The 124,177-nt window shown below is 35.7% G+C and overlaps 3 protein-coding genes across 4 annotated transcripts; 1 reads left to right on the top strand and 2 right to left on the bottom strand.

Annotated features, from left to right (window-relative positions):
• Window positions 1-5,377: 5,377 nt before the first annotated feature.
• On the bottom strand, window positions 5,378-72,010 carry LOC136033132 (transitional endoplasmic reticulum ATPase-like). Its single transcript, XM_065713771.1, has 14 exons — window positions 71,854-72,010; window positions 58,174-58,279; window positions 54,086-54,339; window positions 47,675-47,847; window positions 37,672-37,857; window positions 32,915-33,117; window positions 31,388-31,636; window positions 29,053-29,217; window positions 27,082-27,204; window positions 23,944-24,156; window positions 17,326-17,491; window positions 13,637-13,941; window positions 10,737-10,891; window positions 5,378-5,590 (listed from the first exon to the last, which is right to left on the bottom strand). Exons 1-14 carry the CDS (start codon window positions 71,868-71,870, stop codon window positions 5,494-5,496), a joined length of 2,412 nt encoding a protein of 803 aa, XP_065569843.1. The 5' UTR covers window positions 71,871-72,010; the 3' UTR covers window positions 5,378-5,493.
• Window positions 72,011-78,921: 6,911 nt separating this feature from the next.
• On the top strand, window positions 78,922-113,520 carry LOC136033131 (PSME3-interacting protein-like). 2 transcript variants are annotated; one of them, XM_065713769.1, is made up of 6 exons: window positions 78,922-79,057; window positions 90,600-90,723; window positions 92,721-92,819; window positions 102,339-102,487; window positions 107,795-107,942; window positions 113,166-113,520. In XM_065713769.1, the coding sequence occupies exons 2-6, from the start codon at window positions 90,627-90,629 to the stop codon at window positions 113,366-113,368; spliced, it is 696 nt and encodes a 231-aa protein (XP_065569841.1). In that variant the 5' UTR covers window positions 78,922-79,057; window positions 90,600-90,626; the 3' UTR covers window positions 113,369-113,520. The 2 variants fall into 2 exon arrangements, with proteins under 2 accessions (XP_065569841.1, XP_065569842.1); XM_065713770.1 differs by lacking the exon at window positions 92,721-92,819.
• Window positions 113,521-117,909: 4,389 nt separating this feature from the next.
• LOC136032604 (uncharacterized) lies at window positions 117,910-118,611 on the bottom strand. The gene has a single exon (XM_065712873.1). It carries the CDS (start codon window positions 118,609-118,611, stop codon window positions 117,910-117,912), a length of 702 nt encoding a protein of 233 aa, XP_065568945.1.
• Window positions 118,612-124,177: the final 5,566 nt, after the last annotated feature.

Raw genomic sequence — 124,177 nt, 5'->3', positions numbered from 1 at the left:
GAAACCCTTCTTGGTACAAAATACTGATGAAAGAAAAAAAGCATGACTTTAACTGATGTTAGCAAGGTTTTATGTCATTTTGATGCAGTTGACATCTATCCAAATATCAACATTGCCTTAAGAATGGTTCTTAGTGTATCTGCCACAACCTGCATAGGAGAAAGATCCTTCTCCACCCTTCGTCGGGTGAATAACTACTTAAGATCTTCAATCAGCAATGACAGATTGAAATCATTATCCCTGCTCACTATTGGGGGAAAGCTGACTCAAAAGGCGCCGTACGATTACATCATTGACACCTCCGCACGAAAAAGGCAAGGAAGACGGCTTTATCAATTGGTTACTCATAAAAACTCGTACATAAAAAAAATGTATAATGTGTGCATGTATTTATGTGTTGCTAAGTATGTATGTGGTTTATTTACTTAATACTCCCAACGTATAAATATTTGATTCTAAAATCATTATCATAAGCGAGTTTATTTTGCGATAAACTGAAAGTTGTCATGATAAAGATTATTTACTAAATGAAAATGGACCCTCCCTCCTATGGTATGAAGACAGAGCAGCGAAAACGCTTGAGCCTAGAAGCCTCAAAGCTATAAATCTGGCCCTGAGAGCAATATTAAATAAAGTATTAGGACTAGACCAGATTTTACGATCTGAAGCGAAACAAAAGCAAGTCATTTCTGAATGGGCTGGGAAGTAAGTAAATAAGTAGGACGGCACCAGACCCTTAAGGTCCAAACCGGCGGTGCTGATCTCCGTTTCATGGCCCTTCTGCCAAGAAGTACAATGGGCGGTTGGGGGCCATCCATCCTGCGCTTTTACACACCCTTCCTGCTTACCTTCCTCGGATTTCTCCAGGTACCCATTTAGAGCTGGGTCGACTCTGGCTGAGCTTACAGAGACACGCCACTGACCCCCGTCCCAAACTAAATAACTGGTCACAACCGGGATTGAACCCCGTGCCCCTTGGACACAGAATTTCCACGCCAGCGCGCCAACCACTCAGCCATGACGGCCTTAAAGGGCTGGGAAGGGGACATAAAAAAATTAAAGGAATTTCTGGGTCCATGAGATGTGGGAAAGAATAAAAATTTGAGAATAATGCCTAATAGAGAGATCAGTCAAATTAACTCACAAGTTAAAAATTTACAAAACATTTGGTCAAGTGCTAAGCTTCAAGAAACATACAATAAATAAGAAATACAGTCTCATTGATTTTACTATTGAAAGCATACCGAATTCAAGGCACGTAATATCTATTGAGTTACAAAGATAAATAGGTTTGTAATATATAGCATGTAAAAGCAACCAACAATTGTTTTGAAAAAATGTTAAACTGCATGAGGGATTTACCTTTGCTTTGTTGAACGTAATACAGTAACAGTGTCTATAAGAATTTTTTGGGCATGTAGGGGAGTGGATTGATCAGCTCTTGTTGGGGGGCAGCTGATTTTGCTAATCCCTGACCTGGGGATGTTGGGACATGGCATCCCCGTTTTCTAGTTATAAGAACTATTGCCTATTTCGAAAAAAGTGGCTTTTTCAAAATTTTTAATAAGTGCTTAGGTGAGGGAGAGCCTAAAATGGGGAAAGGTAGAGGGGCTGATTGCCCTCCGATTAGTCTTCTCAACATTTCGCCTTCATGCTATAAGCCATTTTGGATACCCAAGTCCAAACATCCCCCTTTTCCCCAATACCTTGCATGTTTACGGTGAGCAACTTATATGACTTATAGTCCTTACATCATAGAATTTGGGCACTATATCAGCCCCGGAGGCTTAGTTATTAGGTCTTTGGATTATGTTGAACAAACTCAAAATTCTGATCCGATGTCTTTGAAGAGAAGGGCATGAGAGGGTGGCTAGTTGCTTTTCAATCACTTTCGACTCTCAAAAAGGGCACTAGATTTTTCAATTTTCAATTGATTGAGCTCCCTCCAAACTTTATGCGAACAGTCCATCTATCTGAAGTGGCTCTAAAGGAACAAAAAATATTGCATCGAAGCCTTACGGCTTTTTACTATAGGCAATGCTAAAGCGCTACCTCCGACTCGATTATTATGATGATTTATTTCACATTGTTGGATACTTCGATAAATAAAGACTGAACTGCTTAAAGTACATCTCGTTTTTAGTAATAATTCCATCCGTTTAGATCGTTTGGAATGAAGAAGACTAAACCACTTTTATTTGTGAGAACTGTTTGTCTTTGTGCTACGATTTTGTTCATGTGTTATAAATGTTGCGATTACAAAAACACACTCCTCAAAACCCATAGAGTCCCTGGTAAAGTGTACACGACGCTCTGAACTTTAGTAGTTTCAAGGGGTGCTAGCTCCACTTTCGTTTATTGTTACCCCTGGTGGATTTGAGCATGACTTTTTTTTATTTCTGTTTGTTTTAGGATTTATTTATTGCCCTCTAGCATTATCTGTTATCTTCATGTTTGATGTAATTATGCATATTACTTTGTATTTGCTTTGGGTTTCATTTGTTGATAAATAATAACTACTGTTTAATTCAAGTTTGAATTATTGCACGACTTTATTCCTGCAGATTTTAGGTCTTATTATAGGTTTTTACTCTCCTTTCCGAAACATGGTTTTAGTGTTATTTTTTAATGAATCTACCACTACACAAGTAGTATCCTATAGAAGAATGCGATTCGTAAGCCCTATTGAGCTGATTAGCTATTGTATCATGCGTTTACACAGAGATGTTGTTCATAGTGCTTTATATTGCATGGGTATAACGGAGCGTCATTTTTCCAGGTGCCATAAGCTGACATTCGCTTAAAAGGGAAAAAAGACCGCTAGTTTTAGCTTGACGAATCATTTTAGATACTAGACACTAGATATTCACAACCAAATTTTCAGTAATACTAGTTGTAAACTGTCTGCGTAAGAAGAGGGAAGAAAACAGGAACATTCTTCCGAATTTCTAGGTTTGATGTAATCATCTTTGGAAAAACGAACAGACTTTCTGTGATTATCCTTCTTAGGGAAAACAAAAAATGTTACGTTTTTGTAGATAGGAGCTTGATTCCTCAACAATAGGGTTCTCTGATGAGCTCTGATAATGTAATTTCTGCTCCGATCACTTGGCTTTTTGAGGATGTTGTTCCTTTTTTTCAAAAATTAGATTTGTCAGAAGCAATCTTAAACTTACTGAATCTTATATATAAAAAACAAAAAAACCAGTTAGATGACATTCTATTGCATATTGAAAAATAGTTCTTGTGATTTATACCACAAGAACTGTGATTTATAGTGGGGTAGCCCCACTTTTGGGAAGGCTGTAGGTTTATTTATGCTTATATTACAATTCTATCCTGATTTGCTAATTATTCCACCAAAAACCTTCTAAGATCTGTGAGTTTCCTCAATGCTGAAAATTCTCCGCACTTTTAAGTGAAGCTACAGTCACGAAAGAGGGATTCATCATTGTGGTGCGGGGGGAGGGTCGTAAGATAATTGTTTCTTTGATTCGAAATCTGCGTTCATTTGCGAATGACTCCAAATATATCTCAACAATGATGTTTAAGTAGTTTTTTTTTTTGGGGGGGGGGGGTATCCGCAGAGGAATTTTCTGATGGAGGAAAAATACGTTACTAAAATATCATTTACAAGAACAGCCTTTTAAATTTAAAAACATCGTTGTTCTACCACATGTGGGAAAAATTTCCACGATGTTCTTCACAATGGGAAAATTGTCCACGGAGGGGGGGGGGAATTTTCAAATCTTAGCTTTAAAAAATACAACTGTTATTAATACGCAGGCAAAAATGTCCCATGTCGAGGGTGATATTACTTGAATTTTGATTCGTTTGAGATTGCTACAAGGTGCGACGAATAAGCTAGTAAAACATAAAATCAATCAAAATAATTATAAATCATGAGAAATGAAAAATATTTAGTGTTGATTTCCAGGGAGTGATTGAAAAGTAATTCCAACTATGCATCGGGAAGCAAGTTAACTGCTTATTGTTTCCGTGTATACAAAGATTAGCAATACCTTGAGTGAGCTATGAGGAGCGAAACCATTCACTCCCTGCGAGCTTATCCTTGGAAATCCCTAGATTTTTGTAAGAGTTTTGTTAATTTCAACCAAGTGAAGATGTTCTTTAATTTTCACCTATACGATATTTTTTCAAACTATTTTACAATTTTAAATTAAAAAGTTTTAAAAACTTCAACATGAAAAACTTAAAAAAATCCTTAGCGACATTTCTCTATCTTCAACGGCAACTGTGTAATTTTTCTTTGCTAGGCATAAGAGATAGATGAAGCCTCTTTGGTGTTTAACTAGGTATTTTTGTATAGATGTGTATTTTCACAGAGATAGCCGTCTAGACAGCATAGGCTCCTAAAAACTGAGTGTTATCAAGATTTTTACGTATATATATATATATATATATATATATATATATATATATATATATATATATATATATATATATATATCGTATTATTAAAATGTATACTGCTTTATTGTTTTGTATTTAAAAGTTAAGGACAAAATTTAACCAAAATGGATATCTGTTAATGCAAGCTTTTTTTTCAAAACAGATGGTTTTCATAAAACAGCCCTCCCCCTTCCCAAGAGGGTGATTTCTTGCATATGTGTACCACCGGAAATGCCTGTCTAGTCTAGGTGTTTACTAATCCACGTAATCAGACAGGTGTTCCTAAGTACTTGCACGTAAAATTATTATGCTCTCTTACCTCTATCATACTCATTTTTTATCTAGGCTTTCAGGTGGTTTGTAGGACCCATTTCCATTTTAATCTGTCTACAAACGCAAGCATACAAGGTTCAATAACTTAAACTTCTTGCTTTAAAGCAAGAAGATTGAAGAAGAGTTCAATATAATAAGTGAGGATGCAATTTCTTTTAAAACAATTAGTTTCCTAAGCCGCCATATCGTCGTAAACATTGAAAAAGAGAAAAAAGAAACCCCACTCAAGAAAGACAGTGCGAAAAGTGCACACGAAAATGGTAAGCACCATATTACCAAATAATCAGTAAAACAAGTCCACCTTATTTGTTATTTGCGTCACAGGAGGGCAAAGTAATTAGTTATTTCTCGAGCTTTCGGTAATAAAGATTTCTTCACAATAGCTTCATCATCTCAAATATTAAAGCTTTCTTAAGCAAAATTACTTTGCGAGTTTTCTTTTCATTAAAACTGAACTAATTTATGGTTTCAAGCCCATTTTAGTTTTCAACTGCTAACAATTTACCAAAGGAGGCTGCTGGAAATGGATTTTCGTCCATAGCCCAATTGAAAAGTTAAGACCTCAGACAAAAAGAACGCGTGTGAAAAAAAAAAAAAAAAAACTCTAAGCGTATTCTGGAAAACAAATATATCCGCTTAATAAGCTTTATTGAAAGATGACCTGTAATTTCCAAATCACTGAAAAATTGCTACTGCGGATACATACAAAAAGAAAAAAAACAACTAAAGAGTCATAAATAAAGGACTTCAATCATACAGGTCTCCATCTCCGTTATCTTCAAAGTTGCCCTGCCCGGAGGCACCCGTTGGTTGCCCTGCACCTGCTCCACCACCAGCAGGAAACCTTGAAAATAAAACGCAATAATCATACAGGGAATTAATAGGTACTACATAGGCTCTAACACACTAAAATGAATCCAAGGGAAAGGAAAAGAATCGGTTTGAAATATATATAAAAAAGAAAACAAGAGCTAAGAGCTCATATGGCACATGTGACGAGGCAAGAAGAGCTAAGAGCCAAGAGTTCATATGGTATGAGCTCTAACAAAATTCTAAGAATCAATAGATTGATTTCAAAGAAAAATCAGAGGCTTAATGCCGGTCAGAATTTTAAATAAGAGCTCTGACTCACGATGTCCTTCTAAATATCAAAATTCATTAAGATCCAATCACCCACTCGTAAGTTATAAATACCTCGTTTTTTCTAATTTTTCCTCTCCCTTTAGCCCCCCAGATGGTCGAATCTGGAAAACGACTTTATCAAGTCAATTTCTGCAGGTCCCTGACACGCCTACCAATTTTCATCGTCCTAGCACGTCCAGAAGCACCAAACTCGCCAAATCACTGAACGCCTCCCCCGACTCCCCCAAAGAAAGGAATCCAGTACGGTTACGTCAATCACGTATCAAGGACATTTGCTTATTCTATCCACCAAGCTTCATTCCGATTCCTCCACTCCAAGTGTTTTCCAAGATTTCCCCCTCCAACTCCCCCCAATGTCAAAAGATCGGGTCGGGATTTGAAATTAGAGCTCTAAGACATGAATTCCTTCTAAATATCAAATTTCATTAAGATCCGATCACCTATTCGTAAGATAAAAATACCCCAATTTTCACGTTTTCCAAGAATTCCGGTTTCCCCCTCCAACTCCCCCCAATGTCATAGGATCTGGTCGGAATTTAAAATTAGAGATTTAAAGATCCTTCTAAATATTAAATCAAACAGTTCGTGGTAACGAACTGTAGTAAGGAGCGACCCGGCTCAATAGTAAACGAAACTCTAAATAACGAAATTTTGATGCTAAAATATACATCAAAGGAATCGGATTTTCATGCTGATTTTAAATATATAAGTTTCATCAAATTTGGTCTTTGTCATCAAAAGTTACGAGCCTGAGAAAATTTGTCTTATTTTAGAAAATAGGGGAAAACATCCCCTAAAAGTCACACAATCTTAACGAAAATCACACCATCGCATTCGGCGTATCAGAGAACCCTATAGCAAAATTTTCAAGTTCCTATCTACAAAAATGTGGAATTTCGTATTTTTTGCCAGAAGACAAATTACGGGTGCGTGTTTATTTGTTTGTTTTTTTGTTTTTTTTCTTTTCCCCAGGGGTCATCGTGTCGACCAAGTGGTCCTAGAATGTTGCAAGAGGGCTCATTCTAACGGAAATGAAAAGTTCTACTGCCCTTTTTAAGTGACCAAAAAAATTGGAGGGCACCTAGGCCCCCTCCCACGCTCATTTTTCTCCAAAGTCAACAGATCAAAATTTTGAGATAGCCATTTTGTTCCGCATAGTCAAAAACCATAATAACTATGTCTTTGGGAATGAATTACTCCCCCACAGTCCCTGGGGGAGGGGCTGCAAGTTACAAACTTCGACCAGTGTTTACATATAATAATGGTTATTGGGAAGTGTACAGTCGTTTTCAGGGGATTTTTTTTTTGGTTTTGGGGGTGGGGTTGAGGGGAGGGGGCTATGTGGGAGGATCTTTCCCTGGTGAAATATGTCATGGAGGAACAGAAATTCAATGAAAAGGGCGCAGGATTTTCTAAAATTACTATAAAAAAACAATGAAAAAATAAACATGGAAAAGTTTTTTCAATTGAAAGCAAGGAGTAGCATTGAAACTTAAAACGAACAGAGATTATTACGCATATGAGGGGTCTAAAAATACTTTAGCATAAAGAGCGAGGTATTTAGGAGGAGATAAATACCTCGCTTTTTATGCTATAGTATTTTTAGTAATTTCAACTATTTATTCTACGGCCTTTCTGATTCAGGGGTCATTCTTAAAGAATCGGCACAAAACTTACGATTTAGTGTAAAGAGCGAGGTATTAACGAGGGTACAAACCCCCTCATATACATAATAAAAATTTAAGAATACAAAAGTTTGTTACGTAAGTTAATTCTTAAGTTACGTATATTTTTTACTAATAAAAAAATTCGTTAAAAATTAAAATTTATAGTTGCCTTTTTGTGTAACCAAAAAATTGCATGGCAACTAGGCCTCCTTCCCCATCCCTTATTTCTCAAAATCGTCTGATCAGAACTAAGAGAAAGCCATTTAGCCAAAAAAGGAATTAAAATGTAAATTTCATTTTAATAATTTATGTGTGGAGAGCCAAAATCAAACATGCATTAATTCAAAAACGTTCAGAAATTACATAAAAAAACTAGTTTTTCTAACTGAAAGTAAGGAGCGACATTAAAACTTAAAACGAACAGAAATTACTCCGTATATGAAATGGGTTGTCCCCTCCGCAATCCTTCGCTCTTTACGCTAAAGTTTAACTCTTTACCACAATTCTGCTTTTTAAAACAATTAAAAGCTTTAGCATAAAGAGCGAGGGATTGCGGAGGGGACAACCCATTTCATATACGGAGTAATTTCTGTTCGTTTTAAGTTTTAATGTCGCTCCTTACTTTCAGTTAGCAAAAACCTCATTTTTCCAGATTACCCCCCCCCCCCAACTCCACCAAAGAGAGCAGATCCGGTCCGGTTGTGTCAGTCACGTAGACAGGTTTTTATTTTTCCCATCCAGTTTCATCCCCCTAAAGATATTAGGTTTCCCCCTCCCAGCTCCACCGCCCTATGTCACCAGATCCGGTCGGGATTTAAAAATAACAGCTCTGAAACACGATATCCTTCCAAACATCAAATTTCATTAAGATCTGATCAACCGTTCGTAAGTTAAAAATACTTAATTTTTTCATTTTTTCCGAATTAACGGGACCCCCACTCCCCCCCCCCAGATGGTCAAATCGGGAAAACGACTATTTCTAATTTAATCTGGTTCGGTCCCTGATACGCCTGCCAAATTTCATCGTCCTAGCTTACCTGGAAGTGCCTAAAGTAGCAAAACCAGGACCGACAGACCGACAGAATTTGCGATTACTATATGTCACTTGGTTAATACCAAGTGCCATAAAAAGTCATCCACAGACCCAACAACAGAGAAAATCCAAAAAGGATGTTATTAGTAATAATCTGAATGTACCGGACATCAGATGAAAAAACAAATGTCAAGAATTTTTTTTTTATTTAAATTAATCTTTTTTAAGGTGTCAATTGAACTGCTTTCCCTCCAAATTGTCCGAACAAAAAGAGGATATAGCCAATTGAATATCTTAAGAGGCTTTTCTGAAGGCTAAAAAACACGGGAATAAATTACGACAGTGTCATGTACATATGAAATCGTATTAATCGTAGTTCAGGATTATTAAGGTTATACTGAAATCTACACTGTTAAGACCATGGGAATACACGGATCTGATCTTTAGGTGAAGAGAACATAAAACAATATATACTACAGTTCAAATTTTTCACTTCCTTCCGAAGGAGTTCTTCTAAATATAAAATAAACGAAAAATTAGTGATAGAAAATTTTGTTTTAACTTCTGCTCTTCCACAGTTCAAAACTCTTGAAAATTCGCAGAGCTTGATTTTCTAGATTCCCTATAGGAAAAAGCCATCTTTCACCATTCACAGTAGTCACATTACTAAAAAATACTGTAAATTGTCAGGTTTAGTTTTAACCTTACATCCAAAAAGATTCCCACTTCCAAAAATGAGGACGATTTGAAATAGGTTAACGATGCATAGTTATTCAATCTGCTCTATGAATTACAATATCTACCCCATTATATATAAATTATATACAGTATAATTACGACTTAGCAATATCTGGCTACAAGAGTCTTGGCGCTAATAAAAAGCTCCGCCCATATACTCGTACGTCCTTGTCCGTTGGACCACTTATGGCAGATCAAATGAGAACCCTAGAACACGTATTTTGGATAAAACTTTCTCATAATGCCTTTGAAACCAACACTAGATTTTGCAACCTACTTGTAATTTCTAAAAAAAACATCTAGTAATTACGTTACACAACTAATTACCAACTTTATATATGTATTGGAATAAATTAATTTAAAATTATATTCTTTAAAATTCAGTGTTACAAAGTTGATGCCAAGTTTCACGTTCAAGAGAAATCTGACTAGTCTACCCGTGAATCTAATGTCGCTTATGTTTGTACGTTCTCCGGAGCACTTGCATCTCGGTCCGGCTTTGTATAATGGTTGAGATAGGGAATGATTCTACTCTATACATCTATCTACGGTGATCTATCCGACCAGTCCCGAAGGGAGATTTCATGTGGCTTCACGGGTGGTTTTTACAAGTAAATTTGCCGCCCACCTACCCCTACCACGGTCTATTTCGATACTTCCCTGGGCATGACCAACCCTAAGAACACCTCCTTGTGTAAGTCAAGCTGGGTTTAGGTTGCTTCTTCGCCTGCGAGTCCAGGTGACATGACGTTGTACCTCCAATTGGGGTAGTCTCTAACAGGGTAAATGCTATGGGGGGATAGCGAGCCGAGGAGCTAAATAGATTCAAGTAAACACGAATGCCTGAAAAATAAACGAAACGAACACAAAAGAACCAAGATATCATCTCTAGTGTACTTTTTTTCCACCTTTAATGTAGAAATTACAGTTTCTCATTTAAAACAAATTCATATTTTCACAAAGTCGTTTCGTCTAAACTGTTATCAACAATTTTCAGACTACTATTAACAACTCACTGCAGCACCAAGCCGCCTGAGGTCCGAACAGCTACATAGGCTCCTCCTCCGTCACAATCTACTCAAAGCCTCCCTCTTTACCCTCTCCCATGAAGTTCCAATTTCCCTTATATCTTTCCTCCATTCAAAGATGAGCTGCTTTTTGTTTGGTCCTAGATGATTGACCGAAAATAGTGATCTTAGGCAATCTGTTTATTCTTTATCCACAGAACAGCTGACTATTCCATACGATCGTAGAAAAAAACTAACATTTTTTTTTTAGTTACAAAACTTTTTCTACAAGTAATCTTTGCTTCTCTGTGCGTTCGAGACTTGCAATTTACCATTACTTTGGACAAAAGAGAGCACAAGTTCCCTTTTGGTGGTATACGGCCTATGCTGGGAAAAGCTTACCTGAAGTTAGTTCCTATACCTCGGGATTGTTGTAAAGTCTGACTGAACATTTCATACTTCCGTATGTCAGCATCCGAGACGGAGCGACGAGCAAACTTCATGGCTTCTTCGAAATGGTGCTTGGTTATTTCTGGCACAGGGTCCTCATCCTCCACCTACAATGATAATCCAAAATTAAAGTACCAAGGACAGTGAAAATGAAATTTGATTGTTTAAATAGGTTAAGCAGAGACTTACACAATCATATAAATTAAAAAAACTCTTATATAAAATTATGCATAATATATTCAGATGTAAATTGAAATTCTATGGAATATTATTAGCTTAATTACTCAGTTTCCATGTATTAGAAACTAGGCCCAATATGTGGCAAAGCCGTCCTGGCTAACGTCGTTGGTGCGCTGGGTTGGGATTCCTATGTCTGAGGGGCACGGGTTATTTGGTTCGGGACGGGGGTTAAAAGCGTGACTCTGTAAGCTCAGCCAGAGTTGAACTAGCTCAGAAAGGGTGCCTGGAGAAATCTGGGGAAGGTAAGCAGGAAGGGTGTCGTAAAGCACAGGATGACTTATCCCCGACCCCCCAATTGCATTTCCTGACTAAAGGGCCACGACACAGAGATTAGCACCGGCGGTTTGGAGCTTGAGGGTCTAGTGCCATCATACTTATGTTTTTAACCTGAATATTGATAAATGAGACTACCGTTTCTTCGGTTCCTATTCTCCCCTTCTTCGCAAAAACTTTTCTGTCTCTTCTCTCTTTCCTAATCAGTGGCTGGGTGTTAGCATGACTACTAATTCAAATTATTCCCATCCACGGCTAGTATCCCACTCTAAACAGAAGATTAAGATGGGGCACTGAGAGATTGTCGGTATTAGACAGATATATGGCCGTAAAGCCCATTGGCTTTTTAATTATTCAATTTTACATTTTTTTAGGTTTCACCCAAATTTGAGAAAGAAAATGATCTTTCGTAAGTTGCTATTCAGTATTTCCGTTCCTTTATGTTTTTACTTTTTCTTCGTCCTTAGTTCCGTCATAGAATACTATATAAATTTATAATACAGCAAATATATTTTGGAAAAGCTGCTTCAGAAAGCAAAAGACTGTCAGATGTTAATATGAGTCAATTGCAATTTTTTCATTATCTTGAATCCAATTTTTTTTCGCATTTTTTTATGTCTCTCTTTTTTGCCTTAGAGCATGCTAAAAAGTACTCAGTGGATGGCGTCAAGAACCACTAGTGGACACACACCAATAGAAGGCACCGACAATTTTAATTTCGGCACAAGCACCAGTTTCTCCAAGTTGTGTATGGATGAGTAGGGTTAAGGCCTCATTCAAGTACTGATCTATATTAATTACTAATGTAGGAAAACAGTCTTCCTTTTCTCCTTCTGTCTTTTTTTTATGTGTTTGTGCTGTTGCATTGGTGATTTCTTTTTTCACTATATATTAAATTGAATACTGCTGACAGTTGGCCGAAAAGGACAATCTTTGGCAACCTGTCATCTTCATCCGCAGAACGTGCCCATCTCAACCTTTCTCTCATTATAGCCCTAGAAAGCGAGACTGAACTACAATTTTCGTACAGTCTACTGTTTGAGATACAGTCAATCAGTCGGGTACCCAAAAGAATAATTAAATGATACTTTATTGCGTAATAGTTTACGTTAATAGCAGTTTTTTCCCCATTTTTTAATTCTAGCAGTTACCAGAGGCACCCAAATCACTACATTTTAACAATATTTTGATTTTAAAAACCCAGAGCTTCTCTTTTTCCCATGGTTCTATTATACAAATCTAGCTGTAACAAAACTTCCCGAAAAAACGACAGTTACATTTTACCTGATATGCCAAACACCTATCTTCTTTGTCTAGCACCCAAGGCTTTTTCTTATACATGTCCACTTTGAGAAGTCCGAATACACACTAACATCTAGTCTGAAATGGGCACTCCAAAGAAACTCTGGCGCCCTCTTCCATTTATAATCCCCTGTGAGATTGCCCAACGGCTTTGACACCTCCTCCCTTCTTAACTCCACGTATATACCTAGTGTAGGTATTACATAGACAAGCTCACAAAATTCCTTCCGGACTTCTGGAAAGTTTGGCAATTAAGCTTGGAAAAACTTCTTTAAAAACTTAAAGAAGTTTTAAAGTAGTTAAAAACTCCTTTATTACTTTATTCAGAGTTATATATATAGGATGATATAACTGCTTTAAAAACTGCTGAAATTAAATATAGAGCTAATGATGAAAATGATGAAAATAGAGCTAAAGGATGTCTAAAAAAGTAGCGTCCTCAAATTTATGATGCTTGGTCGTTTTCCCAAATAAAAGATAATCCAAATAAATGATAATAAAACAAATACACATGGTCAAATAAAAAAAGAAAAAAGGTGTGAAGTTAAACACTATAAGTTTATGAGAGGCATTTTCATGGGCTTTTCAAGACAATAGACTATTGTCTATTGTCCTTGACAAGTTTGTCTATGTCAAAACTTATGCCCTTGACAAACTTCCAACCGGGTACTGATTGCAAGTTTTGCATAAGATTTTAAGGTACTTGAAGAATCTCCCTATCTTGTCCATTGTAACTTTTTAAGTTTGTGCGGCCAAGCCATTTAGAATTGATCGGGCTTGCCATGAAGAGCTAGGATTAGAGATCGGAATAAACGACGGAAGCCTAAAATCTAACATATACTTTCCTCAAAATCTTATAAAGTCATATAACTTCTCGCTTTTACCTCCCAATAAATTAACTGGTTCTGGCATAAGAAAAAAAATTATGGTACCCGTGTCTGAACTTATTATTTTGTAAACTAGTCTTGGTCTGTTATTAATGTCAATACTGCAGAAAACATATGAGCCTCTCCAACAAAAAGGAAGAAAGTGATTACCTCCATATCCATATCTGGATTCTGCTCCCTCTCTTTAGTTCTTCTAATATCTGCCTCGATAGATTCACGAATGGCCATTTTAACAGCTCTTTGACAGATTTCTGTCAAATCAGCACCGGAAAAGCCATTAGTACTACGAGCTAGGAAAACCAAGTCAATGTCAGGGGCGATTGGTGATTTACGAAGGTTTGCCTTTAAGATGGCCTCACGGGATTTCTCGTCAGGGAGAGGAATATAGATAAGCTGATCGAGACGACCTGGTCGCAGGATGGCAGAATCGATAATATCGGGTCGGTTGGTTGCACCTAAAAAAGATGAAAATGACGAATAAAAGCGAACCCGAAAAGCGAGTAAAAGCGACGCAATCAAGCATTATTCAGCCAACTGGTAAGGTTTAATCATAAAACTCTGGAAATAAGTTTTATCTATTTTTTTATTTTTTCATTTGGCTGAAAAAGAACAATTTCTGTCAAAAAGGCAGAAAAATATATTTTTTTTTTCCAAAGTAGTCTATGCTTCGCATAGCAGCATATTTCTAGCCATTTCTTAACTAATAAAAATAAGTCTGAAGACAAAAGAACAAAGATGCAAATAAACTAAAGACTAAGTAAAACCCAAACTTTGATGCTGCTTTCACACTACCCCGTAGAACCTTTTACACTCTTGATGTAACCGGCATTTCTGCTAACGACCGGGTAATCAGTTCACTTAAGACTTTATGCTACGTTATGCAACTTAGAGGGACAATTTTCTCCACAAGGTAGACAGTGCCAAGTAGGTATGATCTCCACACAAGAATGTACGTCATGTAAGCTTGCGTTACGATACAAAAAAGTCAACAGAGTAGCAACAAAATGGAATCTTCGGATAGGTAATTAATAAGTTTTGAAAGTAACTTTTCCAAGAAATTTGAATTTTTACCTCAGTTCCAGATTTTTAGTTTTTAACTAGTTTGCTTATGATGACTGAGAATCTTAAACGATGGTTAAAATAGTATTATGGATTTTTGCATTGACCTTTTCTTAAATGACTAATTAAAGTGTGAGAAGTCATACTTAAAGTAATGTAACTTAACCACTTAGGAAAAACAAAAAAATTAAAAATACGTGGCAAGTGTGAAAGGCACTTAAGAAAATAACATCAAGTCTTGATTTTCTCTATTCTTGCTAGGTAACGATGCAGTGTCAAAGAGCTTCGATTCGCGAAGAACTAGGGGGAGGCGTTTTGTATATTGAATGTACAAAAGAAGTATTTTCACCGATTGCACTGGGCACTAGAACGACACAGAGAGTTGTTTAATAGTCCATTTGAAAGAAAATTGCTATATTTATGTGTTTTATTAAGTAAAAAACATAATAATTAAATTTAAATATTTTAATATTCAATAGTGGGTTAGTTCTTCATGATTTTTGTGGTGGTGGTTGCCGACCCCTGTGCCTAAGAACGGAAAACATAAAAACAAGTGTAGTTCGTACCGATCTATAACTGTTTCATCAGTATTATGTAAATTATTAGAGCTGTTACTTATTGATGAGATTAGCCGAGTTTGTTCTATGCCAGACAATCAGTTTGGCTTTAAAAAAAGCTATAGCGTTGAAAATATCCACCGAGTTATTGCAAATGTTCTGTTAGATGTGGAAGAAAATAAGGATATTGTTATTATGACAGGTCACGAGCGTTCGATTCGGGGATAGATCCTCAGTTACTGCTTAGTGCCAGCTACAGTGGGCTTGATAGATCAATCCTACGTGTCTACAAACATATGTATAGTAAACTTCATGTTTTATCGAAGTGCCAACTCAGTTTCAAAAGCTAAAATTCGCGTTTGGAAAGGTATTAGGTAGGGCGGGGCATCATCGCCTCGTTTATTTTTTGTTTATCGTTTATTTTTCGGGGCTTTGATTTGTCATATTTAAATTATGCTGACGAAGTCCGCCATTTCTGGTATTTAGAAAAATTTTGAGATTTTATGTTCGGAATATAGGAAAATAGGGCTTGAGTTTAATGCCGAAAAAAGTGAAGTTGCGTCAATTGGAATGTCACGCAATCTGCCCATTCCCGTTTATTGTTTGTCGTTAAGCTGTCGCCAAGCATAAATTACCTTGGATTACCCATTGGAAGTGACTTAAAGCATACTCAAGCACTTTTATCCGAATTTCTAGGTACAAAGCTTCGCAAGACATACGGCCTGCTTGTTCCTTGCAAAGCACGCTATAAAAGAAGAGTACTTTCTAAAATTTATAACGCGCTTTCTGTGCCTTATTTGTTAGCTTTGTCACCTTTTTGGAATGTTTTTAGTGCGTCGGATAAAGGAGCTTCTTGGTCAATTTTTTTTCGTTACGCCAAGTTCCTGCTGGGTGTACCTCTGAGGGCGAAAAATCAGCGTATGGTTTCTGTATATGGAGCTGTCGATCCTTTTGATCGACAGTTGTCGCGGAGCGTAGGTTACGCTTTGAACACAATTTGGATGATTCAAATAGTTTATTTAGTGCCTTTTTATAAAAGTTTTTCCTATTGGAGTTGTTTTTTATTTCCTTCTTTTTTCCCTTGTATGCTCCATTTTGACACCATATGGACAATGTTGTAGTAGAAACTTCAAAAGGGCTCATTTGATTGAAAATTGAGAGGGCTAGTGCCCTTATTAATAGTCAAAGGCGACCGGATGGCGATTGCTCACCCCCACCCCCCACGCGTATCATTTCCCCAAACCCTTCCAATCAGTATTTTGATATAGCCGTTTTATTTAACGTTGTTGAAAGGTCTGGAAATTATGTCCTTAAGAATGACAACCCTCCCAAAGCCCTCAGGACAAGGATTGTAAGTTATCCCCTTAGCATATAAGGTTTTCTTATAGAAAGTGTTGTCGTAAAAACTTCAAAAAGGGCTCATTCGATTGGAAACTGAAAGAGCTAGTGCCCTTATGAGTAGTCGAAAGTGATTAGAGAGCAACTAACCCCCCTCCCACGCCCACCATCTCCCCAAACACATCCAATTCAAATTCTGAGATAGCCATTTTGTTAAACGTAGTTGAAAGGTTCGGAAATTATGTCTTTGAGGATGACACCCCCCCCATAGTTATCAATGGCAAAGGGTGTAAATATGCCCTGGGGGTATATAAGTTTTTTTTTATAAAAAGTGTTTTCGCAGAAATTTCAAAAAAAAGTTTCATTTGATTCGAAATTGAGAGGGCTAGTGCCTTCATTAATAGTCGAAGGTGATAAGAGGGCGAATGCCCCCTCCCCACGCCCATCATTTCCCCAAATACTTCCGATAAATATTTTGATATAGCCATTTTATTTAACGTAGTTGAAAGGTCTGGATATTATGTCCTTGAGAATGACATCCCCCCAGAGCCCCCAAAACAAGGGTTGTAAGTTACACCCTTGGGGCACATAAGATTTTTACAGAAATCGGTGTCGTAGAAACTTCAAAAAGGGCTTATTTGATTTGAAATTGAAAGGACCAGTGTCCTTTCTAATAGTCGAAAGTTATTGGATAGCAACTAACCCCCCTTACACGGCCATAATTTCCCCAAAACATTTCCAATCAAAATTTTTAAGTAACCATTTTGTTCAGTGTAATTGAAAGGTCCGGAAATTATGTCTTTGAAGATAACAAATCCCCCTGTTTTGAGGATTGTAAGTTATGCCCGATAGTCTTCGGGTAGTCTCAACCATTCCAAGACTTACCAATGATAAACACGTTCTTCTTTGCGCCCATCCCGTCCATCTCTGTAAGGATTTGGTTGATTACTCTGTCAGCGGCACCTCCTGCATCACCCTGAGAGCCACCTCGAGCTTTCGCAATTGAATCCAACTCATCGAAGAACAAAACACACGGCGCCGCAGAACGTGCCTATAAAAAAATAATCAAGAATAGAATTTAGATATAAATATAATCAACTTAGAAATATTTCAATAGGAACAAATTCGTTTTTTTATTATTATTTTTGATCAATAAATAGAAATATGTCAGCAAAGCTTTATAACAATTAATTTGTTTTATATCATCACTAGTAAAAAACTTCATAGAAAAGAGTTTTATCCTTTCTATATAGCACCAGGTTACACAAATCTATATATGTTGACCAAAACAGGGACACAAATTAACTGTTATAAATTAATATTGTTAATAAATTAACAGCAAATAATGAAAGTCACAGCGGTCATAAGAGAATTTCACCTATATAACTCTATATAGACATTTTGCAAAAAGTTTCAAATTTCTCCATGCATAAAAGAACTATTTTTTTTCAAAAACTCTCACATGAAAGCCATCTTACGTTCGAGTGTAACAAGAATGTTCACAATTCAGAATCACTTTCTTTCACAGCTGAAGATCAAGTTGGAGATAGCTTTGGAATTAGAAAAGTTTAACTGTGAAATCACTGATTACAGAACGTCTGCAGGCTGCAATTTCAACATTGTGGCTAGGTGATGAACAGAACAACGTAGCATACAGCAGAAATATCTTGGAGCTTTCGTCTAGACAAGGATTGAAACGTAGAATAGCAATAAAGTGTTGCTGGAGAGTCGTCAGAACGCACTTTCATAACATGTTCTCGTCTGATACATTTCAAAGAATCTTTCAATTGAATCAGTAGCTTAATCACTCGCCTAGGATTGTTCCAAAGCACCCCACCGTTCTACATTATTGAAAATTACTGGCCTAGAAAATTATATTTTTACATGATACAATTGAAATGAGGAACGTAAATGTTTTGCTGATCAGAAGCTGGTTACGTAGATAAGTATTAGATCAATAAATGTTCCCTAACTTTTAAAGCAAAGCTATCTCTATAGAAATTACATAAAAAACTAGTTTTTTAACTGAAAGTAAGGAGCGACATTAAAAATTAAAACGAACAGAAATTACTCCGTATATGAAATGGGTTGTCCCCTCCGCAATCCCTCGCTCTTTACGCTAAAGCTTTTAATTGTTTTAAAAAGCAGAATTGTGGCAGAGTCAAACTTTGAGTTTGACTCAACGGAATTTTGATGCTAAAATATACATCAAAAGAATCAGATTTTCATGCTGATTTTAAATATATAAGTTTCATCAAATTTAGTCTTTGTCATCAAAAGTTACGAGCCTGAAAAAATTTGCCTTATCTTGGAAAATAGGGGAAACAACCCCTAAAAGTCACAGAATTTTAACGAAAATCACACCATCGCATTCGGCGTATCAGAGAACCCTATAGCAAAATTTTCAAGCTCCTATATACAAAAATGTGGAATTTCGTATTTTTTGCCAGAAGAAAAATCACGGGTGCGTGTTTATTTATTTGTTTTTGTTTTTCCCAGGGGTCATCGTATCGACCAAGTGGTCCTAGAATTTCGCAAGAGGGCTCATTCTAACGGAAATGAAAAGTTCTAGTGCCCTTTTTAAGTGACCAAAAAAATTGGAGGGCACCTAGGCCCCCTCCCACGCTCATTTTTTCTCCAAAGTAAACAGATCAAAATTTTGAGATAGCCATTTTGTTCCGCATAGTCAAAAACCGTAAAAACTATGTCTTTGGGAATGACTTACTCCCCCACAGTCCCTGGGGGAGGGGCTGCAAGTTACAAACTTCGACCAGTGTTTACATATAATAATGGTTATTGGGAAGTGTACAGTCGTTTTCTGGGGATTTTTTTTTGGTTTTGGGGGTGGGGTTGAGGGGAGGGGGCTATGTGGGAGGATTTTTCCTTGGAGAAATATGTCATGGGGGAACAGAAATTCAATGAGAAGGGCGCAGGATTTTATAAAATTACTATAAAAAAACAATGAAAAAATAAACATGGAAAAGTTTTTTCAATTGAAAGTAAAGAGTAGCATTAAAACTTAAAACGAACAGAGATTATTACGCATATGAGGGGTTCTAAAAATACTTTAGCATAAAGAGCGAGGTATTTAGGAGGAGATAAATACCTCGCTCTTTATGCTATAGTATTTTTAGTAATTTCAACTATTTATTCTACGACCTTTCTGATTCAGGGGTCATTCTTAAAGAATTGGGACAAAACTTACGATTTAGTGTAAAGAACGAGGTATTAACGAGGGTATAAACCCCCTCATATACATAATAAAAATTAAAGAATATAAAAGTTTGTTACGTAAGTTAATTCTTAAGTTACGTATATTTTTTACTAATAAAAAAAAAATCGTTAAAAATTAAAATTTATAGTTGCCTTTTTATGTAACCGAAAAATTGCATGGCAACTAGGCCTCTTTCCCCATCCCTTATTTCTCAAAATCGTCTGATCAAAACTAAGAGAAAGCTATTTAGCCAAAAAAGGAATTAATATGCAAATTTCATTTTACTAATTTATGTGTGGAGAGCCAAAATCAAACATGCATTAATTCAAAAACGTTCAGAAATTACCTTTAGAGTTTCGTTTACTATTGAGTCGGGTCGCTCCTTACTACAGTTCGTTACCACGAACTGTTTGATATAGTGTTGTATGGACTAACCACCCACCAGAAATGTCTCTTACTTCCCCCTCCGCACGACAATATTGAAAATTACCGAACGTAACCTCGCCTTTAGCACCCTTACTATGATACATCTGTGCAAATCTACAACAAAACATACCAACTTTATAGTCGAATTACCCCAACTAATTCACCAACCCCTTTATCGGATTTTTCTGTTCTGGTATTTTATCACTAGTGAATTTATCGCTGTGGTGCTTTCAGGCAGCTGCTCTGATGCTGAAAATTTCACAGAACACAAATTATCCTACATATGGTTGCCATATAGGTGTCATACGGATGACATATGTTCTTTACATTAACGCAAATCTGACATTATCAGTCGTTTCCTCAAACTATATACCAAAACCAGAATCTTCAAGTGCATTCGGTATAATACTTTCTATATTTTGGCATTATTTGATGCCGTGAGCAAACTAATTTCAACTTTTCTCTAACATCGCGGAGGGTTATTCGCAACAATTGGTATCATGAATCTGAATCACGAATCGATAAACTTCTGAGGACAATTTTCCTAAGGAGAACATTCTGAACTGAAGTTCAAAGTCGAATAAATCAGTTCTTCAAATACTGTATTTTCAGCGTGCCGACCTTGTTGGAAAGATCTGCTTGCCTTCGAATATCTCGTCGCTTGGACAATGGAGAGCACGATACAACAAAAGCTCTGAGAAGGAGGTATATTTATGCACTTGTAGAAACCACCAATCAACGATTCATCAAGGTTTTCACTAACACACTGGAGAGAGTCATGGGGAACGACTGGACCTGCCTTGTTTGCCCCATTCCGAACCTTCTGATTTGGTGCTTACATTTTCGGAGCAGCAGCATAAAGCAAGCATCCATACTTGGCGACGGGACTGATTCAAGACTTGTTAAGTGGAATGATCAAATGGAATAATTGTTAAGTGGAATGATGCAGTGAAAAGTGGAATCCGAGCAGACGAAGGTCGTCTGCTAATTTATCCTATTCTGAAGTTTCAGACTAGAACAATAAACGGTGGACTGTATATTTTAAAAACTACAGCTTAGATATTATTCAAGCTACAACGATTGATTATTTTGGCAAATATTTGTCGAGAAAAACATGTTCTAACCTCTAATTGTTTCAGTCCGTAATTTCTAACTTACATCAGTAAATCGAGTACGGTAATTCAAAGAGTGAGACGCAAATTAGCACAAATGTGCAATCGGGTAAAACTTACCAGATAGCACAAAAAATTAAAAATAAATAGTTGAGGAACTTTGACCGTTATTAAACAGACTTTTTTGAACTAAGAGGATGTTCTCAAGCCACAGAGCAAATAGCAGATAGCAAATTTACCAAAAACCAAAAAAGGAAATTTCGATAGCTTTTAAGGAAAACTTATTTGCTCTAGGAGAGTATTTTTTGAACCTCAAAAACGGTATTTTTTTTATAATCTCTACTTTACAGCAATTTATCTGCGAAAAAAAAGATTAACACATTCTTAAGAAAATGAAAAATTTCTAAATATCTTGATAACAAAATAAAATACAAAAAAAGAATTCAAGTAATTGTTGGAACTTGCTTAACCTCAGGGGGTGGGTTTAAATCCAAGGTTTCTAAAATATACTTTCGAATTAACGTGATTGAAATATCGTTAAAGCTTTAGTTAGTTTCGTTCTTTAGTTCTAACTTATTAGCCACAACCAAATTACAAAAATAATTTTAGAAAGAGATATCGAAACATCATTATCGAAATATCATTAAAGCATTAGTTAGTTTTGTTCTTTAGTTCGAATTTATTAGCCACAACCAAATTACAAAAATAATTTTAGAAAGAGATAGGAAACTACTGTTAACCAGAAAACAACAGTTTTTGGGACGCATATCAAGCAAAAACGTCAATCTACTGGGTATAACTCTTTTGATATCCCCAAAAAAGGTGTCAACTGCCATCTATGAAGTTAAGGACAGTTCAAAATAACAACAAGAGCCAAGAGCTCATATGACACTTGTGACGAGAACGGAAGAGTCAAGAGCCAAGAGTTTCTTCCCACCAAGTTTCAATTACGATCTCTCCGCTCTAAGCGTTTCCAAAATTTCCCTCTCCACTCTAAGCGTTTTCCAAAATTTCCGGTTTCTCCCTCCAACTCCCCCCAATGTAACCGGATCCGGATTTAAAATAAGAGCTCTGAGACACAAGGTCCTTCTAAATATCAAATTTCATTAAGATCCGATAACCCGTTCGTAAGCAATTATTAGAAGCGACAATTGATAATGCAATCTGGCCGGGTCCCTGATACACTTGCCAACTCAGCGATCGCTATATTGATCACGAACCTAGTTTCGGATCTTCTTCATATAAAAATTGGGGTGGTCCGGGATTCGAACCAGAGACCCTTCGCACTCTAAGAAAGAATCATACCCATAGACCACAAGCCATACTTAAGAAGAACAATCATTTGTTTTATCGGCAAATACAATTCTTCTCAACTATCTTGTTCGCTCACTCCCCCCTCCCCAGATGGTCGAATCGCGGAAGAGACTATTTCTAACTTAATCTCGTCTGGTCCTTGATACACCTGCTAACTTTCATCGTCCTAGCTTATCTAGAAGCGCCCAAACTGGCAAAAGCTGGACCAACTGACCCACAGAAATTGCGATCGCTAAATACCAAGTGTCACAAAAGCCAAGAATACAGATAGAGCCACCTTACAGTGAAAATCAGTACATAGCTTTGGTTTCTACTAAGCAATATGTCCACCTTCCGCTAAAATTCTTTAGTCAATGGAATATATAGAAGTCATTAATTTAGCGACCACGACTCAATATTATAACTTATTTCATAACAAAATTCTAATTTGAGTTCATTTGTACGGAATTCTGATACATTAGTATTCATACTTACTCATTTAGGCCTTATGAGTTCATACACGGGATTTTACAATGTTTCAAATTTCGCAATAATTCAGAGGAATTCCACAACAAAGTTGTAACTTGAGTTCATTTATCCAGGTTTTTGATGCACTAGCATCCATATTTTGAACAATTTACGCTTTTTCGCAAAAATTCACTGGAATTCTATAACAAAGTTGCAATTTGAGTTTATTTATCCTGATTTTGGTTTTACGAGTTCACACAGGGGAATTTACCACATTTCACTGGAATTTCGCAGTAATTGAGTGGAATTCTATAACAAAGCTGTAATTTGACTCCATTTACCCAGATTTTTGACGAATTAGCATTCATAATTAAACTTATTTAGGTTTTTTTTAGGCTTTACGAGTTCATACACTGGAAATTATAACATTTCACTGGAATTTCGCAATAATCCACTGAAATTCTATAATAAGCTGTAATTTGAGTTCATTTATCCTCATTTTAGAAAATGCAAAACAAAACATCAAACTTGGAAATGTATCAGAAACCCTGTTTTCTCTCTCCTAAATTGGTTCGATTTAAAACGTACAAGAGTAGCAGATATTTCGATAGGGCATATCCAAATATAAAATCCTAGAACTAATTCTTATAGAAAATTTGTTGATTCCGCCCCTCCTCTGGCTCTTTTGACCTCCTTTGACGCTCTATTGACCTGTTTATCGAGCGTTAACTGACGGACTGACAGTTTATTGACCTGTGATGATATGGTATTAATATTCTAATGGAAGTCACCGAAATCAGCCCAGAAAAAGCACGTCTCATCCTCAAACAACAGTTGGAGATGTCAAGCTTTCTCCGAAGATAGCCCCCAAAAACTTGTCCCTCGAAAAATAAGACAAGCATAAAGATCTGCTAGGGAATTCAGGTATCTTTCGAAACACGATCTTTAAAAATAATTTTTAAATATCTATAATCGTGCCATTATATTTACCTTATCAAAAACATCCCTGACATTGGCTTCAGATTCACCAAACCACATAGTGAGTAATTCTGGGCCTTTGATGCTAATAAAATTAGCCTGACATTCATTAGCAATAGCTTTGGCTAAAAGCGTTTTACCACATCCAGGCGGACCATAGAATAATACACCTTTTGAGGGTGACATGCCAAACTTTAAAAACTTCTCAGGATGTTCAACAGGATACTGGAAAATAAGTATAATTAACTTCAATTTCTTTTATTAAGTATAAATTATCGGAATGCACAATAGCGCAACTATTAGGCATACCTTCGTAGCCTTAATGCCTGTATCCAGCCAAACTGGGAGAACGTCGTAGCGGAAGCAAACTTAAGGGATGATGTAAGGCTCTTGCAAGATGCCCCGAGTGTCTCTGGCGACACAAGCGAAACTGAGGTAAGGTAAAAAGCAATGAATAAAATAAGAAAATTTCAGCCTCAAAAATCGGAACCACAAAAGATAATAGTATAAAAGATATAGTAGATATTTCAGTCACAGAGGAGAAAGAAAAATGAAACGGTTAGTATAACCTAACCCCCCCCCCCCCCAAAAAAAAGCCATAACAGCAGAAAAAACCAACTACACAAAGAAAAAACACTATATTAATCATTATTATATCACAATACAGGTTAATCTCACATAACTGTATCAGCAAACAGAAATATATTTTTTAAACTAGTTTTAAAAATAGAATAAAAAAAAAATTCTTCTCGAGAATCTATGAATTTAAGTGAAAACGGGAGGACCGCAAAACAGATTGGATTTTGCATGATGTAGATATCAGACTGACCCAAGTTGTGAATGCATAAACGAAAAAAGTCAGTAAATTGAGGAAAGGTATTAAGTTGAGAAGTCGAGGAAAGCAAGAGATACTGCAGGTACACCCTTTTTGGTAACTTTGGATCCACATAGTCTATTATGATTTATTTCAATTTCCTACACAACATGTACTGTCAATTTTAACTTGATACCCTTATCCGTTCCTGAGATATCACAGATATGACCTAGGGACAAAACTGGATACACATAGTACATTTTGGTTTAGTTTAAAATTCCCAAAAAATATACTCAGAAGGTCCAACATAACAACCCGAGTTTATCCTGGGATATTGCAAATACTGGAGACACACACTTTATTCTGATTTAGGTTTAAATCTCCCTCACCTTTCCCTGAAAGTTTCAACTTAATACCTAATTTAATTCTAAAGAAATTGCATCTGTGCCATTTTGACAGCCCCGATGCACTTGCACTTTTTTTTTAATTTAGTTCGATTGCAGTAGTACTAATTGTAATAGTATCAGTAGTAACAGTCGCAAAGTAGCTGCAATTGCAGTCTTAAGTAGCGGCGGACGGAAGTCGCTGTTGCGATCGAAGTCAAATATAGCCGTAATCGCAGTTCCCAAGTCGTTACAGTCGCAGTCACAAGCAGCTGGATTCGCACTCACAAGTAGTCGGAATCACAAGTTTTCGCAGACGCAAGTAGTCACAAGTCCAAACATTCAGTCGTGAATAGTCGCAGTAGTAGCATAAGTAGCGGTTCTAGTTTTATTAGTTGCAGTAGCCCTGAAAGGTTCAATTTAAAATCCTCTGCCGTTCCTGAAATTTTGCTGATAAGCCCTTGTGACACATGCATGTATATAGTCCGCTTTGACTGTGTCCAACATACACCCCAACATCCCCTGAAAGTTTCATTTTAATACCCTTAGTCATTCCAGATATATTGCAGATACGTCCTGTATACTGAAATTATGAAGTTATAACACTAATTGCAGTACACTCAAACTTTTAGTGCTATACTTTTAACTTGTCAACAACGATTAGTTTCAGCGCCCAGACTTCAACCATTTGTAGTTAGTTTTATAAATTTACAACTCAACTTAAACTGCCTCTACAATAGAGAGAAATAATTATTTCAATGGAGACAGAGAAAGGATAGATACGAGAGGAGAGGGAACAGAGGATAAAAACGTAACAATTGTCGAGAAGTATAAATTAAATATGCAAGTAAAGAAAAAAGGAGCAATAATAAAATTACAAAGAAAATATACATAAGATGAGGGATAACTGATTGCCAAAAATTCTGTTAATTTGCCATCCATCTGGGGCCAAACTAAAACTTTATGGGAGGAATAAGGTTTTAAATTTTTTTTAACTGTTTAACTGTTAAACGAAAAAAGAATATCTGTACTTTATTCCCTTGGTACTTTGAATGCGTTAAACTGAAGATTATTAAAAGGTTTTATTTTTAGTAGAATTTTATTTTTTAATTTTAGTAGTAATTTTAAAAATATTATATTGAATATATTATATTACTAAAATTATTATTAAAAAATTATATATTAATATAAGCATCTTAGAGCAAATATTAATTATCTATTTAATATTTCAGGATGTTTCACATGTGAGCATATGATTTTTCGAGAAAAGGATATCTTGGATTAGTCAAGGGAGCAACATTCTTTCCCATGTGTCATTACACACTAAAGACATTGTGAGGCAACCTCTCCCCTTTCATAATATCAGACATCTGATAATTAACCTTTATTGTACTTGTTAGACCTTACAGACTTCCCTATGTTTACAGACTTGTAGACCTTGGGGGAGGATAAAATGGACAACCCATGTATAGATTTGGGTGGAAGAAGAGCTTAGGCAGCTATTGTTGTTTACACACTAGGATATTTCGGTTTTACACCACATTTTTTTATAGTTTAGATGTAACTCACCAGTTATTGCGGTTTTTAGGAATCTACCTCCCCTTTCAGAAATAAATTTCTGTGTCTGTCCTCGATTAGAACCCTTATTAACCTATTTACCTTATATGCATTTATTATACCCCTCCCCCCAGACATAAATTTCTGTGTCTGTCCTTGATCAGAACCCTTATTAACTTATGCACCTTATATACCTATCAAATTTATCCTTTCCTGACTTTTTAAATCTCTTCAAAAAGACTCAAGAATAATTAAAAAAAAAAAAAAATTATGATTTGGGCTTAGAAAGAGCTTACGTAGCTCTATTGGCCTCAGGCAGCTCGATGCTACAGTGGGTTGTTGGTAACATTAGCAGTTAGAGAACAGAGTAAAAGGAGAAGAAAAATTATTGCTTACTTGAACGAGCTCCTGGAGCTCTTTCTTCACGTTTTCTAATCCACCAATATCATTCCAGGTAACGTTAGGTACTTCCACAACTGTCTCGCGCAATGCGCTTGGAGTAGACTTACCCATGGCATGCTAGAATAAAATGATTATCATAATTAATGGTACCACTATATCGTCTTCAGGTCAAAATCTGAGTTAGAAATCTAATATTAAATGCACTTGTTCATGTAACCAAAGTACTCTTCTGTAGTTCTAAGGCTACATTTTTCCTAATTTAAAAGAAAAATCTGGCTTATAGCTTCATCCTGATCAGTCAATAAAAAACCAATAGACTTGAAAAGTTGAACATAGTCCAACCCACAAAATTACCCATGGGATGCAATATTAACAAGGTAAAGTATAGGATAAATAAGTAATTGACAAAATAAGAATGACTTACACATCGGGTCATCCAATTCACGTGCCCTAATACAGGTGGACTACACACCAGGTTCTATTAATGACATATAAAAAAATATTAATATTATCCAGGGATGTTTTCTTTTCCACTGCAACTTTCTTTTTATTTGCCTCTGAACCGACTATTCTCTACATACCTTTGAAAATCTCCCTCTATAGCCTTCTTACATGCACGAGTGCGAATGAAGTTTACATACCGAAGTATTTCGGCTTTCTCCTAATTGTTTTTTATAGTTCAGATATAACTCATCAGTTACTCACCAGTTATTGCTGTTTTTGAGAATCTACTTCAACCTCCGGAAATAGATTTCTGTGTCTGTCCCTGATTAGAATCCATTTTAAGCTTACAACTATCGAAGATATACTTTCTTGACTTTTTTAACCTCTTTGAAAAGATTCAAGATTCATTCAATAAAAACAGCTTTTATAATTTATCCAGAATGGGTTATGGGGTTCGAACATTCCAACCCCCTCCCCCCGAATTTTGTCCAACTTACGAAAGCGAAACAAACATGCATATACAAGAATTTTAGAGATGTTTTTAAAGTTATTTTGAAAATCCCCCCTCCCGCCAAAAAATACCACTCCTCCCCAAACAAAAATCTTGGATGCGGCCTTGATCGAAACTAAGTAAAGCTGTTTTTTTTTTTTTACAAGATCAATACAAGGTGAACAAGTTACGAACGATTAAATGCACTGACAAAAAAAGGAACAGTTCGTAGAACGATTGGTACGGCTTCGGATTGCTACGGAATACTTATTTCAACACCTTTTAAAAAGACAGACAGCCATAAACATGATACCGAGAACACGTTACGACTTGTGATAAGAGATCGATGATAAATGATAACCAATATTGTTCAGTGCATTGAGTTCTAATTCAAATGTTGGCCCACACAGTTCAATAGGTCCTGAATGGCTCTAAAAATATCTGATGCTCTAATAGCAACAGTGAACCAAACCCCCTTGACATCTTGAAAAAAATGTTCAAAACTTTTTCAGTAAAAGAAACAGAGTTGTCAATTGCGTTCATTCAGCATCTGAAGAACTAAACAACAAATAACTTTCTCACTATTTTAATTAAATGGAACTGATTGCATTAAATTAATTATTTAAATTAATAGAATAAATTTTCTCATGTTCAGTCAAAAACCAGTTTACTGAGGCTATCATTAAGTAGTGATTTGATAAAGTACAAAATTAGCTAAGTAATTAATAATAAAGTTATTTACATTGAAAAATTAAATTTTATCACGATAATTAAAAACCCGTTTCCCGATACTTTAATCATCAAATTAATTAACTATTAAAATATTTAAATTAAGTAAATTCCTAAACTGGATTTTCTAATAATTAATTAAACACCCGTTCACTCATGCTTTCATTAACTTGTGATTTGATTCATGTCAGTTTCTAAATATACGTATATTAACTGGTCGGGACAAAGTTGATTAATAAAATAGGCATAATGATACTTTTGGAGAGCTGATAATAGCGGAAAAGAAGTTGAATAGAAATTACCCTGAAATTCTCCATTGTCACAGCCAGGGAATCAAGAACTTCAGCATCAATGATGTCCTCTTCTAAATCAATCAGATCCATCTTTTCTCTAATCTGCTGCAATGCTGCTTCTGAACAGAGGGCTGCCAAGTCTGCACCAACATGACCATGAGTTTCGGCCGCAACCTAAAACATAAGGGAACAATTAGCGCCAAAATTTCGCATCAACAAAGAACAGCTTTTAGCAACATTGTTTTTGCAGTATATTATTGTGTAAAAAAAAACAGTAAAAAACATGCGAAAAACAATGTGATTTAACAAAGGATATTAATAAAACTCTATCCGACTTCAGTCTATATTACTCGAGCGAAACAAAATGAAGAAGTTTTACGCATTCACCTATTGGAATGTAGGTGGGTGCTGATTGAGGCTTGAAATTACCTAAATCTCAAAATCCATATTCCTGATAGTAGAGTAACACAACTCGTAAAACACTGAAGAGACTAAAGCACCATATTCATCAGCATCCAGATCATCTTGTGTTTTACTCAATAATCGACAAGTTCAACACAAAATAATACACGCTCAAAAAAGAAGAAACTCTTAAATACCAACAATTCACCAGAAGACTATCAATTTAATTTGTGTCTAAAACCACCCAACGAAACATAAAAATACTTGCATGTTTCCTATTGCTATTCGACACAAAACCACTGGGATCTCTCAAGCAAAGCCAAAAAAATTCTCCAGTAGCAATTAGTAGTCTTGGATATATATTGCTAATCGCTAATATTGGATATATTAGTAGTATTGGAAATAGCCTATTGATGCTACTTCTCCATAGAAAACAATTATACTCATATTCCATGAATGACTGAGTCAATCAAGATTTTTATAATAAATACAAAATGAAATGTCTGGGAAGATGCCAGACTAATAAACAATAATAAAATACTAAGTATTATTTTTTATATACATTAATGTTAAGTATATATTTAAAACCATAAATCATAAAGTATTCAACTCCTGTTGCCAATTTTTTCAAGAACTTCATAGTAAACATAAAAAGAAAAGTCTGGGATCTTGGCTTTCGTAAAAATACACAATCATAAAATTTTAAGCATTATTTTTAATATACTTAAATTTTAAGTATATATTTAAAACCATAAATCATAAAGCATTCCACTCCTGTTGGCAATTCCTTCGAGATCTTTATAATAAATATAAAAGGAAAAGTCTTGGAACTTGGCTTTTTTCAAAAATAAACAATCATAAAATACTAAGCAACATTTTTAATATATTTTCATGTTAAGTTTATATTTAAATCATAAAGTACGCAACTCCTGTTGAAAATTCTTTCAAGAACTTTATAAAAAATTATAATAATAAAACTTCGGGAAGAGGCCAAAATCGATTTTCTTAAAAAACAATCATAAAATACTAAGTATTATATTTTAATATACTTTCATGTTAAGTATATGTTTATAATCATAAATCATAAAGTATTAAACTCTTGTTGCCAATTCGTTCAAACCAAACCTTGGTTAGCCTCCTGTATATAAATATATATATATATATATATATATATATATATATATATATATATATATATATATATATATATATATATATATATATATATATATATATATATATATATATATATATTTATATATTAATTATTTATAATATTAAATTTATTATTTCGTAACACTTATAAATAATTTTCTAAGTTGTCACCCTCGTCAATAACTCGAAATTTCAATTACTTATAAATTTTTAAGTCCCCCTCGTCAATAACTCGCTCTTTAAGCTAAAGTTCGAATTTTATTCCAATGCTGTAAGAATAACCCATGAGTCACAAAGGCTTTTTTTAGAATAAATTAACATAAGAAAAACGGAATCAAAGGTTTGAGCACATCGGAGCACAAATCGCAGCATACCAAATTGTATTCTAGAAGTGCGTTCTTCTATATTATACTATTCTATATTATTCTAACTTATACTATTCTATATATAAACACGCGCTCTTCTTTATTAAAATGAACTGCACACTAAGATATAAACTTCTAATATTCGTATCTCCCCACTCCCCAGATACTAGCTCTATATCAATCATATGTTCATACCGTTTCAAAGATTTGAGGTTATTAAAGTAAAACAGTTCAAAATAGCGATGAAACCTTTTTATTGTTTGCCCTCATGGAAAGGTAGTGTGGTCTTTGAAGTTATCTATTTGAGGTTATTTTCACATTTAATTTCTACTCTCTAATGATAGATTTATAGTTAAATTTATTTGAAAGATTATAAGAAAAGTAAATATATAATATTTAATATTATATATATTAAAAGTTACCTGCTCTAAATCAACATCATCAGCCAGTTTCATATTCTTAGTATGAATTCGCAGAATTTCAAGACGCCCTGTTGTATCTGGGATTCCAATGTCCACTTCTCGGTCGAAACGTCCAAATCGTCTTAAAGCCGGATCGATGGAATTCGGCCTATTAGTTGCCGCCATTACAATGACATGTGCACGCTGCTTCAAACCGTCCATCAAGGTCAAAAGCTGGGAAACTATACGACGTTCTACTTCACCATGGGTCTAAAACAAAAATCTATTTAAATATCTCCACATAGTAATTAAACAGCGGGGAGAGGGGATGGCTTCTGAATCCAGGTAGCGTTTTCCCTTGTTAGGGACATAAAAACTTCCTTAAATCGGATCATTTCGCATTCGCGTCTAGGTGTCCATGAGATAATAGGCTGCTTATGCCATTATCTTTCCTATTACTCAAAAGGCCAGATCTACGCTACCTGGGCACTTGGCTTAATAGGCATCAGAACATCTCTCAATCCTTTCAGAGTAATCTAGGGATAACATTAAAACACATAACAAATATGAAAATTTAGGATCATGTCTATACCAAGGAGGAGGTGGAGGTCTTGGAGCCAACATGCAATTTCAGGGACCTTTTCTTGTTCCTAATTTTGCTAAGTTTGTGGATTTTCTAAATTTGCCGAAGAGTGCACCCAACTGTGTTGGCCACAGATGCCTCGCTGCTGCAGCGAGTTGTCATCAATACCAGTAACTTTTATTTTTCTAAATTGTAATCATACATTATAAAATTTATACTTTCCCAAAAAACTGAAAACATGATTATTACCAACCATACAAGTTATAACCGAAAATCAGCAGTATCTACTAGTTTTGGTTCTTACAGGAATTGTGTCAGTTGCAATTATTCTCTCTTATATAAAAAAGAAAAGAAAAATACCATACAAAGTAAAAGGAAAAGTAAAAAATGATAGATGGAATATGTAAGGTTTCATTTGCACAGCAGCTTTTAGTCATAAAAAATAAACATATATATATAGTACCGGGAGCCTGACACTCGGCAAGCGGCAGGCTTCTACATATGGATTCTCACTGTCGCTTGTCTTCTAAACGCAGACAATTTGAGCCTTATCTTGATGTCATGACGTCCAAGTGGGCGTTAAATTAGAAGTAGTGCTTTTAAAAAATTACGACTTTTTTTATTGGACCTTTAACTTTTGCCTCGGTTTGTCTTTTGCTATTATGGAAGATATCGCCGAACAGTTTTTTTTTTTTTAATTGTTCGGATGGTGGGGAAAAAACTTCTTCCTTTGCCTCAGCTTGTATTTTGTTATTATTAAAGATATATCGCCAAAACTTTGTTTTTTTTTAATTATTCAGGTGGTGGGGCAAAAACTTCTTTTTCTTCCAACGGCGTATCTAGTACAGCTTTTTGCCGCCACTGACAGACATGCCACTAGAACATCAACAGGGAGAGGAGTAAAGGGGCGGGTAAAACATATCATATAATAATAAGACACCAATATAATGGAACATTTGACTTACCTTTTCTCTTTTGGGAGCAATAGAATCTAGCTCGTCAATGAAAATAATCGCCGGTGAATTTTTCTCAGCCTCTTCAAAGGCCTTTCTAAGATTTGATTCGGATTCACCTGCCATTTTTGACATAATTTCAGGTCCATTGATCAAGTAAAAAAAGGCTCCCGTCTCATTGGCAACAGCTCTAGCTATCAAGGTTTTGCCAGTACCTAGAATATTAATCTTATTTAAATTTGTAGATTAAAAAATTAAAAAAGACTCTTTTTTTAGGGGGGGGGGGCGACAACTGCCCATCCTTAGATATTGAAAAATACCTTTTTTATTTTCATCAAAAAATATATAAAAAATCTCCTGTTCCTCCCCAGCCTACATTTCTGAGAATTTGAGTCACAAGAGACAATATCACTAGACCGCAAAAAATGGAAAGAATTCCATTGAGAAAGCATATATGATATAGGTTTCTCGCGGAAAGAATGTACTTGGTTGCCAATATTGGCAGTCTGCCGCGAGTATTGGCTGTCAGCTAAATAAAAAAAAGACTGTAGATACCAATATATAGTCCAATTACAAAACTTTGCTTAGCACTACTTGGCGTCTATAGTATGCAGAGGTCCTGCGTTTGGAATCAGCTATAAACATTTGCTTATATAAATATATATATATATATATATATATATATATATATATATATATATATATATATTTTTATATATATCTATATATATAAAAATAAGTTGTCTGTGGATGGATGGATGGATGGATGTGTCAGGTGACGTCACCTGAAAAAACTGGATCAGGTGACGTCAAAACTGAAAAAACTAAAAAAAGGCAAAAACTACAAAAAAAACTAAAAACTAATAAAAAAAATAAAAAAGCTAAAAAACTAAAAAAACTATAAAGGTAAAAACCAATAAAAAACTAAAAAAAAAACTGAAAAAACTAAAAAAAGGCAAAAACTACAAAAAAAACTAAAAACTAATAAAAAAAGTAAAAAAGCTAAAAAACTAAAAAAAATAAAAAAAGGAAAAAAACAAAAAAAAATAAAAAAAAAAAAAAAATAAAAAAAAGGAAAAAACTGAAAAATAAGCTAAAATAAAGGTAAAAACCTATAAAAAACTAAAAAAAAAGGGAATAAACTAATAAATGACGACACTCAAAGAGAAAAAAAAGGCAAAAACTACAAAAAAAACTAAAAACTAATAAAAAAAATAAAAAAGCTAAAAAACTAAAAAAACTAAAAAAAGGCAAAAACTACAAAAAAAACTAAAAACTAATAAAAAAGCTAAAAAACTAAAAAAACTAAAAAAAAGGCAAAAACTACAAAAAAACTAAAAACTAATAAAAAAAGCTAAAAAACTAAAAAAAACTAAAAAAACTAAAAAAAGGTAAAAAACTAAAAAAACTAAAAACTAAAAAAAACTAAAAAAGGTAAAAACTAAAAGAACTAAAAAAGAAAAAAATAAATGACGACACTCAAAGAGAAAGCGACCAGGACAAAAGGAATGTTCGATTAGCAATCAACAAAGCACCGGGACACAGGGAGTATAAATGACGACCCGGGGGAAACAGGGGGATATAAATGACGACCGGGACAAAAAAACTAAAAAGAAAAAAAAACTAAAAACTAATAAAAAAACTAAAAAATCTAAAAATCTAAATAAGCTAAAAAAGAAAAAAAAAGGAAAAAAATAAAGGAGAAAAACAAAACTAAAAAACGAATGTATATACAGACCGGGACACCGGGATACAAATGACGACCGGGACCCGGGACACAGGGAATATAAATGACGACCGGGACACAGGGACACAACTCCGGTACACCGGGATACAAATGACGACCGGGACACAGGGAATATAAATGACGACCGGGACACAGGGACACAACTACAACGGGGACACCGGGGGAAACAGGGGGATATAAATGACGACCGGGACAAAAAAACTAAAAAGAAAAAAAAACTAAAAACTAATAAAAAAACTAAAAAATCTAAAAATCTAAATAAGCTAAAAAAGAAAAAAAAAGGAAAAAAATAAAGGAGAAAAACAAAACTAAAAAACGAATGTATATACAGACCGGGACACCGGGATACAAATGACGACCGGGACCCGGGACACAGGGAATATAAATGACGACCGGGACACAGGGACACAACTACAACGGGGACACCGGGGGAAACAGGGGGATGTAAATGACGACCGGGACACCGGGACAGGGAATGGTCGATTAGCAATCACCATCAACAAAGCTCAAGGGCAATCATTAGAATCATGAGGTATAGATCTGAATACAGATTGTTTTCCCATGGACCATTATATGTTGCATGTTCAAGAGTCGGTAAACCTGACAATCTATTTATATGCAAAGACAATGGGACAGCAAAGAATGTTGTATATTCGCAAGTTTTACGTAGTTAAAACCATATATATATATCTATCTATATTCACAGGTGGGACATAGGGACACAACTACAATGGCGCGTAACTATTATGGCGCGTAACGACTTACGCGCGCGGGGGGGCTTGGGGGGGGCGCGAAGCGCCCCCACCAACTAGGTGTTGGGGTGGCGCGAAGCGCCACCCCAACAGCTAGTATATATATATATATATATATATATATATATATATATATATATATATATATATATATATATATATATATATATATATATATATATATATATATATATATTTATATATATTATAATATGATCATGATTGTAGATGTATTATGTTGAAAAGGCCCTTTAGAAAGAGTATCGTTAGGATAAGACTTCTATTTATCTATAAGATATACCTAAACTACTTACACCACTCTTCCATGCTATCTAGTAACTGGGAAAGGATTCCACTACCCCTCCACCAACAAAGAAATAAATTTTACCATTGATAGTAGGGATTTTAATTACGAGATTTGTACTGAATAATTTGAATAGGCTCTACGACTAAGAGATTTTGACTTAGTAAAATAGAAAAAAAAAACTAATGATGCATAAAAGGATCGGAATAACATACAATCGTAAAGAATAAAAATCAAGCGCTGCAAATTCTTAGTTTCAAATGACTTATTATTTATCGTCATTTTCAGTATTTACAATACGGATGACTATACTTGAATTTTTAGTTCAAAACATAGAAGTTTTTATCGATGCTCTTTTTTTTCTGATTATAATTGAATTTTTAGTTCAAAACATAAGTTTTTACCGATGCTCTTAAGGACAAATGACGACACTGGCAAAATCTCATCAATACAACATAACTTATTACCCAACGTCATTTTTACTATTTACAATACGGATGATTATACTTGATTGATGCTCTTTTTTTTCTGATTATAATTGAATTTTTAGTTCAAAACATAAAAGTTTTAGCGATGCTCTTAAGGACAAATGATGACACTGGCAAAATTTCATCAATACAACATAATAGCTAGTAGATCATAGTTAGAACTTTAGCTATACAGCCATATTAAGCTATTCCACAATGTTAAAAGAAGAAGAGTAGCAATGAATCGATTATAAATACATTTTCTGAGTCTCGATTAATCAATAAGGATTTTTACTCACATTACACAAAACATTACGCCAACCACCAGAACTTGTTTAGGCTAATTACCCTTTCAAAATAAAATAGCGTGGCTCACGATCACTCGAAATGGTATCACCCGTCAAAAACCATTAAAAAACAATGTACAATTAAGTTTTCCTCAGTACCATCCTCTAAAAAAAAAAAAAAAAAAAAAAAACTAAGTGAACTTTTGAAAAAAAAAATCGCTAGGAAATAAAATAGCCACAAGAGATTTTTACCCAACTGCTAAAACTTGCTATATTTCACCATTACATTTTCATAAAAGTTATTGCACGACAGTAAGTCCTCCCCTTCCCCTTATTCCCCCAAAGACACCTGATAGAAAGACGACTCTTCAGCTCAATGTAGTTGACAGGTCCAATAACTAGGCCTCTGGGGATGACAATCCCTTTACAGCCCTTGGGACGAAGGCTGTAAGTTATGCAATTTGCCCATTATCAACATTTATTTTGGGGAGAGGGGGGTGACAGAAATTAGCAGTAATAAGGTTGTCATGTTTGACCCTTGGTGTAAAAAAAAAAGACTAAAGGTAGTAAAGTGAAGCTTTCCGGGATTGCTGAGGAGAGCATTAAACTAAATGAAAACACATTATTTGCCTGTAGGTTGTTAAAAGGTCGTATCACAGGAACAGCTTGGAGAATTGAGTTGGAATTTTCAGGGAATGATTGGGACGATCAATTGAAAAGGCAATAAGTGCACGCTGCTACTACTACTTCTATTGCGACTACTACTAGGGCTAAAGGGTTGAATGGTGTTACGGTGAAAATTTTGGTCAATAAAAATGCTTGAAATTTATTTTCTAATCCACTAGACCAGAGAAAGGTACACAAATATTTTTATTTCATTTTTATCTGCAACCTAAAAACCCAAAATCAGCCTATTCTGAGGTGGCTATGGATTTTTTTTTTCTTTTTTAAACATATTATCTTTTTCCAACAGTAAGAAACCCAGCAAAGATTGCTCGCATGCCTAAGAAAAAGAAGAAGAAAGGTATTGGATATGTGTACAAAATCTGGAACACCTCTGAAATTAATGTTTTTATTGTTAAAAAAAGAAAGTTTATCACAAATTATTATTTGATAAAATACACAGTTTAAGAGTTAACATGCAAGGGTGGTTAGTCCCCTTGGACCTTCCAAATGCTGGCCCTATCTACGCTACCATGTAGGAGTAATTACCTGGTGGACCGTAAAGAAGGATTCCTCTGGGTGGTTTCACACCAATAGCCTTGAACAACTGAGGGTGACGCAGCGGCAGTTCCACCATTTCTTTGATCTGGGCAAGTTGTTTTCTTACACCACCAATGTCATCATATCCAATGGCATTCAGGGCTTCTTCTTCCTCCTCACGTTTGATCGGCGTGCCTTCAAAGAAAAATTACAGTCATAAAGTAAAGACCAAATATGCGGATAAACACAACAGGGGCATGGTTCGACTAAGACTCTTTCTAATTGAGGGCTTTCTAAGGAGGTAAAGAGCTTTCAAATTGTCTCCCGACTGTTGACTGTAGGGTATATCACCTTTAAAGGAAACATACGATTATAAAATAAAGACTGCAACAACCAGGTATTACAAGAAATATGTTCTTGGGACCAAGACCCAGGAATTATCCAACTGAGACCTGCTTACCAGTTTTAGAGGTCTACCACATTTAAAGGAAAATTAAAGTTATAAATAAGAAATTGAAGCTACGAACTGATACAGCAAGGTCATGCTTTCGACACAGACCATGGGGATTTCTAATTGAGCCCCAATTGATGGCTGTAAGATCTATTAACTTTAAAGAAAAATTACAATTATACAACAAAAAACATAGCTACAGCAAGGATGTTTCTGGGACCAAGACCCCGGGATTTTCCAACTGAAACCTGCTTGCCAGTTTTAGAGGTCTACCACCTTTAAAGGAAATATAAAGCTATAAATTAGAAACCGAAGCTACGAGCTAATGTAGCAAGGTAATGCTTTCGACATAGACCATGGGGCTTTCTAATTGAGCCACAATTGATCACTATAAGGTCTATTAACTTTAAAGGAAAATTACAATTATACAACAAAAACCGTAGCTACAACAAGGATGTTCCTGGGACCAAGACCCCAGAATTTTTCGACTGAGACCTGCTTACCAGATTTAGAGGTCTACCACCTTTAAAGAAAAATTAAAGTTATAAATTAGAAACCGAAACTACGAGCTAATACAGCAAGGTCATGCTTTCGACAAAGACCATGGGGCTTTCTGATTAAGCTTCAATTGGTGACTGTAAGGCCTATTAGCTTTAAAGGAAAATTATAATTATTATAATTATGCAACAAAAAACGTAGCTACAACACGGATGTTCCTGGGACCAAGACCCCAGGATTTTCCAACTAAGACCTGCTTACCAGTTTTAGAAGCATACCACCTTTAAAGGAAAATTGAAGTTATAACGGAAGCTGCGAGCTAATACAACAAGGTCCTGCTTTCTAATCGAGCCCCAATCGCTGACTGAAGGGTCTATCAATTTTGAAGGAAAATAACGATTATAAAACAAGTACTAGATTAACTGCCTAATACAACAACGGCATTCTTTCAACTAAAATCCTAGGGCTTTCTAACTGAGCCCCGATTGCTCCCTGTAGGTTCTACCACCTTTAAAGGAAAATTACAATTATAAAGTAAACACCAAAGCTACAAGCTAATACAATAGGGAGGCTCTTTGGTCTATGGCCCAGGGGCTTTCTGATCTAGTCCTTATTACTAGTTTAAAGCAAAGTACAATAAGCAGACTCTTTAGACATGGCACTGGGCTTTCTGACCGAACCCTGATGGCTAGTTTCAGAGATATTACCAAAAGGTTTTAGTTCTCGGGCTGTAGTCTGAAGAAAGACACGAATACACCACTTTTCCTATGGTTGTGAAGAACGCCGTCCAATAATAGATTAAAAAAAATAAGACAAGTTTTTTCAACTGAAAGTAAGGAGCAACATTAAAACATGAAACGAACAGAAATTATTACGTATATGAGGGGTCCGCCCCCGTGTCAATACCTCGCTCTTTAGGCTTAAGTTCGAATTTTGTTCCAATTCTTCAAGAATGACCACTGAATACCTCGCTTTTTACGCTGAAGTTTTTTGTTAGTGCTTTCAAAAAATGAACCATCTATTCTAATTAAATGGTCTTTGTGATTCAGTGGTCATTCTTGAAGAATTGGAACAAAATTCGAACTTAAGCCTAAAGAGCGAGGTATTGACGAGAGGGCAAGCCCCCTCATACACGTAATAATTTCTGTTCGTTTTAAGTTTTAATATTGCTCCTTGCTCTAAGTTGAAAAAACTTGTTTTTTTTTTTAATTTAATTTCTGATCGTTTTTCAAATAATGCTGGGAAATCCGGCGCAACCTTCGTGGGGAATTCCCTTCCCCCATGGAAATATCCTCCCACGTAACCCCTCCCCCAGACCCTCTCGCCAGAAAAAATTCCCCCTGAAAACGTCAGTATACTTCCCCATAGCCAATACTATATGTAAACTATGGGCAAAGTTCATAACTTGCAGCCCTTTCCTTGGGTACTGTGGCGGATTTTGTCATTCTCAATTATTTAGTTATTAGATTTTTCGAATATACTGAACAATATGGCTATCTCAAAATTTTGATCGGGTGACTGTGTGTAAAAATGAGCGCCGAAGGGGGCCTAGTTGCCCTCCAATTTTTTTGGTTACTTAAAAAGGGCACTGGAACTTTTAATTTCCGTTCGAAGGAGCCCTCCCACGATATTCTAGGACCACTGAGTTGATACGATTACCCCTGAAAAAAACAAAAACAAATAAACGCGCATCCGGCATTATGGCAAAAAAAAAATATACATTCTAAATTTTTGCAGATAGGTGCTTCAAAACTCTGAGGTCTGGTTCTCCAATATGCTGAATCTGACGGTGTGATTTTCATTAAGATTATTTGACTTTTAGGGGGTGTTTCCCCCTTTTTACGAAAATAAGTCAAATTTTCTAAGGCTCGTAACTTTTGATGGGTATAACTAAACTTGAAGAAATATATTTTTGAAAGTCAGCATTAAAATCTGGTTCTTTTGATATATCTATTGGTATCAAAATCTATTGTATCTATTTTCCGTTTTTTAGAGTTTCGGTTACTATTGAGCTGGGTCGCTCCTTATTGATTCAGAGTTCAAAGTGTGAGGACCTCTTTTTGGATTGAACCTATCACTAATATTTGGTAAAGGATTATCGTCCCTACCTGACCTATAGCCAATATTTTCATAATAATTAATTCAGTTTCCAAAGAATTATAAATAAGCGGATTATTTTCAGACTTGAGTGAAAATTCCCTTGGGAACAGAGAATTCTCTTATTGATATTTTCATGACCTATATATGATATAGGTCAGGATGAAGCACTTGCGAAAATAATTATAATTTCCGATATTATTGACGATTGCGTTACGATAAAGGTGAGAGGAGAAAAGTAAGCAGAAGGGTGGGGGAGAGCTGTTTGCAAGAGCCGTGGTACCCGCCAGGCTTGTCCCTTAAATTGCGGGGACAAGGTAGGCAGCCTCCAACGCTTCCCTTACTACTCTCGCAAGTGAACCTTCAATCTAGAGAAAATGGGAACTGGTAATTGGTGCGAAGATGAACTTTTCTACAATCCTATCCTGTGCTTTGTACAGAAAAATCTTGCTAAAGGAGTTTCGCCCGATACGATAAAAAAGTACATGGCCGATTTCTTCGAGTCTTCTTCTCTGTGTGAGACCCGTAAATCGCTTTTTTAAAGCTTTTTCCGAATAAAGTCCCGTCGAAGCGCGTAGGAGCCAATGATGCATTAAACTGTGCTTCGGACCAGTGCTTAATAAACAGTGCTTCGCTTGTAAAGTGCGATTCCCAGAACATAAAGCTTCCGGACTTTTTTTTTATCAAATGTCCCAGCGAAGTGCCAATGATCCCTGTTGATGCCTTCAGTACCCTCAGTGCCAAGGTGAACTCTTGTCTTGAACAGCTGCGTGATATTGCGTCCAAGGTTACTGAGGGACAGTCTAAGCTTGTAGCCCCTACTCAAAATACGAAAAAACTGTAATACGCTGTCGTTGTAAGTAACCCACCCCCGGAGCTCAGCAACCCTATCCTTCGCATGAAGAAGCTTGAAACGTTGGATGGTCACGACGGGATCGTAAATCTGAAATCTAAGCCACACAGCAGAAGCTGGGTTGTGATGGTACGTGATAAGCGCTCAGCCGACACGCTGGCTGCAGCTGTTACTAGCTCCATCCTAAACGTTGAAACCAAAGTAATTGATAAAAAGCCTTTAGCTGTTGTCCGTGAAATACTCCATAACTATTCAAGAGCTGATTTAGAGGCCTCAGTGGAAGGACTTATTAGTGCTAATCAAATCGGCAATTCTCGCACTTTTCGCCTCGAGTTTATCGACAAAACCACTCTGAACGCGGTACTGGAGTCGGAAATTCGTATTGGGTACGAAAATGTTCGCGCTAAGCCCTTTCAATCCATTCCGCGTCGATGCTTTCTCTGTCAAAGTACTGATCACCTGATTGGAGCTTGTCCCCGCTCACCAGCACATCCCAAGTGTTCCAGATGTTCTGGCCCTCATGTGAATTCCAAGGAAAACCCTTGCCAAGCCTCGCCAAAATGTGCAAATTGCATAACGGAACACGTAAGTTTTAGTCTGAAATGCAAAGTCCTCCGATCGGCTCTCAACAACGCTAATAAATGAATGCTCAAACTCCGTTTAGCTTTGTGTCCCTTAATATTAATGGTACAAAAGACAAGGATCTACTGATTAGTGAGCTGCTTGAAAATGATATTGTGTTTCTACAGGAGCACCTTCTCTCTAAAGTGAATGTTGATAGCCTAAAGCGTTTTCGGACCCATTTTACCTTCTTGAGAGCCACCCAGAAAACCCGTGGTAGACCATCAGGAGGTCTGGCCATCTATTTCAGACACAAGTCTCAGCCAATATTATTGCAAAGCAACGCTAACATCTTAGCGATAAAATGTGGTGATACCGCATTTATAAACATTTATTTCCCCTGTAATAAAAAGACTGTGCAGTCATTGTCTAGTTTTTCACAAGCATGTAATCGCCTACGAACACTACTTAGCGACCTTTCAAAACAAAATACCAAATGGGTTCTCGCCGGCGACATGAACACTGACTTATTGTCTAATTCTGACCGATCTGAAATCTTTCTCGATTCACTACCCAGAGGATTCCATCTTGCTGATAAAGATCTTCTATTTACTTATATTCACAATCGTGGTGGTCTTACTTCCAACCTTGATCATGTTGTCAGATTCAACTCTACTTTCATCAATAGTTCTGTGGACGACTCTAAAATCGACGACGATCATTTACCAATCACGTGCCAACTATCTTGCTCCATGGCGAGCTCTGTGCAACTTAACTCTCCCAAAAGGTTCTCAAAGTTAAATTGGGAAAATACCAATGTTCCACTTTATGTATTGACATTGTCCCAGTTATTATCATCTATTAAAGTGCCTTTCCACTTATTGCAAACATCTGTATCTACAACTTCAACTCGGATAGATATCAACTCGTATTATCAGCAAATAGTGTTCTGTCTAAAGTCTGCCCCTAAAAAAAGCTGTACCCTCCGAGTGCGTGCGAAAAGGTACTCGCAATCCCTTTTGGAAAGTTGATCCTGAAGTGAAGTTGGCTAAACAAAAAGCTAAGTTCTGGCTCCGTATGTGGATAGCCTGTGATCGTCCTTCTTCTGGTTCAGTACATCAAATAAAACAGAAAACCAAACGAGAGTACAAATATTCCCTACGTAGAGCGAGACTGAATGCCTGGGATGGTCCTTGTGACAAGAAATCCTGGGATCGTGTTATAAACTGTGTAAAGTGTTCACCTCCAATTAATTCGTCTCTTCGGCTATGTGACTTCGGTTCTCATTATAAAAATATTTTGCTTTCATTTAATATGAATCTCCAAAATCATTTTACGAAGCTTGTCAACTCAATCCTCCCAATTCGTATCAACCAATCTCAAGTGTTGTCGGTGGAATCTGGTGTTATACTCCGAGCTCTTAAGCAAGTGAATAAGTCTGAGTCTCTCGATAGTTATGGTCTTTGCTTCAAGTTTTTTGCTAATGATTGTCCTGAACTGCTGAAGCATTTGCGGTTATTGTTTCAGATGTGTTTGGCACAGTCCGTTGTGCCAGATAGTTTTTTGTCCGGTTGTATATCTCCCATAGTGAAGAGGGGTAAGGACCCCAGTGCTTGTTCTAATTACCGTCCTATCACTGTGTCTTGTTTTGTTAGTAAGCTATTTGAATATGTACTGCTACCGGCCATTAATTCCAAATGCAATTTTACACCCTTCCAGCTTGGTTTTAGAAAAGATATGGACTGCGTTCAAGCTCACCATATTGTGGGTCGGCTAATGAAACAAGCTGTTGTTCAAAAAAGTCCACTATATTGTTTGACTGTTGACATATCTAGTGCTTTTGACAATGTAATTCATTCAAATGCTTTGTTTTCTCTAGCAGCCTCAGGTGTTAACCTTTCTATTGTTTCCGTGCTTAAGTATTGGTATTATGAAAAGAGAAATCACCAATGCAACAGCACAAACACATAAAAAAAAAAAAAAAAAAGACAGAAGGAGAAAAGGAAGACTGTTTTCCTAAATTAGTGATTAATATAGACCAGCACTTGAATGAGGCCTTAACCCTACTCATCCATACAATCAAATAGGTCAAACAGCATAGCCATACACAATCAACCATAAAGAATAATCCATGGACAGGCAGTCATGTTGTCAATAAGTATAAGTCGTCATTTACCAAACAATAGAAACAATAAAGACACATAATTCAGAGGCAACAACCCAACACAAGGGCTCATCAGGAGAATACACTTGCCTATAGGGTTTCGCCACATTAAATTCTCTACCCAGTCAAGTGTTGTGGCTACCACAGAATATCCATGGCATCCCCGTGTCAGGTATCACCCCCAAAATACATGCCTATGAAAAAGAAAACAAAAAAAAACAGCAAATGTAAAACAACCAAGTAACACCAAAATAAGCTTATCCTGTTAATATATCCCTCTTTTTAGCAACAATAGGTAAACTAAATATGATAAATTTTACCAAATCACAAATATTAACACATTGCAAAAAACTTGAATGAACTAAACAATTATAGAATTCATCTTTACCATGTGGCTATTTTTAAAAAAAAAATCCGCTCTATTAGAAACACAATTCAAAATAAATGGCGCTGCATCATCATTTCTCGAACCTCCGAAATTAGTTGAAAATTTCTTTAAGTATTTCCAGATAATTCTTTTGATATTTATTTAAAAGTTCGTTATAATGAAAACTAAATTTTTTAAATTGCCAAGTTAATTTATTTGCAGAAAAACCTCTTGATATCAATTTTTGGCTTAAGATTTTACATCTATTTTTAAAATCAATATAATTACTACAAATCCTTGCATAACGAAGTAACTGTGAGAAAAACGCCGAATATGTGATATTTGAGTGTATATTCCTTTCAGGGAATGGGAAACTAATCACTTCAAAATCTTCCGCTTTATTATACATTTTTAAAATTTAATTTATTATTATCACTAATATTAATATTTAAATCTAAGAAATTATCTTCATGACCAGCGCCGTGACTAGGTTCAAGAGTAAGCTCTGATGGATATATATTTTTAGAAATATCAATGAAATCCTTACAATTTAAGACCAAAATATCATCTAAATATCTTCTATTATTTGACAAAACATGTTTTAAATTATTTGGATTATTCTTATCCATCATATATTTATATTCTAGTTGACTTAAAAACAAGTCAGCTATAAATGGGCTGGCATTCCCCCCCCCATGGGAATTCCCATGATTTGCTTGTACAAATCACCACCAAATCTTATATAAGTATTATATAAAACAAATTCTAATAACTCAAAAATCATATCCAAGCTGTAACATCTCAAGTTAACTGTAGTATTAAAGCAATTTGTCCATATAGCTTTTTTATTATAAGTGTCTGAAGAATATTATAAGTAACTAAAGAATGCTAATTCTTCAGTTAGGGTGAAGTGGAATGGTACTGTAGGGGGGTATATTCCTGATAAAAAAGGCGTTAGGCAAGGTGCCGTGTTATCCCCGAGCATATTTAAATGTGTTTTAGCTCGTGTCTCCAACGTCTTCAACCGTCAATTTTTTACAATGATAATTTAGGCATTAGTCACGTTGCATATGCTGATGATGTTCTGCTTCTTAGCCGGACAATACATAGTCTAACTACCAAATTTTACGGGCTTTCAGCCGCAGTATCCACAGTAGGCCTTTCAGTTAATGCCTCCAAATGTGAGTTTTTGTGTTTTGGGAGTCCTTCACCAGCATCACCTCTTTGCTTGGGTTCTTCAACTATACCATGTTCAGCAAGTATTAAATGGTTGGGTCTCTCTTTTTCCACGTCACTTTCGTCTACTTGCTCCGTTATTACGTCCAGCGTGCTGAAAAGTATGCGAGTTGGATACGCGAAAATTTCAACAAATCGTGGTCGGTATAGCCGAAAAGGACTATGCCGTCTTTATTCTAGTTTTTGTGCCCCTGCTGTTTTTTAACTTTCTGGTTTTGCTTTCCTCCTTCGCAAGAAAGATACAAAGAAAATACGCTCAGGATGTTTTAAGTATTGTAAGTATTTGCTGCGTCTGCCTCGGTGGTATCGGAATCATACAGTCGTTTCCAAATTTGACATCGTTGATGCGCCCTCGCGACTGAAAAATTTACCTAAAGATATACGTCTTAAAACTCGGCAAATGATTGGTGTTTTTGACCCTCTTTGGCCATTTTTTGAATTGGGGTAATTTACTTATGTTGTATGTTGTTATGCTGCAATGTTATCTATGTTGTTGTTTTTTGTCTTGTTTTTTCTTTTTTTGTGTGTTTACTCCACAGTTTAATGTACTTTGTGGGTTATAAATAAATTATTATTTACACTTTGCTACTACGAACTGTTTGATGATGTTTTACTCAAAAACCAAACAACATTTAACACGGGAAAAGATTATAACTCTATATATATATATATATATATATATATATATATATATATATATATATATATATATATATATATATATATATATATATATATATATATATATATATATATATATAGCATATGAATTAACTACATATTATTACGGTAGCCGTCGGTAAACGGCAACCAAATACGATTACCGGTGGAATCATAACATCCAAGGAAAGCCAAGAAGCTTCTTACTAGCCTTGTCAAATTCTTCGTTTTTATTCTATAGAAAAATTCTTACCTTTTTAGTACATTTGTTTGACAATTTAATATTTGTTTGGTAGTCTCAAAAAGCAAACAATCTCTTTAGCAAACCACCTTTCTCCGAGTGACATTAGCGTAGTCCCTTATAATGACAAAGTTGAGATCTCAAGGTCTGGTTTCTCTATGAACACATTTCGAGTGGTCTAAGGAGTCCCTGTACCCCTGACACAAACGTTAGCGTCCTGCACTCTTTCAAAATATATGATGTATTATCACACAAAATCACAAAAATCAAGCAGTTTTTTCTGCACATATATTATCCTATTAAATCTTGGCATAAGCTATTTCGTTTCTAAATTGAAATAATTATATTTCGAGTTTCTGGTTTATTTGAATCATAAAAACGCATTCTTTAGCAATGTTTGAACTTTATCGACCCTGTAAATTTTCAATAGGTGAATCCCTTCTCCATCCCCCTCCTTTCATTTTATTTTTTTTTACCATTTATTATATAACGTTTATCTAAAAAATTATTTTATATACTATTATTGCATTCTGCATTTTGATATTTTTTCTCTATTTCAATATTGATCATTGTATGCATTGACATATTACGTTTTAATTATGTTTTAAAGTTTTTTTCTCATTTTTGTTTTATGCTTAATGTTTAATTAAATTCGGCTCACTTAGAGCTTGTGATACTCTTTCGAAATTATTTATCATCATTATCTTCGTTATCTCGGCATTATTTTGAAAGTAATGTTCTCAATTTTTATGCTTTTTTTATTTGCTTTTTTTAAAATGAATTCCCCCCTAAAGAAAAGTTTTCTGACCCCACATGTGTCTCACATCACACACATGCGCACAAAACTAAAACGAGAAAGCAAGAAAGAGCAAACCGAGCCTCACCTTCACAATGGATTAGCGTATCTGGAGCAACAATACAATATGGACTTGGGTCGGTGTCTACTACTTTAAATTCAACTGCCCTCATTCCTCCTCTAACTATGAAAATATCGCCTTTCATAACTGGTCTGTAGGCTTCCAAGAAATATGGCTTAAGGTAGACATCAAAAAGCGAGCTGTAAAAACAAAAAAAAAAACCATTAAGGAATAGGGCAAATACTACATAAGAAAAACTGAGTTTTCAATTGTAAAGTAACTACATTCTTACACCAACATTACGGACGAGTCAACAGCAAAAGACAAAGAATGCCGTTAATTGGCAACAAACTGGGTAAAAAAGTAATTGAATGATTAAAATCGTTTAAGAATAAATAGGAATTGAAAGGAAATATAAATGTATCACGTATATATATATATCTATATATCTATCTATCTATCTATCTATCTATCTGTCTATATATATATATATATATATATATATATATATATATATATATATATATATATATATATATATATATATATATATATATATATATATATATATATATGTTATTAGTTAATTGATCAACCCTCAGGAGAATATTTTTAGAAAGAGTAATTAGCCTATCTTATTTTCTTGTATTTATCCTTTGATTTGACTATTGAAATACAAAAAGAATCATTTTTACTATGATTAAAAATTTCACCTTTTTTTTCTTAATTTGGACGCAAATTTCTTCTGTTTCTATTTCAGCAAACATGGGCTTTTTAGTCGAGACTATTTAGCCCTTTTCCTTTTGACCCACTCTGTGAGTTGAAATAAGCTACTGCAATGGTTGCTCCTTATTTATCTTGAATCTGCTTAGATATCTTGCAGTAAATCTTTTGATTCTAGGAGTCTAGAAGTTTTATATTGTTTTAAAATGTAGAGTTGTGAGAAAGAGTCAAACTTTAGCGTAAAGAGCGGGACGTTGAGGAGGGGACAACCCCTTTCATATACGGAATAATTTCTGTTCGTTTTAAATTTTAATGTCGCTCCTTACTTGCAGTTAGAAAAACTTGTTTTTTACTTAATTATAAGAAGGGGTGAGATTCTTTATCCATTTAGGAAGTATGTTGTCGTAGCTACTAGTAGCTTCAGCCCTAATTTTTTGTATTGCATTATTCAGTTCATGAATTGTGAACAGTCGGGTTATACACTCTGAGCCTGGATGAGGCTGGTATATGCGATTAATGGAAATTGGGATAGTGTTGCTATTATTATTTGAAGTTAGCTTATTGAAGAAAAGAGTTACAAATAAGTTTGGCTTTTTATTGTCATTATCATAATGGGTATTATTATATAATAGCTCGTACTGGAGTGGGTTGAGAGATGTTTTTTTTCCCACAGATGTTGCTTATGAGTTTATGCATACTTGGCTCACGTGTTTATCTTGATAGACTATTTGCAAAATTATTCCAGTAATTATATTTAGCATTTAATCTAGCCTTTTTGAGATCAGCCTCAGCTTTTAATTTATTTAAATACGTAACAGAAGCTTTTTTTTAGGTATGTTCTCCTAGCTGCCTTTTTTGTTCTCCATTTATTTTGGCACTCACTTGACCACCACACTTTAGGAGTGTGCTTAGAGATTTTTTTACTAGGTGTTGTCTTGGGGATAGCATGATTAGCTGTATTTGTTACTAAGGTTGCCAAAACTTCAGTATGTGTGTCAGCTGTTATATTTGAAATATATGATCCGTGGGTGAGACTTATAATTTCATAAATAAGCTATTCTTGAATATAGTCCAATTTGTTTTAGTTTTAATACATTCGGGGGTATATGGTTGAGTTTTAGGGGGTTCATTAACTGAAGAAACTGTGGCAAAGTGGTCCGTGCAAAGATTATCAATTTTCTTTATATAAATTTGATTCAAATATTTATTGACACAACTTGAAGGTCCATTGTGGAAAATTCACCACTTTTGGGGTTAAAATATGTATTAAAATTTGGAGGGGTAGCAATTGCTAAGTCAGCATTATCTGAGACCAAACTTTCAATAAACTTGCCAGCTTTATTTACTGGCTTATCCCCCCACAAAAGGGTGTGGGCATTAAAATCTAATTATTTTTAGCATATTAGAATTGCTCAGATAACTTAAAAAATCTGTTGCGTATGTAGTTTGGCCATTGGGGGTATATATTATCGAGTCAACACTTTAGTTAAAAAGTCAAAAATAAATAGATAACAATAAAATTAATGCCTAGTTTTCCTGGTTATTATACAGCTCAACAAAACTCCTGTAATATCTTTCATGTTTAGCGGGAATGGGAGTCAGTTTGGGATTTTATATGGGACAGTCTATTGCAGGCGGAATGGTAGGGTTCGGGGTTGATAATGAACATAATTGGGGAACAGAGGGTCTTGGTACCGAAACGAAGGCACTGGAGGTTCTTTCTCTGGGCCAACATGATAAGCTTGAACTTCACCGTTGAACCCTCCCTTCACCATTTAAGATTCCTAGTTCTCGCTTTTGGACATTTTCAATCATATAGATATGCTCTGAAGAAAGACTGAAATGTCAGACTGGACAAGCAAACTCGAGTTTTGGCCAAATAAAAGAACAATAAAGTTAGAGAAGGCCCCTAGGGGGACAAGAAAATTTTATCAGAAGTTTTAGAAGGGAAACCGAAGGAGAAGCTTGTTTGAGGATGTTTTGAACACAGACGTCCCACTTCAAGTCAGCAGTAATTGTCACCCCAAAAAGTTTAATGCATGTGACAGAGATTTTGGGAGAAATGGGGTTTGTGAAAGTGTTTCTCTCCGGTAGGATTGTGATCTGGGGGGGGGGGGGGCAAGTTGCTTTGAGTAGAATGGGGTTGGGTGTTCTGTAAGCATAGGCTGTATTTGCTTCCAGAGCTGCAAATGGATAAGGTATAGCTTTCTCTGCAGCAACTTGAAGCGTTAGTGCTCTTTTTTTATATGCAGGGCATAATGTTTTACTGGAAGAATCATAGGTGCCTTTGCAGTTTGTGCATGTTGGCTGATCATTTTGCAATTAAGCATTCCTTTGGGGTGAGAATTCTTACATTTACTGAAGGTTTGCAAGATTTCACAGTATTTGTTGTTTAGTGTCCCAGTTTCAGATATTTTTGGCATTGAATTGGTTTTGGCTTGTAAGGCTTGTACGGTTTCATTAGTCAAAGAGGAAAATGTGGCCTGGGATATTGCTTTTTTCTCTAAGTGTGTAGGAAAAACTTGCTTGATATTTGGACATGAGCATCTGGTTTGCCCAGTTGGATGACATCTGCAACTGGGATTGGGTTGCCAGTTCTGTCAGAAAGCCCTTCCTTTAGCTCCTAATTTGGTATTCCTGGAGGAATTATACACAACTATTTTAGTTGAATAGTGATTTGAGGTCCAGAGAGCAGACTTTATTGGGATGCTAAGAAGGGTTTTTAAAGTTCGGTTGTATCTCTGTTGATTTAGAATCTTGGAAGCTATTGGCAAAGATCCATCACGGTTAATGTTTAATGAAAATTTGATTTTAACAATTTAAAAATTGCAACCTTTATTAGTTATCTTATTTATCTCAAAGGGGGTTTCGGGAGATATTTTTATGTATGTTCCAAGGTCTGGGGAGGACGGGGTTGGTGCATGGGGAGGGGAGTTGTTTTTGACTGAGTAGTTTTTTTTTCCTTTTTTTTGGCGGCTCCACGAAAGGACCTCTTGAAAGTTATTTTCCTTTTCATCATGGAATATTACATACGCCTCCACCTCCATTATTGTCTTATCCATTGAATTTGACTCATCATGTATGCTTTGAGTGACTTGACCAGCCAGAATGGAGCAATGTGGTACTTTTTTGGGAGTATTTGGGGTTGGGTCGGGGGGTACTTTTTGGGGGGTGTTCTACGCATTGCCTGTGTGAACAAGCTTTAATGCTAACAAAAGGAAATTACAATACCAGACCATCTGCATTCTTGTTGAGGGAGGTCTTCACCATCTACAAAAACCACCACAGCGTGATCCAGAGTGATTTGGTGCACGACTGGTTGGTTTTCTATCTGGTAACTCGAGATAAATATACACAAGAATTTCTTTTTTATAAATTTTTTAAGATGTTACTGTTGTCGATTGACCATCATGAAACTGGCTTTGTAAACTGGTTAAAAATTAAGTTTACAAAACAATTTTCTACTTCTTGTTCGTAAATTAGTTTTTTTTTTTGTCTTCTTCTTCTTCTTTTCTAAGCACTGAGGACGGCTTGGCGAAGGTCCTTACCCAAATATCTCCTTTTGTCTTTTCACCTCGTTTTTACCACTGGCTAAAATCACCCTGTTTTTCTTCGTTTTGCTTTTTAACTATGTTCTTTTATATTTTCTCATTTTTTCGTCAAACATTAATTTTGACATATTCTCACTAGCCTGTATTTGTTCAATAGCAAATGGTTGTAGTGCCCAACTGATTTTTGAAAAGCTCGACTAAACAGGAAAAGTTATCGCTTGTTTCTTTTCACGATTCAGTGCAGCAACGAGAAGAAATTTTACATAAAGAAAAATCTTAATAATTGTATACAACCAAATCAAAAATTATAGAAAACCCTGGTTCTCAGGTAGGAACAGACCAAGGAATGAGCCAAGGGACGAATTTTTATTTCTCTTTCATGTCTCTGGTATTGTAGGATTTGAAAGGGCATTTTCACACAAGTTCTTATTTTTTCTAAGTGGTTAGCATTCCATTAAGCTGTATTATTTTAAACGTTGATGGAAGACCTTGAAATGTGGGGAACCAGAGGACATATTTTCAAAACATATTTTTATAGTTTGATATGCTTCAAATCCATCTCGTGGAAAAACTATATATTTTGTATAATATGAAAAGATGCGTGTGTAAACTTTAAAACTGAATAACTGAAATCAATGAAGACACAAATAATTAATCCAATTAAATGCCCGACACAGATTCAATAAAACTAAAAGGAGCAAACAATGCCGTCATGAGGAAGGGGGCGAGGGTAAACCGAAAGCAACATTAACTAAAACAATAAACATGTTTTTTACAGTAGGGGGTAGATGGCGTCCTCAACATTTTTTAGAGGCCCCTCATCTTCAAGAAACTAAAAAAGAATGACACAACAATATTTTATATATATATATATATATTATATATATATTTTGTATGAGTCAAGCGATTGATATGGTCTTATTTATAAAAAAAATTCTGGTAATATGAAAATGTATGCATTGTACTAAAATGTAATGATTTTTATCCGCCTGAGAAGTATTATTCATAATGAGCAAGTAAAGAAATAGGGCAAAATTAATCAGTGCATTCATAGCGTATGCAATAACATTGAAAAAAGCTATTAGGCCCCTGTTCAGCAAAAATAACATTTATCGATTCTTTTTCTCTTTTTTTTTACAGGGATGTAGAACAGTCAAGGGCTAAATCGCCGCGGCCCCAATTCAGTACAATTTCACATGCAAAAATTTACTTAAAATGTTTGATTGTTTTTTATTCAATTATTTAATTTGTAGTCGAAGTATTTTTTATTATAAACATTTTTTGGCCATGAAGAAATTTATCCCTGGGCTTCAGTCTCGGCGCTCAAAGACCTAGTAATTAAACAAGTAGTTTATAATGAAACATGCAAAACATCGTTTCCTTCTTAGTTCTTGATGAAAAATCTCGAACTTTTCTTCTTTTTGGCATTCTCACTTTACAGACGTCGAATCAAATGACCTTGATCCTTGTTTTGATATCAGATTTATAATTATAGGATAGTCATCTAACTTTTTTAGTTCCTTATATAAAAGCCCACCCAACCATGTATATATCTATAATTAGAAAAAAACAACAGGAATTCAATTTTTAATATGTAGTTTTTGCTAGTAGAGGGCACCAAATGTACAGAAGGTAAAACCTGTGAAAGTGTCGTTATCATTGGAAATCAACACATTGCTAATGTTTGAATTTTTATGCGAAAAACTTTATTAAATCACTTTCACGATTCAAAGTGGCAAGACAGAGAGAACTATGGTACTGCCCTAAAAATTTTATGCCAGCCAGAAGAAAAATCTTCGAAATTCTAGTTTTCGGGCATGGGAAATAGCGTCTCTATTTTGATGTCTTTTGTACTTAAAATAATTTTACACTATTACTGGTATTAGCAATGTCAGGGGTTTGAACCCCCCCCTGAAATTTTTGTCCAACTCGTAAAAACGTAACAAAATACATATAACAAATTTTTGATTCTTTTAGATTTTCTTTCTACTCCTCCCCCCCCCAAAAAAAAAAATCATTGATGACGGTCTTGTAATAACAGTGTAAAATACCTTTAATATTGCTAGTGTGATAGTAAAAAATATTACTAAATGCTCCAGCTCGTAGTTTCAAAGCCTTACAGAAAAAAGAGGAGATAATAAACAAATGCGTTTAGAGTACTCACCCTGTAAGTCCTTCAACAGTATCATCTATGGGAAGAACATGAATTCTTTTGCCATATTTGACCTCAGGGCATGCCTGAACTGATATCACGTCTCCAAGTCGAACCCGAAGATTATTTCTGATGACTCGATTCATGCGGATCTTCTCATTTGGAACTTCTCCATCCGAAAGCACAATACAAATTGTCTCCTTTCTTTTCTTTCCTTTGACTAGAACTGTGTCCCCTTTGAACAGATTTAGCTCATCCATTTTGGCCTATAAAACAAACGTGCCAGGTTTCAATTATGTGGCAGGATTAATCTTCTTTTCTCTTCTAGTAACAAATCATAGTATCTTTTTTTCAAACAGATACCCATAGCATTACCTTAGGAAAAAGGTTAGTCTCCGACCTCCAAGACATGTCAGAAGCAGTGAAGTCAATCCACGAAAATGTTCAAAAGAACTAATAGCCTTTGTTCAAAAGGACTAATATCGACTGTCATTATGTCACAAAACAAATTGAAGTCATGATATTCTGGCTTGAAAAAAGAGTTAATTTTGCATTATAATACCCGAAACCCAACAAACCGACAAGGGCGGTAGGACTTGCGCGAAAAGCTCACAAAACCTATATGGTTTAAAATTTAGATGAGAAGGAACACATCTAGTTTCAAATTTAGATGGGAAATTTAGCACAAATTTAGATTTTACAAATGTAAGTTAAATAGTCAATTTTAATTTCAAATTCATAAACTTTACCTAATTCAGATGCTAAAATAAAATTATTCAATGTCATACCAATCCTTGCAACAACTACCATGCAGCTCAATGTTATTATGTAATAACTAATGGAAACAAAAATTAGAAAAACAGGAAGGAATGTATGCATATGTTCTCAACAAATCCTTCAGGCCCTAGTGTCAGACCCAGCTGTAACAGAACACATGGTTTCAGAAAAAATAAATTCGTGAGAAAAAACGAGGATTTTGTCAGACAGCACTAAACTATGGAAAGGAAAACAAGTAAATATTTCCACAATAACCTCCGCCAAGGTTTCCTCAGTACTCAAAAAAAAAAAAAATATAACCTTTTAAAATGAATTCTACAAGAAGAGAAAAGACACTGAATCAGAAAAAATATTGGATTGGGCGAATACTCTTTGCTTAGCAATAGATTTTGCCAGCCTCCAATTTCGATTTTCATTAGATATGTGGGACAGGTTGTCTTAAATAAAACTGGGGGGAAATATTGATTGAATCTTTTAATATTAAAACGAAAAAAGAAACCACCAATGCAACAGCACAAACACACAAATAAACATACACTATAGAAAAAGAAAAACAGAAGGAGAAAAGGAGTAGAAGGCCACTTACAGTAGATATTAAAGTTGCCTCTTTAAAAGAACTAAATGATCAGGGTTCTTAAAAATATGGAGGGCCAAAGTAGAATCAAAATAGCCATTTTTATTTTTAAACCTCAGGGACTTTGAAGTTTTGTGTTCATGCAATTGTTCCCCAAGTTGTTTACGTGTTCTAACAATGTAAAACTTCCCATATGAACACGAGACACTGTAGACACCACCACCCAGCATAAAATCGTTCTTATCCTTTCCCGAGTGGAAAAATGTTCAACTATTTGTTCAGCTTTGAAGGAAAAAGAGAGATTATGCTTTTTTTTTAGATTTTCCAAGTTTGCCACTGAGTTTCGAGATGTATGGTATTGTGGTGAAAGTTCTGTTTTCGATTGTCAGAGTAACTGAATCAAGGAGGACGGGCTCCCCATTTTCCTGTTTTACTTTTTTTTAATCGTCTATCTATGATATTTTCAATAAGGTTGATTGGATAGCAATCGCAAAATAGGATGTTAAAAATATTAAGATATCTATGCTGAAGATATTCTATTTTGCAATGACTACTCAATCAACTTTATTGAAAATACCATAGATAGGCGATTAAAAAAAGTAAAACAGGAAAATGGGGAGCCCATACCCCTTGATTCAATTGCTCAAACAACTGAAAAGAAAACTTTACACTGAGGACGGCTTGGCGGAGATCCTTGTCAGAATATTTGCTTGTTTTCGTTTTCATAGTTTGCTACTGCCTGACAGAACCCGTTTTTTCTCACCTAGTTGGTTTTATTTTTCATTCATTATATCCTTTCTTTTCTTTGTTTCATATTTCAAGAAAAAGTTAGTAATAATAAAGAACATTACTATTAAATAGTTTTAAATGTTTAATTTCTAAAAGTCCAAATGAGAGACTTGCGACATGAACAAAAAGATGGTTAGGTATGTGAACGCCTTATATAAGAAACTGCTTAAAATTTAATGAGCATTGTCCTTTTCTAAGTTTATTAAGTATAATCTTTACTTGATAATGAAAATGACTTAGAATCGTTTTAGGTTTCTTGAGACATGCCCAAACCACAAGCTTTGACAATGTTAGAGTGACAATATTAGAGTGATCATCAGTACGAGTGAGCACTTTATCAGTGTACGTCATCCACATCATCTGTGAGCGCATCATCAATGAGAAACATCAGTTTAACGATCACTCTCGAGAATTAAAAACTTTTCCGAGATAGTAAATTATGCACACTCCTACAAGAAAAGCAGGGCAACCAAATAGGTTACATTTTCCCTTTGGCACTGCAGATTTTACAAATAAACGATCACCTTGATACGTGTTGTAATAATAACAAAAGAACTAATAAAAGATACCCATTAGAAAGAATTAGAGTTAAATAATATTTACCACGAAAATTCCCGAACAATTTTCTTAAACAAGGAGTATGATCAATATTTTTAGATTCTGATCAAGATGGTTCCAACTTCTAACCTTTCTATTTAGCGGGAGCGCCAATTCACGAGAATCCAGGGGAGGGATGAGAATTTTCTCTTTACTTTTTAAAATTAACATTCATAAAAAGTATCCTTCAAAATCTGGGGGTGGGGGGCAAGTTTTCAATAAAAATACTAAAAAAGCTGTTTTCAAAATCTAGAAGGGTGATCGATCACTTTCCTCAATTGAGGATAATCCAATAAAGGTAGCAGTTTGTAATAGTGTAAGCAGAATTTTCTACAACCAAGAATGATTGAGACTAGCCTTCTATAAGTGGACAGCAAACCTCAGTTGCTTAACTTCAAGTCTATGGGAGGGGGTTTCAGGATTCTTCAGGGGACATTTTCTTCCCAAAATGCATCTAAAGCTACATAATACAATCAAGTATTTTTTGTGGGAGGGGTGCTGTATCAGACTCACTTCTGTGGGGTACTAATGTTGAACAGCAGTAGGGCTTTGTTCAAGACCTTCCCCCAAATTCCTACTTATAAAAGCCCAATAAAAAAAAAGATGGCAATGGGACATACAAAAATGTCCCCGCTGCTAAAAATTATTCATCTTTTGCACAAAAGTCTATACTAGGGATCATTTTTTGTTCTTCAAGAACAAATTTACCAAGTGATCTAGAAAGAAAAAGCTATCTAAACTTGCAAGTAAGATGAGATCATATTAACTTGAATAAATAGCCTTAAATGACTTTTTAATGAATAGTTAAATTAAACAATACTCAAAATAAAAACTGATTGGATGCCAATAAAAGAATTATTTTCTATGAAGCATTGTGTCGTTTTTATTTTATTATCACATGTTCCTGTGCTGCGATAGGATCATATCGTTGATATTCTACTCTCTAATTTTTTTTAAGAGTATTTATTGTAGCTCCCTAGTTTCTTACAGTATTAACTGTAGCTTTGACCTCCCACCCTTTGATCTCTTTTGATCAAGGCTGTATCAGGGACACCGTAAGGGATTACTGGGTTAAACCCCCCCCCCCCCTAAAATTTTGTCCAAGTCACAGAAACATAACACAATCAATACAAACAGATTTTGGCTTTTTTTTTTTTTTTATACCCCCTTCCCCTCTCTGAATAAAAAACCTGGATATGTGCCCTTGACACCAAAAATGATTTGTTGCAATATAGCCAAATATTTTTTTATTCTTTCTTCCTACTAGCTATGGACCTCTTGCTTCAAGATCTATTCCTTTGATTTGGACTTTCTAATCAGTCCATCTTTAATTTTGTTTAAAATAGAAGAAAAGTAATGATACCTGAGACAAGCCTATCACAGAATTGTCATCATTGACGGCATCTTCAACAATAAGCCGATTTGGACGGACTTTCTTAGAATCCAGAATGGCTGTGGCCAGATCATCTCTATAAAACAAAATATGATTATTATTAGCAAAATTGAAGATAACAAACCCATTTTTATTATAGATAACATTGCACTTATGCTAAAATTCCAGCAATTGTCACCTTCACATGCAGTATCTGGAAAAATACTAAGTTTGGGGAAGGATCAAATTGAGTTGAGAACTTTTTCTGTTATCCATTAAAGCAAATAATTTACGAATATATTTTGAAATTGTTCATTAGAGATTCTATAGTATGCAAAGCATAACTGTGAACAGGGGGCAGGGCCCTTTTCAAAAAACAATATCACAAATATACAACTATGTACAGCTAAAATTTAAAAGTTTGATAGCATTTTCTAGAAAGTTTTTAGTATTTTGTGCTAGGATATACAAAATACTAGGCTACAATTATAAATTTCCAAGATATGTCAACTATTACTATTTTTTAGTCCTAAAATGAACTAAATGAAAAGACAAGAAGCTTTTTCAACAGAAAATAAAGTCTCAACGTTTTAAGTTTAAAACTTAAAACTAACAGAAATTACTCTATATATGAGGGAGACTGCCACTTCCTCAACCCTTGCTCTTTGCATTAAAGTCTTAAAAGTTCTGAGAAGTAAAAATACTTCTCATTCAACAGATCTTGGGCTTGAGTACTTCTCACTCAAGTATTGTGCAGTCCTTCTAAAAGAATTACGACAAAAAGCCCAACTTTAGCATGAAGAGCAAGGGTTGACAACGGGGCAGTCCCCTTCATATATGCAGTAGTTTCTGTGTGTATAAATTTTTCAGTTGAAAAAAAAGACCGTTTTTTACATTTATTTTCTGGCTGTTTTCCAAATAATGCCAGGAAAACCCCTTGCCTCCCCCCAGATAAGATTTTCTCCAGAAACGTTCTTTACCATGAAAATGCTCACCCCCCAAAAAAAGATTCCTTATTATTTCCCATAGCAAAAACTATATGTGAACAAGAGGGAAATTGTATAGTCTGCAGCTCTATCCCCAAGGACTACAGGGGATCATATCATCCCCAAAGGCATAGTTATTAGACTGTCCAACTATGATGAATCAACTGGCTATATTTTGATTGGATATCTTTGGGAAAAAGAGACATGAGAGGGAGGCTAGTTGCTCTCAAATATTTTTGTTCACTTAAAAAGGAAACTAGAATATTTGATTTCAAACAAGCCCTATCCCAATTTTCCCAGGCTTCTTCTGAGTCATGGATTGAAAATCTGAAACTGACTTTGCAGGATGAAAAGTTTCTAATTGGCTGTGTATACTGCAGTTCCCCTGCCCCTGATGGAAACTTGTGTGAAATTGCCCTTGCTAATCTTATTTTGAATGCTAGACCTATAAGAGCTGATAACCATGTAATCAATAGGGATTTTAATATGTCTGACGTTGATTGGGTTTAGGGTATTGGATTTTCCACATTTAGCTCCTCATTTTTATCATCCCTAATAGGTAATTTTCTTCCACAGTCAGTTAACACTCTAACTATGAGCATTCATAATCAACTGCCCAATATTCTGGACTTAGTCATCTTGGACTGTTGATATAGCATGGTAATATTTAACAGAACTACTGACTGACCTAGAAGCTCTACCTCTAGGAGAGGAGCGTAAATGCTGACATTTCAACTTTGAATTCAATAGCTGAAATGTGGATTTAATAATTTTTAAAGGTGCTATTGTCCAAAAAACATTGCCCAGTGGAGTGATCCCCCTGACTGCTCCAAAGTCTCACCAATGACAGTGCCTCTTTGTCCCCCTGTAAATAGTTCAAGTGATTGTGATTCCCTAATAAATTTTTGCAACCCAATTGCTCATCTGTATAGTACGCCAATGAGAATTTATGGAGGATCAAAAACCTCCCTCGATCACTCTGGAAGCACTCCTATGTTAGTTTCATAAAGATATTGAAGACTTTACTGTATACCCACCAAAAGAGAAAGAAATAAAAAGAAATAGGCTAAATGCAAGTAAACTTAACAAGAGGTTTTCACCAAGTATGAACAAGCAAATAAATTGGGTGAAAACAATGGTCAGATCTCTCTTCACTGAGTATGAAGATACACTAGCAAATCATAGCAAAGACAATCCAAAAGTCTTCTAGGGACATGTGTCCTCCAGAAAACCAGCCAGGCACCTCATACCAGAGATGACCTTACCAAGTGGGGATAATATAACACTCCCAACTGAAATAACAAATGAATATTTTCCAATCAATGTTTGTGAGGAAGACCCCTATGGGCAACTTCCAAACCTACCAGCTAAGCAAGTCACTACCCCATGGCCAAGGCGACATTCACAACTGAAGAAGTCCATAAATGGTTATCTAAGATTGATATAACTAAAGTAAGAGGTTCTGATGGAATCCATCCAAGGGTCCTGAAAGAAATGGCAAACTAGATAGCCTACCCATTGGCCAACATCTGTAAATACAAGTGAAGTTGCCAAAGATTGGAGATCTGCTAATGCGTTTCCTGTATTCAAAAAAGGAAAGCGTACAGATGCCAACAACTACAGACCTATCAGTCTGACTTTTTTACCTTCGAAACTGGAAGGCATTGTAATGATGCCATCACAAATCACCAGACAGCCAGCAACTTTTAGCCCAATGGCCAACATGGTTTTAGAAAAGCATGTCAATAGATACAAACCTACTTGATATCTATGAGGACATTACTAAGCTTATTGATAAAAGGATACCAGTTGATTTTCTTCCACTTGACCAGACTAAGGCATTTGAGAAGGTTCCTTATCATAGACTGAAGCTAAACCTAGAATACCAGCAATTAATTAAAGAAGTTGTTGTCTGAGTAGCAGCATTTCTGACAGACAGAATGTAGTTTGTTCTTCTCCAAGCTTTTGATGGCTCAATAGTTTACTGCAGCCAGTGAAGAGTAGAGTACCTCACCGCACTTGACGTGGCCCAACTTTATTCAACAGTTACATTAGCAATGTCCCCAATTGCACAAAAGATAGATGACCTCTGATGTGGTTGACTCCAAGCTTTTGGGGGGTGGCAAATGCTGCTGAAGCAAGAGCCACTCTACAGAAAGATCTGGATAACCTAGCAAATTGGTCAGAAAAGTAGCTAATAGCATACAATGCTAAAAAATGCAAGGTGCTCTAGCTAGGACTCAATAACTGTCAGCAGCATTACACACTAAATAGCCACAGTCTTTCCCAGAAAATTACCCAGCAGACTATCAACCACAGAGAATGCTACTACTTCTTTTTCAACTATGTTGCATCACTTTAGAACTTCTAAAGCAATCAAACAATCCAATCTCAAGCCTGACGGTCCCTGTCCACAACATTTAAGTGTGTTGTGGACAGGGACTAGGAGCAGAGGAATTGACATCTATACTGAGACACCCAAGATTCCTCAGCAAAACTTTGAAGTCACCACTGGCAGACATCACAAGGAGGCTTTTACACCTGCGCAATGGAATTTAGGGTGATTTAAAATGTTGTTGCAAATAGTGTTGTAACTGGTAAAACTGGGTATTTTACATATTCTACATAATTTACGTATTTTATCTATTTTACTGGTATTTTACATATTTTAATGAAATATTTTACAACGACTTCCAATTTTCAGAGCACAAAAAGGTGAAGAGGCTAGCAGAAAAAGTATTGAATATAATTTTGTTTTATGTATAGCTACATTCCCCAGTTTAAAAGGCCATCTGTCTGACTTGAGTCTCTTATTATCAGAACAATAAAGTGTATTACACTACAGGTTATAAAATATTTTTAAATGGTGAAATATTAGCTGATATTAGCCAGCAGAAAAAAAGAAATGATAGAGGTAGATATTTCGTCAGGGACTTCTGCCAAGCCATCTTCAGTTCTCAAAAAAAGAAGGAAGACTAGCTTTTTGAATTAACTCAAACCAAGCAGAAGAAAGACTGAATCAAACCAACCAAAACACCAAGCCAGAATAAATGAAAGACTATTCACCGATTAGATTGGGCAAGAATTCATTGTTTAGTGATTGACTTTTGTTGTCTTCTGATCTAATTTTCATCAAAAGTATGGTCAGATGATCTTATATTAAAATGAAGGAACATGTTATTTGAATCCTTTAATTTTAAGCTATTGTACATTGGATTTATAGGAATATCTCCAGTATCTCTATTTAAAGCAAGGCTTATTTGTGGATTTTTCTTAATTTCAATTGTCTTCTTAAAAGAATGTGGGAATATTAAAGTTGTCTCATCAAAAGAAATACACGTTCTGGATTTTCAATAATAAGGAGGACCAAAGCAGAACTAATATCCTCATTTTTATTTTAAATTTCAGATCTCAGAAAAATCTTGTATTCACTCCATCTTTTCCCCAGAAGCCAGCAAATCCCCCCAGCCCCTGTAAAACAGCCCCATGGAATATAATCCCTTTCAAGCAGAAAATTGCCCCCTATTTTCCCCTTGGATGATTCCAGATTTTCAATAGAAGGGAAATTGAAATTTTCACTCTCCAGTTTTTTTTTTATATATTGTGTGTGTTGTACAGAAGTTTAAATAAAATCTTGAATCTTTAAAAATCTTGAACCAGGACCAATGGTATTGCATTACCTATGGTAAAGACCCATTAGGTTCAATGTATTAATATTTGATCATTTATTTTTTCTCAGAGGCACTTCATGTGGAAGGGGTGGTCAAATTAACTTTGGAGGTGGCTTAGTCAATTGGAAATCGAAAATTCAGTACCCATTTCTAAGATTTAGCCTGCTTTTCAACCAATAGCTACCCAATGAGTTGATACTGACAGCAGTGTCTAAAAGAAATTCTCATTCTAGTTTAATGGCCCTTGTATTTTTAGCAGTTGTTTTGGAAGAGTGTTCAGAAAAATACAGAATTAGCTCTAAGGAAGATACAATAGGAGGGTGGTGATATAAATCAACATATAATCCTAAGGGACTGAATGTTCTGCTCTTATAATCCAGTGCTTAATTAATCAGAGTCATCAAAGAGTTCCAAACCTTATTTTTAATTGTATTTGGTACTTTTATAAATAAATAAAATAGCATATATATGATATGATGAATTTGGCTGAACACAGCTATTCAAATGTGCAAGGTTGTTAGGGTAACATTTTTAAGGTTTAAACATAGAAAAAATGAATATTATGATTTCACTCCCATATAATGGTGAATTTAGTTTATTTATTTTTTAATTTTTTACAAAATGGATGTGCAAAATCAGGCACTGTCCAATTGCTGAGGTATTAGCCTAGGCACAAGATTATCAGAGGGATAAACTAGACAGTTCATTAAATTGATAAACTCTAGATGAATGGGCATTAGCTTTTTTAAGCCCAGGAAAATCAGAATAATTAGAAAATTTCATTAAAAGTTGCAAGTGATGCCTAAAAAATACTCAGCTGGTTTTATAGATACAGGGCAACTCCAAGCACCAATTTTGCCCTTAATTTCCAAGAGAGTATCTTATTTTATCAATTTTACCTTATTTTACCAATTTTACTTATCGATTTTATATTTTACAGTAATTTTACAACACTAGTTGCAAAGTATGTTTCAGTATTGTTCTTCAATTGTCCTCTTTAATACTGTTATGTTTAGTGTGACCAGCTTTGTAAATCTTAAAATGCTTTTGGTATACATAATAAACAAATGTAATGTTTGACAGAGATTAGGTAAAAAAAAGCTTTTTCAACTGAAAGTAAGGAGCAACATTAAAACTTAAAAAAACAACACCTTGCTCTTTGCACTAAAGTTTGAATTTTGTCCTAATTCTTTAAAAATGACTCCTAAAACACAAGGGTTGTTTAATAACAACAATAAGATGTTTTTTTAAAAGAACTAGAAAACTTTAACGTAAAGAGTGAGGTGTTGAGGAGGCAACCCTCTGTATATATGCAAGTATTTCTGTTTATTTTAAGTTTAGATGTTGCTCCTTAATTTCAGTTGAAAAAACTTATTTTCTTATTTATTTCTGATTTTTTTAAATAATCTCAGGAAATGTGGCCCCACCTCCTCTAAGAAATCCCCATCCCTATGGAAATACCCTGAAGACAATTCAATCTTGGTGAAAATTTACCCAAGATAATTACCCTTAAAAACTCCAAGCATAGAATTGAGAAAGAAAAAACAAAGTAAGACATATAAAAAGAATTTGATAAAGGAATCCTGGAAATTCACCCAATGTATAATTTCCCCAGACAAGTTCACCCCATGGAAAAACCCCCAGCAGAACATTTGTCCCTGCTCCACCCAAGAATGTATGCTTACATTTCAATTACAAATACTATGCATAAACAATGGGCAAATTTTATAACTTAAAGACTATTCCCCTGGTGCTGTGGGGGGAGGGGTCATGTTATATCCAAAGACATAGTTATGATCAACAAAATGGCGATCTCCAAATTTTGAAAACAGGGGCGAGGGGGAGTCTAGTTGCCTTCCCATTTAATTTCTGGTTGATTGAACCCTCTCACAATATTCTGGGACCAATGAGTCAGTATGATCACCCCAGAAAAAAAATAAATAAACATACATCTGTGATCTTTCTTCATGCAAAAATTACAAAATTCCACATTTTTGCAGAAAAGACCTTGAGACCTTTAAAGTAGGGTTTTCTGATACACTGAATCTGATTATGTGATTTTCATTAAGATTCTATGACTTTTAGGGGGTGTTTCCCCTTTTTTTGAAAATCAGGAAAATTTTCTCAGGCTTGTAGCCTTTCCTGGCTAAAACTAAACTTAACAAAACTTATATATTTGAAATCAGCATAATAAGCCAATTCTTTTGATATATCTATTGAAATCAAAATTCCATTTTTTGTTTTGGTTTCACAAACTGTTTGATAAAGAAAAAATGTTCTATAGATTAAAAAAAAAAGACTTAAAAGAAAAGTAATTAAATCAAGTCGAAATAATTATACACCCTTGAAACATATTTGACAAACATTTAATATAACTGAAGGGGAAGCAAAAATAATAAAAAAAAATTTAAAAATAATAATTGTCTTCTCACATTTTCATGGCACCCTCAATTAAGGAACTGGCCAAGCCAATGCCCAATAAATCCTTTGAAGCCACCACTCTCTGTAATCAATTGGTGGCCTTTTTCAAGAAGGAATCAACAATTTCAGAGGCCCACTTTTCTTGCAATGATTCCTCATGTCTATCTAGCTTCTTTTTCACAAGACCTGTCAACTAGGTTCAGCTGCCTTTCTTTCTCTTGGTCTTGGATGCTTTGTTCAGCAGCTTGTTCCTTTGCCTTGTTCTCCACATATTCTTGGTAATTTGACCAGGCCAACCTAGCCAAAGCCAACATTTCTTTAGAAATATGGAAGCTTTTGTGTGTCTCTCCATATGTGTTCAATTCATCAATCATACACCACTTCACATTAAAGACTTTTTCTGACATGAAGGCTCTGTCTGATGGAAGAAATCTCCCTGAGAGAAAAAAAAACTTATATCTTGTGGAAATAAATGGAACTTGAACTTGAACAAGCTTGGACTAAAGTGTATACTTTTGCCTACGAAAAATGTCTGCCATAGAGAAGATTTGATGCCAGTAATAGCCAAAGTGGGATGGTGCTGGTTCTACTGAGTTGTTGGCTTGCAGCAATATATACTCAATTCTTACATTGTCAACACTTACTCCAAGTGGAATGTCTTGAGCAAGCACACTATATTTGATAAATTTCTAGCTCTTTTCCTTTCCATGGGATCCAGGCACCTGAGTGCTATGAGAAGACTATTAGAAAAGATGGGACACTTCTTGATTAAGTGTTTGGCAGCTGCCTTGAAATGCCTTTGTGCCCTTTGATAAAGCTCTGTCTTTCTGTCAAGTGAGTTTGTCAACATCAAATGCAAGTTCAACCTGTTCACCCACAATAGTGTCCTACAAGTAGTTGTCTAAGTTCTCAAGCAAACTCATAGAAATTTCATCAGCTGATGCAAGAATGTTGGGTTCCAGAACTCTCTCCAAAACAATGAGAAATATTTTTTTTATCTTGGCATGAAGTGCATGAACAAGAGGTTTTTTCTTCTGGAATGCTACTGTGAATTGTGTAGCAAGCTCAGGTAATGAATACACAAATTCAACTGCAATCATATCTTTCTTTTTTAGGTAGCTTACAATCTTGAGGTACTTTGCTGATGACTGAACATTCTTTGAATGTTTCTTCAATGGTACATAATTGCAACATATACTCCAAGAACCCTGGTCACTGATAAACTGCTCAGCAAACAGCAGGACCCAAAGTTAAGCACCTTGTTGAGACATGCTGAATGAAACTATTGTATGGGATGTCTTTCTTTTTCTAGCATTCTTGAAAATCCTCACATCATGCAGGTCAGCCAAGGAAAAAATGCCTCAAGATGACAACAAAGTTGGGTAACATCCTTACCAAATTCCTGGAACCCTTTCACAAATGTGCTGTGTATAACATGGAGGTTACATGTTCCAATATTCACAAGCTATTTCAAAGGCATTCTTCTTCAATTAATTCATTTGTGACCATACCTTTTTATTGACATTAGGCCCATTGCTACCTATCATTATTAGTTTTTCAAAAGGTAAATTCTTGCTTCCAGTGCACAACATCTGCTTTTTTACTATGTTCTCACCAGTTGTATGTCCCATGAAATATGTCACCAGATGACAGCTCACAACTTGATCTCTTAAAGGGGACCAAAAGTGTACTCTAATTTATAGCTCTTACTTTCCTTCACTGTTTGTAGTTTCTTAGTATTCAAGAACAAAGTGAGCTTCATCTATAACCTTCATAAGATTTTGTTTACAGTGTGGGTGAAGTGCTTATCAAGTACATAGCTTTCCTCACACTCACTAACATCCTGGGTGGTAGCTTGTCAGGGAACATGGCTTCAAAGACATCAATGATTCCATTGCACAAAGCTGCACATATATAAGATTGCAAGGACTTGAGTATCCAGATGAGTTCTAATTTATATGCAGCATATTTATCACAAAACATATAAAGAGTTTGACTTCCATAGTTAGCTAATTGGTGCTGTTGCCTAGCAGATCCATACAATCATAGCAATAACAGACTAAGAAGGATTGCAAACCATTTCATGTACTCATCTGGCAAAGCATGCTGATTCAAAGTGTAAAAGCCTTTGCAACAGCTAAGGTTTTTCCTGCGTTTTTTGCAGTATAAAGAAAACCCCTCATCACCAATCCTACAACATTTGTTCATCTTTCTGCCATTTGTGTCTTCATTAGTTAACCAGGAGCAACAAAATTTGCAGTTGTCTATTGCCTTTCCAAAATACACCTGGGAGACTTGAATGACAAGTAGTTTTAAACACAGCAGGAAAAACACTGGGTGCAAGATTTTTGCTATCTGAATATTCCATCCATGGTATTTTCCTCTTCTTACTCAACCTGTTATGAGCTTATTAACTAACCTTTAGAGAGAAAGAATACATAATTTGTACCACAGGAATGCCCAGTGCATCCACAGCTTCCTATCTAATAGAATCCAGATTGTTGCTGTACATGATGAAAGAGATAACCTCATCTACTCCAAACCAGTTCATGTTAAAAGTGGTGTCCCCCAAGAGACCAAACTAGAACCAACACTGTTTAACCTTTACATAAATGATGCTCCTGAGGTAGTCAAGAATGGCTTGGAACTGTATGCAGATGATTCCAAACTCTTTGGTTCAGCAGCCTCAACAGAACATTGCTTTTCTCTGAAAAAATATCTCAACAACCTCTGTCTGTGGGCAATAGCCTGGACACTTGAGTTAAACCCACATAAATGTGAAGTCCTGCATCTAAGTAAAACAACCCTTGCCATAGTTATCACATGGTTAACTCTGTAGGTGTCAATATTTCCATTCACAGTGCTAAGGAAGAGCATTATCTTGGGGTAACCATTGACAATAACCTTAAATTTCATAGCCACTGTTGGAACTAAGCAGCTAAGGCAGATGAGGTCCTTGTTTGTTCAAGCCTTCAGTGACAAGTTGCCAATCAAGAGTTATCTAGACACTCTACACAGCCTTTGTTCATCTGCACCTTCAGTTTGGCATGTCAGTTGCAAACCAGTGCTTTAATTATGACATGGAGATACTTAAGAAGGTCCAATAAAGAGTAACCAAGCTCCCTTTTGCCAAACAACAAATCTTCAACAAGCAATGACTAGAAAAGCTTGACATGTCTACCCTGACATACCATGCAAACAGAGGAGATGTCATCCTTGCAGTTAAGATGATGACCAGTGACATCATTAAGTGCATTTTGATCACAGTGAATACATCAGATCACAAGAAAACCCCAAAAAGCTGCTTCAAAAATATAGCAGAAAGCATGAGATGTTCAACTTCTTCATCAATTGCAGTGTTGCACTGTAGAAATCACTCAGCAAATCTACCTTGTCAGCCAGATCAGTTGACAGCTTCAAGATTGGTGTGAACCACAATTAGAGTAGCAAGTCATGAAAGACTCAGCTGGACAAACCAGTATCATCCAGCAATGTTTATTAGATGTGAATGCTCAGTTATGGCACTGTATGCAAATTTGTAACCTTCTACCACCTGGCAAACTCATCTGAAGTTGCTGTTGTCTCAGCTTTAAACTGTCCAGATAATGACTGGTGTGGGCCAGTCATGCATCTAGAGGGTTGCTGCTACTGTGTGGGTTTAAGTTGCAGAGTTTACACCACCTGAGCCACCCACCCTTATAGCATTCAAACATGTCCAGTCAGCAATACATCTAGTGACACCTAACAATGAAAGCAAGCTGTCTTTTATATATATAAATAGTAATGATCCACTAAACAAACTGTGACATGAATATTGAGTCAACATTACAGGTTCTTCAACCTTAGTCACTAGAAGATGCAATTTAAAGTAATACAAGTCAATTCAAACAAAATTATAATGGCATGGTTCATTTTATGAAGCTCCAGGAAATTATCTATCCTTGAATGGTACTACAATACAACCAATGCATCCTACCCATCCTATAGGTTAATATTACTCTCTATCCTTGAACAGTACAACAATTTGACCCATCTATCCACCCACTATATAGGCCATTTTGTTGTTATTAGCTGCATATGTTTGAAACAGTTAACCTGGGCCACAGACAAAGTTCCAAGTCTTCTGCTGTAGCATAACCAAGTGATCAGTACAACCAGATTTTTGGAAAAGTTATATTACCTAAAGAAAGTCTTTCAAATACATAATCCTTCAGTTTTCAAATGTACCAAGCTCCCAAATAGAAAATTTTGGGGGAGTTAAGGGACTATCTCTATAAACAGGGACCTGGAAGAAACTTCAGCCAAAAAAGGGACTTTAGAGGCTCATTCTGAGCCCTAAATGTAACTTTTGCTGCTTGATATTTATTTTATAAACCACTGATTTCAAATGTTTTTTTTTAATTGTTTGTCAAAACAGAGACCACATATTAAATTTACAATTACAAAATGCTCCCACTGGGCTGCTTATAGTGGGAGATGATTGGGTCTAGGCTTGCATTGTGTCAAGCTGCAGTAAAACAGAGGCATTAAAAAAGTAATCTTTATTTTTCCAGCATGACAAAGAAAAGTACTCTTTCCCAAAAAGATGTCTTTTGCCCTAGCTAATTCTTTATCTATAGTGTATATACAACTCTATTGACAGCTGACTAGACTAGTTGGCTGATTTAAACTCAAGTTTATATATAAGTGGGATCTTGAAAGCCAACTAATTAGCTAAATTTATGATGTATATAGAACCCTATTAATGGCTGACTAGTTGGCTAATTCAAACTCAAGTTTACATTATAAGCAGGATCTTAATAGGCTATCTAACTTGTTAGCTAGTTCTATAGTTTATATAGAGCTCTATTGATAGCTGACTAGTTGGCTAATTCAGACTGAAGTTATATATATATATATATATATATATATATATATATATATATATATATATATATATGGAACCTAATACCTAACTGGTTGGGCAATTTAAAATTTCTATAACTATACTGCCAGTCATATTAGCCACCTAATTGACTAAAAAAATTTCTATAGGTAATATTTGGCTGTGTTCATTTTTATATATAAGCAATACTGATTATATTAGCTGTGTAGTAGATAACCATTAGTCAATGTCTAAATTGATTAGTAAAGGTGTACATAACCTACTGTAGCCTTAACTATTCCTTCAATGTACAACTCCTAAAAATCCAGGTAATTCTTACCCCATCTCCTTGGGGTAATATTAGTCTAAGATTTAGGCCACACTTTATTTGAGTTCAGTCAATAGCCTGATTATAGCATAATCTTGACAAATCTATAGTTCAGTTGAAGTGAGCCTCCAGCTCACAAGTGGAAAGCAACAAAGTCCATTTAGGTAAAAACTAGCCTACTTACTCTTTCTTATAATCCATTTTTAGTGGATATTCCTTTGTAAAAATCTCAAGTTCAAATATAGGTAGGATCTTAACAGGCTAGCTAACTTGTTAGCTAATTATATAGTTTATGTAGAACTCTAGTGATAGCTGACTACTTCAGACTGAATTGTAAATATATAGGGAATCTAATAGCTAACTGGTTGGCTAATTTAAGCTTTATATAAATACACTGCCAGTCACATTGGCTGTGGATTTTTGTTAAATAGAAGCAACACTGATTATATTAGTTGTGTAGCGGATAACCATTAATCAATTTCTAAACTGATTAGTAAAGGTATACCTAGCCTACTATAGCCTTAACCATTTCTTCAATGTACAACCATGTAGAAGCCCTGACAATATCTGGGTAGTTCTTGCCCTCTCCCTGGGATAATATTGGCTAAAAATATAGGCCATGCTTTATTTGAGTTTAGCCAGTAGCCTAATTGCAGCACAATCTTGACAAATCCACAGTTCATTTGGAATTAGCCTCAATCTTGTAAGTGGAAAGCAACTAAGTCTAAGTCTATATAGGATAAAAACTATCCTACTCACACTTTCTAATCACCCATTTTCAGTTGATGTTTCTGTGTTAAAATCTCAAGTTTACATATGAATTGGACCTTAATAGACAAGCTAAGTTGTTAGCTAATTCTATAGTTTATATAGAATTCTACTGATAGCTGACTAGTTGGCTACTTCAGACTAAAGAGTAAATATATAAGGCATCTAATAGCCAACTGGTTGGTTAATTCAAGCTTTCTATAAATACAATGCCAGTCATGTTAACAACCAAGCCTAATTGGCAAACAAAAATTCTGTAGGCTATGTAGGCCTAATGTTTGGCTGTAGGTTTTTTCTATATAGAAGCTACACTGATCATATTAGCTGTGTAGTGTGCATATCTTTCAGTCAATGTCTAAACTGATTAGTAAAGGTATACATAAACAACTGTGGCCTTAACCATTTCTCTGGGTGTACAACTAGGCCTATGTAGAAGCCCCAGCAAAATTCAAGGAGTTCTTGCCTATCTCTCCTACCTGGGATAATATTAGTCTAAAATTTAGACCCACTTTATTCAAGTTCAACCATTAGCATGATTGCAACACAATCTTGACAAATCCATAGTTCAGCTTGAATCAGCCCCTAGCTCACATGTGGGAAGATACAAAGTCCATTTACGTAAAAAATATTTACCCTTTCTTATCACCCATTTTCAGTGGATGGATCTTTGTAAAAATCTAGACAGGATTCTTATGCTTGTTCTTGACTTCTATCAATCCAAAGCGCAATGAATCAGCAGAATATGCTTTTCTTCTTTGATTATATTGCACTTGCATTTTCATGCTCACAGTGCCACATAGCTTGCAGGGCCATCTCTGAGAACAAAATGTTCCTTTTCCGTGGTCCTAAATTTTCATCAAAACTTATTTTGACCCAGCACAACTATTTGCATAATAAACTTGACCCCCATCCCCTGGAAAATCGAATGGAAACTAGAAAACGACAAACACAAATGACTTTTACAAAGCCCGGGGTTTGGCCCGTTTCCCCCACTTACCTCCCAAGTTCCACGTAACCTTCAACGCTCCATTCATCAGCAATAAGCATCTAATATGAATCAGGTTTGCTAATCTCAAAAAAAAAGATCTCTCAGCAGTGAAATAGCCCTCCTGAATATTGAAACCTCACTTAAAAAAATTTCTAGGTACACTCAAATTTTGAGTAACTAAATCTTCGTCTCATGGAATTTTTAACGATTAATTTAGAAGACTTTTTTCCAAAAAAACACATTTTTCAAAAAAAAGTAAAGAGCCATAATAAGATAAAATGAGCAGAAATCAATCCAAATAATCTTCCAAGTGTAAAACTACCACAAATCAAAGCAAATAAATAAATGGAACACAAAACGAACAGAAATTACAATAAAAACTGTTTACACTGGATGCCTTGGGGCTACCAGCTATTTGACCTCTAGCGCCAATGGTGGTGCCAATAAAGTTTATTAACGTGATCAAGCAATTACAAGGGTTCTATAATTTCTTCATGCATTGGTATTGCAACCAGCGTGTGTAAGAACCGTGTACTACCTTTCTACGGGACAAACTATTGGCCACAGGTGCCAAAACCTCTGTCATTACTAATATCTCTCTAACTATCTCTTTGGAGGGTAAACGGGCCTCCTTGTCGTTATATTAATGACGGTACTTCTCGAAAACTTTTTTCCAACCCTGCCTGTGTTCAGAGAATAATAATCTTGCACAGTTGAAGAAGATAACTCACTTTCAAACTTTAAAGATCAATTCTGACAAAAAATGTTTTTTGTGAAATCTATAAGAAAACTTTCTAAGCAGATTCTGAAAAGAGACTTTGCATTCTAAAAAAGAACTGAAAGAAAATCACTATTTTAGCACAAACAAAGCTTGCATTGTGGGGTCACCAAAATGACTATTACTAATCCAAAAAACCAAACTTTAGACTACTAGCTTATTCTGAATAATATTACCTATGAATGACCAAAACCAGACAGACAGAAATAGATATAGCCCGAAAGTTTAGTCCTTATAAGATTACTGGCTTGGCAGTGAGAATTTAGCTTGTCCTTTAAATTATACTGTAAGCAAGTGCAATAATAGAAGGAAACGGGTCGTTTATCTTAAAACAGAAGGGCCAGAGCCCTAACACCTCCCCTGTAAGATAAATGGCCACCCACGTGCCGCATTGGTCCACCTTTACAAATATTAAATAAAAAAAACAAGTTTTTTTAAATGAAAGTAAGGAGCGACATTAAACCTTAAGACGAACAGAAATTACTCCCTATATGAAAGGGGCTTTTCCTTCTCAACGCCTTAAAAGACTTTAGCGTAAAGAGCGGGGCGTTGAGAAGGAAAAGCCCCTTTCATAAACGGAGTAATTTCTGTTCGTTTTAAGTTTTAATGTCGCTCCTTACTTTCATTTACAAAAACTTGTTTTGTTTTTTATTTAATTTCTGAACGTTTTTGAATCAATGCATGTTTTGATTTTGGCTCTCCACAGAGGAATAATTAAAACGAAATTTGTATATTTATTTGTTTTTGCTAAATGGCTTTCTCATAATTTTGATCGAATGACTTTGAGAAAAAAAGAGCGGGGGAGTTGCCCTCCGATTTTTCGGTTAATTAAAAAGGCAACTAGAAATTTTAATTTTTTACGAATCTTTTTATAAGTAAAAGATATGCGTAACTTATAAATTAGCTTATAAAGGGCCACCCCAACACCTAGTTGGTGGGGGTGCTTCGCGCCCCCGTGGGTCTGAAAACGCCTGTACACTTCCCAACAACCATTACTATATGTAAGCACTGGTCAAAGTTTTGAACTTGTAATCCCTCCCACGGGGACTGTGGGGCAGTAAGTCGTCCCCAAAGACATAGGTATAAGGTTTTTCAACTACGTTGAATAAAATGGCTATCTCAGAATTTTGATCCGTTGACTCTGGGAAAATAATTAGCGTGGGAAGGGGCCTAGGTGCTCTCCAATTTTTTTGGTCACTTAAAAAGGGCACTAGAGCTTTTCATTTCCGTTAGAATCATCCCTCTCTCAACATTATAGGACAACTGGGTCGATACGATCACCCCCGGGAAAAAAAAACAAAAAAAAAAACAAACAAATAAACACGCATCCGTGATCTGCCTTCTGGCAAAAAATATAAAATTCCACATTTTTATAGACAGGAGCTTGACAATTCTACAGTAGGGTTTCTGATACGCTGAATCTGATGGAGTAATTTTCGTTAAGATTCTATGACTTTTAGGGGGTGTTTCCCCTTATTTTCTAAAATAACGCAAATTTTCTCAGGCTCGTAACTTTTGATGGGTAAGATTAAACATGATGAAACTTATATATTTAAAATCAGCATTAAAATGCGATTCTTTTGATGTAGCTATTGGTACCAAAATTCCATTTTTTAGAGTTGTGGTTATTATTGAGCCGGATCGCTCCTTACTGTAGTTCGTTACCACGAACTGTTTGATAAACACTAAACTTCAACTTTACAGTCTCTATTTGCCTTCTTTCCTCTATCTCTGACCGATTTCTGTACTGCTGCTTCCACGGTTTGGCTCCAGATCTATCCCCACCCACATGTTCACACTGCAGAACAATCAGGGTTTAGATTATATGGGCATTTACAAGAGGATTGAGATTTTAAAAAATTGAAGTCCACAAGATTGCCAGAAAAAATCGTGCCAATTTCATCAATCAATCTTTTGGCCTAGCTAGAGTGAATTCACACAGAATTTATATTTTGGACAAGCGGAGAATCAGTTTCTGGCATATTTGATGATACCAGACATAAAAAAAAAATGGATGAACTAGCCTCTTAACCTCCAATTATGAAAAGAAATGAACATCCTAATTGAAAAAAGATTTTTTCCTTGGCATAATTTAAAGTCACCTGTAGCCGAAAATACAGAGGCCTATGAAAACAACAATTGTACAATTGCCTATGAAAAACATGATTGTAACTATGATTGTAACAATTGCCTACGAAAACAAACTATTGCCTATGAAAAAACTATGATTGTAACAATTGCCTATGAAAACAACAATTGTAGGGATACAACAAAACCAGCTAAAAATTGGAGCGAATCATTAATCAGTTTATTTTTGGTCTCATCCCCTTGGGTAATACAATAAAGAATACTTTTTGATGCCAACTGAAGATAAAATTTAGGGATGTAGCTCAAGGAATAAGATATATGGGAAATATTTGTTGATTTCAGGTAATAATACCTTTATTTTTGGTGATTTTAATGCCCACAGTCCTCTCTGGGAACAATCAGCAGGTAGCAACAAAGCAGGAAGAGGAATAGAGTACATATTGTCCAATTTTCCTGACACCTTGATTTTCACTCCATTTGACTTTCAGACCAGGTATAATATTTCTTCTAACTCTTTCTCAACTATAGATTTGCTTCTAGGTCCTTCTTCATATTATGATTTAGTTCAGATGGTAAAGGTGTCATCTCTTCAATCTGATCATTGTGCAATTCTTACATCATTTCAAGATTTATGCTACACTCCCAAACCCTACGTCCCTACATTTATCAACTCCAAAGGAAATTGGTCCCTTTTTCGTGAGATATTAAATGAAGTAGATTTTTCCTTTGTTTCTCCTAATTATGATATTAATGCCATTGAGTCTAATTTGAGATCAATCCTGCTGGAGTCAGCTAAATCGGCAATTCCAATGACTAGGGTACGTTTTTACAATGGCTCCAAAAGACCCAAGAATTGGTGGAATGATGAGTGTAGGGTTGCAGTTCTGGCAAAAAGAAAGGCTCGTAAAAGGTTTCAAAAGCACCCATCTCAGTCAACAGCAATCTTTTATAAGCAGTCATGTGCTAAGGTGAAACTAATTTGTAGGAGAGCTAAACAGAGTACATGGCTGAATTTCAGCTCAAGTATCAGTTTTAGAACCCCAATTTCAAAGGTCCATAATTTCATTAGCCAACTAAATAGTGGAAAGCAGCCTAATGATGACCGTAGATATGATATCATTCAGGATGGATATCCAATTGTATCAGATAAAAAGAAGGCAGATCTGTTTACCAATGTTTTTAAAAACGATTGCTCAGATTTTCATCCCAGCCGACCTCCTTTTTGTAATCTCCCTCTTACCTGTTCTTATAAGGGTAATCTGATGAAACCTTTTTCCCAAGATGAATTTTGTGTAGCACTTAATTCTCTTAACATCAAGTCTTCCCCAGGTTATGATGGTATTTGTATGAAGTGGATTCTTGAGTCCCCAAAGGTGTTTCATACAGCCCTCTTAAGTCTTTATAATCTTATTTGGTCAAGTCAAAAGTTCCCAAATGCCTGGAAGATTGCTCAGGTATTCCCAGCTTTAAAACCTTCTTATTCATCTAATGATCTCAAGTCTTACCGTCCTATATCAGTATTACCTTCCTTTAGTAAAGTTCTGGAAAGGCTTGTCTTATCAAGAATTGAGTGGTTTTCTGAAGTCAACAATCTCTTTCCTAGTGAACAAACAGGTTTCAGAAAAGGACATAGCTCTTTAGATAACATTACCCGGCTAGAAATTGATGTTTGTAACTCCCTCAAAAAAAGACATGTCACAATGGCTGTTCTGTTTGACTGGTCGAATGCCTATGGAAATGTAGTCCACAATAAATTATTGGAAATCCTAATAAATCTTGACTTCCCGTATCCTTTTATAAGTTTTATAAAGTCTTTTCTAACTGATAGATATTTTTACGTTCAAGTAAATCAGTCTAGAAGTGAGCAATGCCCCATTACGAGAGGACTTCCTCAAGGTGCAATATTGAGTCCTCTTCTATTCAACTTGTATGTTTCTGAATTTCAAGTATCTCATGCATCATTTGGCCTTTATGCAGATGATTTGATCATTTGGAAGTCAGGAAGGGATATTAGCCTTCTTCAAAGCCTTATTCAACAGGATATAAGTCTAGTCCAGAGATTCTCTTTAGCATTTGGCTTCCCAATATCAATCAGTAAAACTAAAGCCATTATATTTACTAATGGTACTCTAGACCCTCCTAATCCACTGACAATTTTCTCAAGGGAGATCCCATATTGCAATTCAGTGAAGTTACTTGGTTTATTAATGGATTCTAAAATGCAGTGGCATGAACATATTAATTCTTTGAAATCTCTGATTATTCAGAGACTTTGTATTCTAAAAAGACTTGCTGGAAGTAAGTGGGGATGTCACCCAAAGATTATTTTGGATTTTTACAAATTATATATTCGTTCAAATATAGAATATGGGATTCAAATATTTTCAGCTCGTCCCCCATCCTCATTCAAAATCCTTGAATCTTTACAAAATTCTGCTATTCGAATAGCTTTGGGTGTGCATAAGCATACCCCTCTGTCAAAGTTAAGAACACTGTCGGGATTGGTGTCCCTAAGTGAAAGAGCATCTAGTCTAAGGATAAAGTATTTCTCGCAAATCCAGGCTTATGGAGCCAAGCATGCTGTATATGCACATACCTTTGCTGAGAAGTCAGCCTGTCCCAATGCCCATTCATCATGGAATCAGTTTCAACTGGAGGTCCCAAACTGGAATCAACATTCGCTTCATGCATATCCCTTTACTGAGTCCCCCCCATGGGAAATGAGTCCTCCAAGCTGTCAAGTAGAACTTATCTCTATTAGTAAAGATTTGATTCCTAATTATGAGATCCAGACTATTTTGGCTGAACACATCTCAAAGGCTTACCCCAACTATAGAAAAATATATACTGATGGATCCGTCCAGAGGGAAAGAGCTGGAGCAGGAGCATGTATCCCATCCCTGAATTTGAATATTTATTCTCCTCTCCCATTGGGATCTTCTATCTTGTCTGCTGAATTATGTGCCATCCGCCTGGCCTTGGATGCTCTCATAAATTATAACATTGAATCTGAAAATATACTCTGTCTCTCCGACTCTAAATCAGCATTACTACTGATCCAAAATATTAATAGAATTGCTAATGACAAAGATTTATATAATATTAGAAGACAGCTTCTTAATCTAAGGATCAAGGAAAATGAAGTTTATTTTCAACATGTTCCTAGTCATAAAGGTATAAAATATAATGATATGGCTGATTCTCTAGCAGCAAAGGCTTCCATGTTATCTCCTAGTCCTTCCTCTGGCCTCAATTCACGAGATATTATCAGGCAAAGATCCAAAGTTAATCACAGTACATTAATGTTATCTCCATTTCATACAAGATTAAATACAGTGCTATATTACCGGCTGAAATCAGGTGCCCTACTTCTAAATAGCTTGTTATTTAATTGGAAGCTACATCATTCCTCTTTATGCCGAATCTGCTTTTCAACAGAGGAAACAATCCAGCATATTTTATTTGATTGCCAGGCTCAGAGTGAGGAGACTGTTGCTCTTAAGCGTTTCTGCTCCTTGGCTAAGATTCCAAATACTTATACCGCTATCCTGGATTCTAACCTGCCATGGGAAATTGATCGTAAGATATTTAAGGCAGCAATTGATACCTTAAAGAAGAGAAATATTGTTTAATAAGGATTAAAGCTTGAAGAAGTCAATTTTTAATGGGAGGCGATTTATCCATAGTTTTTGATTGTGCAGAAGAGAGCGGGAATGAGTAGGAAGAGCCGTATTGGTACCGGCCGGCCTAGTGCCTTAAACTGCTGGGGACAGGTAGCTCAGGTGCTCGCACTTCCCACAATCAATAACAGTGTATTATTGTTCATAATCATATATATCCATTGTTTGCAGACTGGAGGAGAATAGCGCTTCCAGTAGCTAGTTTTTCTGAAGAAGAAGTCAAAGAGGTGAAAGGACTTGTTGTTAGTCCATATACCTCCCTACAATTTTTGGAACTGGAACTGATACAATACAATACAATAGGTAGTATAATAGAGTAGTTATAGTAGGTTACATATTAAAAAGTGAGTGCAAAATTCTAATTAATTGATTTCTTGCTATCTCAGAAAGGGTTTAGGTTAGGGAAATGAAACTTTCAGGAATGAATCTACAGACTAAAGAATGTCCCGGGAAGGTATTTTTAAAGCAACAATCTCCACTCCTTCTCCCTCTAGAGGGGCCCTGACCCATTTTATAAGGTTCTAAAGAATGCAAATACGTTTCCTAAATTTTGAAAAAATATTGATAAGGCTTAAAATTCTATTTAAATAACAGGAATTGCATTTTCAGAACTAAAAGCAGAGAAAAAGCAACTAGGCCTATTTACTGAAAATTAAGGTAAAATGTTGTTTTGTCAAAATTTCAATAGGTATAGACCTGCCATGTAGGCAAATTTCAGGACCCTCTAGAGGGAGAAGTGGAAGTGGGGGTAAATTTCTAGTTAATTGACTTCTTGCTATCCTGGAAAGCATTTAGGTTAAGAAAATGAAACTTTCAGGGATTGGTCTACAGGCTAAATTATGTCCTGGTAAGTTATTTTAAAGTACCTGTCTATATTCCTTCTCCCTCTAGAGGGTCCTGAAATTTGCCTACATGACAGGTGAAATTTTGACAAAACAACATTTTACCTTAATTTTCAGTTACTAGGCTAGTTGCTTTTTCTCTGCCTTTAGTTCTGAAATGCAATTCTGTTATTTGAATAGAATTTTGAGCCATATCAATGCTTTCTTTTTCAAAATTTAGGAAATGTATTTGCATATGGAATTGAACAAAGTCATGAAGCTGAAAACAATTTTGTTGTACTTCAATGCAAAATAGAAGATCTATTTTGCAAGGTTTCACTTTTATACCACACATATTTTAAAGGTCATCAAGGGTTAGGGCCCTCTAGAGGGAGAAGGAGTAGAGGTAGTTGCTTCAAAATACCTTCCCAGGACATACTTTAGTCTGTATATTCATCCCTGAAAGTTTCATGTTCCTAACCTAAACCCTTTCTGAGAGAGCAAGAAGTCAATTAACTAGAATTTTACTGAGGTGGGTATTTTAAAATATCTTCCCAGGACATACTTTAGCCTATAGACCCATCCCTAAAAGTTTCATTTTCCTAACCTAAGCCCTTTCTAAGATAGCAAGAAGTCAATTAACTTGAATTTTACCAAGTGAAACCTTGCAAAATTGATCCTCTGCTTAATTGAAGTGCAACAAATTTGTTTTCAGCTTCATAGTTTTGCTCAATTACATTTTATAAGGTTTTTCTGGTTTTGGTGAGGCAGTAGGCTTGAAGTGTGATTTGTTTATAGATGGTTGAATGCTGTGATAACATTTTCTCTTCTGGTACAGTAGGTGAGTTTTGGGATTTTTAATGCTTAAAGCCTCTCACAGTAAGGGAGAGATCTCAGGTTTAATGGCATTTTGTTGGTATGTCTTTGGACACCTATTGCCCTTGAATTGAGGGGAGGCCAGCACCATACCAAATTCAAGCATTGGGCTTATTATAGAGGTATACAGCTTTTCCTTTTAATGATGTTTAGGTTATGTTGCATCTGATGTATATGTTGACATGACATAATTGATGGGGCCAAGATTTGCTTTTGCATTCACAACATCTGTGAGGGTTTGCTGATGGAACTGTAGCTGGGAGTTGACCCTGACACCCTCCTCCATTGGTGTTATGTTAGAGCATCTGGCAGATCTTTGGTTAAGTCATGAGTACTTTTGTTTATAGTTATTTGTCTCAACCTGGGCAGCTTGCATTTTTCAGGTTTGCAATCCAACAGCTGTTTTTCTAACCATTGTGCTAGGCTATCCAGATATTCTTGCAGGAGGGCTCTTGCTTCAACAGTATCAATTGCCCCTGTAAATTTAGAGTTGTCCACATGGAAGTTTAATTTTTGTGCCATATGGGGTTCATATAAATGTTGAAAAGAATCAGGTCAAGTCTCATCCCTTGGGGTAGTCTATTCCTTACTGGCTGAGGATTGGAATAAACAAATGAGCCATATGAGATATAAACAGCTACAATCTGCATTCTATTTGTCAGGAAAGCCAGGACCCTATTAATGACTTTTTCATTTAATTGCTGGCTACCTAGTTTAAGCTTCAGTCTCCAGTGTGGGACCCTCTTAAATGCCTTGGCCTGCTCAAGGAGGAAAAGGTCAACTGGGACCCCTTTGTGCATGAGCTAAGTAATATCAGTATAGACATCAAGCAAGTTTGAGTCCATTGACTTGTCTTTCCCCAAATTCTGTTGACAGTTTACAACAGCATTGTTGGTCATCAGGTGTTGTATGATGGCATCATTTAATATGCCTTTCATGTTTTTGAAGAAATAGAGGCCTGTCTGTTATGTACATCAGCTTTTGCATCTCTTTGCTTCTGTTTAGTGAATACAGGCTGCACATTAACCATCCACCAATCATTGGGAATTGTACTGTTTATTCATTGATGTTTTGAAGAACATCTTCAAACATCTAATTTTTTTTCAAGCATTACAATTTTTTTTCATTTTAATCTGGGCTTTTGAATTACTTTTTATAATATGATATCACTTGATTTTGTAAAAATCTTGTTGAAAAGATTTAAAAAATGGCAGAATATATGACATGTTTTAGAGTTTCTTTCAGAAGTATTGCCTCAAAGTGCCAAGTCTTTTCTTGGAATAACCCTAATTTTTTTCTAGGAGTGGGAGATTATATCTATGGTCTTGCAAAATTTTGTGATTCTATCACTTCAATGTTTATTGTCCCACCCATGGCTTACTCTAGTCTGGCCTTTAAATTAATGTTCATTGATTGACCTCTTGGTCAGATTAACAAGACCAGTACATCACAATCTGAATTTTAAAGATTATAAGGCTTCAAATACAATTACAAACTGAATGGCAAAATATAAGAAACAAAACTGTTTGGGATTATCAAGGTCGTTCCTGATGATTATGACCCTTGTTTGTTGGTTATGATGGGGTTCTGGAAGCTTGGCATAGTGGAAAATTGTTTGCCTATGAATTCTCTTTTTGTGATACTATTTGTCTTAACAATGTTATATGTCTTGGGGGAAAAGCAGATAATGAGATTTTCAGTGTAGTAAAATTTCTCCACCTCTCATGCTTTTTCCCCAATTGCCAGTCTTTAAGTCACCTAAAATTCGATTACAATAGACAAAGTTGATGCTTGTGTTGTGGGGTGATTGAATATTCACCCAGGATCATCTACAACTGGTGGCGCCACCAAAATATGCAAACACAGCTGTGATTGTGTCTTACATTTTCAAGTACTGTTTACTCCAAGATGTTAAGACCAAAAAGAGTCTGATTAATCTAGCTAGTTATGGGAAATTAGAAGTTTCAGTTTAATTCTTTAACTGGGTTAGTTTGGGCTACCATGTGTTATTTTTTGTTGTTTGTTATGTCTAACAATACTGAAGTCAAGAAAATCTCAGTCAACCGAAAAATTTTGGGGCTTAACATGTTTTATTTAGACAGGTTTATTGTTCTTATCCCAAACATAGTACAAGCCGTGCAGGGGAGAGCATCTGTACTTGGAACAGGCCTGTAAAGATACCCATGCCATATTGCAAAAAGTCCCCCAAAAAATTGCACAGTTACATTTGCAGAAGTTTCATATCCAGTGTCACCATTTTGTCTTAAAGTGGTTGAGTCTTAAATTTCAGGTATGCTCTCAAAATTTTTTTTTTGAAGTTCAGTGGACTGTTTAGGGAGATATGTGGTTTTACATGACCATTTACTTTCACTTCCTTTTTTTAGCTCCTTGTAAAATAGAATTGGTGGGTCTGAAAAGTTCTTTTTACCAATTTAGATTAAATTGTATTAATTTGGTGACAATGTTTGGTTCCATACTTGGGACTGTCCTAAGTATTGGTACTTGGGACATGTGCTATGTATTGCAACTATAAACAGAAATGAAATAGCAAGGGTTATTTTGCTTTGATATGGTAAGATATCTTAACATCTTGTGAGTTTGCCTATGAGTATGCAAGAAAAAGTGGATCATTGTATCCTTCAAGTTGGGATGACAAGAAAAGAGCAGGCAAGAAATGGTGCTATGGATTTATATCAGGAAATGAAGGCCTTTCACTCAGAAACCCTGAAGCAACTCGCCTTTCCAGGGGAACCTGTTTCAACCACTACAATGTTAGCATCTTCTTCTCCAAGCTAGGTAGTGTTATGATCAGGTATGCTTTCTACCCCGTAATATATGAAATATGGGTGAGAATACCCTGAGCACTGTACAAAGGCCACTCAAAACTGTTGCTGAAATAGGAATATGTCAAGTTGGAAGAACAACTTCTGTAGATTGAAGATAGACTGTGACAATTCTTACCTGCATTTCAGCATCTGGAAACTCAATACCACCAAAACTGTTCTTCCCAAGGGAAAAGACAAAAGCAAGAATGACTTTAAGGGCTCCACCCCATACTGTTGCTTGCATTAGTGACAGTGGTTGAGCTACAGCTTCAGTGTTCATTGAGTTTATTCATCACTTTGTCTCCACTGTACAGCCAAGCAAAAAGAAGCCCCAGCTTTTTATTATTGATAATCACAAATCTCATTTGTCAGTTGAAGCTGTCCAGGCAGCAAAAGCTAACTTTGTGATTATGTTAATTTTGCCTCCAAATACTTCACACAAATTGCAACTGCTTGATCTTGGGGTCTTCTAATCTCTGAAATCCCACAGTAACAAAGCTATTTCCAGTTCCTCTGTATGAAATTCTTCAGTTTCTTTTCATTGCTTATCCCCTTTTATTCACGCCATGAAACACTGCTGCAGGTTTTCAAGCAATAGGTATTTGCCCATTTAATGACAACGTTTTGTCAATGATGACTTTTTGCCATCAGCTGTAACTGACCAGCCATTGGGTGAGCTTTTATCTGAACCAAGAGATGAAGACGTGACTTCCTCAGATTCAGAAGGAGAGGAGGAGGTGTAGCCTCTACATACGTAAGTCACCTGCAATTAAATCCAGACAGTTTCACCTATCATGATAAGGCCATATCCAACAGCTTGCCCAAGAAAGGTCAAAAAAGAAGTTAACCAAAAGGAGGTGCAGAATACTGACAGATACTCCAGAGAAAAAAAAGATTGAGATGCAGGCTATGCTTTGAAAAGCTAAAAAAGTAAAAGAGGGTATCACAAAGCCTCGTTTAAAATCCAAAAATCATAAGGAATCACTCTTTATTGAAAGTGACTGCAGCCGAGAAGAGGTTTCAGTCTTGGAAGTTTCAGGAAGTTCACATTTTCAGGACCCAATGAAACGAATCCACAGGACGAACCTTCAGTTGAGAGGAGCCCTCCTTTTTATGCTTTAAATGCTGGCAATTTTGTTTAGGTTCTTGAAAAAGGAAAAAAAATGGATGCTGCCACATTTTGGTGAAATCATTTCAAAACTTGCAGATGAACAAGATTGTCCCTACTGATACTTCTTACTGGTATAGTTTCACTGGTATCACAACTCACTTGCCAAGTTTGCTACAAGACAAGCAGGACACTTTGTATTTCCTCTTGATCTATTAGAATTTGATGTACTGTATGCACATGAACTGTGCTTTTCTTAATTCTTCTTTTACACGTTTGTACTTATTTCTGTCTGTTTTTGTAGTTTTACTCAATTACCTCAATTAAAAAGCTAAGTTTTGTATCAAGAAGACCTTTTAGGGTCTGTTCCAAGTATGGTTTCCACTTCTCATCTATAGGGCTTCACTCCATACTTGGGACAAAATAGGGGTTGTGAAATTAATGCCTTTTATCTAAGACTGAATGAGCTCCCAGTTTGAAGCTTTGAGGAAGACTTCCATAGTTAATGCAAAAGATACTGAGAATTTTTTTTTTTTGTCACCAAGCATGAGGGAGTTGGAGGCAAAGAAAAAAATTGTCTCAAGCACGGATTCTCTCCCCTATTTAAAAAAGAGATTAAGACCCTTTTGAGCCATTGCTGGTGTATTGAGTGCCAAATCTAGGTCTCAGTTTCTGGGTCTTTTTACAAGAACAAGTATAAAGCCTGCCGCCCAACCTTGCTGCAGCAGGGATTGATCCCTGGGCCCCATATTGCCGAGCAGAGCATCAATCTCCTGTGCCATGACAGGATTAATGTATATTTGCTTTGTGACAAAAAGGCTGTTTCTTTAACTAAATTCTCTTAAGCTGTTTCTTCTTTGTAGAATTCAACAATTTCAGTTGTACTAGGGAATCATTGCTGACTTAAGTTGTAATCTTAATTGTCAGACTTTTGGGTGCTGTTCCTGATGATTTCTGTCTTAAGTTAACCAAAAATAAAAATGTCAAAGCAGCCATAGTCAGAGCACCTGAATAATTTAGCACATCGTTTGCACAGTTTGCATCACATTCTAGCTTTACCCCACCCTTGCATTGCTGGTTAACACCAAGTTAACAAAGAGGATTCAGAGGCAATCTGACTGCCTATAGTCAGCCTATGCAATCAAAGCAAATCTCTGTTTAACTTTAAGTCTAGTATTAGGTAAATGAGTATTATGATCAGATATTTCGTCTATGTATAATCAATCAGTGTTTTATTGATCAGAATATTATGATCAAATATTTGCTTGTATATATAGATATATTGATATTTTTACTTTCGATATTTGATATATATTGATTTTGATATTTCTGATTGTTTTTTGCACAAATCAATTAACTCTTGGTTTTGGCAAAGTTTAGTAGCAAAAATTTTAATTAAAAAACATTTTGCACAGTTTTATCCAAACTTTGAATAATATAAAAACAAACCTCAATGATATTAATGAATATCACAAAAACCTAGATTTGAAGTAAGGTGGGAATTGATTGTACCTTTCTGTGATTAAATAAAAAGATGCTTTACTCAATTGTTGGATTACAATCCAGCGTTTTAATTCTTAAATTGAAAATGAGCTTAAGAACACGGGCGTTTAACAAACCAGTATAACGCATCATGTAATCCAGTTCCAATAATTGTAATGGTTGGGCCTTGGCATGATTTGAATAATGGTCAAAATCAAACTAAAAAAAACTAGTTTTTTTAAATGAAAGTAAGGAACACTTCAAAACTTAAAATGAAAAAGAATTTTGCAGTATATGAGGGGGACTTCCCATCCTCAACTCCTTGCTCTTTACTATAAACTTTGAATTTGTGTCCAAATTATTTTAAGAAAATTTGCTGTAACACAAGTGCCACTGAACTGAAAAAATAAGCTTTTTTTAAAGCACAGAAAAACCTTCAGCTTAACAATTCAGGAGTAAAGGAGGGGACAAAACTCTAAGTATGGAATAATTTCCGTTCGTTTTAAGTTTTAAAGTTGCTCATTATTTTCAGTTTAAAAAAATTGTTTTTTAAATATAATAACAAAACAGTATTGTTACAATGATAACAGAAAAACAATGAAAGCATCATCAAGTAAATGCTAAACTAAAATGCTACCCAATAACAGGCTGTGTCAGCTAGTAATTGTAACATAATTTAAACAAAAAAAGTTTTTTATGTTATTAGCTTGTCACAACAAACTAATTGACAAATTGTGTGGATGCAAGGTTATATATGCCTAAAATAGTTTGTTTTAATACGGAAATCGATTCTTTCAAAGAAAAATTGCAGAAATTTTATGGATTCCCGTGAAAGAATTGATTCAAATATATCAATTTGAATACCATCAAGACATGTCGTCGTAATACTATGGCTGTACGACATCCATTGTTTGTTTGGATATAAGTATGTGAAATTTTACCCCAAGCTTACTAATGCCCCTGTAGGTTTGGGCGTTTCTAATAGATAACTATCTCAACATGAGTAATTGCACAGGTTTCCTTTTGACAGTCCACCAGAATCTTAGCCTGTTGGTAAAATGGATTCTGACTATGACTGAAAGAAAAGTAGAGCTACATTAAACCAAAGAAGAGCAGAAAGAAATGTCATGTAACAATTCCAGCTTAAAACAAACAGAAATTACAATGAATAATCAAGTCAAACTTGAAACAAACAACAATTATCATGCAATATTACTTCAAAGTTTCAACTGGGTCCTCTGAGATGTCAATTTATGTCCCAAAGATATTGCAGCTCTAGTTCCCCCCAAGGAGCTTCTTGGAGTACCTTCAACCTCTCCTAAAATTTTTTATAGAATACTCCAACCTGCTCCAGAGAAGTTGTTCACATGTCTTATTGATAAACCTGCTGCACACAGTGATAGTAGCTTTCAATATATATATATATATATATATATATATATATATATATATATATATATATATATATATATATATATATATATATATATATATATATATATATATATATATATATATATATATATATAGCCGCTTAACCTAAACAAGTTCAAATAGACAACACTCAATTCCGGTTTGTAGGTAAATCCAAACTGGCGTGGCAAAAGGGCACTAGATAATGCATTTTTATGATATTTTTGGAATCAGTACTCTGTCCAAACTGATCACTTGATAAAATCCGAGTTGATTTTTTTACGTTCTCTCCTCTGTGGAAGTTTCTCCCTCCAAATGTTGGCCTTGAGCTTATGCAAGACAAGAAGAAAATATCCCATATTACTAATTAAGACTGAATTCTTAAGAAAAAAAGCTACAGAATTCAAAGATCATCTACATGTTTATTCTGTTGGATCCTAACTAGGGAATGAGCCTGCAGCAGCAGCAGCAATAATCCCACACTCCTCTTGAACCATTCAATAGCCTCTTCCACTGGACTCTTCGGTTCTGACGGCTGAATTGGTAGCAATAATTGAATCGGTGAAGATGGTCAAAAATATACCTTCCTATTTACGTAAAGTAGCAATCTTCTTGGATTCTTAGACTACTCTTAAACTAACAAAAACTATAACCTGTATTGCAAAGGACAGTGATTTGCAGAAGAGATATTCCATCCTTTACCCAAGATTGAACCATCATTGGCTTCTCAGCTTATTCTTCCATTTGGGTATTCATTATAACGAAAAAGTGGACAGTCTAGCAGTAGAGACAGGAAAGTCAATCAACCCGCAACTTGCTTGAAAGTATCTAATTGCACTTGCTCTGGATCCAATTTTTAAAGAGCCTGAAAACTATCTAGTCTACTTCAAAATAAAAAGTTTAGAAGTAATACTAAGACGAAGAGAATACAGACGGAAGCAACACTGCGACCCAAATTGTAGACTCTGCAACTTGACCGAAGAAACCTTGCAGCACCTTCTGTTCAAAATGCATGACAGGTACTCCTGGAATTTATAAACGCTATGCCCTATCTCAAACATATAAACTTCCACCAGACATTAACCTGATTATGGATGCACCTTTACCAGCTTCCATCCAAAAATTGTTTTACAGAGAGGCAATTGATATCTTAAAAAAATTAGATGTGCTCTGAGGGGAATAAATTGTGTTTATTATATTTGTTGTTAACTTGTGTAGAAGAGAGCGTGAGCTAGCAGGAAGGGCCGTATTGGTACCAGTTGGCCTGTAGGCTTTAAACTGCAGAGTACATGCAGCTCGAGTTCTTCCACTTTTCACAATACAACCAAATTATGTATTTTGTCTTGTAATGCATCTGAATGTTGTATTATGTGTTTTGTGCAACGTATGATAAACGTGAAAATGTGCAATTGGAAGCCGAAAGGAGCCTGTTTAGGATTTCAGGTGCTTTTCTTATGAAGAAGAAGAAGAAGAAGAAGAAGAGACAAAACTTGTTCAGCCCTATCTCTCTCCTTTCAAGACTAAATCTGATTTTCTCCTGCCCTATTATCTCCCATGCTCTTAAAGTGTTCCATACATGCTAATTAAACAAAAACAGTTGCACTTGGTGTATTTTGAGTTACTGAGATATGTGTGTTGTTTCCAACTTAACCTGGACCAACAGAGTGCTTTTTGACTTTTTCCAACATACCTTTCAACGTTTCCTGAAATTTTCAACCAATAGCCTCCCCTTAGTTGTTCCTGAGATATTGCAGATGTCTTTCTGACAACCTGGATTTACATAATGACTTTTGATGTAGGTACACTGATCAAAAAGTTAAAAAGTTAAGATAAAATAAAAAATGAAACAATTAAATAAAATTAAATAAATTAAAAATTAAATGAATTAAAATTAAATAAAAAATTAAATAAATTAAAATAAAAAGTTAAAAGTTAAAAATGTGGCAACCGCCACATTCTCAGAAAGTTTCTTCTCAATGCTCCTGAAAATCGCAGATATATCCTTTGAACAACCTGTATGCACGTAGTGTCTTTTGATTTTGTTCAACATTGTCTGAAAGTTTTATACTAATTTCTTTAGGTGTTGGTAAACGCCTTTTTGACAACCTGGACGCGCATATTCTCTTTTGACGTAGTTTGACGTCCACCTCAATATACCCTGAAAGTTCTAATCTAATAACGTTTGCTGTTCCTGAGATATTGCATAGATACCCTTAAAAATTAGAATACACTTAGAGCATTTTGATTTAATTCAACATCATCTTAAAAATCCCTTGAAATTTCACCTCAATACCCTTAGCCTTCTTGGACACCCAGAACCATACACCCCTGCATTTTTCAATAACAAAGCATATATGTAAACAATGGACAATTTGTACAATTTATAGACCTTGCCTCCATTATTTGTCGGAACTGTGACATCCCCGTAGACATTTTCTTCAAGGGGGAGTGAGATTTAACTCGTGCATAGATGTTCATCCCTTGGCTGCTTAACTGTTGCCTATTTTTCTTGCAAGTTTTTCTGTCTCTTCTTATATATATTTTCTTGCATAACACTTTTTTTGCCTAATGGTCTGTTTGCAAGTATTTGGCTAATAATGAACACTTCCTGTATTTCTGAGTGTTTTAAGGACTCACGGGAAACAATTGCTATATGCTTAAACAATATAAGCTTATATGTAAACGATGGGCAATTTGCATGATTTATAGACCTTATCCCCATGACTTGTCGGAACTGTGACATCCCTGTAGACATTTTCTTCACAGAATTGGGGAGGGGTAGTAGGATTTAACTCGTCCATAGATATTCATTTCTTGGCTGCTCAACTACTGCCTATTTTTCTTAGAAGTTTTCCTGTCTCCTCATATATGTTTTTACTTGCATAGTACTTCTTTTGCTTAATATTTTTTTTGCTTAATGGTCTATGTATTTTTTTGCTTAATGGTCTATTTGCAAGTATGTACTTAATATCAAACTTTGTTTGAATGCCTGGGTGCTTTCCGCACTTACGGGAAAGAATTGGTAACTATTATGTGTCAGTTTTTTCTGTTTTCCTTTAATGAGACTTTAAAAGTAAAATCTTTTGTTTTACTTTCCACAACTTGCATTTTTGGAACGCATTTGACTAATCATAAACACTGTCTTGATTGATCTTTTTCAGTGCTTAAAGGTAGGCCTATTTGCTACTACTGGGTGTTGATTTATTTTGTCACCTTATGTATTTGATTGTTAGCTGTAAAATATTCTCTTTGCTATCTGTTAAGTTTGTTTAATTTGACATGATGATAAATATTGTCTTTAATTCTACATTTTTTTTTAGTAATTGAAAGTAAATCATTTGTCAAGTATGAGTGCTGGATTTGTTTCTGAGAAAGAGATTGAAGAAAATCGGAAAAAAAGGCAAGAAGAGTGGGAAAAAGTAAGAAAGCCAGATCAGCCTCTTGGTAAGTGTTCATCTATCTGTAAAGAACTGTGGAATGGGGGGAGGGGGTCCAGCGCTTTTGAAAGAGTGAGAGCGTAATCTTAATTACTAAACCCTATACATACAAGTATACTATCACAAAATTTGGATGATGGGGGGGGGGTGTACTCTCTTTTACCCTTATTTGGGATTGTAGCGAAATGTTCAAGTTCGATACAGTTTCAAGTTTTCAGTTATTTTATTCCTCTTTCTTTATTTTTGATTATTGAATGGTGTTCACCTAAGGTATTTATTCATTTTTCAAGTCAGTTCAGTTCAGTTCACTCGGTTTTATTGAAAAAAAAAATTATAACAGTCATAACATACATAATCTCTCGTCTCTATGCAAAAATACATGCTGAGTCCCTTATCGTCACGCACTTTGACTTTCCCTCCACTGCTCAATACAACCATAGCCCCTACCAACAAAAGCATCCTTACAAGTCCCCAACTTTTCATCCAGGAGCAAACCACTCCAATTCCCACACAAAAAAAAAATACTCAGTAATGACTAAAATCTCTTATCTATTTAAATTCTGTATTCAATTTAAACTATTTCCAAACAAGTTAATTTTTTATTCTCCTTTTGAAAGAATCAAGGGGGAGCTCCTACCTCTGAGTTCAAGCGGTAGGGTATCGCCTTAGTGCAGACGATGTCAGGCAAAAAATCCGACCTCACTGTTGGCGTATGTCGAAGATGGATCTGTGCAGATAGTCTTGTAATTGGAAGATGCTGTTCGGCTACCAAACGGAATAGATTCCTAAAAGGCGGTGGAAGCAAGCCAGAGAGGAATTTGACAGCAAAAACCAAGTTGGGAAGCTCAAACAGCGATTTCAGCGAGAGATAATCTTCTGCGTGTTTGATGATTTTCAAGGCATTCTTGTGGATGGAATCCAGTTTTTTCAGATTGGGTCATCTTGAATCATCTTTTCAATAATGTTTTTCACTTGAATCATCTTTTTTGTATTTTGTTATTCCCTTGCTGTTGTTTGTGAATTCTGTTTTCCTCTTTACTTAAATGTTGAATCACCTTCTATTTTTTATTCGCTTTGTTTTTGTTTGTTTCATCTTTCCTGTGTTTTGTTATTTCTCTTCAATTTTTCTCCTTTATGTTGCCTAAACTGCTTGTATACCAGCTCCTTCTTGTATTCATATATCTTGTATTGCTTGTATTCAGTTCATAAACCATTCTTTACTTGAATGTTTAATCCACGTCTTTTTAAATTTTCCTTTTTTTTACTTGTTTCTACTCTCTTGGGTTCTGTTATTTCTGTTTCAATTTTCTTTCAATTCTTCTCTTATACCGTGCCCAAGTAGGTTGTGTACCAGTTTATTGTTGAAGAGCAATTCTAGATAACAAAAATATATTTTCAGAAACATTGATTACTGTCTGTTCATTTTATTTTTTTAGTGTTTCATCTTTCTTCTATTTTTAATTCCCTTGCAACTATGTTTTATTATTTTTCCTCTTTACTTGAATTTCTAATCACCAGCTTTTTTCATTTGATTTTTTTCTTTTTTCGCTTGTTTTATGTTTCTTGTGTTTTACTATTCTCTTGCTGTTGTTTTTGAATGTTGTTTTCCTCTTTAATTGAATGTCTGTTCACCGTCATTTTTTTATTCACTTTTTTCTTTTTCAACTTTTTTCGGTCTTTCTTGTATTTTGTTATTTCTCTTCAATTTTTCTCTTTAATGACGACCAAGTTACTTGTGTACCGGTTTACTGTCGAAGAACAATGCTAGATAACAAAAAATATTTTATTTTAGAATTTTGAGTTTTAGTTTCAAATGTAGTTACATGTTATTTGTTATAATAAGTTTTGATGTAATTTAAATAGCTTATTATCTTTAGTTGTGTCTGAATTTTCACTATCTTTTCAGAGGCTCCTGTACCAGTTTTCGATAATCAATCACGATTTGATGTAATTTAAATAGCTTATTATCTTTAATTGTGTTTGAATTTTCACTATCCTTTTCAGAGGCTCCTGAACCAGTTTTCGATAATCGATCACTTTATGATAGATTGAAAGAGCAGAAAGACAAGAAAGAACTAGAATGGGAAGAAGCACATAAGTTAAGTATGTGCTGTTTTGCTGCTCACTCACCCAAAGGGGGGGGGGGTTAAGCATCGACTATTTTGGAGAAATTTATTTATTATTTCAGAATAGCTTTCTTTATCTGTAGAAACGCATTAATTGGCGACCTTCAATCATGTAAAAAAGACTTGAAAGAGCATTCCAAACTTCAAAACAATAATGAAAATGCAATAGAAAAAAGTAAAACACAAAAGTTTTCCTTTAAAATAGTAAACCATAAAAACTATCCTCTACAAAAGTAACATTGTAAGTTTTATTTCTTAAATGAAAAAATTGCTACTTTTCTTCTTCTTTAACTTTCTCTTTTGTTTTTTAAATATTTTGGAATTATGCGCTTTCAAATTTATCAGCGATTATCTTCAGCAGCGTTTAGAATTGTTGGAGAGTTGTACTAACAACTGTCGTTGACAATAATTATCAGAAGTTTTGTGGAATAACAATTCTTGTGTACATTTTCTTGTCCGAAAAACAGTTCTTATACCTTTATAAGTCATCAGTCGCCTTTATTTTTCATAGGTCTGCTAATTAATGGATTCTTTCAAGACGTTTCGCAATTGGTTAACCGAGAGAGAATATTAACGAGGCAAAATGTTGTTTAATAATAACTAGAACCAGGGTTGCAGGAAGTATTGAAGTTAAAGAGAACTAGAATAAAATTTACTAGAAACGGCATTTATCTGATAAACATGGCCAAGGGTTCCAACAATACCAAAAATAAAACTTATATTCAACTACAACTTAATAGATTAATGGTTTGAGCCCTAACCCCCCATAATTAAGTCTGGCTCGTGAAAACAGCAGCCAAAATGCATATAAACGTATTTTCTTTGTTAGGACTGTGAAAAAAGGCATGTACTTTGTTAAAGTATCAGACTAGAAGTTGTTTATTTATTCTTTGGTTCAACAATTCTTTTTCATTTTTATTATATTTTTTTTTGCAACAGCTGCTCAAATTAATAAAATATAATATTTAAATATATTTGTTCCACCTTTGTTAAATTTACAAGTCTGAGAGTAATCGTAGTTAAAATTTTACAGTACTGAATAAAAAAAGCATTAATAAACTAACTTAAACATAATTAAAAACATATAGTATTTAAAATATAAATTTTAAGAGTTTGAGAATAATCGTAATTTACAGCATTAAAAAGCATAAATAAATTACCTTAAAGATAAAAAAACAGAATTAAAAAAACATACAGCATTTATAAATAAATTAATTTTAATATAATTAAAAAAAGATACAGTATTTAAAATATAAATTCTAAAAGTTTTAGAATAATCGTACTTTACAGCATTAAAAAAAGCATGAATAAATTAATTTAAATATGAAAAAAAACACAATTAAAAAACATACAGCATTTAAAATATAAATTTTAAAAGTCTGAGAATAATCGTAGTGTAAATTTTACAGCATAAAAAAACACAAGTACTGCCATTTATCTAAAGCAAAAAAGAATTTTCGATGCTTACTTTTCATTTTTGGATGCTTGACGCATCAAAATTAATTTTATAGCAGGGATTCCAAAGCTAGATGCTCTTGGGTAGTACTTAAAGCTTAGAATATGAGTGGTACACAAACCTTTTCTAGAGAGGAGCCTAAAAATAATCGAACAACCCTTTTTTTGTTTCTTCTTTTTTATACCATTTACCAACTGTAGGTAAATACAAGCCATATTAATAGTCACGTAAATATATTTTTTTTGCTTTTGAATTCTGTACTCATTATTGCAAGTTCTCTACCTTACTCTGTGTAGTCAGTATTTATAATATTTGCGAATACCAAAGTTAATGAGCGCGTAAAACGCGCAATGGATACTAAAAAAAAAATGCTCACGGAATAGGTTTTTTGGATACAAAAGTGCACTTATTAGTGGTCTCGTATACCAGAAAAAACTAGCGCGTTACCGGCTTTAGATTGTTAGCCAGTCTTGTATTATGGCATATCCTCTGTTCCTTATTTGTTAATTTCTAATCTTATCCTTGACTATAATCGGTGGGTCAAGTTTTGGTATTTTGAGGAGTGGGATGGAAAACATGAAAAGCGTCTTGAAGACAACGTATTTTTAATTTTATGGAGCGGGTGAGATTCTGCAAGTGAATCAAAGGGACTACCTTTTTCTCCCCTTTTGTGCACATATTACTTCTACTATCGCTAGCGCGTTACGTCAGTGCTGCGCGTTACACTGCAGCACCGAGCCACCCAAGGGTAAGTCAGCTCCGTGCTTGTGTTTTTAAAAAGGTTGTTAATTTACCCTGGGAGCCCCCCCCCCCTTGTGCGGAAAATTCTCCCATGCCCCCGGAAAATTAACCTCAGAAAATCCCCTCTATAGGAAGATTACCTCTCGTGGAAGATCCCCCCCTCCGTGGAAAATTCCCCCACACGCAAAATTGAGCAGTGAAAGAGAAAGCACAAAATAGGCACATCAAATTGTTCATCAGCCACCCATTAACAGTTACGAGCCTAAGAAAAAAATTCCTGATTTTAGAAAAATCCTGAAAAAGCATGATTTTGCCCCAAAGAAATTCTAGGCAAAACATCCTATCTATTGAAAATTCTGAGACTACAAATCGATTTAAAAGTTTGAAAAAAAAATTATGTTTAGAGCTTCCAACTGCAGAAGAAGTAATGCCACATGGTGGTGCATTCGCCGGTACTAGACAAATGTATTGCGCGTTCTAGTATGGCGCGTAGCCATACTAGACAAATTGTTAATGTGGACATTTTAACTTTAATTCAAATGATTTTTCATGAAATGATGTTCGGTAATGTATGATTGCACATCAGGTAATATAAAGGAGTGGCGTTAGGTCTTCGTGTAGGCTGGGGTGGAGGGGCGGTTGTGGCAGATGTCTATAAGAGCATATTTTAATGCCCAAATTGTCTTATTCTTCATGAACCTTCAGATAAATATGGGAAAGGGTCTAGGAAGGATAGGAGTCAATCTACCATCTCCCTTCGTTTAGACTAAGCCTGGATAAGGGTGCTACGGGGAGGTGCCCCCTTTTTATTACACAAAACGTTTCTTATCCTTCATTTAACTAAACTGATTTGCCTCATATTTCTTAAAAATTATACGAAGTGATATGTAAGTACACATCAGCCATATGAAGGAGTGGCGAGGGGCAGGTGCCTCATGAGTGCATTTTAATGCCCAAATGTTTTAACTTTCATTGAACCTTCGTATAAATATAGAATGAGCGTGGGGAAAGAAGTAGAGGTAAAAATTGGTATCTAATACCTCTCGATTCCCGGGAATATTTTTGGTTGACACGTTTACTATTGGTACCTGGGGGTGGGTTAATAGTATCATTCTCATTGCTAGTCTTTTTCTATATAGCATAAACATAGTTGAGATGGCTAGGCCACGTTCTGCGGATGAAGGATGACAGATTGCCGAAGATTGTCCTTTTTGGCCAACCTTCCGGGACTACACGGAAAGCAGATCGTCCCTGTCTGGGATGGGAGGGTGTCATAAATAAAGATTTAAAGGAAATGGGAACTTTCTGGGAGGGTGTAAAGGGGGAGACCTTGAATAGATTAGGTTGGAGGAGGAGCGTGCGTAGCTGTGTTGGCCTCAGGCTGCTTGGTGCTGCAGTGAGTTATTATTAGTAGTAGTATAAATATTAACTTGTCCCTTACAAAGTTTATTCAACCACCTTTTCCATAAAAATGTTATATCTTAACAATGAGCAACTTGCATAGCTTAAGGCCCTTACCCTGTGGGCTAGAAGGGGGGTTTTCCAACTCAGAGGCATGCCATGTGGCCTTTGGACTATTTTGAACAAAATGGCTATCTCAAAATTCCGATCGGATTCGTCTGGAGACAAAATGGTGTGGGGTTGGCTTGTTGCCCTACAATCACTTTTGAATCTTAAAAAGAGCTTTAGAACTTTTAATTTGGAATCGAACCTCTAAAGTTTACGTGACAACTCCTTCCATATGAAATGCCTCTGGAAAAAATAGATAAACATTAATACATTAAACCCTTATGGCTATTTTATGGCAAAACTTCAGCATTGCCTCTGATTTAAATAGGGGAGTAGAAATTTCAATTTCTCTTCAAATGATCATCTAGAATTATCCAGGGGGAATATGGTGGGATTTCCCGCGGTGGAAAATTCTTCAGGCGGACCCTAGACCCCTTTTCTGTTGTCCGTCGTTTTGTTACTCTGCACAATGCACTTTGCCCATTGCTTTTTGTCAGTTGTAGCACCTTCATCAAAACCCTTTCATATACCTAGTGCGTTCAAGCTGCGTACTTTTACGTTTTGAACCAAAATGATGAGAAAATATCCAAAGAAGATAATTTCTAAAAAAAACAACAACATTAGTGTGTTATTACTGAGACAGAATAAAGAATTGATATGCTTCGTATGTGTAAAATTAGCTAAATTATTCTGTGTGATAGCCAGGTTCTGATTTTGTGTTGAGGTTTCCAGTTTGGCACCGAAGGAAACTGACTTTATACCCTTGGCTAGGTGTCACCTCCTTCAGGTAATTATGAAAAGGCGTGGGCATCGGTATTTGCCTTTTCACCTTGACAAAAGCAGACGGAAGAAGATATAGCACTTCAGAAGGAGGTGAGTGGGTACAGAGAGTGTGAATGAGCAGAACAAGCGAATGAAGGAAAATAGAGAGTCAGAAAGAGTTTAATAATAGACAGCTATTGAAGCCTCATCATGACTTACCCCTAAAGGATATTATTAGTTTTTGGTGGTGCAACACCCTGTCCAACTAGCCCTATACAGGACCCTCTGGAGGGTGCCAAGGGGGTTTTAAGAGCTTCTGTGTAAAGCAGGCGTCGATAAATCTTAACAAAGGCACTGTAACTTCCAATTTAAAATCAAATGAGACGTATCTGAATTTAATAATACGACCACCCATTCCAAAAAAATCTTATACGCCCCCAGGGCATAACTTCAAGCCCTTGCTCTAGGGGGCTCTAGGGGTTTGTGCCAACCCTGGAGGCACTATTATATGCTCTTTGGACTATTTTAAACAAAATCGCCATCGCAAAATTTCAATTAGATACATTTGGTGAAAAGAGGGGTAGTCGGGCGGGGGAGCTACTTGACCTCCATCACTATTGACTTTTAAAAGAGAACTAGAACTTCTGATTTCAACCAAATGAGCTACCTCTAAATTTTGTACAACGATTCCTTCCATAAGAACCTTAAATGCCCCAGAGGCACAAGCTACAACCCTTGCTTCTAGGCTCTGGTAGTCTGTATCAACCCCAAAAGCCTTGTTATATGACCTTTGGACTATTTTGAATAAAATGAATTTCTCAAAATTTTATTCGATGTGTTTCGGGTGTTGGGGGGGGGGCAACTGCCTTCTCATCACTTTGACTCTTAAAAAGGGCACTAGAAATTACAACCTTTGCCCTGAGAGCTGTGGGGGCGGGGTTGTGTTCATGAAAGACATAATTTCAGGATTTTACAACTACAATAAACAAAATTTCTATCTCCAAATTTTGATTGGATGCCTTTGTGGAAATGATGAGCGTGGGGGCAGGGGGCTTGTTAATCTCAAACCACTTTGACTCTTAAAAAGGGCACTCCAATGGGAATTTGGAGATAACAGTTTTGTTCATCGTAGTTGAAGGTTTGAAACAAACCCCAGAACCTAGGGGCAAGGGCTCTGGGGTTTGGACAAGGGCGCTTGTAAGTTGTGCCCAGGGGCTTTTGAAGGTTTTTATGGAAGAGATGGTTGTATAAACTTGAGAGGAGGCTCATTTGGTTAAAAATTCGATTTTCTACTTCCCTTTTAAGGGTCAAAAGTGATGGAGGGCTGCTAGCCTCCTCCCTTCTGAAAACCCCTCTTCACCAAACGAATTGAGATAGCCCAAAAGGGCTAAAATCAAAATAGTCCAAAGAACTGAAACAATGCCTCTAGTTTTGATGTAACCCCCCAGAGCCCTTGGTTCAAGGTTGAGTCATGGCCTGGGGTCATGTAAGATTCTTATGGAATGGGTTGTCACAAAAACTTCAGATTGGGCTCATTTGATTTGAAATTAAAAGTTATAGTGCCCTTTTTAAGAGTCAAAGTTATTTGAGAGTTACCACTCCCCTCCCCCACTCTCATCGTTTCCCAAAGATATCAAATCAAAATTTGGAGATAGGAATTTTGTTCATTGTATTTGAAGAGTCCAGAAATTATGTCTTTCAGAAAGACACCCCCCCCCACAGCTCTCAGGGCAAGGGTTGTAAGCTATGCCCCAGGGGGATGTAAGGTCTCTATAGAAAATGTGGTTTTTAAATGCTTCAGAAGGGACTCATTGAATTGATAATCTGAATTTCTAGTGCTCTTTTTAAGAGTCAAAGGGATGAGAAGGCAGTTAACCCCCCTTCCCTCCAAAAAACGTCGTTTTTTCCCGAAAACATCGGTTAAAAACTTTGAGACAGTCATTTTATTCAAGATAGTCCAGGGATCATATAACAAGGCTTTTGGGGTTGATACAAACCATCAGAGTCTAGGGGCAAGGGTTTGCAAGTTATGCCTTGGAGTATTTAAGGTTCTTATGGTAGGGATGGTTGTTTAACTTTAGAAGAGGCTTATTTGGTTGGAAATAGGAAATTCTAGTTCCTTTCTAAGTGTCAAAAGTGATGGAGGGCATTTAACCCCCCTCTCCCTGACAACCACTTTCTTTTCCAAACGCATCTGATAGAAATTATGAGATAGTGATTTTGTTCAAAACAGTTCAAAGAACATATAATAGTTTCTCTAGGGGTGAAACAACCCCCCAGCACCATGGGGATAGGATTGTAAGTTATGCCATGTGGGCAAATAAGGGTTTTATGGAACGGGGGGTCGTATAAACTTCAGATGGGGCTTATTTGATTTGCAATTGGAAGTTATAGTGCCTTTTTTACGAGTCAAAGTGATTTGAGAGCAACCAGCCCCCCCCCCCCCTTTATGCTCATCATTTCCCTTGACATCTCCTATGAAAATTTGCAGATAAAAATTTTGTTAATCGTAGTTGAAGGTTTAAGAAATTATGTCTGTGAGGAAGACAACCCCCCCCCCTGCATCTCTTAGGGAAAGGGTTGTAAGATATGCCCTGGGGACATATAAGGTTCTTCTAGAAAGGTTGGTCATATATGCTTTGGAGGGGACTCATTGGGTTGGTAATCAGAAGTTCTAGTGCCCTTTTTACGAGTCAAAGTTATCACAATGCAGCTATCCCCCTCCCCACACACGCACACAAGCACAAACACGTCATTTTTTCTGAGATGTATCCAATAGATATTTGAGACAGCCCATTTTATTCAAAATAGTCCAAGTATCATATAACAAGGCTTTTGAGGTTGATACAAACCACCGGAGCCTGAGAGCCTGTAGGCTAACCCCAAAAGCCTTGTTATATGACCTTTGGACTATTTTGAATAAAATGACTCAAATTTTTTATTCTATGTATTTCGTTTTTTGGCGGGGGGGGGCAACTGCCTTTGACTCTTAAAAATGGCACTAGAAATTCAGATTATCAATCCAATGAGTCCCCACCGGAGTATGTATGACCACCCTTTCTATAAAACCTACAACCCTTATGCCCCCAGGGCATAACTTACAACCCTTGCCCTGAGAGCTATGGGGGCGGGGGTGTGTTCCTGAAAGGCATTTTCCGGACTCTACAACTACAATAAACAAAATTTCTATCTCCAAATTTTGATTGGATGTCTTTGGGGAAATGATGAGCGTGGGGGAGGGGGGGCTTGTTAATCTCAAATCAATTTGACTCTTAAAAAGGGCACAATAACTTTCAGTTTCAAATCAACTGAGCCCCATCCGAAGTTTATGCGACCACTCATTCCATAAAAACCTTACTTAACCCCAGGCCATGACTTACAGCCCTATCCCCAGGGCACCGGGGGTTGTGTCTATCCTAGAGGCATGTCAGATTCCTTTGGTGAAGATGCGTAGTTGGAGGGCGAGGGGTTAGCTCCCTTCTATCACTTTTGACTTTTGAAAGAAAACTAGAAATTCCAAATTTTAATCAAATGAGCCTCCTCTAAAGTTTATCCAACCATTCCTTCCATAAAAAAAAACTTAAAAACCCCTTGGGCGTAACTTACAACCCTTACCCCGTGGCTCTCGGGTTTGTTTCAACCCCAAAAGCCTTGTTATATGATATTTAGACTGTTTTGAATAAAATGGCTATCTTAAAATTTCTATTAGATGCATTTCGGACAACACGACGTGTGTGTTTGGGGTGGTGGTGGCTGCCCCCGATACTACCAATCCAATGAGCCCTTTCCGAAGTTTATATGACCACGCTTTCTGTAAAAACCTTATACACCACTAGGCCATAACTTACAACCCTTGCCCTGAGGGCCGGGGGGATGTGTTATCCTCAAAGACATAATTTCCGGACCATTCAAATGTGTTGAACAAAATGGCTATCTCAAAATTTTGATTGGAAGTGTTTGGGGAAATGGTGGGCGTGGGCGGGGGTGGTTGCTCCACGATCACTTTTGAATATTCAAAAGGGCACTAGCCCTTTCAATTTCCAATCGAATGAGTCCTTTTTGAAGTTTCTACGATAATACATTGTATAAAAACTTTATATGCCTCAAGGGCATAACTTATAACCCTTATCGTGTGGGGTGGGGGGATGTCATCCTCAAAGACATCATTTCTAGATCAAAATGCTAGATGGCTATATCAAAATGTTGATCGGAAGTGTTTTGGGAAATGATGGACGTGGTGGGAGGGCATTCGTCCTCCAATCACCTTCGGCTATTAATAAGGGCACTAGGCCTCTCAATTCCAATCGAATCAGCCCTTTTTGAAGTTTTTACGACAACGCTTTCTGTAAAAACCTTATATGCCCCCAGGGCATAAATTACAACCTTTGCCCTGAGGGCTGTGGGAGGAAGGGGCTGTCATCCACAAAAACATAGTTTCCGAATATTTCAGCTACGTTTAACAATATGGCTATCTCAAAATTTTGATTGGATGTGTTTGGAGAAATGGTGGGCGTGGGAGGGGTTCAGTTGCATTCCAGTCATCTTTGACTATTGAAAAGAGCACTAGCCGTTTCAATTTCCAATCGAATAAGCCCTTTTTGAAGTTTCTGCGACAAAACTTTCTATAAAAACCTTATATGCCCCCAGGGCATGACTTTCTTTTTCTTGTGGGCTGTGGGGGGTGGATTGTCATCCTCAAAGTCATAATTTCCGGATCTTTCAACTACGTTTAACAATATGGATTTCTCAATATTTTGATTGGAGATGTTAGGAGAAATAGTGGGCATGGAAGGGGGATTAGCTGCCCTCCATTTTGAAAAGGACACTAGCCCTTTTAATTTTCAACCGAATGACCCCTTTTTGAAGTTTCTACGACATCTCCTTAAATGCGAAGTACCCTCGTCTAAGCAATTAAAAAAAAATATTGTGCCAACATCGTTCTTTACTTAGGCAGCGCTATTGCGCTTCCTATGATAAATTTTATTTTGTTTTACTTCTAGTTGTGTTTTCATAGTGTTTTATCTTTAGAAAATCAAGTGAAGGGGCTTGATGTAGACGAATTGGGGTTTTTGGATTACGTAGACAATGTTAAACGTCAAGAAGAAAAGATAAGAATTGATGAAGAAAAGAAGCTTCTGGAAGAGTACAGATCCGCTTTAACTTCAATGAATGAAAAAGTGAGGAACATATCCCCTTATTTTTCTTCTTTAAGCTATATATTGGTCTTCTCCTTTTGAAAAAAAAAATCTTATTTGGATGTTTAGGTGCAATTCTAATCAGGATTTCAGTTTTTTTTTCTTTTTTTACCTTAAAAAGTCTGAAGAAAAATAAAGTAATTTTAACTATTATTCTATTCTTCTGCCTTCATTTTCTTTGAAATTAGAAGATAATCAGCAAAAGCTCAACATAAACATCAACAACAAGATGAACAATAGGGAATTCTTTTCGCAAGAGAGTGGAACTCTATATTTGAATGAATATTCTGACCCTATGTCCATGGATCGTCCTCAGCAAAACATAAATATATAAAAGAAACGAGACTTGGATTAACATACGACCGTTAAAACTGAAAAATTTAGTGTATGGGTCTTGGATATAGGTCGAAATATTTATTCAAATATAGAATTCAACTGTCTTGCGAAAAGAATTCCCTTTTGTCATTCTTGGTGTTGATGTCTATGAGAAAAAGGTAGTATGGTCTTCGTCGTTGTTCAAAAGCTCAACAAAGTAATAAAAGAAAGGGGAAACTGGTGTTGTATTGACATGTTCAAAAACTGAGAAGGAAGATCGAATATGAACTTGTCCCAGTTAAAGATGGGAATGGAGCCACAATTAGTGATAAGAAAAGACTTAAAGAAAAAGCTTTATGTTTAATAGTAAGGAGAAGAGGCTTGTACAAGAATTATCTGAGTGATAGGTCATATGAAAACAAAGAAAGTGAAGAAAGCATTAAAATATGAGCTAAGGAGCTGCGAAGTGGAGGCCATTGATAAAATTGCCGAAGATCTGGAAGATACAGCTATGCGGCATATTAGTAAAATATTGTACTGGCGTGTTAATAAATTGAGAGAGAGTATTCAATATGGACCTGTCCCAGTTAAAGATGGGAATGGAGCCACAATTAGTATTCAGAAAAGATTTAAAGAGAGATTGGCAGAACTTCTTAAGAGTGTGTTAAACCGTTGTAAAATTACTGGGAATGATATCATTTCAGAAGAAAAATTTATACCCTTTAAAAGCGAAGGTGGATTTATTTTGCGAGGATGAAATATAGATACTACTTAAAGGACTAAAAAATAATAAGGCTCTAGGTACTGGTAGTGTTGTATGAGTTTTTTTTTTAAGTATAATGGTTGTAAAGCTAGAGATAAATTACTGAAGATTATGTATGGGATTGAAAAAAGGGGAGATACCCAAAGATTTTAATAAAACTATAATTTAATTCTTTTATAAGAAGGTGTGATATGAGTGAGTGTGATAACTATAAAGGCTCTAGGCTGGTTTCTATAGGAAGTAAACTGCTTAGTAAAATGATACTTTTTGGACTTTAGGTAAAGTTTTAAGAGAAGAGCAGTGTAATTTTAGGAAGGGGAGAGGATGCATCGACCAACTTTTCAGAAAATAAGGTTAGTTGGTTGGTTTGTTTTGAAGTTGAAGCTCAACTTTTGAAGTTGAGCAGAGTTGCCTTTTAACTCATTTATATGGTTGGTTGTGATTGACTTTGTCATAAGGAAAGTGGCAAAGGCTATGAAAGAGTATAAAATCAAATGGGAAAATAAAACTATCCTATGCTTAGATCATACTGAAAATTTGAGTTTCCTAGATGAAAATTCTAGCAAAATCAATAATTTTTTGGAGGTTTTAAGTGCTCAAACCGCAAGAATAGGCTTGAAAATTTATATTAAGAAAACTCAGTCGCTTAGAATGGTCATAAGTGAAGTTGAAGTTGATGAGCCGTCCTGGCCGAGTGGGTTGGTGCGCTGGATTCGGGATCTCTTGTCTGAGAGAACGCGGGTTCGAATCCCAGTGTACCCAATTCTTCAGTTTGGGACGGGGGTCAGTGGCATGACTGTAAGCTTAGCCAGAGTCGACCCAGATCTAAATGGGTACCTGGAGAAATCTGGGGAAGGTAAACAGGAAGGGTGTGCGAAAGCACAGGATGGCTGGCCCCCAACCCCCCATTGCACTTCCTGGCTGAAGGCCAAGAAACGGAGATCAGCACCGCCGGTACGGGTTGTAAAGTCTAATGCCGTATCCTTTACCTTTGCCTTTATAAGTGAAGTTGGTGATGTTGGGTAACGAGAAGTTCGATCAAGTGGACAGCTTCACTTACTTATGTAGTACTATTAGTAAAGATGGTGGACGCAGTTAGATATTAAAAGTAGAATAGCCAATGCCCAAGGTTTCTTTTCACAGTTGAAAAAAGTTTGAAAGAATAAAAAAAAAGTATGCGAATCATGATTAGAATACTAGAAGCTCAGCCGCTTAGACTAGGAATAAGTAAAGTTGAAGAGGTGATGTTGGGTAACGAGAAGTTTGATCAAGTGGACAGCTTCACTTACTTATTTATTGCTATTAGTAAAGAGGGTGGACGCTGTTAGATGTTAAAAGTAGATTATGGGGATGTTGGACTAAACAAAAAGACACTCGGGGCGTTCAAGGCAATAAAAAGCGATTATGTACTATATATCAGGAACGTCTAAGAAAATTAAGTTGTAAATGATATGTATGTTGAAGGGATAGTCGATTGACATTTGTGCATATTCAGAGTTTTAGTATGATATTGGTCAGAATGGCTTCAACCCTATAGAAGCCTAAAAATTCCACTGATTCTCAATCTGTTTATTTGAATAATATTACCCATCCATCCAAAATTTTATAGTACAGATGTCGGAAATTTGTTTCAAAATATAGGTTCATGTACAAATAGCAAGGCAAAATCTTGATTCATAAGGAGAAACGCGGAAAAAAGCTTTACAAACATTCTTTTTATTAACAATAAAAGAATAATGTCAGTTAAAAACGAACAGAAATTAATTTAAAAAAAACTTTTCCACAAAGGACTTTTTCAATGAAAAGTTAAGAGCTACGTTAAACCTAAGATGAGCAGAAATCAAGTCAAATAGTACTCCAAGTATAATGAAATATAAATCACTATCAATAACCCAAAATGAGCAGAAATTACAGTAAATAATCAAGTTAAACATAAACGATCAGAAACAAAAGTAAACAGGAGTTGGGCTCACGCCCCTTGTGAGTTCAAAAGACCTGGTCTTGATTTGCACTTTTACAGAGACTTTGAAGGATCTGAAATTATTATCTAATTATAAATGAAACCAGAAACAAGCAGAAATAAAAATTAATAATTTTGTCAAACATAAAACGGTCAAAAAATATCGCTAATAGGAGTAGTCCTACTGCCACCTAAACCACCTATAAGCTATAGGCTCATCTGATCTTTGCTGACAACAATATATATTTTAAACATTTATTTTTTTATATTTGTAACTGTAACTCACTAAATTGATCATACTCTATAATTTAAAAAATTAAATCAAGGTTTTTTCCGGGTTGCTGGGGTAGCAGGCAACCTAGTAAGAGACGATAACGTTCCATACTAAGATTCAAAACAATTTAAAATTACCGTAATGTATTTCTTTTAAAACATTGCCTGAATCGTTATCAATATCAGTCTCCACTCCAAGGATGCCGATTGCATGGTAGCTCTTTGTTCGCTCAAAAGAGCAGGCGATGATCTACAAGGTTGGAAAGTTACAACAACTAGCAAAAAGAACTGAATATGAACCGTAAGAAAAGAGTTGAAAATCGGCAAAAATAAAAGTAAGAACTTATGGTGCAAAACAGCTTAAGAAGGTCTAGCCAAAGATTCTTGATGCTAGATTTTTCTCTCCCAGCAAAATATATGGGCCGACGTGATCCTCAATTACATTGGCTGTCTAACAAAACTCGCTCGACCGGGCAATTTCTTGCAATGTCATTGGATTAGATAACAGTCCGCCCGTACATGGATAGCATAATGTTTCGCCCATACAATGTGATTGGATATCGTCAACTTTTAGGGAGGCAAATCATCTGATCAGATGGCCTTTGGGATTTGCATTTATGTTGATGTGAGATATCTGATGAAACATCACACGTAATCTTTGGTCTAGCTTACCTTATTAATTAGTTTGTAAAAACCAATTTGTAACTAAAAAGTCAGAAGTGCTGGTATTTCTAGACGTTATTATCATTATCATAAAATCAAGTCTACTTTCATTACTTCTTTCCGGTCATCTCGATTGTTGTGATGATTTTTTTTGCGATGATATTTTGATAGGTATAAACCACACTGTCTAAAATACATGTCGTTTTTGATAAATCGCATATGGCACCCTCTTTAGACCGTTTGGGACGGAGGGGGTAGCATCAGTTGCATTTGTAAACCTTGATTAGCTCTGATATATTGTACTAATATTGTAACAAAGAAAAATACGTTGCTTGAAATACAGATATTTCAGTAAAATGTAAATGACGATATGGCCTTTAGAAGGTTTAGGGGGCGGCAGCCCTACCCCTGTTGGTGGGCAATTCATGTTCATTTAAAGTTATACTGGACTATTCTTTTCGGCTTCTGGTCGATATACGATCCATTTTTCTTCTATAAAAGTGACTTGTGATTATTAAATGTGATTTTTGTTGTTGTGATTATTATTATTGTAATTATTGAAAAGTGAGTTTTTTCTTTCAGTTTCTGTTCTTCTTTGGCTTCGTTTGTCCATTGATCGTAATTACTTTTTTTGTTGAAAGTTTCAACTATTATCGGCCTTTACTTCCACTTGTCTTAGGTTTTGATATGGCTCTACTGTTCTTTGAAAAACCTGTTTTTAAATTATCAAAAACAGTTTCATGCAAAAAGCTCTTAGCTCCAGCTGTTTAAGAACTGGTGAAAGAAAATATAGCATATTTGGGGGAAAAAATTACTAATTTCTAATTATTTCATAACTAAACGAACGTAATTTGGACCAGTCAAACAAGATGCTTTAATCAGGAGGCTATTTCATTAATATATGTTTTCTAGGGGGAGCGGTCAACGGAAAGACTTTGTTCTCCTCCCTCCCATCCTTTCCTACTTTTTTCTCAGTTCAGGTGAAAATACGCAGCACAATCTTCTTTCTTTTTCATATTTAAAATATTACAATTAAAGAGGAGCTGTCACTCCCTCACAATGCATAATGGTTTTGTTTTCCGTATTATTTTTTTTTAAATTATTTTCGCCTTTGTTTTAATTTTTATAGTTCATTCTTTGTCTAAAATTATGTTTTAGATCGTTTTGGAAACTAATATCTACCAAACATCTTGTTGAATTTTGACGAGTCTAAGGGTAGTGAATGATTTGAACTCTTCTATGTTAAAGGCGTGGGAAGTGAATTTGGTAACTTTTTTCTGTTTAAGTTTGAAATACAATGAATTATATTTTCAAGGCCCGCACAGATAGAATCAAAGAAGACTTGAAAAAACCTACAACGTTTAATCTAAAATCTGGAATTCAGAAGCAAGCATTGGCTGGTGTTAAAATAAAAAAACCGAAAGACACTGATGATAGCATCAGACAAACTAACAATACAAACGGTGAGATTCTATATAATTTTCTTTTGTAATCAAGGCCGTATCCAGGATACTCATTCGGTGAAGGGGAGGGGCATCAGACAAACTAACAATACAAACGGTGAGATTCTATATAATTTTCTTTGGTAATCAAGGCCGTTCTAGGATATTCGTTCGGTGAAGGGGAGGGGTTACAAAAAAACGTGTCAAAAATCTGTTTATATGGAATTTTTGTTACGTTTTAATGAGCGGACGAAAATTGGGGGGGGGGGGGGTAAACCCTCAACCCCCCCCCCCCCCCCTGTATACGGCCTTGATTGTTGTTGAAAGACTTATAGCTTTAGAAATGGTTGAAAAGTGACTCGAAATTAAACTTCTAGTTATTTTCTAGCGGAACTGAAAAGTACTGGAACTGGAAGCTTGCGGGAAATATTCCCATACTGGGAATCAAGCCCAGGCTCGCTTGGCGAAACTTGCTATCCTAGCCACTAGACCACAAGGTACCGTTTTAATAACTGAAAAGTAGTAATGTCATCAGCAAGTTTATTAATGGGCTTACAGATGTGACCCGTGAAAGGGAGAGCACTCGATTTTTAATTTTACGTGGTAGATATAGGATTTTTTCGGGTTAATCCGCTTGCTTGAAGAGGAAACCAAAAAGCAATACTTTGGTAAATATTCTAGTTTTTCCAATTTATTTGCTAGGTTGAAAATGAACAAATTAAGTGAAAACTTGCTCCTTATTATTTGCTAATAGAGGTAGATTACAAACTTCCAATTCGGTTATAAGCCCAATGCTAAGTTGATATTTTACAGTAATATATTCCTCATATATATTATATATGTTATATAATATATTATATTAATATTCCTCCTGCATTTATTCTTCGTTGATAATATAATATATTATATTAAATATCATAATATATTACTTTTACAATAATACATTTATTTATTATATATCAAACCCGAGAAAATTGCAATCTATAAGTCTAATCATTCCGTGAGTTAATAAACAATTTCCTAAGTTTTCGCGGTACAATTGACATAGCAAATAGAAGAAGCTGTTATAAAAACAAAACAGCTAATAAAAATTCAGAACTGTAAGATGAAGTCTTTAAGTTTATCGCAACTGATTCTAATAAATCCGTGCCTCAGGAATATAGACAGTTAAATATCTACTTAGCTGTCTTAATTCTTCGAGCAAAAAAAGAAGAAAAGAATAAGGTGTAATTTTAAGGGTCATATTAAGGACTCAAAAAGAATTCACGATCGTAGCGTTTATATTTGGAAAAAGGCTTACTGATAGATGTGTTAATCTTCTGTGTAGCAAGAAAAAACTAAAATGTACGGACGCTGCGTGCATTCCGAGCATTCCGAAATTATTTATTTGACGAACCCAATTACTTATTCTTAGCCTTTGTAAAATGACATCAGAGGCTAGATGTGACTTTACGACACATTTTTCTTTTATCTTAGCTCCGGGGACAGTTTTTTTTTTTTTGAGATTATGAGTTTGAAGGAACAGTTTCATCCCCCCTTTTTGGTAGTTTGGTCTACATCAGACTACTCATTCACAGATTCTGAAAGGTGACATGTGTCTGTTTTCTTTAAAGCTACGTAGGTATATTGTGATACTTAGATTCTGGTTGAAGTTAATTAAGAGTAATGAAGATAGACAAGTAAGAGCGTCATATGATCAGATGTTGAAAAGTGGTTTAAAAACCTCATGGCCATCCCAAATTAAATCATTACTAGAAAAAGTAGGAATGCCTTACTTATGGAATAATGAAGTTCAGAACTTATGGAGTTTCTAAATACAGATTTAGAAAGCCAGGTACGATTTATATTAGAGAGTCAGGAAATTCAGCATTGGCGAGGGCTGGTTTTGGATTCTACAACTCTACAACATTATAATCAGGCAATACCTGGTTTTGGAGAGGAAGTTTATTTTAAATTTAATTTACCGGCTATGATTCTACGTCGTTGGATTCAGCTTAGGGCGAATTGTCTTCCAATCCAGAACAGGCAAAAAACGTTTGACAAACATCCTCACTTGTTTTAAGCATCAATTGCTTGATGATATGACAAAAGGTATTCGATGTTATAAACGACGAAAACTGTAAAAAAAGAAAAAAAAATCACAAACGAGTTTGCGTTTGACGAGATAATGAAGAGACTTACCCAAACTAGTCTGCAAGTGGCGCTAGTTCAGACCATGGTCAGTCTTAGTATTAATTAAATAACTACTATCTTAAATTATTATTTAATATATTATTAAATATTATTATTAAATATAAATTAAATATTATCTTAAATATTTATTAATTAAATAAATTAAGTTGGTATGTTTGTCCCCTTTGTAAAGATGAGGATGAAAAATTGGATCATTTTCTCCGAAAATGCCCGGTTCTCTTTGATATACGGGAAAAATAGTTATACTAATTGATGCTGTGATGCTTCCTAGTATTCTGGAAAATAGTAACCCAACCGCAATATTTTGAGTGGGAGTGTATATAGATAAATCCTTAGTAAGGAGAAAAAGTTTTTATGATTAATTTCTTTTGTCGTTAGATTAGGTATTTTCGCATTGTATTCTGTTTCTTTGCGCTTTTGTAATTTGTACTGTTGTTTATTTTCCTTGCTTGTTTGTTACTTATTTATATTTTTGTGTGTATATGGCCCATGGGCTTTTGAAATACACTTATCTATATATCTATCTATCTATATATAAAAAACACACTCACAGTGATTGTTATTTGCACTTTTCTGTCTATCGTCAATGTGTTGATTTTTTCCCTTCATTTTTGTCTTTTATATTGTTATGAATGTCTAGTTTCAAGAAATCCTTGTAAAAAAAAGAATTAATCAGGAATACCTAATGCTTTTAACTATACAAGTGAAATTTTTACCCCTATCTTAAAACGCGATCTTTTTATCTGTCTTGGATTTATTTCTGCATTCAAGAGCAGGGGCATTGATAAAAAAGGGGTTGGCCTAGATTTTGAAAATATCTTTTTTATGTTAAAATTAAAAAACAATCCTTGACCAACATAAATTTTCATAACTTAATTTTTCTACTCATTCCCTTGAGAACGACTGCTCAAACACAAGGGATGTGTAGTAGGAATGTTTTTTTCAAAGAACTACAGAAATTTAGCGTAAAGAGCTAGGGGTTGAAGAGGGGTTAGTCCCCATCATATACATCATATAACTTTCGTTTGTTTAAAGTTTTAATGCAATTCCCCACTTTGATTCGAGGAAACGTGTATTTTTTTTTTTTTATCTATTTCCTAGTCATTTTTCAAATCATACTCAAGCCTATCCAAGCTGTGATGGGGGCCAGCGCCCTTATAATATTTCCACTACTTGCCTTTAAATTGTATATATCAATCCATGTAAATTGATTGGTAGCGGAAAAACTTGCCTGGGTTAACATAATTTTTCTAGTACTCATTTATTTTTATATTATAACAAGGGACTAAAACGGTCGAATGCGTTTGACAAGAATGTGTGACAGAAGGGGAATTTGATTGGGTGAACAGCTTGAATAAATTTGGAACTGAGATCAAATAAAGAATGAAAGAACATACTACCGGACGCTTTTTTGCAAATGAAGCAAATTTTCGTAAGCTCGTATCTTATGTTGAATTACTTTGATCTTCAATATTCCTTTTTTTTTCTGGAATTACCATCAAAGTCTGTTCTGCTACCAAATTTTTGAAAGCTCTGGGTACTATAAGCACGAATCGCACCTTGCTTACAGTTCATTGCCACATAATTGTTTAATATATAAAAATAAATATTAAACCTAACATTTCCAATTAAAGGTTAACAAAAAATTCCTGATTACTCCTACCCACCCACACCTCTATTGATAAAATTTCTGGCATCACTCAATGTGCCTCTCACCCTCTCTACTTTGTTTGCCGGTAAGCATATGAACGCTGTCTTCTATGTAGAAAAGAAAACATTTTTTTTGTAATAAAAAGGGAGTCATCACCCCACATCACCTATATTCAGGCTTAATCTAAATGAAGGCAGACTAAAGGTCAATTTATACTTCCTGTTCCCCCAAATAGTCTTCTATATCTACCTGAATGCTCAAAGACAGTTACAAAGGTTTGATAAAAAAAAGGCACTTTCTTAGGTATCATGCACCCCCCATCTCCACCAATTCAGTGAGCCATTAGTCCTCCTCCTGAATAGGAGAAGGACTCCTCCTATTCGGGGGGAGTATATATGTGTGTATATATATATTTCCAAAAAAGCCATCGGGCCATAGGAAAAAAACACAAACAAAACAGAAAGAAACAGAACATAAACATAAAAAAACCAATAAGAAAAACACAATTAAATTAAAAAGAAAAAACGTACTTATATATGAATCTTCACGAAATTATTTATAAAGAGATACATCTTTCACGATGTATCAGCCTTTTTTCAACATACTTAGACAGATTCCTTAATGTCATTTTAACTCGTGATCATATAATCCCTTCCACCCACCTTCTATTTGTCAACACTAGGGAAAAACACTCATTTCTCAGATCCACCAATTCCTTACAATTTCCCCAAAAATTAAACATATCTTCATCATCTTCCCCACACATCGGACAAGGGACTTGGTTAACACTATAACCCATAAATTTCCGCTCTCTTTCCCCAACATCAATATGTTGTTATCAAAACTCCTTTTTTTATCCCTCGGTCACTACTAGTCCAGGTAACTCCTTTCTAACAGTTCGTTACCATAAACTGTTATACATCAGAATCATTTTCCATGTAAATCTGTAAATTATTTTTTTTTTCCTCATGATACTACTGTCTATTATTCAACTGACATGAGAAATAAATTATTTTGATCCTTCACCTAGCTGCTGATGTTCCTTACTTGTCTCTTCTCCCTCTCGCCAGACCTGAGCGGGATGTAAAAGTTTTCATGTTGTTTTAAAAAGACTTTCAGTCTGTATAGTTGATTGCTAGACAAGACTGCATAAGCACGCAACTCGTTCTGTCAAATAAATTTAGGAACCAAACTGAACGTATCCAGAAGCTTTATTTAAGGATCATATGCAATGAGAGTAAAATTGCATGCGTCATTTTCCTAAATCTTGTATTGTTTGATTATTTATACCCAGCCCATCTTCGGATGAATTATAAAGTTCATCTTTGATTTACAAGGTATTACCATGAGGGAGAGAATTTGAAAGAAACGCTTTTGCTAACGGATTTATTTATTTGCAGGTAAAGCTGAAAATCAGAGTTCAGAAAAAGCCAGTGTTTCCAATATGAATCAGATACCAGTAACAGTAGCTCTTTTGCCCGGCATCGGGTATTATGCAAACTCGAGTGACAGTGAACTTGATAGTTCTGACAGCGAGATAGATTCCCCACCTCCTAGGAAAAGGCTAAATCTATTGGGATTGCCTGTTGATAATGAAAAATAGTACATTTTCATGGGTTTATTCTTTCTTCTTTTTGCAATGGTTTTTGAAAGTAACTTAAAAATTATGAATTTGTAGTTTGTTTTTTTTTTTTAATTTGATTGTTGTTTATTTTCCTTCGCTCTGTCAAGTGCAGATAAATCTTTATCAATCAGCCTGTATTTTTATTACCAGTGACAGAGGTAGGGTTAGGGTGTGGTAGTTCCTAGTGGACTTGTTGGCCCTGCTTGCTCGTAATTATGACAGAGATTTAATTATGCTGAAAAGAGCCAAGTCGGCAACTTTATTATATTTTTTTATAAGTTGTACCAACTTATAGCTATGTGTCTTCATTTTGAAATTGTCTCAAAATGAGTGATTTAATCAAGCAAATTTAGCCATTCAGTAGGAAATAATTAGTCATAGAAAAGCAATTTGATTCCAAAAGTGCATCAGTGCAATTGCGGCAATAGGGGTGCCATTACCCTCCCCTTCTTAGACCTTAAAGTGGATATATTTAGGGTATTCCCTTGAAAAATAACTTCTTTGTATTTTCGTCTAATAATTGAAAAAAACGACAGTTATACTCCCCGCCCCCCTAGAAATAGGAAAATACACTTTGGCTGGGCGTCCAAAATTTTCATGAATTGACGTCACTGGATCGTTGTCCACTTCGGGTGAAGTGTCTGGCTTTGTTTTGGCATTCCTTGGTTCGCTCGTGATGTCATTACCATCCATTGATTTGAACTCTAATTCCTAGGACTTTGAATTCAAACATAAAAATAAAGCAAGGTCAGCTGAAGTTTCCTAAATTAATTTCTTAGTGATAATAGTCTGTCTCGATCCTGATTGTTTGAAGATGTCTATGGGATTTTAAGTATGTATCTCAAACACTTGCTGTTTTTTCAATTTAAATCCCGACACTCAAACAGACAATGAAATTTTATTTATAACTAGCTTACACGTTAAGCATTGCTGCGATCTCAAAAGAAATGAAATCAGAGGAAATTTTCTTTTCGTAAAAAGGCTACCCTTCCTATGGACAATTCCCCCCGTGTAAATTCCCCAACGCGTTTTAAAGACAGTCGTATTTTTATATCAGACGTATTTGAACCCCCCCCCCCCCCCGCGGATAATGCTCTTCCAAGAAAATTGCCCCCTCCCCCGATGGACAAAGGTCCCCCCGAACCTAGTAAAGAATGAACCAAAATAATGAAGAATGAACCAGAACGCCCCATAATAACCAGAAACTAAAAAATGCGCTTTCAGGAAATAAATTGGCTAGTGAAGAAAAATAGACTTTTGTTCCTGACCTACGAATGGTAACTATTATCTCAATTAGTCTTAATCTTAAAATGTTATTTTGAAAAACATTTTATGAAGATTTTGAAAAATAGCCTGAAAGCCCTCGAAAATGGTGACGGGTCAAAACAAAGAGTCATACCATTGGAATTGCATTGCCAACAATATATTAAAAATTCAAAGTACAGATTGAAAAAAGTCTGCCAATCCCAGCCTATTTTCCTCTTTGGTCCTTCTCTTTCTGAATTTGGGGGATTTCTGCATAGACGTCATTCGGGGAGGGGGGGGGTGTAGTTGCCCCCCAATAATTGGGAAAATATTATAATTTATTAAGTGAACCAAAAAATAACAATTTGCGAGAAACTGGTTTATGTGTTGCCAAGTTAATTTTTATTGCCAAAAAAATTAAAATTGTACTAGGTTAAGAGACTGGGCTATATGCAGGGGAGGGGATACGAGGTTTGAACGTCCCCTTCCCTGAAAGTTTGTTCAAGCTCGTAAAAAATTATAACGTAGAAGCAGATTTTTGACGTCTTTTAAGTTTTTTAGTACCCCCCCATGGCACAAATGCCCCCTTCCCACACCCCCAAACAAAAAATCATATATACGCCCTTTTTAAGGGGTACATATTAAGCTAATTTAAAAAAAAAAATTAATATCGAAGTGGCAAAAGTTCGACACGGAATTTATTAGGTCCAAAACTTTGAAGGACATCTGGAATTTTAATGCTCATAAATATTTTTGTAACGCTTTAGAAAGAATAGAATAACCAAGAAAAGTATCAGAGTCAAGCATTCAAATACCTACGTTAAGGAAATATTACTGCACAAAAAACAAAGTTAACATCCTGAAATATCAAAAAGTCTATTTAAAAGAGATAAAATTCAACCGAAAGGAATAAAGCTCGAGCACACGTAAGGATGGCTACTAAGTTGACTTGTGATCCAGGTTTTAAGAAAATGAAATGTGGTTTTATAAAGGGTCAATACAGTTCATCATAAATGGTGTCAGTCAAGAGAATCTCATGTAGTAGCTACTAACAGAAATTTTGTTTAGACTTTAAATTGACAAATGCGTAAAAATTGCCTGTGACAGTAGTTCAACCTGTGACCTTCGGATTAGAGTTCCAACACGCTATCCACTGCACCACCCAGTCTATCAAACATACAATTTTTAAATAGTTTATTTTGTGTTTAAATGATCAAGTTAAAACGATCATTAGAGAAACTAACCATTGTATATATTGGACTTTGTTTACGGCTGATTCTTTGAGGTTTATCTCTTACTATTCCGAAGAAGATAAAGCCTAAGACTTTTTCTTGTTTGTTATCAGGTATAAATAGAGGTAGTATGCTATTCAGGTTGTAGCGGAATCAAAATAGAGAATCATCATTTGTAATAATTGCAAATTTCTTTTTTTTGGTCCTTCCTATCCGGATTGCTAGCTGTAGCTAGCAAAATAGCAAGAGACGATCACGTCCCATACTAACAAATACAATAACAATAACTCCTGAAAATAATGTCAGAACGAAACAAAAGATGGACTATTAGAACCGCCTTGTCCGAAAATCCTATATAGGAAATTCCATTAACGTTTTCGTACAATCCTAATAAGGGAGGTTAATGCCAGATTTTCCTCTCACTCAATTGGATTACCTGTCTTGCATTTTTCTACAATTAGCCATGAACTGATGCCCACAACTATTCGAATTTCAAACCGAACTGATGTTCGATTTTTGCCAAAGATGACGGGTCAGCCTACCCATGGCAGAAGACGCTTTGGATATCCTTGCTTGCAGTTCGGGGAGAAGTGATCCATCTGAGAAAATTGCAGAGCCCAGGTAGGTGAACCTTTGGACAACTTCAATGCTAGCTGTTTTGTCTAGGCTAGCTGCAGAATTAGAAGCAGGAGAAGACACGTTTATGGCTATCATTTTCGTTTTATTTCAGTTTATCTGCTGTCCCATGCTTAGGGCGTCTTCTCGTAAAATCCGAAGCGCTTTCAGCAAATGATCCATAGAGTCCGCTAGGATGGCAAGGTCATCAGCAAAGTCAGCATCTGAGATGATGCGATCCCCAAACTTGAGCCCAAAATTGAGACGTCAAGTTGCTTTTGTCATGATGTGGTCTGTGATGGCATTGAAGAGCTCTTGGACCACTGCCCATCCTTGACGCACTCCTATTGTGATTTGGAAGAATGGGCTGCGCTGGCCATCGACTTGAACAAAGCTCTCTGTACCGAGAGCTGTACTATGTAGAGCCTTGAACAGTCTGCACTATTTCTCAGGGAGGCCAGTTGATTCTAGAATTCGCCAAAGAGCTTCTTGGTTCACTGAATCAAAAGCAGCAGGAAGTCAAATAAGGCAAGAAAAGCTTTACGTCGGAACTCCGTAGCTTTTTCTATTATCTGTCGAATCGTGAAAATCTGTTCGATGGTTAAACGGCCCGAGATAAAAGCAGCTTGCTCCGGTCACCGAATCCTACGAATAACATTCCGGAATCGATTCAGCAGGACCATTGAGAAAAGTTTTCTGGGAACTGGCAACAGAGTTATTCCACAGTAATTTAAGCAGTCGCTTGTAGAGCCTTTCCTCTTTCATAAGGGATAATGACACCATTCCGCCAATCTTCGGGATTATCTCAGTTTGTCATATTATGAAGAACAGAGTGTGGAGGAACAGAGGCATCGTAGGGCCTGCATATTTCAGCAGTTTGGAGCTTAAGCCACAGATACCAGTAGCTTAATTATTCTTGAGCCTTTTAACTGCATTTTCGATTTCTGAGGGGCTGAAGGGCTCGTCCGGGGGAACATCTGCTTCATTTCTTTGACTGCTAGACTGGCTAAGACTAACATTCGGAGGGACAGACGGGCTGGCATTATTTAAGAGCGAGCAAAAGTTGCACCTTCACTGCTCAAGACAGGAACCTTCTTCAGAAATAAGTGTCTCATCCCTAGATAGGATAGGTCCCAAAGTCGGAGTTTTATATTCTGTTAGATCTTGGAGATGCTTGAGCAGGCTACCAATGTCTTTCTTTTTTTCAGCTAGTTCAATTTCATTGGCTTTCCTTGCAACGAACTGAGCTTGGTCCCGGTGAATGAGTCTGTTTCGCACTCCATTAAGCCTTCGATGAGTGGGCATATCCCCAAGGAGTCTTGCCCTTTTTTTTGTTCTATGACCCGCAGCGTTTCATTAGTTAGCTACGATTTCTTTGGAAAACGTCTCTTGCTAAGCACCAGATGTGCTGCTTCGCTCGTCTGTAATTTAAAATTCTTCCGGGCACCTTCGGAGCTCGAAGCGATTTGATACCTCAGTACTGTACTTCAGGCGAGTATCTGGCTCCTTAAGCTTCCCGATATTTACAGTGACTGGCCTTTTTTCTGGTTGTTGTGCTTGGAGGTGAAGCTGAATTTCAGCACACACAAGTCTGTGATCTTCGTTCCTGAGCTCTGCTGATCTGTAAGTCCTACAGTTTTTCAATGATGATCTCCTGTGTTTAGAAATAATGACGCGGTCAATTATTTTCTTTGTGCAATCGTCATTGCTATACCACGGGTAATGGTGGATATTTTTGCGTTGAAAGTAGGTATTAGCGATAAAAAGGTCGTGGGAACGGTATAGTTCAAGTAGGTGAAGGCCATTATCATTAAGTGGGGCAAGAGATACAGAACCAATTGTGCCACGCGAAAAACCCATATCATCACACACTGTGGCATGGAATTCGCGGAGAAGAACAGTTATATAGAGGGGAGACACAGTCGTGACACATCTGGTCAGGGCTGAGTAGAACTCTTCCTTAGTTGTGTCGTCGGAATCGTCGATTGGGGCATAGCATACGGTGACGGTCATCTTACCATGCTTGTATCCAAAGCTGGTCTGCATTAGTCTGTTTGATATGGCTTCGTGCCAGAGTAATGCCTTTCTCGCGAGGCTATTTAGCTTGAGGCCAACGGTGTTCCTTTTCATGCTTCCTCCAAACCAAAGCAACGAGTCCTTATAGCCTACTAGCTCTTGGGGTGGCGCTTCGCGCCCCCCAAGCCCCCCGCGCGCGTAAGTCGTTAGGCGCCATATTAGTTACGCGCCATTGTAGTTGTGTCCCTATGTCCCACCTGTGAATATATATATATATATATATATATATATATATATATATATATATATATATATATATGTTTTTAACTACGTAAAACTTGCGAATATACAACATTCTTTGCTGTCCCTTGTCTGTGCATATCAATAGATTGTCAGATTTACCGACTCTCGAACATGCAACATACAATGATCCATGGGAAAACAATCCGTATTCAGACCTATACCTCATGATTCTATTGATTGCCCTTGAGCTTTGTTGATGGTGATTGCTAATCGTCCATTCCCTGTGTCGCCGTCGTCATTTATATATCCCCCTGTGCCCCCCGGCGTCCCCGTTGTAGTTGTGTCCCTGTGTCCCGGTCGTCATTTATATTCCCTGTGTCCCGGTCGTCATTTGTGTCCCGGTGTCCCAGTCTGTGATTTCTCTTTGAGTGTCCCGGGCGTCATTTATATTCCTTGTGTCCCGGTCGTCATTTGTGTCCCGGTGTCCCGGTCTGTATGTACATTCGTTTTTGAATTGGTCTTTTTTTTAGTTTTTTACCTTTTTTTTAGTTTTTTTAGTTATACCTCATGATTCTAATGATTGCCCTTGAGTTTTGTTGATGGTGATTCCTAATCGAACATTCCCTGTGTCCCCGTCGTCATTTATATATCCCCCTGTGCCCCCCTGCGTCCCCGTTGTAGTTGTGTCCCTGTGTCCCGGTCGTCATTTATATTCCCTGTGTCCCGGTCTGTACATTCGTTTTTGAAATGGTATATGATGAAATAAATTTTTGTATTTTTCCCTTTTTTTCTTTTTAGTTTTTTTTTTATTTTTATTTTTTTTAGTTTTGTTTTTCTCCTTTATTTTTCATTTTTTTTCCTTTTTTTTTTTTCTTTTTTAGTTTTTTTAGTTTTTTAGCTTTTTTAGTTTTTTATTAGTTTTTAGTTTTTTTTTTCTTTCTAGTTTATTTGTAGTTTTTACCTTTTTTTTAGTTCTTTTAGTTTTTTTACTTATGTCCTGGTCGGCATTTATACTCCCTGTGTCCCGGTCGTCATTTGTGTCCCGGTTCTTTGTTGATGGTGATTGCTAATCGAACATTCCTTGTGTCCCGGTCGCTTTCTCTTTGAGTGTCCCGGTCGTCGTTCATATTCCCTATGTGCCGGTGTCCCGGTCGTCATTTGTGTCCCGATGTCCTGGTCTGTAATGTTGTCAGTCCAAAACATGACGTCAGTCAACACACAAACATGACGTCACCCGACAGACCCACACACTCACAGACAACTTATTTTTATATATATAGATTTGTTCTTCTTCGCTTCCGGTAAGTCTGGTTTCTTCGATACGGTGTCTGAGTAATAATTTTTTTTAATTAAAACTTAGAAAAATACTTGAAAATCTTAAGTTTGTTTCATTTTTGTTAGGTTCCAACTACCCAACGCGTGATTCAATGTGTATTTCCATGAAAAAATTCTTTTTCGTTTTTCAGTTCAGAATCGCTAAAGTTATTATGCAAACTGCAAACATATTTGTGGTGTCTGAGCAGCAATTTTAATTTTTTAATTAAATTATATTAAGGACCAAACTGTAGTCCTTAGTAATTGAAGTATTAAAAGAATCATTATAAAGATGATGCAACACATGCTTATCTTTAGATTTTTTTCTGGATTGCAGAGGTAGCTAACAACCAAGTAAGAAAATATCATCTGGGTTGTAGCGGTAGCTAATAACCTAGTAAGAGACGACCAAGTCCAATACTAAGAAATACAATAACCCATAACTCCAAAAAAAGAGTCAGATCAAAATTATAATAAAGAACGCTGGTTAATTAGCTGGTTAAATTAGCTGGATAATATTAAAAAACGAACTATAACTTATGGTGAGTGTTTATATAAAGGATCAGTAAACTTAATTATAAATTGAGATTATGAAAGTTTCATCGGTATCACGGCTGTACAGATAGCTGTAACCTAGTAAAGAACAAACCTCTGTATATTTGCGACTTGGTTAGCTACCTGATTCTTTGAGGCTTGTCTCTTACTATTTCAAAGTAGAAACAGCCATAAACTTTTTCCTGTTTGTAATTTTCTTTGAAAAAAAGTTTCGCGTCAATCATAGTATAGAATGAACTCTAGCCCATAATAACTAAAGTATTAATTTTTTATAATAAAGAACGAGCGGTAGCTCATAGCAACTGAAATATTAATTAATAGTAGTATCCTTATCCGGATTGCAGTGGTAGCTATCAACCCAGTAAAAGACAATCACCGCCAATACTAAGAAATAAAATAGCCCATAACTCCTTAAAGTAGTATCATATCAAATCAACAAGTACACTATTAGATTATATAAAGGATCGGCCTAGCTACTACATTAAAGAACGAACTCTAGCCCATAGTAAGAAATTTTCCATTAAGAGCAAGAAGTCTATATCTTTCTTAATTTCAACTGCCTCTCTGAAAACTTGCACGACACTTTTAGCGGAGGCAATAATGGAAGTGTTATCAAATGAAGTGGTAAGGTAAGTGTTATCATACGCGTGCTGAGCAAACTAAATCGCATCCAGTTAATCAAAAAGATGTGTTTGCAATACCTTAAGAACGTCCGAAGAAATGGAGCTGACAGTGTATGTTGAGAGGTATGTTGAAAAGTAGTCGGATGGTAATCAGCCCCCTCGTATTACTTTCTTGCTGCTATGTCCCTAAAGAAGTCTGATCAAACTTTTTGAAATTACCATCTTGTTCGAAATAGTCTATAGATAGAAAAAACTATCCTTCTGAGGATGACAAAACCCCCACAGCCCATGGGGTTAAGGCTGTAATTTGTTCGAGTTTTCCATGGTTTATTATTAAACAAAACCCTTTGTTAATAAACTGTATATTCATATACAAAAAAAATATAACACAGGACTAACGTCATAGGTAGTAAGTTACAACTATAAATGAGATCATTATAAAACTTTAAGGAATAAAAATGTTTAGAATCATGTCGAGAGTCATATCTATTGTGGCTTCACCGTTAGGGGCAACTTTGTAAGGAACGAACCCTAGTCCAAAGTAACCGAAAATCTAAAACTAGTTTTGAAAAATCAACTTAAAAATGACACAAGATATGGTAACCTTTTCCAATAAATTTCAATGTTTCACATCAGCTCTCCCATTGTAGACTTAGGCTGGAGAACAAGAAACTATCATCGTATTTTGCCCCGTGCAAGAATTTTAACGCGTGAAATATTTTCATTGTTAATCTGATTAAAAATTCAGACCTTGAAGACATTTCAGTTAAAGCTATAGAACCCAAGGTACCTCAACTTGACTTAAATCCGGCTGCTCTCTGCATTCACTAGCACTTTTTAGCAATTATAGTTAGTTTGATGATTTAATCTTTTTTGAAGGAATGACAAATAAAAATACACACAATTTGTAGAACTTACTGACGTGTTGTTTTTTTTTTTTTTTTCCTTTTTTCCTTCTTCTCTGCTACAGTTGCACAAGAACACCATAGAGATACCATAACACCATAAAAGCTCATATTAAAGAAAATTGCTATATCTATATGCTTTTGTTATTGATTAAACGTAATTAAAAATTAAATACATTTTTTTCTATAAAAACTGCATCTTCATATGCAAGATGATATTATATTGGGTTGCAAGGTGATATCATACTGGTGATTGATATTATATTTAGGTGCTATATCCAGCTAAGAAAAGGAGGACAGTTTTTCCCCTTTTCGTTATATATGAAGCAATTGAACTGAAAACCAGCAGAAACAAGTGCTATAATAATCTTAACTCAAAAAGACCAGAAATTACTATCAAAGAATAATTTTGATCAAGAAAATTACTAAAGAAAATTACCGGACAAATTTTAAATTTGCTGGTGTCGATTTTGTCATAAAATGGCCCATAGGCTAGCAGGACAATCACGTGATGGTAAGAAGGCCATCCTAATTGACTAAGCTATTGTAAGTTGAAGGCTGGCAGAATCCATGCAACATCTTAGGGTACATAGGACCGCTGTTACTGATGTTAAAAGGAAAGATCCATAACGAGTAACGTTTAAAGTTAATCTAAAGCTGAAATTTAGGAAGGGTAACTACCTTTCGGGAAGTTTTGACGTTGATAGAGATAAGATTGAGAATTTCAGAGGAAAATCCCAGGAAAAGATTAATATGAAATTTGAGAGTCTAGAATCTGGTAAAAGGGTGTATGGATGGAATAACAGTATAAAATGGGCGTAAAACAAATTGGAAGACACCATCATATTTAGCAACCTATTGCTATTAATATTAATTTTCAGAAGGTCAATATTCATATCACCTGCTAGAATACATGGCACATTGCTTGGAATTTTTGCAAGTTATTTTTCAAGTCAGCAACAGGAATATGCCAAAGATACTAAGACATAGTGTTAGTAGAGAATAGCTGGGAACAAATAGTGTTGAAACGAGCTCTTAAACCGATTTCTGTTCTGTAGTGGTGCATTCGGTTAGACCTTAGCTTAGTAATAGGGGTCCCAGAGATCGAACCTGACTTTAGCAACAAGCTAAAGGGTTGACGCAGGGATCTTAGTAGTCAAGAAGTGTCGTCAATACGATTAATTATTTGCTTACTTAAACTGATTTCTGTATGTTTTAATTTTTCGGTTTTGATCAAATCAGGGAAAATCATGGCTCTCTTTTTATTTGCAATTTTGCAGCTACTGCTGCAACCAAGATAGCTGGCCAGGGCATAACTGAGAAGAAAATGTAACAAAAAACCGAAATTTGGAAATGAAAATAATGATTTTAATATTGAAAATAATCATACTAAATTCCTAGTAAATTGCTTTTTTACTGGGTTACGATAGATGTCAGCAAATCATGATTGTAACTCTATTACTTAAAAAAAAAGAAAAAGGCCAAGATAGCCATCTTCTACATTGTCAAATTTTAAAACCTTCTGTTTAGTATTCAACTGTTCCTGAAATATTTCTCCCAAATTCTCATTCTGGTGTCTAGTAACATCTTTACTTCCTAGGAAGTAGTTTCTCTTCCGAAATTTCAACTTTAAATTAACCCTAGTCACTACCAGATGGTGTTTAACATTAATAACAACACTCCTACATACCCTAGTGTCGTGTATTGATCCTGCCAGTCTTCGGTTTACAATAACATAATCAATAAGGTTTTTTGCCTTGCAATCACGTGAATACTATGTTAACTGATGGGTAATTTTATAGCCAAACACCGTATTGCTTATAGCTAGATTGTTATATTTACAAAATTGCAACAGTCTGTAGCCATTGATGTTTTCTTTTCCTGTACCAAACTTACCTTGGCTAGGATACCATCTATTCCCAATTCTACCGACCTGGGCGTAAAAATCTGATAAAAACACCATATTTCTACCTACGACCCTGTCTGTTTGCTTCTGTAAGTGTAAGTAAAATTCATCTGAATCACTAGTATCTCCGTCAG

The sequence above is a fragment of the Artemia franciscana genome, chromosome 11, assembly GCF_032884065.1.
Source record: "Artemia franciscana chromosome 11, ASM3288406v1, whole genome shotgun sequence".
NCBI classification, from domain to species: Eukaryota; Metazoa; Arthropoda; class Branchiopoda; order Anostraca; family Artemiidae; genus Artemia; species Artemia franciscana.
The sequence above is the reverse complement of the archived record's forward strand: the minus strand, read 5'-3'. Positions and strand labels throughout refer to the sequence as shown.

Bases quoted from the DNA above. Each gene is read 5' to 3' on its own strand.
- LOC136033132 (XM_065713771.1), bottom strand. The intron at 47,848-54,085 runs GTGAGTACTCTA...TTGTTTTTACAG, and splicing joins ACTGTTGAAGGACTTACAGG to CTCGCTTTTTGATGTCTACC. The intron at 13,942-17,325 runs GTAAGTCTTGGA...CATCTTTTTTAG, and splicing joins GAAGAACGTGTTTATCATTG to GTGCAACCAACCGACCCGAT.
- LOC136033131 (XM_065713769.1), top strand. From the start codon at position 90,627: ATGAGTGCTGGATTTGTTTCTGAGAAAGAGATTGAAGAAAATCGGAAA. The intron at 90,724-92,720 runs GTAAGTGTTCAT...TATCCTTTTCAG, and splicing joins AAAGCCAGATCAGCCTCTTG to AGGCTCCTGAACCAGTTTTC. The intron at 102,488-107,794 runs GTGAGGAACATA...TATATTTTCAAG, and splicing joins TAACTTCAATGAATGAAAAA to GCCCGCACAGATAGAATCAA.
- LOC136032604 (XM_065712873.1), bottom strand. From the start codon at position 118,611: ATGAAAAGGAACACCGTTGGCCTCAAGCTAAATAGCCTCGCGAGAAAG.